This window comes from Mya arenaria, chromosome 12 (genome assembly GCF_026914265.1).
Source record: "Mya arenaria isolate MELC-2E11 chromosome 12, ASM2691426v1".
NCBI classification, from domain to species: Eukaryota; Metazoa; Mollusca; class Bivalvia; order Myida; family Myidae; genus Mya; species Mya arenaria.
Genome location: NC_069133.1, coordinates 43,206,362 through 43,349,728, shown reverse-complemented (window position 1 = coordinate 43,349,728; position 143,367 = coordinate 43,206,362). Strand labels below are relative to the sequence as shown.

Genomic DNA, 143,367 nt, shown 5'->3' with positions numbered 1-143,367 from the left:
TTGGCTACCTTCCATATTTATAGGTTTTGAATCTAAATGGTTTGTTATTTCAAAAACAGGCTGGATCTACTTGATCTAATTTTTATTGTTTACACCAAAGGTAATTGCTTACGAAAAAGACAGGGGAGAGAAAAACAAGTAATCTAGTTGTCGCTTTCGATTTGTCTTGCTTGGATGCCGCTACTCTAATAGCATGAAGAGTAGATCTTCTTTTAGCAGCCAAGGGTATTTTGCGGATAATTATACTATTTCCAATCAGCAAGAAAAAAAACGCAGGAAGGAAAAATATTAAGAAGAGCTGAAGGTAACCTGCAGTATCCTCAAGATAACATGAACGAGTCCCTTTAGTCACAGTTTTTCTTTTCAACGTTTAGTGCGTGTGTACTCACTTTAAACCTGGTAAATGCAGTGCGGAATTGTTTTTGTTTTTTTAATGTCACCCAAATATTTCACAAAGTTCAACACGTTTTATATAAGCTGTTCGAATCGAGTTTATTTGAGCTGTTTATTTTGGCATACCAAATATGCTTATAAATGTCATTATTTCGTTGAGTAATAAGTTCCATTGGGATATCGGTTTTATATACTCTGAATTCCCCAAATGAAACACATGCATCATTGAAACATGTTTTCGTGTAAAAAGGAGTTGGGCAAGTTCTAAGAAGGAATTTTAAACCATATTGGTTCATTTTCCGTTTGCATTTTTAATGAAATGTCTTTCAACAATATGAATTTGTATTAGTTTCAAAATTTCCAGACGATTTGGTGAACATTGAATTTTGACTTCTTGGTGATATCTTTCAAAAAAATAAAATAATGAGCACAAAAAGGGAAAACAGTGCCTATAAATCATTTCCTGGTGTCAAAAATGCAAATAAAGCCACAATACTTTGTTGTTCATTGGATGGTGTCGAACATTATGGATATTAAAACAATCCCTAATCTTGTTAGCTCAGTATTTGTACAAATTATTGATAATAATCTTAAAAAAGGTAAAATAAATTTAACATTTAATGTATAAAACATATCAGAATCTTTGTTTTTAAAACCGAAAACTGAAAAATGTGTGGCGTTCCATCTACAACTGAGCATATAAAATCACATCCTCGGCACCCAGTGTATTATAACCTATATAATATGTTATAATATACTGGGTGCCGAGGATGATAAAATCATCTCAACGTATTCTATGAGGCATTATAATAACTATATATTTATAAAAAAAATTTTTTGCTTGTGCTTGTTTATACAATTATCAAAATAGAAGACTAAAATGATGAAAAAACAAAATTTGTTTATTTGCTTCCATATTTATAAATGACATAGTCATCAAGCTTATTGACCACGTGGAAAACAGTGATTACGTCATCATTTGTGTCCCACGCGGTATGATATTATTTGACAATAAATCACGTGACAATGTAGGACACAAAATATGAACACCACGTGGTAAACAAGAGAATGACGCAATATATTTGTACCACGTGATCTACAGTAATGGAAACAAAACGTGTATATTTCTTAAACTCCGTGTGATAAGATTAAAGGCCCAGTTTGAGGAATGTTTGGCATGACAATCCACTGCTGTGCATCTCCTGCTAATTGCACTGGTGTCACAGTAGGAGCCAATTTCCTGAGTATTCGTTTATTGGCTCAGGGCCACTTAGGGTCAATTTCTATTATAAAACCTCCTTAACTGCATAGCAGGATACTCAGATCAGAGATCTGATAAGACAATTAGGCAATAAAATTAAGATTAATACACAGAGGTTGTTTACTATACACGAGTCTTTTAATTTTAATATTATATATTTATTTATTTATTTTTTTTTTTTTTTTGGGGGGGGGGGGGTGTGGGAGGGTCACTTATAGAAGGATTAAACAAGGCCTTTAACATAAACAATACGTATTTGTGTATCGCTTGACTACCATCATACTTTTATAAAATATGCATACCACGTGATATATATATGAGAACGTATGCGGTTTACCATATGCTCAACACAGCTATTGTTTATAGAAATATATTATCCGAGACGGAAGTATACCATTTTGAGTCTTCTTTGAATTCTAATGTTGGTCACTTTCATAATCACTTCCTCAACAACTTCCTTGTGGTTTAAATTGCGTGGTTTGAATTGCAATATTTCGCCGAAGAAGTTGATGTCAGAGAGTTACTTCGGAAGAAGGTTGGGCTTGTTATTCGATCTGGCAGGATGTGCGGTGTTCACACCTGCATATGAAGTAAAAGTGTCAAACATGGATGTAGCAAGCAAACCATGTTGTGATGAAGCTGTTGATGGTTGAAGAGGACCCAGCAAACTGGTGAACGGCGGCTGTGGTTTGAACTTAGGGTTCACGTACTGGTTCTGCCCAAACTGATAATATTGGTCCTTAGTGTGCATGCTGTGTGGGCTGAGCAGGAGGCTGAGCAGCAGAAAGGTTGAGTGGATGCAAGCTACGATAATTCGAAATCGTCTCTGTAGAAGCCATACACCAACCTTTCATCAATCTGACCACCAAGTCTGCCCAGGAAGTAAACCAAAGTCGACCAGGGCTGAAGCTTCATCCCTTTCCAACAACCTGGTAATCTGCTTCTGGATTGTGCCTGCCTTAATCTACTGGCATTGAATCCGGTTAGCGATGGCGACAGCCTCATCATCATCATCGGTGCCAGGAGCCCGTCGACATGCCATTTTCTTGGTGGACTTTCTCTATTCACCTTTCGACGATGTTTGGACAGAAAATGTTGCAGTTTGAGCGGTAGCTGTTGCAGGCACTGTATGTTAGCTGGCTAGTATGGAGGCAGGGTAGTCGACGAAATATTCTTCCGTTTCCGAAGCTATAGACCCTTGGGCAGCGACCTATTACTCGATCTGGTACTTCAACTGTGAGGAGAGTTCGCTTCTGTTTAAGACGAGGTAATAATAACATACGGCAAATGTGTCAAAATGATGGGTTTTATGACTGCCAGGACATAGTTGCGCATTTTTCAATATGCCATTACTTAAAAAAAACCCGCACGATTTCGGCTTCGGGGTGCGATATAAATGGATGGAACTGTTGGCAAGAAAAAGATATAATTATTTATTTTGCATCTTATCATTGCATTAAACACGTAAGACAAGTTATTTGAACGTAACAAATACTCAAGGCTTTGTCCAAGCCGGGTGACAATATCTTAGTGCGTTTCTGCCCCACGCTGTTAAAAACGTTATTTCGCCTAGATCTGGTTTTACACATTCTAGTATCTTTTTAGCTAACGTCCATTCGTTTTGGATAGGCAAGATGGACTGGAGCTGAGGTGGGTTTTTTATTTGGTCAAAGTTAGCAAAATATTTATTGATCGGTCAATATGTATCCAATACTTTCTATGAACCAGCCAAATCTTTCATAAGCGCAAACTAGTCCAAAGATATTCTGTAGGAAACTTAAAGACTGTTACTGTGGAGAATTGTTTTTCTGACATACTCAGGAAACAATGTGCATTAGGGACTTTCATTAGGTCAGTAGTTGTCAACAGTACGTTAATCATTAGGCACTCTATTATTTTCTTTAATTGCACTCTCAGCGCTTTGATCAACCACGCCCGTCAAAGCAGCAGTATCGAGATACTAAAGCGAACGCGTACCCAGGAGAAAATGCTGCTAATTCCAATATTGTGCTTCGGTGGGAAATCTCTGTCAATTAAGGACCAGGCTAACACATATATAAACGTGACCAGAGATGTATGATCTCAGATAAAATTATTTCGATGTGAATTAAGGCATTGTCTGACCCAAACAAACTAGAAACGTGGTAAAAGAGGACGTGTCCATAACAAAAACGCATATTAACGATAACGATCTACATTATATGACTTGAGGCTTATATGAGGATTTTAACAAAAAAAACTGAGATTAACGATACACATCCATATTTTATTATTTAAGGCGTGTGGTGACTAAAACATATACATAGATTTAGCGATAAGGATCTATATTATGTGATTTAAGGCGTGTGGTGACTAAAACATATACATAGATTTAGCGATAAGGATCTATATTATGTGATTTAAGGCGTGTGGTGACTAAAACATAAACATAGATTTAGCGATAAGGACCTTTATTTGTGATTTAAGGCGTGTGGTGACTAAAACATAAACATAGATTTAGCGATAAGGATCTATATTATGTGATTTAAGGCGTGTGGTGACTTAAACATATACATAGATTTAGCGATAAGGATCTATATTATGTGATTTAAGGCGTGTGGTGACTAAAACATACACATAGATTTAGCGATAAGGATCTATATTATGTGATTTAAGGCGTGTGGTGACTAAAACATACACATAGATTTAGCGATAAGGATCTATATTATGTGATTTAAGGCGTGTGGTGACTAAATCATAAACATAGATTTAGCGATAAGGATCTATATTATGTGATTTAAGGCGTGTGGTGACTAAAACATACACATAGATTTAGCGATAAGGATCTATATTATGTGATTTAAGGCGTGTGGTGACTAAATCATAAACATAGATTTAGCGATAAGGATCTATATTATGTGATTTAAGGCGTGTGGTGACTAAAACATAAACATAGATTTAGCGATAAGGACCTTTATTTGTGATTTAAGGCGTGTGGTGACTAAAACATAAACATAGATTTAGCGATAAGGATCTATATTATGTGATTTAAGGCGTGTGGTGACTAAAACATAAACATAGATTTAGCGATAAGGATCTATATTATGTGATTTAAGGCGTGTGGTGACTAAAACATAAACATAGATTTAGCGATAAGGACCTTTATTTGTGATTTAAGGCATGTGGTGACTACCACATAAACATAGATTTAGCGATAAGGATCTATATTATGTGATATAAGGCGTGTGGTGACTAAAACATATACATAGATTTAGCGATAAGGATCTATATTATGTGATTTAAGGCGTGTGGTGACTAAAACATAAACATAGATTTAGCGATAAGGATCTATATTATGTGATTTAAGGCGTGTGGTGACTAAAACATATACATAGATTTAGCGATAAGGATCTATATTATGTGATTTAAGGCGTGTGGTGACTAAAACATAAACATAGATTTAGCGATAAGGATCTATATTATGTGATTTAAGGCGTGTGGTGACTAAAACATAAACATAGATTTAGCGATAAGGACCTTTATTTGTGATTTAAGGCGTGTGGTGACTACCACATATACATAGATTAAGCGATAAGGATCTATATTATGTGATGTAAGGCGTGTGGTGACTAAAACATATACATAGATTTAGCGATAAGGATCTATATTATGTGATTTAAGGCGTGTGGTGACTAAAACATAAACATAGATTTAGCGATAAGGACCTTTATTTGTGATTTAAGGCGTGTGGTGACTACCACATATACATAGATTAAGCGATAAGGATCTATATTATGTGATGTAAGGCGTGTGGTGACTAAAACATATACATAGATTTAGCGATAAGGATCTATATTATGTGATTTAAGGCGTGTGGTGACTAAAACATAAACATAGATTTAGCGATAAGGATCTATATTATGTGATTTAAGGCGTGTGGTGACTAAAACATAAACATAGATTTAGCGATAAGGATCTATATTATGTGATTTAAGGCGTGTGGTGACTAAAACATAAACATAGATTTAGCGATAAGGACCTTTATTTGTGATTTAAGGCGTGTGGTGACTACCACATATACATAGATTAAGCGATAAGGATCTATATTATGTGATGTAAGGCGTGTGGTGACTAAAACATATACATAGATTTAGCGATAAGGATCTATATTATGTGATTTAAGGCGTGTGGTGACTAAAACATAAACATAGATTTAGCGATAAGGATCTATATTATGTGATTTAAGGCGTGTGGTGACTAAAACATAAACATAGATTTAGCGATAAGGACCTTTATTTGTGATTTAAGGCGTGTGGTGACTAAAACAAAGGAATTAAGAATAGAGTTTTTCGTTTTAATGTCTGAACATGGGCTGTGCCAATTCTGCGGCGAATAATGCTCATAGGTATGTAAGACCGGTCGTGGCCTCATAATTTATTTGAAATAAAATTTCACATTAAATGCTTTCATATTTTTTTTCAATATTTTATTCAAACATAAAGAGATAACACTTTGATTTGAAAATCACTAACCAGTTTCACGAACCTATAACCACTATGGAATTGCAAAATAAGTAGCCACCAATGTCCTTCTGTATTGTATTTACAGGTCGTGTATGAAGCTGCTTGAAAATGGCATAGACGCGAACCGCACACCCACCATTCGGATCACCCTCAACAACATCAGTTCAGTGAACAGTGATATTTCTGAGGACGAGAGCGGCATTGTCAAAAGGACTTGGTCTGTTCTAGCCAAAGACTTGCAGGGAAATGGGATGCAGGTTTTCTTGCGTATTTTTGAAATCCATCCGGAAATAAAGAAACTCTTTAAAGTTGAGAATGTTCGTCACTCGGAGCTCGCGCGTAACATTGTGATTAAGGGACACGCTGCCCGCTTCATGAGCGCGATTGGGGCCGCTGTGGATAACATTGATGACCTTGACAACACCCTCGCTCAGCTGCTCTTTACTCTTGGGAAGCAGCACAAACATTACGTGGGTTTCAAGGTCGAGTACTTCGAAGTGTTCTATGAAGCCCTAATGTGGCAGTGGGCGCGCGCTCTTGACGCCAGATTTACAGCAGAAGTGTCGGACAGCTGGAGTCACGTTTTTGTATACTTAATGGCAAAACTGCAGGCTGGATACAACTCTCCCCAACCTCTCGAGATTGAGGAGGCGCCTAAGAATGTACATTTCCGCAAACTTTCAGGGTCTTCCAATGGCATCTCAGGTGACTCGCGATTTTCCTCACAGTCTCAGGGACTTTCAGTTTATACCATGAGATGAACTGGATGGAATTGCATGTTGTTAATTATCATGATATATTCTGTTTCAGTAGATGACCTGGATCGTTTTACTAACAGTTTTATTTTGTTATGATAAATAGTACTTTGTTGTTAAAGAAAATATGCACTTAATATTGACCTCAAGGTAGGTGCACTTATTTTTTAGCGTACATCAAAATTTTGTTCATAACCATGTTCACATCAATAATTTGTAATGAAGCACTTACGTTTGATAATAGAAAAATCAAAATGAGGTTGGATTTTTCTTCTGTATGTATTGAAAGCATTGTAGAAATAGTGTTCACTATAATATGCAAAAAGTGCATTTTCATCATCCATGTATATCATGTTTACGTATAAATTAACACTCATTAGCTAATACAAATGGTTATTTTAAAAGGACTTCCTTTTTGTTATAATAACCAAAGGAGGCTTTTGTATTATTTGATAATAGAGAAAATGCAAAACATTGCAAAAATTGAACAACTAAATACACAAACATTGATGACGTATTACACAAAAGTAGTCCACACGTCAAGTTATTGTACGAGTAGTGTTTCGTTCATTTTCATGTGTCTGTTTTTGTTCAGAGTTCGTCTTATTACCTTTACCAAATTTGCTATTTGTGTTACTAAACTTAAAGAAAACATATGGGTTTTATTTCAAATAACAAATGGCATTTTACTTAGTGAAAATGAACGAAATGCAAACCTTTTGTCGCAACAGAGAATTATGATTACAAAGTAGCTGTACTTTCTATTAAACTAAGAAACGTCCAGGGTCTCTCATATGACTCGCAATCTCAGCGACTTTCAGTTTACGCCATACGATGAAGTAGATGGAATTACATTTAGTTTATAATCATGATATATTCTGTTGCAATAGATAAACTGGATCTACTTACTACATTGCCAACTTTGGAGAAATCCGCTGAAGCGAAAGTGCCTATAGAGTTATATGGGGAAAATATGGTTAAACAGTTCTCACGACTTAGTCTTTCAACAGATCAACTTACTTCCTACATATATGTTAGGATAATTCTTGCCCTTGAAGGTGATGGTTTTGTATTAATTGTATGATTTTTACATTTTGGTCCTTTTTAAGGGTTTTGTTGGTCATTAAAATTCACATTGAAATAAGAAGGAGCTAAAAATTGTTTTGCTATTTAAAGTTATTATAGACATCTGATCGCTTAGCTTCCAGCGGATTACGATGAAGATTTTTTTTCTGACAGTTTTCCTTTGTTATGATATATAATATTATGTTTGTAAGGAAAATATGCACTTGATTTTGACCTCAAGGTGTATTTATTTTCTAGTGGACATCAAAATGTAATTCGTGAACATGTTCACATCAATAAATTGTCATCAAGCACTTATGTTTTATAATAAACAAATCACAATGAGATTAGTTTCTTTAACATCTAGTGAAAACAATTTAGAAATACTATAAGATGAACAAGTGCAATGGCATTGCTTTGTTGATCGTACCACTAGTAATTTAAAATCAAGCTGTTTATTATGTTTGTCAAATGTACAATAAAATAGCTCTGGATAAAACAACTCCTACATAATTGTGGAAGTCAGTTTATTAAGAAATGCAGCTATGCCATGAGGACATCCTTACGTCTTGTATCAAAATGCGTTTTGTCTTTTACTAGTTAGCACTTATAAATGAATACAACATACACTATACAAAAAGTACATTTTCAACACATATCATGTGTACGTAAACATTTAAAAGCATAAGCTTATCAAAATGGATATTTTAAAAGGACTTTATTAATCATTGTTGTTATAATGATTTGTGAGCCAATGGATGCTTTTGTATTGTTCAATAATAGAGAGATTGCAAAACATTGCAAAATTTGAACTACAAAATACACATACATCGATGACGTTGTACATAAAAGCAATTCGCACGCCACAAGTTATCGTACAAGTAGCGTTTCGTTTATTTTTATGCGTCTGTGTTTGTTCATGGTCCGTTTTATTACCTGTGCCAAATGGCTTTATGTGTCTTACTAAACTTAAGAGGAAAATAAAGCCATTTGTTTTTTTTTTCAAATACCTGCCGTTTTACTCAGAAAAAAATAAAAGAAGTGCAATATTTTGTCGCAACAGAGAATAAAAAATGTTTACGAAGAGGCTGTAAATTCTGCTAATATTTCACAGTTTCAGCCTTTAAATACAGAATAATAGTATAAAAAAAACCTTACACCGCATCAATGAATGATCAAGTGGTTTGACTCAAATATATGAATTCTATACTCTCATTCTTCATGTCAATGACTAAACAACCAAATTCGAAATTTTGGTAAAAAATGGTTTTACTGTTGGTTCAAACAAGGAGCATGGGATTTTTTCAAGAAATTGCAATTCACACATATTACGATAAAACAGGTACATAGTTTTGTTTAATATGATTTCATTCACCGTTTTGAACAAATTCATGATATGGTTTGGATATTGAATGTTGCACTGAACAATTGAGGTACAAACTGAACTATATCTGCTGCGAGTTCTGGAATGGATGGGTGGGGTAAAGACTGTTAACCCAGGTAATACGTGTTTTCCGGTTTGTTTTATACATGATACATTTTCACAATACATTGTGGCCTAATGTAACACAGTCGCTCCTCGCCAGGGTCATCATTTCTATCTAATTACTTAGTGGTCAAAAAGGCCATAGCGTTTATTTTTTTATAAGAGCTTCATTACTGTTACCGGCAGGTGTCAATTGGATATTCTGGGAATAGATGTAACAGTCAATCGCTTAAGCATCTGCTTAAGATGGCTAGAATACTTCAATAATAATAATAATAATCGAATTTTCTTCCTTTAGCTAAACTCATATACATATACATATATAGTACTTGATACTATCGACTATCCAAGGGATTTGACTCAGACCAACCGTTAATGTCTAAAGTAAGAACTGTCTTTAAATTAGTTCCCTTACCTCGTTTACTAAAATTCTGTCAAAAGGGCTTGGTCTGAATTTTACGTCACATAATTTATTGCTTACAAGACCCTTTTTGGAACGATACCCAGTAAAAGCCTTTGATTATTGTCACGTGAAGTGAAATGTAACTCATGATATCTATAAACTATTTGGGGGTAATAAGAAACACATTTTGATTGGTCGACTGCAATTGGTATAAATTAGGAGAATAAAAATGTTTACAGGTACTTCATGATGTCGGTAAGCTGTATGTGGAGATAAGAATCACATTTTGAAAGGACATCTGCAATTGGGGTCAATTTAAGAGTGTAAAAACTTATTTTGAGCTCGAACATTAGTCTGTTTCTGGTAAAGATTCTATGATATTCCGCAAAGTGCTAAAAACCAGAGAGAATGTAAAAGGGTTTACATCATGGGGTATACGAACAAAATTTGAATCAGTCTGCTTCTGGCAAGGATCTGTGAATCTGTTTTGGTCTCGTTTAAAAAACACTTAAGCATTTTGACTACTAATAAAATATGGTGGTGTTGATAATGATGGTGATGATTTCGGATAAGTTCAAAAATGTTATTTTAGGTCATAAACTAGGTTTCTACGTCAATTGCTCGTCTGACCAACTATCGCAGGTAGCGAATGTCTCCTCTAACCAATGATCATCCCAGGGAGCAGATTGTCCGTCTGAGCAACTATCGTCCTGGGCAGTAGATTGCCCATCCGACCAACTGACTAACTATCATCCAATGGAGAAAATTGTTCGTCTCCTTTGCTGTCATCCAAGGGAGAAGATTGCTATTCTGGTAAACTATCACCCAATGGAGCAAATTGCCCGTTTGACCAATTTTGATCCAATGAAGAAGATTCTGGTCAACTATCTTCCAATAGAGTAGATTGCTCGTCTTTTCAACTTTCACCCAAGGAAGCATTGTGCTCGTCCGGCCATCTATCAGCCCATGGATTTGACTGCTCGTCGTTTCACCAAATATCATCCCAGAGACTAGATTGCTCGTCTGACCAACTATGACCACAGGGAGCAGATTGCTCGTCTGACCAACTATCATCCCAGAGAGCAGATTGCTCGTCTCACCAACTATCATCCCAGAGAGCAGATTGCTCGTCTCACCAACTATCATCCCAGAGCGCAGATTGCTCGTCTGACAAACTACCATCCCATTAAAACGATTGCTCGTCTGACCAACTATGACCACAGGGAGCAGATTACTCGTCTCACCAACTATCATCCCAGGGAGCAGATTGGTCGTCTCACAAACTATCATCCCAGGGAGCAGATTGCTCGTCTCACAAACTCTGACCACAGGGAGCAGATTGCTCGTCTCACGAACTATCATCCCAGGGAGCAGATTGGTCGTCTCACAAACTATCATCCCATGGAGACGATTGCTCGTCTCACAAACTATCATCCTATGGAGACGATTGCTCGTCTCACAAACTTTCATCCCAGGGAGCAGATTGGTCGTCTCACAAACTTTCATCCCAGGGAGCAGATTGGTCGTCTCACAAACTATCATCCCAGGGAGCAGATTGCTCGTCTCACCCACTATCATCCCGGAGAGCAGATTGCTCGTCTCACAAACTATCATCCCAGGGAGCAGATTGGTCGTCGTACAAACTATCATCCCAGAGAGAAGATTGCTCGTCTCACAAACTATCATCCTAGGGAGCAGATTGGTCGTCTCACAAACTATATATCATCACAGAGAGCAGATTGCTCGTCTCACCAACTATCATCACAGAGAGCAGATTGCTCGTCCCACCAACTATCATCCCAGAGAGCAGATTGCTCGTCTCACCAACTATCATCCCAGGGAGCAGATTATTCGTCTCACAAAATATCATCCCAGAGAGCAGATTGCTCGTCTCACCAACTATCATCCCAGAGAGCAGATTGCTCGTCTCACCAACTATCATCCCAGAGAGCAGATTGCTCGTCTCACCAACTATGACCACAGGGAGCAGATTGCTCGTCTCACCAACTATAACCCCAGGGAGCAGATTGCTCGTCTCACCAACTATCATCCCAGAGAGCAGATTGCTCGTCTCACCAACTATCATCACAGAGAGCAGATTGCTCGTCTCACCAACTATCATCCCAGAGAGCAGATTGTTCGTCTGACAAACTACTATCCCATGGAGACGATTGCTCGTCTGACAATTTATCATCCCAGGGAGCAGATTGGTCGTCTCACAAACTATCATCCCAGGGAGCAGATTGCCCGTCTCACCAACTATCATCACAGGGAGCCAATTGCTCGTCTGACCAACTATTACCCCAAGGAACAGATTACTCGTCTCACCAACTATAATCCCAGGGAGCAGATTGCTCGCCTGACCAACTATCATGCCAGAGAGCAGATGATTCGTCTGACCAACTATCATCAGAGAGAGCAGATTGCTCGTCTCACCAACTATCATCCCAGGGAGCAGATTGCTCGTCTCACCAACTATCATCCCAGAGAGCAGATTGGTCGACTCACAACTATCATCCCACAGAGCAGATTGCTCGTCTCACCAACTATCATCCCAGAGAGCAGATTGCTCGACTCACAACTATCATCCCAGGGAGCAGATTGCTCGTCTCACCACCTATCATCCATTGTAGCAGATTGCTCGTCTCACCAACTATGACCACAGGGAGCAGATTACTCGTCTCACCAACTATGATCACATGAAGCAGATTGCTCTTCTCACCAACTTTAATCTCACGAAGCAGATTGCTCGTCTCACCAACTATGACCTAACGGAGCAGATTGCTCGTCTCACCAACTAAGACCCCAGGGAGCAGATTGCTCGTCTCACCAACTATGACCACAGGGAGCTGATTGCTCGTCTCACCAACTAGGACCACAAGGAGCAGATTGCTCGTCTGACTAACTATGACCACAGGGAGCAGATTGTTCGTCTCACCAACTATGACCACAGGGAGCAGATTGCTCGTCTCACCAACTTTCATCCCAGGGAGCTGATTGCTCGTCTCACCAACTATGACCACAGGGAGCCGATTGCTCGTCTTACCAACTATGACCACAGGGAGCAGATTGGTCGTCGTCTCACCAACTATGACCTCAGGGAGCAGATTGACCGTCTCGCCATCTATGACCACAGGGAGCAGATTGACCGTCTCTCCATCTATGACCACAGGAAGCAGATTGGTCGTCGTCTCACCAACTATGACCTCAGGGAGCAGATTGCTCGTCTCACCATCTATGGCCACAGGGAGCAGATTGCTCGTCTCACCAACTATGACCACAGGGAGCAGATTGCTCGTTTCACCAAGTATCATCCCAGGGAGCAGATTGCTCGGCTCACCAACTATCATCCCAGGGAGCAGATTGCTCGTCTCATCAACTATCATCCCACGGAGCAGATTACTAGTCTGACCAACTATGACCACAGGGAGCAGATTACTCGTCTGACCAACTATAATCCCACGGAGCAGATTACTCGTCTCACCAACTATCATCCCAGAGAGCAGATTACTCGTCTGACCAACTATAACCCATGGGAGCAGATTGCTCGTCTTACCAACTATGACCACAGGGAGCTGATTGCTTGTTTCACCAACTATGATCCCAAGGAGCAGATTGCTCGTCTGACCAACTTTCATCCCAGAGAGCAGATTGTTCGTCTCACCAACTATGACCACAGGAAGCAGATTGCTCGTCTGACCAACTATGACCACAGGGAGCAGATTGCTCGTATAACCAACTATCATCACAGAGAGCAGATTGCTCGGCTCACCAACTTTGTCCCCAGGGAGCAGATTGCTCGTCTCACCAACTATGACCCCAGGGAGCAAATTGCTCGTCTCACCAACTATAACCCCTGGGAGCAAATTGCTCGTCTGACCAACTATGACCCCAGGGAACAGATTGCTCGTCTGACCAACTATGACCCCAGGGAGCAGATTGCTCGTCTGACCAACTATGACCCCAGGGAGCAGATTGCTCGTCTGACCAACTATCATCCCAGAAAACAGATTGCTCGTCTCACCGACTATCATCCCAGGGAGCAGATTGCTCGTCTCACCAACTATGACCCCAGGGAGCAGATTGCTCGTCTGACCAACTATGACCACAGGGAGCAGATTACTCGTCTCACCAACTATCATCCAAGGTAGCAAATTGCTCGTCTCACCAACAATCATCCTAGGGAGCAGATTGCTCGTCTCACCAACTATCATCCCACGGATCAGATTACTCGTCTGACCAACTATGACCACAGGGAGCAGATTACTCGTCTGACCAACTATAATCCCACGGAGCAGATTACTCGTCTCACCAACTATCATCCCAGAGAGCAGATTACTCGTCTGACCAATTTAACCCCAGGGAGCAGATTGCTCGTCTCACCAACTATGACCCCAGGGAGCAGATTGCTCGTCTGACCAACTATCATCCCAGGGAGCAGATTGCTCGTCTCTCCAACTATGACCCCAGGGAGCAGATTGCTCGTCTGACCAACTATCATCCCAGGGAGCAGATTGCTCGTCTGACCAACTATGACCCCAGGGAACAGATTGCTCGTCTCACCAACTATGACCCCAGGGAGCAGATTGCTCGTTCGACCAACTATGACCACAGGGAGCAGATTACTCGTCTCACCAACTATCATCCCAGGGAGCAGATTGCTCGTCTCACCAACTATCATCCCTAAGAGCAGATTACTTGCTCGTCTCATCAACTATCATCCTATCGAGCAGATTGCTCGTCTCACCAACTATCATCCCACGGATCAGATTACTGGTCTGACCAGCTATGACCACAGGGAGCAGATTACTCGTCTGACCAACTATAATCCCAGAGAGTAGATTACTCGTCTGACCAACTTTAACCCCAGGGAGCAGATTGCTTGTCTTACCAACTATGACCACAAGGAGCTGATTGCTTGTCTCACCAACTATCATCCCAGGGAGCAGATTGCTCGTCTGACCAACTTTCATCCTAGAGAGCAGATTGCTCGTCTCAACAACTATGACCACAGGGAGCAGATTGCTCGTCTGAATAACTATGACCACAGGGAGCACATTGCTCGTCTAACCAACTATCATCCCAGAGAGCGGATTGCTCGGCTCACCAACTATGACCCCAGGGAGCAGATTGCTCATTTCACCAACTATGACCTCAGGGAGTAGATTGCTCGTCTCACCAACTATGACCCCTGGGAGCAGATTGCTCGTCTGACCAACTATCATTCCAGAGAGCGGATTGCTCGTCTCACCAACTATGACCCCAGGGAGCAGATTGCTCGTCTCACCAACTATGACCACAGGGAGCAGATTACTCGTCTCACCAACTAGGACCACATGGAGCAGATTGCTCGTCTAACAAACTATCATCCCAGGGAGCAGATTGCTCGTCTTACCAACTATCACCACAGGGAGCCGATTGCTTGTTTCACCAACTATCATCCCACGGAGCAGATTGCTCGTCTGGCAAACTTTCATCACAGAGAGCAGATTGCTCGTCTCACCAACTATGACCACAGGGAGCAGATTGCTCGTATCACCAACTTTCATTCCAGAGAGCACATTTCTCGGCTCACAAACTATGTCCCCAGGGAGCAGATTGCTCGTCTCACCACCTATGACCCCAGGGAGCACATTGCTCGTCTCACCAACTATGACCCCAGGGAGCAGATTGCTCGTCTCACCAACTATCATTCCAGAGAGCAGATTGCTCGTCTGACCAACTATCATCCCAGGGAGCAGATTGCTCGTCTCACCAACTATGACCACAGGGAGCAGATTACTCGTCTCACCAACTATCATCCCAGGGAGCAGATTGCTCTTCTCACCAACTATCATCCCAGAGAGCAGATTACTCGTTTGACCAACAATCATCCCAGGGAGCAAATTGCTCGTCTCACCAACAATCATCCTAGGGAGCAGATTGCTCGTCTCACCAACTATCATCCCACGGATCAGATTACTCGTCTGACCAACTATGACCACAGGGAGCAGATTACTCGTCTGACCAACAATAATCCCACGGAGCAGATTACTCGTCTCACCAACTATCATCCCAGAGATCAGATTACTCGTTTGATCAACTTTAACCACAGGGAGCAGATTGCTCGTCTTACCAACTATGACCACAAGGAGCTGATTGCTTGTCTCACCAACTATCATCCCACGGAGCAGATTGCTCGTCTGACCAACTTTCATCCTAGAGAGCAGATTGCTCGTCTCAACAACTATGACCACATGGAGCCGATTGCTCGTCTGAACAACTATGACCACAGGGAGCACATTGCTCGTCTAACCAACTATCATCCTAGAGAGCAGATTGCTCGTCTCACCAACTATGACCCCAGGGAGCAGATTGCTCGTCTCACCAACTATGACCCCTGGGAGCAGATTGCTCGTCTGACCAAATATCATCCCAGAGAGCAGATTGCTCGTCTGACCAACTATCATCCCAGGGAGCAGATTGCTCGTCTGACCAACTTTCATCCTAGAGAGCAGATTGCTCGTCTCAACAACTATGACCACATGGAGCCGATTGCTCGTCTGAACAACTATGACCACAGGGAGCACATTGCTCGTCTAACCAACTATCATCCTAGAGAGCAGATTGCTCGTCTCACCAACTATGACCCCAGGGAGCAGATTGCTCGTCTCACCAACTATGACCACAGGGAGCAGATTACTCGTCTCACCAACTATGACCACATGGAGCAGATTGCTCGTCTAACAAACTATCATCCCAGGGAGCAGATTGCTCGTCTTACCAACTATGACCACAGGGAGCCGATTGCTTGTTTCACCAACTATCATCCCACGGAGCAGATTGCTCGTCTGACAAACTTTCATCCCAGAGAGCAGATTGCTCGTCTCACCAACTATGACCACAGGGAGCAGATTGCTCGTCTGACCAACTATGACCTAGGGGAGCAGATTGCTCGTATCACCAACTATCACCCCAGAGAGCAGATTGCTCGGCTCACCAACTATGACCCCAGGGAGCAGATTGCTCGTCTCACCACCTATGACCCCAGGGAGCAGATTGCTCGTCTCACCAACTATCATCCCAGAGAGCTGATTGCTCGTCTCACCAACTATGACCCCAGGGAGCAGATTGCTCGTCTGACCAACTATCATCCCAGAGATCAGAGTGCTCGTCTCACCAACTATCATCCCAGGGAGCAGATTGCTCGTCTCACCAACTATGACCACAGGGAGCAGATTGCTCGTCTCACCAACTATCATCCGAGGGAGCAGATTGCTCGTCTGACAAACTATCATCCAAGGGAGCAGATTAATCTTCTCACCAACTATGACCACAGGGAGCTGATTGCTCGTCTCACCAACTATGACCACAGGGAGCAGATTGCTCGTCTGACCAACTATAACCCCAGGGAGCAGATTGCTCGTCTTACCAACTATGACCACAGGGAGCTGATTGCTCGTCTCACCAACTATCATCCCAGGAAGCAGATTGCTCGTCTGACCAACTTTCATCACAGAGAGCAGATTGCTTGTCTGACAAACTATCATCCAAGGGAACAGATTGCTCGTCTCACCAACTATCCACCCAGAGAGCAGATTGCTCGTCTGACAAACTGTCATCCCAGAGAGCAGATTGCTCGTGTCACCAACTATCATCTCAGGGAGCAGATTGCTTGTCTCACCAACTTTGACCCCAGGGAGCAGATTGGTCGTCTGACTAACTATCATTTCAGAGAGCAGATTGCTCGTCTGACCAATTATCATCCCAGGGAGCAGATTGCTCGTCTCACCAACTATGACCACAGGGAGCAGATTGCTCGTCTCACCAACTTTGACCCCAGGGAGCAGATTACTCGTCTGACCAACTATGACCACAGGGAGCAGATTGCTCGTCTAACAAACTATCATCCCAGGGAGCAGATTGTTCGTCTCACCAACTATCATCCCAGGGAGCAGATTGCTCGTCTCACCAACTATGACCCCAGGGAGCAGATTGCCCGTCTCACCAACTATCATCCTACGGAGCAGATTGCTTGTCCCACCAACTATCCACCCAGAGAGCAGATTGCTCGTCTGACAAACTATCATCCCAGGGAGCAGATTGCTCGTGTCACCAACTATCATCCCAGGGAGCAGATTGCTTGTCTCACCAACTATGACCACAGGGAGCAGATTACTCGTTTGACCAACTATCATCCCAGAGAGCAGATTGCTCGTCTTGTCAACTATCATCCCAGGGAGCAGATTGCTCGTCTTGTCAACTAACTATAATCCAAGGGAGCAGATTGCTTCTCTGACCAACTATTATCCCAGGGAGCAGATTGGTCGTCTAACTATCATCCCAGGGAGCAGATTTTCCGTCTGAGCAACTATCATCCTAGGGAGCACATTGCCCGTCCGACAAACTATCAGCCAAGGGACCATAATCTTTTCTGACTTACTATCATCCAGTGGAGAAAATCGCTCGTCTCCTTTACTATCATCAAAAGGGAGAAGATTGCTATTCTAGTCAACAACATCCAATGGAGAAGATTTTCCATCAGGTCAACTATCATCCAATGGGACAAATTGCCCGACTGACCAATTTTCATCTAAAGGAGAAGATTCTGGTCTTCCAATGAGGTAGATTGCTCGTCTTATCAACTTTTATCCAAGTAAGCATTTTGCTCTTTCGGCCATCTATCAGCCCATGGAGCAGATTGCTCGTCTGACCAACTATCATCCAATTGAGCTGAATGCTCGTCTTATCAACTATTATCACAGTGAGCATATTGCCCGTCTGACCAACTATCAAACCTGGGATCTGAATGCCCTAAGGCCAACTTTCATCCGAAAGAACAGATTGTCCGTCTGACTAACTTTCATCCGAGGAAGTAGTTTGCCCAACTGCCAAACTTTCATCCTTGGGAACAGATTGCCCGTCTGACTAATTACCAACCCGGAGATTCGATTGCTCACCTGACAAACTTTCGTCCTAGGGAACAGACTGCTCGCCTGAACATCTTTCATAACCGTCTAATCAACTATGCTACTTTAATCAGCTATCATTAATTGCTCGTCTGGACACCTCAAGGAGCGGGTTGCTCATTTGACCAACTATGGCCCAAGGAAGCCTGTCCTTGTTGTATCGTACCGAATGTTCACTAAGGATTACGCTTAAAGAAAAACAGTTTTAATTAAGAAATCTGTTTTTTCTGCTGTAAATACTGGTCTTGATTAATGCAACGATGTTTTTGTTTCCTTTTTTCCTCCAAAGGACTAGATTACACGTAAAGTCTTCATTAATGGTAAAGTCATTATCAGCTTAATAAAGATCGCTTTCCGTCTCGAAGTGTTTTGCGCTGATGAGACAAGACCAAAACCAAACAGTGTAAATTACCAGTCCTAGGGTAATGAAATGATAACTCATACATTTCCCCCGTTTAGAACTAAAGCACAGAGCCTCATTGATATATAAAACAATATCCTTTTTTAAGGAAGTGACCGATATGAATAAATTGGCTTCATTGTCATATACGTACGTCGCACGTGCGTTTCCCGGTTGGATACTTATTAGGAACATACGTCAGATAAAACATCGGGAACAATCAAAAGTTTAAAAAATTATGAATAAACATGTATCACGAAATCACGTTCGTTTGAAGCTCTCGGGCCGTGATTACAATTTTTTTTAATATAAAACGGTAAAATGTACATGTTCACTGAAAAAATGCACATTTTTTAAGAAACTTCATGAAAAAAAAATCATACTTCTGCAACCGAAAAGCGTAGGATCGTGGGGTTAAAAAGGGTCGGTCGGGTTATTGGAAAAAAACCTTTGTTTTAACGCCTTGAACCATATCGTCGGACAACCCAGTTACACCAATGTGCTATGCTTCGTTGACTACCGTAAGCGACCATGTTAAAATCATGAATGAATGAGGCCGTTTCATTGGTTCCGCATGCGGAAATATTCACATATAATCATACCAATGTTCTCCCTGGCGAAAAGTGGAATTGAAATAGTCCCCCCCTTTCAATCTTAAATATAGAGAGGGCACCCTGGACCACTTCCTGAACTACGCGTTTAGTTGAAATGTACCTCTAAAACACTTTAAACGCAGTGATCAAAACCGCTCAGCATAGCGGCATTATCGAGACGTGAAAGGAAATACGCCCCGACAGAAAATGCTGTTAATTCCAATATTGGACTTCAGAAGAAATCACTGTCAATTATGGGCCATGCTAAATATATTTTTATATATACATAAAAGCGAACAAGTATGATCTCACATAAAATTATTTTGATGTGAATTAAGGCGTTGCATATCTAAAACAAAAGAGAAACATGATTACATGGTTAGTGTCCATGGATAACTGCAGTGTGCTGCTTGTGGAGTTTTGTGCTGTTCTTCCATGTTTCTTGTTTGTGATTTTATGTTATACGTCTTTGGCGTTTACCCAGTGCCATTAAACCGGGTTTATGTTTAAACGTGTTGCTACTGAGCTTGTTTCTGCAGCTTTTTGCATAAATATTACACAAAGGAATTACAAATTGAGCGATTTCTTCACATGTTTCGTTTAAATGGGTAAACATGGGCTGTGCCAGTTCTGTGGTGAATAATGCTCATGAGTAATAAGCCCGGTGGTGACCTCATAACTTATTTGCAATCAAATTTTGCAGGAGGTTCATAATGGTTTCACTATTTTTTTAAACATTTAAGTCTTCCCTGTTTCTTGTCTTAAATCACGATTTACTGATAACCCTGAGAGATTTTCCTGTAATTATGAAATTAATTTCCGTCCACACGAGTTCATATTTAACAAGTGATATCTTGAATGATAAAAAGTAATTAGTAAAATCTAGTACGTCGGGCAAAAATAGCAATGCTATTTCTGAAGACGAAAGTCGCATTGTCAGAAGGACTTGGTTGAGAATGGGATGCAAGTTTTCTTGCGTAGTTTTGAAAAACATCCGAAAATAAAGGAACTGATTAAAGCGGAGAATGCCCGTCAATCGGAACTCGCGCGTAACGTTGTGGTTAAGGGATATGCTTCCCGCTTCATGAGTGGTATTGGAACCGCTGTGGACAATCTTGATGACCTTGACAACACCCTCGCGCAGCTGCTCTTGACGCTAGATTCAAAGCACAAGTGTCGGACAACTGGAGTCACGTGTCTGTATACTTAAAGGTGAAACTCCAAGCTGGGTTCAACTCTCCCGAGCCTCTCGACGTTGAGGAGGCGCTTATGAATATGTATTTTCCACAAGCGTTCAGGTTCTTCCGTTGACATCTCAGATAATTCGCTGATTCCTCGCAGTCTCAGGGACTTTCCGTTTAATGCTTCACATGAATTGGGTGAAATTAGTTTATTATCATGATATAAATCCTGTTGCAATTAATGAACTGGATGTACTGACTTGCAGTCTCATTTTGTTATATGTAATACTAGTATGGTAAAGATAAAATACACTTATATTGACCTCAAGGTGCGCTTATTTTCTAGGGTACATCAACATGTAGTTCAAGAACATGTTCACATCAATAAATTGTCATAAAGCACTTATGTTTGAAAAAAGACAACTCGCACATGTTTTTTCTTTTATATCTATTGAAAACAATGTATACATAGTTTTCACTATAAGATTTGCGGTACACTTTATGAGGCCCTAATGACATTGCTTTGTTGATCAAACTATTTCAAAATCAAGCTGTTGATAACGCTTGACCAATAACCAGTAAAATAGCACCGGACCAAACAACTTCTATGGGAAGTCATGTGGAAGTCAGTTCATAAAGAAGCAGGTAAGCCATGAGGACATCCTCTCTTCTTATACCAAAATGCAATTTGTCAAGTTATCTCTTATAAATCAATACAACATATAGTATAGTATTGCATTTTCAACACAAATTTACCCTTAGCCTGTACTATGTTTTGTAAATATTGATATGAAAATAACAAACTTACAGCGTTATTTCTATCTGGGTTTTTTGTTCGTGTAATACCAAAATTTGACGTCACAAACCTTTGTTGTCCACACTGTAGTTGATATATCATGTGACAGGTGGGTATCTGTCAACAACTGGTGTGTGAACACTCTAAACCAGTGTTTGACCAATGCTTCTCATGTTAGGTCAATCATAATTAACTTAGTAAGGTATCGATAAAATTTCGAATTTGGGTCATATCGGGTCAAAAATCTCAATTCTTGTTTAAACATTGGCTGCTCTTTCATCAAAGCGTTTGGCAACTTTATCAGAAAGATTGTTTCCTTTTCCTTTAAAAGCTGCATGATTCCTTCGAATCTCATTTTGAATTAAGAATATCGGACATCCTGGTTTAAAACTAGTTATATGAGAAAAATATTGTTTACGCCATTAAGAGTGCAGAACTTGCTGAGAATGATTGTGTTGATGAGTCATCAATGAAGTTCGGATATGGGTGATCTTGGGTCAAAATTTAGAGTGTCCTTGTAAATTGGATGAAGATCGCATAGCAATATGATCATCGCGTGTCATGGTCAGAATGAGTTTGATTATGAAATTTTAAATTTTAAAACGTCTCGTTTTAAATTGTATGAAATAAGGTCAAATCAGAAACAACTGAGCAAATTGACCGTCTGACCAAATATGATCTCAGGGAGCGGATCGACTGTCTGGCCAACTATGACCTCAGGGAGAAGACCGCCCGACGACTGACCAACTATGGCCACAAGGAGCAGATTTCCCGTTTGACCTACTATGACCTCAGAAGCAGATCGCCCGAATGATCAACTATGACTGCAGGAAGCAGTTTGCTTCTTTTATCAACTATCATCTCTAATGAATCGATTGCTCATCTGGTCATCTAAGGGAGCGGTTCGTTTGTCTGACCAACTATGACGTCAGGGAATAAATCGCCCTTCTGTCCAACTATGACCTCAGGGAGCGGATTGTTTCGTTTGACCAACTTTGACCCCAGGGAGAAGTTTGCCCATCTGACCAAAGATCATCTCCTGGAGCAGATATCTGGCCTGGATAACTAGCGAGGAATGTGCTACCATGCTTAGGTTACAGCGTACCGAATGTTCACCCAGGAATATATTTTAAGGAAAACCCAATGCACTAATTACAGAAATCTGTTTTTTCTGCTGTAAAACTAGTCTTGATTAATGAAAACGGTGCTTTTTTCCTCCAAATTACGAAACATCACGTAATGTCTTCATTAATGGTAGTGTTGTAATTGTCAGGTTGATAAAGATCTCTCTTAATCGAAGTGTTTTGTGCTGACAAGACAAGATTAAAACCAAACAGTGTTAATAACCAGTTCTAGGTTAATGAAATGATTACTCAAAGATTCCCCCTTTTAGAACAAAAGCACAGTACATAAAACAATATTTCTATTCTTAGTAAGTGACGATATGAATAAACTGTCTTCACAGTCACAAATGTACTTTGCGTGTGCGTTCCTAGGTTGGATACTGATTAGTGACATACGTTAGATAAAATGTCGGAAATAAATCACATGTAAAAAATGCATATACATGTATCGCAATCACACGTTGGTAAGAAGCCCTCGAGTCCGTGATAACAAACAAACTCAAGCCCAAGTTCAAACTCAGAGCTTTTAACCACTTGAATGTTGCACCATGTTTTGTAAGAAAATGTATAGTATCTTTTCATTTCCTATTTTTCTGAGTCTGTGTCTGGTTTGGGACTTGAGAGCTCATCTTCTTTCTAGTTTGTTTTCGGACCAAGAGCCACGTAAAATTATAAAATTTTAACATTGAAAAAATGCACTTTTTTAAGAAACTACGTGAACAAAATCCCAATACTAAAAACAAAAACTTCTTTTTAACGCCTTAACGATATCGTCATACACCCCCGTTACACCACTGCGCGTTGCTTCGTTGACAACCGTAAGCAATTTGGTTAAGAAAAACGTTACCCTTAGCTATAACTCGTTCGAGATAAATTATTGTAAACACGTTACCAATGACATTTCGCGCTTGCATAACTAAGCTTAATATTTATTTTGTAATGCCCTTTGGTCATATGGGAAAAAATCTTTGACTATGCCCATTAGACCAAAAGAAGTTCTTTGTTTTTTTCACTAACATCTCCTGGTAGGTAGGCATAACATCTTTTTTGATAACATGGATTCTGTAGCAAACCTACCTATATCAGGGTATAACACTATATTAGAAACTTTAAAATATAAAATGGTAAAATTTTAACATGTTCACTGAAAAAATAATGCACAATTTCTTATTGATTTACGAGAAAAGAAAATCACACAAAGACAAAAAAGCGTAAGGTCGGCGTGAAAAAAGGGTCGGTCGGGTTAGAGGAAAAAGAACATTTTTCACGACTTAACAATATCGTCGAGTACCCCCGATACACTCCTGTGCTATGCTTCAATGAGTACCGTTATCAATTAGGCCAAGAACATATCATAATCATGAAACCTAATGAGAAAGTTTCATTGGTTCCGCATGCGGAAATATGCAAAGCCGTTCATACCATTGTATTCCCGTAGAAAAAGTATTCTGGCGAAAGTTCAAATTGAAACAGGTCTTCACTCTCAATCTTACATATGGTGAGGGAATCCTGGATCTCATTCTATAACTAAAATGTAATTATTACGTACCTTTAAAAGGACTTTCAGCGCAGTAATCAATCCACACCGCTCAGCATTAGCTGCATTATCGAGACATTATAGCGAACGTACACCCAGGAGAAAATGCTGCTAATTCCAATGTTGGGCTTCGGGAAAACTCACTGTCAATTATGGACCAGGCTAAATGTATATAAATGGGATCTAAGAAGTATGTTCTCAGAAAACAATATTTGGATGTGAATTGAGGCATTGTTTGATCAAAGCAAGAGAGAAACGTGATTAAATAAATCGTGTCATGAACAAAAACATTAACGATAAGGATTCACATAAATGCGTGTGAGGAATAAAAAATATACACAATTTAGCGATAAAGATCCATAGTATGTGATTTTAGACGTGTGGTGACTTAAACAAAGGGATTTAAGAATAGAGTGACCTTTCCGGGATATTTCGTTTTAATGGGTAAACATGGGCTGTGCCAGTTCTGCGATGAATAGTGCTCATAGGTAATAAAACCGGTGATGACTTCATAATTATTTACAATCGAATGATTTCATACTGGCTTCACTAATTTTCTTTAAACATTTATGACTTCCCTCTTTCTTGTATTATATCACAATTTACTGATAACCCTTAGAGACTTTCCCATAAGAAATTAAAGTTCAGTCCTCACGATTTTACATTTAACAAGTGAACTCTTGAATGTTTAAAGATAAAAAGTAAATAAGTAAAATGAAGTACGCCGTCAGAAAATTTAGAAGCTAATAAATCGCAAAATTGTTGTATGTCAAATTATGAAATTGCGAAATATGAAGCCACCAACGACCATCTGTATTATATTTACAGGTCGTGTATAAAGCTGCTGGAAAATGGCATGGACGCGAACCGAACCCAGACCATTCGGATCACCATCGACAATATTAGCACGGTGAGCAAAGATATTTCTGAAGACGAAAGTCGCATTGTCAGAAGGACTTGGTCTGTTCTTGCGAATGACATGCGAGGGAATGGGATGCAGGTTTTCTTGCGTATTTTTGAAATCCATCCGGAAATAAAGCAACTGTTTAAAGTGGAGAATGTTCGTCACTCGGAACTCGCGCGTAACGTTGTGATTAAGGGACACGCTGCCCGCTTCATGAGCGCCATTGAGACCGCTGTGGACAATCTTGATGACCTTGACAAAAACCTCGCGCAGCTGCTATTTACTCTGGGACAACAGCACAAACATTACGTAGGTTTCAAGGTCGAATACTTCGAAGTGTTCTATGAAGCCCTTATGTGGCATTGGGCGCGCGCTCTTGACGCCAGCTTCACAGAACAAGTGTCGGACAGCTGGAGTCACGTGTTTGTATACTTAATGGCGAAACTCCAGGCTGGGTACAACTCTCCCGGACCTTTCGGCGATGAGAAGGCGGCTAAGAATGTACATTTCCGCAAACTTTCAGGGTCTCTCAATGGAATCTCAAGTGACTCGCGATATTCCTCACAGTCTGAGGGACTTTCAGTTTATACCATGAGATGAACCTGGTGGAATTAGTTCATTATCATAATATAAATCCTGTTGCAATTAATGAACTGGATGTACTTACTTGCAGTTGTATTTTGTTATGATATGAAATGCTGCGATGGTAAAGATAATATGCACTTTATTTTGACCTCAATGTGCACTTATTTTCTATCGTATATCAAAATGTAATTTATGAACATGCTCTCATCAATTAATTGTCATAAAGCACTTATGTTTGATAATCGACAAATCGCACATTTTTCTTTTATATCTTTTAAAAACAATGTAGACATAGTTTTCAATATAAGATGCGCACGTTCAATGATCATTATTGCGGTACAGTTCATGAGGCTCTAAGGACATTACTTTGTTGATCGAAGTTTTTCAAAATCAAGCTGTTGATTACGTTTGCCCAATGACCAGTAAAATAGCTCTGGACAAATCATCTCATATCAAAGGAAAACATATTCTTAAATGCAGAAATCTGTTCCTTTTTCAGCTGAACACTGGTCTTGAATAATGCATCGATGGTTTTTTCCTTCAAATTACGAGATATCACACAATGTCTTCCTTAATGGCAATGCGATAATTGTCTGGTTCATAAAGATTGCTTTCAGTCTCGAAGGGTTTTGTGCTGAAGAAAAATACCAAAATCAAACACTGTTAATTACCAGTTCTAGGTTATTGATATGATTATTTATAGCGCGTTTCAAACTGCATCACGCTGTTAAAAAGTGTTTAATACGCCTAGGTCTGGTTTTATACGTTCAAGCATCTGTTTAGCAAACGTCGATTTCAATTCGTTTGGGTAGTGAAGGTGGACAGCAGCTGGGTATTTTTTGGTTAAGTCCAAGTTAGCCAAAATGATTATTGATTGGTCAATATGTGTCCAATACTTTGTATTAAGCAATCAAATCTTACAGCCAGTCCAAAGACAACCGGTGGGCAACTTATCGAGGTTTTATACGATTTTCTGCAGTATACTTCAACATAAACACGCTTGTTACTGTGGACAATTGTTTTTCTAACAAGTTCAGGACTGACAATCTGCATTAAAGACTTTCATTAGGTCAATAATTATCAACAGTAAGTTAATCATAAGGCACTTTTTTCTGTTTAAATAACACTCATAGCGCTTTGATCAACCACGCCCGCCAAATTAGCAGTAAGGAAATATAATCAAAGCGCTGAAAGCGCTGCAAGACTGTCGGTGATGTAACTGACGCAAGCAAACACTACCGCAAAGTTCTTTCAAATGAAACGTGATCAAATGATTTTATACAAATGATGAACACTCTTTTTAAGGTAGATGAAGGAGGATAAATGTGATTATAATAAGCACAAATATATTGGCCCTACTTAATCATGTATCCAATGGCCTACAAGGTTCTTAATTCAAGTTTCCTAAGTCTTAACAACTTTAAATTAGTTAAATGCATATTCATTATGTTAAAATTGCTTCAATTTATGACGTCGCTTTTAACAGTTTCAGTAAGCAATTACATTCCTTCATTCCATTAGGGTCTATTGAAGCCAATGTCTCTAAAATGCAAATACAATACAAACTATACCCAAGATTCAAGGGACAAAATAAAAATATAACTTTAAAATGATGCTCTTTCAAGCCTAAAAATGCCTCCCAGAACTTCTATCAACAGAGTCCACATATCTACAAAATTTGTGCTCGAGTTACTTTCTTTGATATAAAAGTGAAAACAAATCCGCATGGTGCTGTGGCATCATACCATGAAAAATACAATATCTTTAAAATTTGTTTCTCGTTTGTTTTTTATTATAAAAGTGTTAATAAATCTGCATGGTGCTGAAGAAAAAAAACTAATGTCTTAAATTTCAAACCTGCAGCATTAATTAGCGCCATGTTGTCAAGAATGTCTGGACAATTGAATGAAATATGCATAGACCGAAATGACAACTGGTTTTTCATTGACAAAAGATGTCTTAGAGGCAGTTTTAAGATTATGCTATTCAAAATATGAGGGTAGTTGGTAAAGTTTTCAATCATATTCAGATGATGGCTGATATTTGCTGATAAACATGTATCCTCTTAGCAGCAGGGAATAAGTAAATGACATAGTTTTAATGACCAATATTGGAGTGGTGACCTTGACCTCCAAATCCAAAGGGGTCATCTGCTGGTCACCCCAAACCTAAATTTCAAGTTTGAAGGCCATGGGTGCAGACTTTGTCGAGTTGTCACACAGGCAAGCTTTTTGCGTTCAATGTCTCTGTGACAAATAAATAGGGCTCACCTACTGGTCAGGCCAAACCCCAAAGTCAAGTTGTTGAAGGGCCATGAGTGCAGGCTTTGTCCAGTCATTATTAGTACAACCTTTAAGCATTCAAGGTCACTGTGACCTTGTCTTTTGACCCAATGATCCCTTAAATCAATAGGATCATCTAATAGTCAGGCTTAGCCTCCATGTTGAGTTTCAGGGCCATAGGTGCAAGCATTGTCAACTAATCAGTCAGACATGCTTTGCCACCTTCCTGTTCAAGGTCACTGTGACCTTTGACCATATTACCCCTAAAATCAAAAGGCGTCATCTACTGGTCAAACCAAACTTTCATGTCAAGTTTGACAATAGGTCTAGGAATTGTAGAGTTATCACACGCAAAAGCTTTGGTCTACTGTCAGACAGACGGACGTAGCAGCCATCATGTGCAAAGCAATATACTCTTCTTCTTTGAAGGGGGCATAATAAATTGAAATTTATTAAATATTTTTGTTTATTATGTTAATTAACTTACACTACATACAACAAGTTCCATTTTGATATTTTCGAATGCTCATTTATACATGTACATGGGTTTTGATCTGACTATGAACATGAAACTACATAGTGATGTTCCCTCCTATCAATTGTAAATTGAAATAATCATGAGGAAAAAAAACATGTTTTCACTGCACCATGAATAAATATGTCAAACAAAATAAATGTCAAGTTATTCAAGATTAATTTAACACTGTTCTTTTGATGATTTCCGTGCATTCCTGACTGCAGGTTTTTCCCATTTTTTCCACACAGTTATTTCATATTGGCCTTACAAGGTCAGATCTTGAGTTGGGTCTTCATTGCCGGACACTGTCTCTTTATTTCCACAGAAAACACACTGGTGCAAGTTTCACTGCAACAACTGCAAAAAAGTTATATTATATTCTCACTGAACTCTGCATCAATATTCAATTTTATTTTTTTATTGGATTTAGGAAATGTCTTTGTATTAAAGGGTTCATATAAATTAATGCATTTTTTTCAATTTAATCCATTATCATGCTGGACTCTTTGACATTGATGGTTAAAACAAAGAAGGCATATGATTTGTGTACAGATTAAACATTATTAATTATAAATATGTTCTTTAATAAATAGGCAAGTGGCAACAATTTCCCCAGTTAAAAAGTTTACATTTGCATATCTGCAGATTAATCAATTGCATTTCTTTTGCTTTGATCATTTAAGTCAAATGAGTTAGACATGATAACGCATTAAAATAAGAAATATATATTTTGGGCATCAAATTATAGTGTGTGCCTTCAATCTAGAATAAATTTCTTCTCAACATATGCTAAATTATAAAAAAAATATATAAACCAAGATTTTGATTATGACATACCTGCATAGTTAGTGGTCTCCATAACTGCTCAGAAATGCTCCCTATGACAAACTAAGTGCTGGTGTATGGCTGGGGAATAGTGCTGCTCCAACCAATAGCGCAATTCTTCCTACAGGTGGACCAGCTCCTCAATATGGTTTCTGTCATGGCAATGAAAACAGTATGTAACATGCCCTTTTCTACTTTCCAGAGAATGAATCTTCCAATCTCAATTACAAATTTAAGATCAAATTTATACATATGCAAGTGTAATGTTGTTAAAAACAAACCATTTAAGTGCAACAAAACTATAAGATTTTAGGTGAGAATTGAGCCAAATCAAAACATTTAGTCATTTAAAGCAGCACTCTCACAGATTTACTGTTTTTACAACCTTTGTATTTTTTGTCTTGGAATGACCTATTTTTTGCGTAAATATCTGCAAACCAGTGATATAAGACTACTGACAAAATATTAGATTGCAGACTTCCATATTTCAGGTCGTAAACTAAGGTTTTATGGCTTAAAGCATTACTAACGATTTAAGAAAAATGCATAAAACATTTTGAACTTAAATATAAACATTTTCTGACTAATTTATTGTCAGCAATCTTGTATGAATGGTTAACATGCATTTTCACATAAATTGGCCCATTCCAAGACAAAAAATAAATAAAGTAGTCAAAACGTTCAATCTGTGAGAGTGCTGCACTCTCAGTCACAGATTGAATGTTTTGACAACTTCGTTTACTTTTTGGCTTGAAATAAGCTAATGAAAAGCAGTATGAAAACTGATGATTTAAGACTGCTGACAAAAGATATGATCATGTTTTTTTATATTTACATTTGTAACTTATTGTTTTATGGTTAAAAGCATTACTAACGCTTTACTAATAATGAGATTTTTGGCATAGAACATCATCTTTTGACCGTATTAAAATAAGAAATCAGCGTTCCAATATTTTCAGTTGTCTTTTTTGACTGAATTAATATAAGAAAGCAGCGATCTACTTTTTCCAGTTGTCTGTTATGACCAGTGCTCAGAAATTCGCATAAAATAATTCATTACAAGATCAAGAAATAAAAAAAGAGACTTTAGTAAAACAGACAATCTGTGAGAGTGCAGCTTAAACATTTAATGTGATATGCAGTATCAGCCAAGTGCAGACCTATTCACATCCTGGCTACACAACCAGTACATTCATCAGCTTTACTGATTCGAACCAGGCACATTTATATTGGTAGACTAGCAGTTTACCAATCTGTGCTGGCCAGTAAAGTTCTCATTTAAAAATTAGGATTCAAAATGTATATACCTTAGTTCAATTTTTTTGCCAACTCTGTTTCAACTGAACTTCCTTAATGAATGAGAAGTTTAAAAAAATAATTACAATATCTCAGCCAATACCTGCATTTATGTGTTTCTTGTGCAATCTGTCAGCTTTGGTAGGCTCAGGTTTCATTTTGTCCATCTCAATACTAATAATCTTCTAGTCTGATGTATTGCCATCCGATTTTTTAGTCAGGTCAGGCAGCCATTTCAGCTTTGTTCCAGTTGATTGTATCAGATGATGTAAACAATACTAACCTTGTATCCAGGCACTTCTCAATCTGAAAGTTTACAAAAGAACATGGCCTGTAATATTTAATAAAAAAAATCATAATCGTCAACCCCTGGATGATGGGTTTTAAAGTAAACCTGTGAGAAAAGATGCTACTGGTATGGTGCTTGAACCCACGACCATGTGAACACTAGCATGGAGATCTGTCAAACTGAGCTAACCGGGTAACTGATTTTAAGGCAGTTCCCAGCTTGGCTCTACAATTGACAGGTGCATTATACATTATAAAGAAAATAAATCAAACACTTGAAGCACTAGTCCAAATAATAGTAACTTGACTGATCTTTTTACAGATTTTGAAATGGCATATCCTTCACATACATTTTTTTTGTACCAAAAGTGGGTAGCTATTCCGATTGGGATTCTGGTCAGATAATTATCTAAAATATGAGTTATGTACACAAAAAATAAAATGCGACGAATTATTATGAGTTTGATGAGTGTTTTCCTTCATTTCATACTGTCAAAACATAATGATATAAACTGTTATAGATGAAGAGCACCTGCAAGGCTGCGGTGCATAGATTTACAACAATCGGAGCCTTTTGGCCATGGCCAAGTTGTTAAAATTATATATACAAAAGGTGACTGGTCTATCTCGAAGTTAACCTGAGATGGTCCAGTTGATATGCTAGGTAAAATGGTTGTGTTTAAATGCATTAAATGCATTAAATGCTTGTTTTGTGAAAAAAGCTTTGCACTTTAAATGGTTATAACTAAAATACGAATATAAACCTTTAATATATCTATATCAAACATATAATACTTATCTAACTACGATTTCAATATCTTTCACCCCCCCCCCCCATCTGTTTTGCACAAACCCGATTAGACGTAAGGGATTGTAACTTCTATTTTTTTAGACTATTGAAGCACATATGTTTTTTTTTGATGGTTGAGACGTTTCAGGTTAAAACAACAGTTAAAAATGTGAAATAATTTTAGTGAATAATCAACTCTGAATTGAAAGCAACATGAAGATGTTGTAGTGAAGGATTTGCCATATTTATATAATGTATATATATATGTATACCCGTATTTATTTTTTTTGGAATCGTAAAGAGTCCGTCAATGTACAAATATTTAGACTAAGAGATGTAGATCAGCTAGATGTACCTTCCAGTCCAAATAATTGTACATTGACATATTTTTTTATTGATTTTGATACAACAAATCCTTCACATACATATTGTTTTGTACGACAAGTGGGTAGTAATTCCAATCGGGATTGCTTTGCACTTCCATGGTAAAATATGAATATAAACCTTTATTATCTATTTCAATCATAAAATACTTCATTTAATACAATTTCAATATTTTTCAAACACTCCCGCTTTTTGCACAAACCCGTTTAGACGTTATGGATTGGAAGAATCCCGTATAACACGTCTATTATTTCAGACTAATGTACATGTACCTTCGTGTCCGAAATCGATCACTTCCTGGCAGCTCATTTCTTGATTGTCTCCAACTAAATTTAACATTTTTAGACGCATACATTGATGCCATTTTTTTCCGATTGATGTTGAAGCAATAACACTAAATACAGGTCGGTTATTTTGTAGAGGAACGTGTTCGAAGTAACATTCAATTTTATTGGCGTGATACCACAGTTATTTTTACTATATGTTTCATATAGACACTAACCTGGCTTCTGACTTTATACACACCCCAATTGAAAAACAAGCACATGGCATCTCTAGAACAATTCAAGACACAAAATATAATCACAAGAAAACACCATGTTGACCATTGACCCGACTGTCAAAATTGAGTTCAAATACATAACCCTTCCGCCAGGGAGTCAATCGGCTACAAACAACTAATTTTCAGACTTCCACAAGCTATGATTTTTCCAATATTTACATTGAAAACTATCAATTTCTGCAATAGAGAATAACCGAATAACTTACTCAAACAAATACAATAGTTCGATTGCTGCTGAAAATAAATCATTTGAAACATAAAAGCTATTTAACAAAATATTACATGATATGAACCCTTTAACCGCGTATGATTTATTTCTTAATAGCTTTCAGTCATAAAATATGTTCTTTGCCGGGGTTTGCCGGGTCAGTCTTGAATGCCGGGATATGTGTGACGTCACACGGGGTGCAAACATGTGGTGTAGCTTACTACTGGTTGTAGAGTAAAATGACTTCGTATGTAAATGCTATACTTTCATTATTTTTCATTACTTTGTTCAATAAAACTCACCAAATTGCAAGTACAACTATACTAAGAGTAACACGCAATGTCTGTCATAAAAAAGGCAATAACGCGTTAAATACACATAAGCAAGTACTTGACGCCCCGCATTCACGTAAGTAGTTCTGTTGCTACGCAGGTGGTGTGTATTAATATATTCATGTTCAATATGTCGTGTCAGGCGACTAGTCGCGTTTCTGAAATACCGCTCTCTAAAGACTGTCGGCTTGCAGCCGACAGTCTAAAAGCGAATGCGCACTAAGGAGAAAATGCTGCTAATTACAATATTGAGCTTCGGTGAAAATTTCTGTCAATTAAAGACTAGGCTAGATATATATATAAACGTGATCTTGGAAGTATTTTAATGTGAATTAAGGCATTATCTGACTGAAATAAGGGCAACGTGATTAAATGATTCGTGTCTAAATCAAAGACACATATTAACGTATTTTACTAAAGACAAAACAGAAAAAAGACAGATTCAGCAATAATGATCTATATTATGTGGTTTAAGGCATGTGGTGACTAAAACATGTTGCTTATGTATTTTTCGAAAATAGAGTTATTGCAAAACATTGCGAAATTTGAACTACAAAATACACATACCTTGATGACATAGAACACAAAAGAAGCCCGCACGTTACAAACCACGTGGCATATCAACTCTGCAGGTGATGCATTATGGCAGGTGGGTTGTTTGTCAACAATTGGTTTGTGTACTCTCTAGAGATAGCAGATTTTGACCAATGCTTCTCAAATTAGTTCAGAAAAATCGTCTTAGAGCAATTTCAGACATGTTCGAATATGGGTTATTTTGGGCTATAAATAAGGTCACTTGGACTTATCTGTAAAACCTAACTATAATTGACTTGGCAATTTTTCAATTAACTTCGAATATGGGTAATATCGAGTCAAAAATCTCACAGTGTTATGAAACTTTATCAGAATGATTGTTTTCTCTTCCTTTAAAAGCTGTTTGGTTGCTTTGAATCTCATTTTGAATTTCGGACATCCTTGTTTAAAACTAGGTATATGAGTAAAATAATATTGTTTACACAATATAGAGTGAAAAACGTTCTGAGAATAATTATGTTGATGAGTCATCAATCAAGTTCGAATATAGGTGATCTCGGTCAATACTAGGTCAAAATGTCAAGTTTAAGAGTGTCCTTGTAGATGGGATACATGTTGTATATTTATATGATCATCGTGTATCATGGTCAGAAAGAGTTTGATGATGAAATCTTGTTAACTTTTGATTTCAAACGCCTACTATCAAAATGTGTATCAAAATGTAGATATCTAGGTCAAAATCAGTAACAATTGAGCAAATTTATCTTTAGGAGCGGATCGCTTGTCTTGACCAACTATGACGTCAGGGAATAGATCGCCCTTCTGACCAACTATGATCTCAGGGAGCGGATTGCTCGATTGACCAACTTTGACCCCACTGAAAATTTTGCACATCTGACGAAATATCATCTCCTTGAGAAGACCTCTGGCCTGAATAACTGGCGATGAATGTTCACCCAGGAATATATTTTAGACAAAACACAATGTATTAATTACAGAGAACAGTTTTTCTGCTGAAACACTGATCTTGATTGATGAAAACGATGTTTTTTCCTCCAAATTACGAAAAACCACGTAAGGCCTTCATTAATGGTAGTGTGGCAATACAGATCGTTCTCAGTCTCGAAGTGTTTTGTGCTGACGAGACAAGACCAAAACCAAACAGTGTAAATAACCAGTTCTAGATTAATGAAATGATTACTCATAGATTCCCCCTTTATGAACTAAAGCACAGGGCTTTATTAATACATGAACACAATATTACTATTATTAGTAAGTAGAATATGAATAAATTGTCTTCACTGTCACAAATGATAAAACGTCGAAAAATAAATCACATTTTAATTATTAATATACATGTAAAACAAACACACGTTGGTGAGAACCCCTCGGGCCCATGATTACAAACGAACTCAAGCCCTAGTTCAATTTCAGTGCTTTTAAACACTCGAATGATTCACCATGTTTTGTAAGAAAAATTCAAGTATCTTTTTCATTTCCTTTTATCTCAGAGTCTGTGTCTGTTTTCGGACTAGAGAGCGTTCGTAAACATTGGTGCTGATATCATCTTCTTTCTGGTTTGCTTTCGGAACAAGAGCCACGTAGGCGAGTGTTATTGCTGGTCTGTTGTTGTCAATCAATGAGGCAACATAACTTAATAGCATTTCTTTAAGCGTGCATACACGTTACCGTTGGCTCAAACTAATGAGTGTTCGAAAGAAATTGTTGTAAACACGTTGCCAATGACAATGCGCGCATGCGTACCTTGGCTTAATATTGATTGAGTTATGCCCCTTGGTTATTTGAAAGAAAGTTTCCACTAAAATCTTCAATTAGATCCGTATTATGTGACTAAAGGCGTGAGGAATATGAAATAGACATAGTTTAACGATAAAGATCCATTTTGTGACTTAAGAAGTGTGGTGACTAAAACAAAGACACGAATTAACGGTAAAGATCCGGTATGTGATTTAAGACGTGTGGTGACTTGAACAAAGGGATTAAAGAATAGAGTGACCTTTTCAGGGTGTTTCGTTCTAATGGGTAAACATGGGCTGTACCAGTTCTGCGGTGAATAGTGCTCATAGGTAATAAGACCGGTGATGACTTTATAATTTATTTGCAATTAAATGATTTTCTTACTGCCTTCACCAATTTTCTTTTAACGTTTACGACTTACATGTTTCTTGTCTTATATCACAATTTACCGATAACCCTTAGAGATTTACCTATAAGCAATTCAAGTTTAGTCCTGACGATTTTACATTTAACAAGTTAACTTTTGAATGTTAAAAGATAAAAGTAAATAAGTAAAATGGTAAACGTCAGACAGAAAATTTAGAAGTTTATATCAAAGAGTAGTCCAATGTTAAATTATGAAATTGCGAAATATGAGGCCACCAACGACCATCTGTATTATATTTACAGGTCGTGTATAAAGCTGCTGGAAAATGGCATGGACGCGAACCGAACCCCGATCATTCGGATCACCCTCGACAACATTAGCACGGTGAGCAATAATATATCTGAAGACGAAAGTCGCATTGTCAGAAGGACTTGGTCTGTTCTAGCCAAAGACATGCGAGGGAATGGGATGCAGATATTCTTGCGTATTTTTGAAATCCATCCGGAAATAAAGAAACTCTTTAAAGTTGAGAATGTCCGTCACTCGGAACTTGCGCGTAACGTTGTGATTAAGGGACACGCTGCCCGCTTCATGAGCGCGATTGGGACCGCTGTGGACAACCTTGATGACCTTGACAACACCCTCGCGCAGCTGCTATTTACTCTGGGGCAGCAGCACAAACATTACGTGGGTTTCAAGGTCGGATACTTCGAAGTGTTCTACGAAGCCCTTATGTGGCAGTGGGCGCGCGCTCTTGACGCCAGATTCACAGCACAAGTGTCGGACAGTTGGAGTCATTTGTTTGTATACTTAATGGCGAAACTCCAGGCTGGGTACAACTCACCCGAACCTCTCGACGATGAAGCGACGCCTAAGAATGTTTATTTCCGCAAACATTCAGGGTCTCTCAATGGTATCTCAGGTGACTCGCTGTTTACTTCACAGTCTCAGAGACATTCAGTTTATGCCATACGATGAAGTGGGTGGAATTGCATGTAGTTAATAATCATGATTTATTCTGTTGCATAAGATGAGTTGGATCTACCTACTTACAGTGTAATCTTGTTATGATATATAATGCTATGTTGGTAAGAAAATATGCTCTTAATTTTGACCTCAAAGTGTTCTTATTTTCTAATGTACATCAAAATGTAATTCATGATCATTTTCACGTCAATATATTGTAATAAAGCACTTACTAGTATGTTTGATAATAGACAAATTGCAATGCAGTTGTTGTGGGTTTTTTCTTCCTTTTATATCTATTGTTAACAATGTATACATAGTTTTCACTATACGATGCACAAGTTAAATAATCAAAATTGCGGCACATTTCATGATGCCCTAATCACATTGCTTTTGTTGGTCGAAAAAAAATTAAAATCCAGCTGTTGTTTACGTTCTTCCAATGGCCAGTCAAATAAATCTGCACAAAACATCTCCTCATGCATCACATATGAGAATAAGTGCATGACAAAATACACCTATGCCATGAGGAAACCTCTTGTATCAAAATGGGTTTTAATTATCACTAATAAATGAGTATAGCATACAAAAGGTGCATTTTAACACATATAATTTTAATGTATACATTTACATGCATAAGCTTACGAAAATGGACATTTTAAAAGGACTTCAGTAATTATGTTTATACAAATTTGTGAGCCAGGGGATGCTTTAGTATCATTCGATGGTAGAGAGATTGCAAAATATTGCTAACTGCAAACTACACATGCATCGATGACGTAGTATGCAAATGTAGTTCACACGTCACAAGTTATCGTACAGGTAGCGTTTCGTTCATTTTCATTTTTTTACCTTTATCAGATGTATTTGCCTTCTCTCATGACTTTTTAAAGAATTTGATTTCACTCGGCAAAAATTCACTCGAGTCGAATACAATCTCCCGGATCAAAAAGCAGTACTAATAGCCTCATGTTTTACCCTATATATAGTAAAATAGTTTACCCACATAATATATATCGTTTATCACTTTTTTTTCATATATGGAAATCGGAAATACAGGATGTACTTTAAGCAAAACACAACAAAAGAAAGCACTGCAACATTAATAACGGTTGGTTACTTATGTAAATAACAAAAGCACATGTCAAACAGTTGATAAAAGATTGGTGTATCGAATTTAATCTTTTGTCCCTTTTTGTCGTATAATTCCACCATTTTTTTTCATCAATATTTAATTATCAGTTGTAATGGAAATGTGCTTGGTCTTTATCCATTGTTCCGTTTATCCTTGATGATTATATATTTCCTGTTATCAAGGAATAAACAAGTGTTTGTATTGCAGTTCTTACGTACACATTTTAGCTGAGGGGACCAGGTGATGTATTGCGGTATGTGGGTCGTCCGTCGTCAACAATTGGTTGAAGTCCCAATTGTTTACCAGTGCTTCCCAAAATTGCTCGGAAAGGTTGTCTTGATGAATTTTCGAAATGTTCAAATATGTGTTATTTGGGGTCATAATCTATGTCACTAGGTCAAATATTGTTGAAGCATTAAAGACTTGTTTTTCAGCTGATCTCTGTTAAACCTCACCAAAATGATTGACTTGGTAAATGATCGATCAACTTCGAATATGGGTCAAACCTGGTCAAAAAGAATCAAGTTACAATGTAAAATTCCGAAAAAAACTATGTTTTGAAAATGGGTCCTTATGGTTTTAAAAGGTCTTTATTTATAAAAATGAACTTTTGCTGGAGAAATTTAGCGTGTTTTTTCTCATCCAATCTGGCTGAGAATAATTGTTTTGTTGAATTCTCAATCAAGTTAGAATATGGGTGACCTTTGGTCAAAAGTAGGTAATTAGGTCGAATTATTTGTATCTTTTTTTACGCAAAAGAGGCTCCTTTTTCATCTGATCATCCTGGTAAAAACCAATTTTTTGATGAAATCTACTTAATTGTTTTATTTAAAAACCTTCAGATCAATACGATGGTAACTACAATGTATGTCAAATCAGTAACGACTCACCAGCAATGACCTCACAGAACAGATTGCTCGTCTGACTTACTATTGACACCAGGGAGGGCAGTTTGCCCATCTGACCAACTAGATTAGAGTAGATTACTCGTCTAACCAACTATGACCACAGGGAGCAGATAGTTCGTCTGACCAACTATAACCACAGGGAGCAGTTTTCCCGTCTGACCAACAATGACCAAAGAGAGCAGATTGCTCGTCTGAACAACTATGACCACAGGGAGCAGTTTTCCCGTCTGACCAACTATGACATCAGGGAGCAGATTGCTCGACTGACCAACTATGACCACAGGGAGCAGTTTTCCCGTCTGACCAACTATTACCCCAGGGAGAAGATTGCTCGTCTGAACAACTATGACCACAGGGAGCAGTTTTCCCGTCTGACCAACAATGACCAAAGAGAGCAGATTGTTCGTCTAAACAACTATGACCACAGGGAGCAGTTTTCCGTCTGACCAACTATGACCACAGGGAGCGGATTGGTCGTCTGACCAACTATTACCCCAGGGAGTAGATTACTCGTCTGACCAACTATGACCCCAGGGAGTTGATTACTCGTCTGACCAACTATCATCCAAAGGCAGATTGCTCGTCTGACTAACTGTGACATCAGGGAGCTGGTTGACCGTCTCACCAACTATCATCCCCGGGAGCAGATTGCTCGTCTGACAAACAATGACATCAAGGAGCAGATTGACCGTCTCACCAACTATGACCCCAGGGAGCAGAACTATGATCCCAGGGAGCAGATTACTCGTCTGACCAACTATCATCCCAGGGAGCAGATTGCTCGTCTGACCAACTATGACATCAGGGAGCAGATTGACTGTCTCACCGTCTCACAAACTATGACTACAGGGAGCAGAACTATGATCCCAGGCAGCAGATTACTCGTCTGACTAACTATCATCCCAGGGAGCAGATAGCTCGTCTCACCAACTATCATCCCAGGGAGCAGATTGCTCGTCTGACCAAATATCATCCCAGGGAGCAGATTACACGTCTGACCAACTATCATCCCAGGGAGTAGATTACTCGTCTGACCAAATATGGCATCAGAGAGCAGATTGCTCGTCTCACCAACTATGACATCAGGGAGCAGATTATTCATCTGACCAACTATGACATCAGGGAGCAGATTGACCGTCTCACCAACTATGACATCAGGGAGCAGATTGACCGTCTCACCAACTATGAAATCAGGGAGCAGATTGACCGTCTCACCAACTATGACATCAGGGAGCAGATTATTCATCTGACCAACTATGACATCAGGGAGCAGATTGACCGTCTCACCAACTATGACATCAGGGAGCAGATTGACCGTCTCACCAACTATGACATCAGGGAGCAGATTATTCATCTGACCAACTATGACATCAGGGAGCAGATTGACCGTCTCACCAACTATGACATCAGGGAGCAGATTGACCGTCTCACCAACTATGAAATCAGGGAGCAGATTGACCGTCTCACCAACTATGACATCAGGGAGCAGATTATTCATCTGACCAACTATGACATCAGGGAGCAGATTGACCGTCTCACCAACTATGACATCAGGGAGCAGATTGACCGTCTCACCAACTATGAAATCAGGGAGCAGATTATTCATCTGACCAACTATGACATCAGGGAGCAGATTGACCGTCTCACCAACTATGACATCAGGGAGCAGATTATTCATCTGACCAACTATGACATCAGGGAGCAGATTGACCGTCTCACCAACTATGACATCAGGGAGCAGATTATTCGTCTGTCCAACTATGACATCAGGGAGCAGATTGACCGTCTCACCAACTATGACATCAGGGAGCAGTTTATTCATCTGACCAAATATGACATCAGGGAGCAGATTGACCGTCTCACCAACTATGACATCAGGGAGCAGATTATTCGTCTGACCAACTATGACATCAGGGAGCAGATTGACCGTCTCACGGAACAGATTGCTTGTCTGACTTACTATGACACCAGGGGGTAGTTTGTCCATCTTACCAACTATGACCTCAGGGAGAGGATCGCTCATCTGATCAACTATGACCCCAGGGAGCGAATTACTCGTCTGACCTACTATGATCTCAGGGAGAGGATCGCTCATCTGAGCAACTATGACCTCAGAGACCGGGTTGCTCGTCTGACCTACTATGACCACAGGGAGCGGACTGACAGTCTGACCAACTATGACCACAGGGACCAAGTTGTCCGTCTGATCAATTATGACCCCAGGGAGCAGGTTGCTCGTCTGACCAACTATGACCCCAGGGAGCAGGTTGCTCGTCTGACCAACTATGACCAAAGAGAGCAGGTTGCTCGTCTGACCAACTATAACCCCAGGGAGCAGGTTGCTCGTCTGACGAACTATGACCCGAAGAAGCAGGTTGCTCGTCTGACCAACTATGACCAGAGGGAGCAGATTGCTCGTCTGACCAACTATGACCCGAAGAAGCAGGTTGCTCGTCTGACCAACTATGACCAGAGGGAGCAGATTGCTCGTCTGACCAACTATGAACCCAGGGAGCAGATTGCTCGTCTGACCAACTATGAACCCAGGGAGCAGATTGCTCGTCTCACCAAGTATGACCCCAGGGAGCAGATTGCTCGTCTCACCAACTATGACCACAGGGAGCAGATTGCTCGTCTGACCAACTATGACCACAGGGAGCAGATTGCTCGTCTCACCAACTATGACCCCAGGGAGCCGATTGCTCGTCTCACCAACTATGACCACAGGGAGCAGATTGCTCGTCTGACCAACTATGACATCAGGGAGCAGATTGCTCGTCTCACCAACTATGACCACAGGGAGCAGATTGCTCGTCTCACCAACTATGACATCAGGGAGCAGATTATTCATCTGACCAACTATGACATCAGGGAGCAGATTGACCGTCTCACCAACTATGACATCAGGGAGCAGATTATTCGTCTGTCCAACTATGACATCAGGGAGCAGATTGACCGTCTCACCAACTATGACATCAGGGAGCAGTTTATTCATCTGACCAAATATGACATCAGGGAGCAGATTGACCGTCTCACCAACTATAACATCAGGGAGCAGATTATTCGTCTGACCAACTATGACATCAGGGAGCAGATTGACCGTCTCACCAACAATGACCTCACGGAACAGATTGCTTGTCTGACTTACTATGACACCAGGGGGTAGTTTGTCCATCTTACCAACTATGACCTCAGGGAGAGGATCGCTCATCTGATCAACTATGACCCCAGGGAGCGAATTACTCGTCTGACCTACTATGATCTCAGGGAGAGGATCGCTCATCTGAGCAACTATGACCCCAGAGACCGGGTTGCTCGTCTGACCTACTATGACCACAGGGAGCGGACTGACAGTCTGACCAACTATGACCACAGGGACCAAGTTGTCCGTCTGATCAATTATGACCCCAGGGAGCAGGTTGCTCGTCTGACCAACTATGACCCCAGGGAGCAGGTTGCTCGTCTGACCAACTATGACCAAAGAGAGCAGGTTGCTCGTCTGACCAACTATAACCCCAGGGAGCAGGTTGCTCGTCTGACGAACTATGACCCGAAGAAGCAGGTTGCTCGTCTGACCAACTATGACATCAGGGAGCAGATTGCTCGTCTGACCAACTATGACCCGAAGAAGCAGGTTGCTCGTCTGACCAACTATGACCAGAGGGAGCAGATTGCTCGTCTGACCAACTATGAACCCAGGGAGCAGATTGCTCGTCTGACCAACTTTGAACCCAGGGAGCAGATTGCTCGTCTCACCAAGTATGACCCCAGGGAGCAGATTGCTCGTCTCACCAACTATGACCACAGGGAGCAGATTGCTCGTCTGACCAACTATGACCACAGGGAGCAGATTGCTCGTCTCACCAACTATGACCCCAGGGAGCAGATTGCTCGTCTGACCAACTATGACCACAGGGAGCAGATTGCTCGTCTCACCAACTATGACCACAGGGAGCAGATTGCTCGTCTGACCAACTATGACCACAGGGAGCAGATTGCTCGTCTGACCAACTATGACCCCAGGGAGCAGGTTGCTCGTCTGACCAACTATGAATCCAGGGAGCAGGTTGCTCGTCTGACCAACTATGACCGAAGAGAGCAGATTGCTCGTCTGACCAACTATCCTCCCAGGGAGCAGGTTGCTCGTCTGACCAACTATGACCCCAGGGAGCAGGTTGCTCGTCTGACCAACTATCATCCCAGGGAGAAGATTGATCGTCTGACCAACTATGACCCCAGGGAGCAGGTTGCTCGCCTGAACAACTATCATCCCAGGGAGCAGATTGACCGTCTAACCAACTATGACCACAGGGAGCAGATTGACCGTTGTCACGTAACAGAGTTACTATAGAATGTGACGTAATACGTTATATTTAAGATATAATTAAGATTTAATTAAATGAATATGTGTCTACATACTGTATGTTTAGTAATGTAGGGCATATTTGATTGTCATTTGAATATGAAGATGGTTGACAGCCGACCTGGTACAAATGTACAAAATGGTCATGTTAATTACAAAAACGTGTATTCCTGTGGTTGTAAAGCTGTCATATGTAGACAACAAATCAGTATAAAAGAGATGATTTGGGATGTGAAAAGAGAGGGATAGGCAAGCCGAGGAGAGCGGCCTTGGGTCCTTAATGGACGGCAGTTAGGATGCGGGATTACCTTAAATGTCATGCTGTATTATATACTGATTATTATACTTAGAAAGAACGTGGAACAATAAAGACTTAGAACACTTGAACAGTTGTTGGTTGGTTACTGAACGAACTATCACGAAAGTTAAGTGAGCGTTGGCGTTACGCGACACGTAAAAGTTTGGCGCCTGCTGACCGAAGATATTCAAGAACAGGGTTGACGTGGAACACAACGGCGAAGTACTTACAACTATTGGATCACATTTGAAATGTTGAAGAAAAAGGTACATGATGACAACTGCAGTTCGAGTGACTATGGACATTGCAGCGCGACCAGGCCACGGGACAAAAGTTAGTGACGTTTTATTACTTTGTATTTCTTGCCTAGATATGACATGTGTTGCTATAATTTTGGGATATTTAATGGGGCAAAATTTTAAAGTTTTGGATAATAAATGCAATCAGAGCAAAGCTGTTCTTTTGAAAGAACCCCTAAGCAATCTAATTTCTGACTCAACAACGTTCCACATTATTAAGTACAATTAAACCATTTGATTTAAATAAGAATAAACTAAAGAATGAGTATTTAAGGTAACAAAGATAAAAATATTGAGAATTTCGATAAAAGTAAAACAGGTGTGAAAAAAATGTTAAATGCAAACGAAGAGCTTGTCATGTATTGAACTAAATCATTTAAGTACATTATTGACTAACTAGATGAAAACGAAAACTAAGTCATTTAAGGACATTAGTTGAACAATTAACATGGAAAGAAATGTTATTAAAAGAAAATCTGTGCATACTAAGGTCTCAGAGAGAAAGCGTGCAAAACGAAAAGTAATTTCTTAGATGTCATTATATAAAGTGTATCGCCTGAATACGGCAAGTAATTTTTGAATTTCGAAATCACTAATTAAATTGTTTGTTAGGTAATAAGTAATCTAATTAAATTATTTAAGTAACTCACAGATTAGTTTGGTAAAACTAATGAATCAATTATAAAGTTGTAAGTTATCCGATGATAAGCATGATGGTAACATGTTAAGCTAGAGTTTAGCTTTCTTATAACTATGAAGATGTACAAAGTTGTACAAAGATAAACAAAGATAGTGGTCAAGAAAGACCAGGTTTCTTAAAAGTGATTGGAGATGATACGTTCAAGATATTGAATTTCAACAAAATTGTTGGACTCCTGTGAAGTCACATTAGGGTGTGAATTATTTAATAAATTAATTGAATCACTTATGTATTAGTTTTCTTAAAATAATGGACTAATTATGAGATTAAAAGTTGTCAAATGATAAACATAACGGATCATCAATCTTGTTCTAAATATCTGTGTTAATTATCGGCTGATAAGCATGCAGGACAGAACGGAAGTAATGCACATGTTGAATAAATGGGTGTTTTAGTGTGGTAAAGCTAACATATAAGCTTTGTAAAATATTGCATAAAAAAGGTTCTTAATAAAACAAAATGTTGTTCATAAAAACAAAACGTTTCACAAAAAAAACTTAGGTCAAACACACTTACGCGCAGATGCAGTAATTAATTATAAATGGGGCCACTTTCAAAATATAAGCCTGCTTGAAAATATCAACACAAAATGTCATGGTAATAGCAACACCTATGTCAATGAAAGGATTAAGAAGTACAGGTAATATGTCACGTGATACGAACAGTCAATGTCGACATACTTCTTCAGCGGATACCGAGATAATATACCTAGTGGTGATATTGTGTTAAGTGGCCATCGGTGTTCATAAAGGATCGAACTATATTCTGGTATTGCGTATGCGATGTGCTAACCAATTGGTTACACTTCGGAATATCCAGAGGAGCTAAGCACACATTCTCGTATGACCTGTGCTCGGCTTGACGTCACATGATCAAGTCTTTAGGACCGTGATGATTCCTGTGTGATGGACAACACCAACTTGAGATCGTTAGCATCTTCAATAACATGAACACTTGCACACATCTATCTAAGTACACTTCAAGAATTAGCAGTCGTATAATGACAGAACATTTCGAGTCGGTGGGGACATTCTACAATCAAACAACCCCTTGGCTATAAACTCTACATCTACAACAACACGGCAGCAGCAACAACAACAACGATGATTCCCTGTCTTCAGAATGATAACATGAAAAGCAGCGCTACATAAAACATTGACTAAATACCAAATTTGACAACAGTACTGTCAGTGTTAATTACTTGTACTCAATCTGCAGTGTTATTTTCTAATTGTTAACTATGTTTATTAATTACCTGAGGGCTAATTACCAATTAGTCTATATTATGTCAGACATTTTGACAAATAATGTGTCAGTTTACTTTCTATTGCTTACGAAAAGAAAATCTTGCATTAAAAAGGGACGGTATCTATACAATTTGATATCATTGTTTGGGATTTAGGCACAGATTTTCTTTTGCGTATTTTTTGTCGGAAATACAACTTGATCATCATTGTTTGAGATTTAGGCACAGATTTTCTTTTGCGTATCTTTTTTTGTCGGAATTACTTTTTTTTTAATTTACCTGCTTGGGGTTGAGAAACATATTTTCTTACGATTTTATTTATCTATTCAATTATAACCATTGTTTGGGGTTGACACAAAGATTTTCTTAAAAATCTTGATAAAAAATGGACGAATGTCACGTAACAGAGTTACTATAGAATGTGACGTAATACGTTATATTTAAGATATAATTAAGATTTAATTAAATGAATATGTGTCTACATACTGTATGTTTAGTAATGTAGGGCATATTTGATTGTCATTTGAATATGAAGATGGTTGACAGCCGACCTGGTACAAATGTACAAAATGGTCATGTTAATTACAAAAACGTGTATTCCTGTGGTTGTAAAGCTGTCATATGTAGACAACAAATCAGTATAAAAGAGATGATTTGGGATGTGAAAAGAGAGGGATAGGCAAGCCGAGGAGAGCGGCCTTGGGTCCTTAATGGACGGCAGTTAGGATGCGGGATTACCTTAAATGTCATGCTGTATTATATACTGATTATTATACTTAGAAAGAACGTGGAACAATAAAGACTTAGAACACTTGAACAGTTGTTGGTTGGTTACTGAACGAACTATCACGAAAGTTAAGTGAGCGTTGGCGTTACGCGACACCGTTGACCAACTATGACCCCAGAGAGCGAATTGGTTGTCTGACCAACTATAACCCCAGGGAGCAGCTTGACCGGCAGACTATTGCCCCAGAAAGCGGATTGGTCGACTGACCAACTATGACCCCAGAGAGCGAATTGGCTGTCTGACTAACTATGACTCCAGCGAGTAGAGTGACCGTCTGACAAACTATGACCACAGGGAGCAGATTGACCGTTGACCAACTTTGACCCCAAAGAGCGAATTGGTTGTCTGACCAACTATAGCCCCAGGGAGCAGATTAACCGACAGACTATTGCCACAGAATGCGGATTGGTCGTCTGACCAACTATAACCTTAGGGAGTATTTTTCCCGTTTGATAAATTATCATCTCTTGGAGTAGAGTTCTGTTCTGAATAACTCGAGAGGAATGTGCTGTCCTGTTCTAATTGCAACGTACCGAATGCTCACCCACGGATTATGTTTAAAGAAAAACACAGTCTTAATTACAGAAATCTGTTTTTTCTGCTGAAACATTGGTCTTGATTAATGCAACGATGCTTTTTTTCCTCCAATTTACGTCGAATCACGTAATGTCTTCATTAATAATAGTGTGGTAATTGTCAAGTTCATAAAGATCACTTTCAATCTCGAGTGTTTTCATTCGGAACTCCTCGGCCATTTTTTCAAAAACAACCTCGGATGTATGCCGGTACATCAGTGAAAGTAGTTCGTATTTTTTTTAATGATATCGTTAATTCAATTTAGTGTTTTAGAGTTGCATTTATTGATATAAGTTTAAATTGGTTACCAGTGGAGTGTATAATTGCAAACATAATTAAGATTCCGAAGTGTTAAGACATAAAGTTTAACTGTTAAATAAAATTACTACGCGATCTTCTTGCAGCGGACTTAAACGTACCTCTTTTTGAGTATGTAAACCGTCCAAATACATCCGAGGTTGTTTTTGAAAAAATGGCCGAGGAGTTCCGAATGGTGTTTTGTGCTGGCGTGCCAAGACTAAAATCAAACACTGGTAATAACCAGTTCTAGGTTAAATGAAATAATTACTCATAGATTCCCTCTTTGAGAACTGAAGCACAGAGCCTCATTTATATGTAAAAGCAATATCATCCTTTTGAGAAAGGGACCGATATGATTAAATTGGCTTCATTGTAACAGATGTACTCCGCGTGTGCTGTTTTCGGTTGGAAACGTATTATTGACATACGTAGGATTAAACGTCGGAAACGCTATGACCACAGGGAGCAGATTGCTCGTCTGACCAACTATGACCACAGGGATCAGTTTTCCAGTCTGACCGACTATTACCACAGGAATTAGTTTTCTCGTCTGACCAACTATTACCACAGGGATCAGTTTTCTCGTCTGGTCAACTATGACCCTAGGGAGCAGATTAACCGTCTGACCAACTATGACCACAGTGACCGGATTACTCGTCTGATCAACTATGACCCCAGGGAGCGGATTGCTCGTCTGACAAACTATGACCCCAGGGAGCAGGTTAACCGTCTGACCAACTATGACCACAGGGACCGGATTACTCGTCTGATCAACTATGACCCCAGGGAGCGGATTGGTCGTCTGATCAACTATGACCCCAGGGAGCGGATTGCTCGTCTGACCAACTATTACCCCAGAGACCGGATTGCTCGTCTGATCAACTATGACCACAGGGAACAGATCACTCGTCTGACCAACTATGACCCCAGGGAGCAGATTTACCATCTGACCAACTATGACCACAGGGAGCAGGTTGCTCGTCTGACCAACTATGACCCCAGGGAGCAGGTTACTCGTCTGACCAACTATGACCGAAGAGAGCAGATTGCTCGTCTGACCAACTTTCATCCCAGGGAGCAGGTTGCTCGTCTGACCAACTATGACCACAGGGAGCAGGTTGCTCGTCTGACCAGCTATCATCACAGGGAGCAGATTGACCGTCTCACCAACTATGACCACAGGGAGCAGATTGCTCGTCTCACCAACTATGACCCCAGAGAGCGAATTGGTTGTCTGACCAACTATAGCCCCAGGGAGCAGATTAACTGACAGACTATTGCCCCAGAATGCGGATTGGTCATCTGACCAACTATAACCTTAGGGAGTATTTTTCCCGTTTGATAAATTATCATCTCTTGGTACGATATAAATTTGGTGACACAATATAGAAAATATGGGGTCACCACGTGACCAGTCCTGGACCAATGGCGTTGTGTCATTTATGTTGGAGCTGTGATATAAGAATATATGCAACCTTTTTTAATATAATTTATTGACATAATTTTATATTTAAAAAGTTAGCTTTTGCCCTTTGTTCAAAAGGAAATAACTACGATTTGGTTTTGAATGTTGATATTTTAACTCCTTAAGTTTGCAGTGAAAATATTAGCACTGTTGTTATTTCACTGATAAAACTCCCGGCGTAGTTCAGCGAAAAGCATATAAGAAGACATAATATTTTTAATGCCTTTTTTGCGTATTACATGTATACATTTTCACAGGGTCTACAAAAGTTATTTCACATTAATATAGTATGATAAAAACAATATTTATTATTATTCATGTATACAGAAGATTTTACATATTAGTTTAATTGAATATTGAATTCATAGTAATAAAACACTCTTTCTTTTAGGCATTGGTATATACATGATGTTACTTGCTTAAGCGAGATATATGTCTTTCGCTAATCGGAATCCATTCGGAGTAACCCGTAATCCATTCGGAGGAACCCGTAATCCATTCAGAGGAACCCGTAATCTATTCGGAGCAACCCGTTATCCATTCGGTGCAACTCGGTATCCTTTCGGTGCAACTCGGAATCCAGATGAAACAACCCGTTTACACAGTGTTAACGTCTATACAAATGTCCTGTTTGACAGTATAGTAGTATATTGATAAAACACTTCACTGTCAACCAAGTGTATGTAGTATAAGTTTTATATAAATCACTGGCGTACGTTTAAGAACCAGGGAAAATGATCTATATAAGCTATGCTTTCGATCAAATTCTTTGTTTTTCATTGATGTATATATGTTGTCTTGTGTTATTTTCCTCAATAAATATGTTTAAACTAAGAACCAGGGGAAGCTCTAACACAGGTTACATCCTGTCTGTGCACTATGCCGCCAAACCTAATAAGACCGTGACTGTCACTAGGAAGGACGCCCACCTTAGTATGTTGACACCTAGCCACAATAATGCGCGTATAGGGAACTTTATTTAACATTTGGATATTCAGAGTGTCCAAAGCAAAAATCATCAAAGACACTGAGGCGGCTGTTTATATGGATTAGTTGGCACCGTATAATAAACGTATTCCACTCCCCAAAAACCATAAAGACGCAAATAGTGGACGAGAAACATGTACGTATTATGTGTGCACTTAACACAGTTCAATTTAAAAAAAAATAACAGCTGGCCGAATTGAACGTTTTTATCTCAAAAATGGGCCGATTTTATAGAACTTCGTTAAATTAACAACGTTCTTAATTATCGCCATCGTTGTTATCTTTTAAATCTTTATTGCTCTTGAAGCTTGCCCAGAACCAACTTTCATTAATACGTCTTCCCTTACTCAAGTTACCGAGTAGTATCAAGGTTTCTTTTTAGTGGACCAGACCTTCTGTATTTCAAGTTTAGTAACTGTATGCCATTTCAAACTCAATTAATTGAGCAGAAACTGTTTTTCTTCTTTAATTATTAACATCATCGTCGACCTTGACCCCACGGACCCAAAATACAAACCCAGAGTACGTCTAAACATGCGCCCCCTATATACAAAGTTTCCATACTACCTGTTCTTCTTAACTTTAGATATTGAGGTAATACTTTTTTCTACTATTTTGGTTTTAAGAAAACATTGACCTTGACCTAAATGACAAAAACACAATTCCAAGGTAACGTCTTCACGTGAGTTTGCTTACAATATTTTTGTCACTATATGTTATAACTAACTCAATTATTGAGCATAAACTTTTTTATCCTTAATAAACAGCGACCTTGACCATGACCCTACCCACCCCAAAAGCAATTCCAAGACACATGTTCACATAAATTTTCTATACTATGAATGAGGTCGTACTAAACTTCCTCATCAGAAACTATGTGTTATATTTTTAGTAACAGTGACTGTGACCTTGACCCTACTGACCGAATATGTAAACCAAATGTTCGTCGTCTCGTGAGCTTGCTTTATACCCATATAACGTAATTTCAACTGAAGTTAGTGAACGTTTAATTATTTCAGTAACAGCGACAATGACATTAATATTGACCCTGCCAAACTTAAAAGCAATTTAAAAAGCCTTCTCAAGCTCAGTCACATAAGGAACCTACACATCAAGTTTCATCACCATACATTAATAATGTCATTGGACGGCAACCATCTGTTGGAAGCCAACCATTTTATCGAGGTGCCACAATTAAATATTCGGAAAAGAAACCTGGTTTAAAGATTATTACAGAAAGTATATTTTATAAAATACTGATATCAATCATTCATCTTACTGGCCGTATATAAACCATTCTGAGTGCTTTAATCAACATTTGCAAATCTTGCTTTTCATTTTTTGAAACAAATATTTGGAGGAAGACTTAAAGCGCTTATCAAGAGCGGCATAGATAACCGGATTAATGATATTGTTTATGAAATACAGTCGCAGAAATATTTGGAACCATAGGATCGAGACTGGTTCGAATAGATGCTCTCTTGTGGAAAGAAACGACAAGCCTGCGTTGATACAGAATGTCACGAGGAAGATAAGCGTCAGGATGAACCAGATCAGCGTCTTGTACGGAACTTTCCCGGACATCCCCGAGGATGATCGGCGCCGGCTGGCGCTTGAAGAACTGCTGAAGCTCCGGAAGGCTTTGTACCTGTATTTGTATGACAAATTACTGGAGGCAATGCTACATTTTGCCTCTACTCTGGTCTTATTTGCGCTGCTGGAGTTGGAAAGGTCGCTCTCTTTCCTTGACACAGCCCGTTTGTCCGTTATTTTGATAGAAACCCTGTTTGTGTCTTTGCCCGGATATTCCACCGGGTTTGCTTTGAACACGTCATCCTGGTTGTCGGGGCTAATTCGCTCTGCCTCTGACACTTCCGGTGAACGCGTCTCACGGACTTCGAAGCGCACGCTCTCTCCCGGCCCACGACCCCAGTGCCTTACCACGGTCTTTATTATGAACACGTACATGACGATAAAGGCGATGGACACGATAACGAGCAGCGCCGACATGCCGAACTTGTAGACGAAGCGTCCGGTGTGCCGCTGATACTGCTCCTCTGCGGAGCAGACGAACACCGTAGTGTTAGTTCCGTAGATGTTAGTTTTGTTGGACTGCTGGATCCCACACATCACCGGCGCCGGTAACGAAACCATAAACGAAAACGTCAGCACGGCCACGAGGATTTTGACAGCCAAACCAGGCCATATTTGTTTCTTCAATGGCTGACAAACCTTCCTATAGCGGTCGATGCATATAACTAACAGCACGAGTGCCGCTGATGTCATTGCAAAAACATTGAAGAAGCACTTCACTTTACAAGTGACTGGGCTCGGGAACCAAAAATAATTGCGCGTTTTGATGATTTCAGCCGGCATTAACGTGACGCATGACAGCAAATCGGTGATGCCGAGGCAGATCACAAATGTTTTGAAATTTGTTCCTCTGTATTCAGGGCTGAAAGAAAATACGACGATAACGATAGTATTTCCAATTATTCCGAGCAAACAGAACAGTGCTAGTATGGCAGCCAGCGGAAGTAGGGCGTTCGCAAACCGGAGATTGAGTTCTGCGAGCGTCTCAACAAGAGGCTCATGATCAGCCGGAAATTCCGTCGAGGCGTTCATCTCAAGCTGTGTTTGTGGCTTAGGAGAACTGACCCTTCTCCCTGACCCTTAATTAATCTGAAACAAAGTAAGTTTGAACAAATTGATTGGTTTGTTTTTCTATTTCAACTCATGGCTGCAATGTTATAAAAAATATGGCCCCTCCCCTCCCCTCCTCTAATGCCTATTCATTGAATAAGACGAACACGTATTTATGTCATTTTTAAACAAAGTGCCCCTTGTTATTCGGGGTTATTTACTGCCGATAACCAAAGTGCATACCAAGTTAGATGGCCATATGTCAAATGTATATTACTTTAGAGACAATGTTTTACACCGTAAATTTCATAGCATTGGAGTGTTCGTCATGCAAAGACAAGCAGGACAGAAACGGAACAAAATGTTCATTATCTTATAAGATAAAAGTTGACAAAATTAGTTGTTCATTTGATGTATGTTTTATTATATTTTAATATTCTATAACTTTATAATATTTATCTCGACTTTTTCGAATGCAATCTTAAACAATTATTAAAATAACTTGGGGAACTTAAAAGAAGATAGTATGTAAATAGTTCCCATAGTTCGATTGTCAATGCTAGACACTGCACTTATGGTTTCCGTCGGCGTCATTGCACAAGTACACATATCATACACATCATGTCGCAATATTTTAGAAACATTATTTTCTCTCGGCTTACATCAATAATATACAGCATGGTGATTCAAATGTAATATGATTTTTTTTTATCATATGATTTCAACTTTTCACCTGAAAATGTGATAAAAAATCTACAAACTTACCACCAAATATACGTGAATCCAAGCTCAGGGGAGAACATTAGGAGTGCGACATCAAACGATGTCACGTGACACAGTTCCGGTCACGTGTTAAGCACGCAATTCCGGGTAAAAATCTTACTTCGAAATCTTCACATCCGAACGATATCAATCTTGATTATCGGAAGCACTTCAAATCCTAATTATGCGTAAAGAGATTTGCTCAAAGATTTCAATTTGGCCACAAATTGTTTAAATATTAATTCAAATCGAGAGGTATTTCATTTATTTCCTGAACATGAAACTACACCTTTACCAGTTGTTTTGTGTGCGAACTAACGCTTTTCAGAAAAAAGGAAGCATTAATCTATTACACTGTGGAATATTTTAAAACATTTATGATGTCAAAACAGCTTATTTGAACTTCCAATAACGACCAGCATTTTTTAATATGATCCGCAATTGTCTGACCATAAAAATACGATGAAGTCCCTTAAATACTCATCCGATTAATATCCAAAGTAGTATGACAGTGGGAGATTTTATTTCGTTTTTATATGCAAATAGCATCTGTTGATGCGATTGTGGGCGTGCTTGGTTGGCATTGAAATTGGAATCGTGTTCCGACACGTCCAAATATTTTCAACCAATCGAATGGGTTTATTTACACAATGGCATGTTTGTTCTGGAAAGATTGTTAGAAATACATATTATAGACTTTACCAGGGATGAAAACAGTCTTTAAAATGTGTTTGAGCATGAGGGATTCGTGCCAAATGCAGGGTAAATGGGCTTAGACCCCATATTGGATCGGTATTAATAAAACATCTTAAAGATGCACTCTCACAGATTAAACATTTTGACAACATTTTTATTTTTTGTCTTGCAACGAGCTAATATTTGCGAAAATCCATGGAAGCCAGTTATATAAGACTGCTGACAAAAATAGATTTCAGATTTTTATATTTAAGTTAAAAAAATGATGTTTTAATTATGCATTTTTCTTAAACTGTTAGTAACGGTTTAAGCCACAAAACATTATTTTTCGAACGGAAACATGAAAATCTACGTTTTAATTTTGTCAGCAATCATAAATCATTGGTTTGCAAAAATTATGCAAAAAATGCCCTTTTTAAGACAAAAAATAAAAAAAAATGTAAAAATGGTATATCTGTGAGAGTGCAGCTTTAAGTAACGTCCTAACATTAGACATTCGTTAAGTTGGGCGTATCACTAATTATATTAATTATTATATAATAACCTTATAACAGGAAACATCTTAAGTCCCTTATTACAGGGTTAAGCTTAAGCGCACTAGATTTTGGTATAATTTGTGTAATATTTACATTCTTAATGGTTCTTGAACTTCAAAGGGTAATTATCTTTATGCTAACCAACATAAGCTTTGTTTTATTAAATAAATCATTATTAAAACTGCACTCTCACAGATTTCCCGTTTTTACAACTTTTTTTTGTCTTGGAAAGAGCAAATTTTTGCGTAAAAATCTTCAGATCGCAGATTTTCATATTTTTGTTCAAAAGTTAATGTTTTATGGCTTAAACCGTTACTAACAGTTGAAGAAAAAGTCATAAAACATCATTTTTTTAAAACTTGAATATAAAATCTGCGATCTAATATTTTGTCAGCCGTCTTATATAACTGGTTCCCATGGATTTTCACAAAAATTGGCTCGTTCCAAGACAAAAAAAAATTGTCAAAACGTTCAATCTGTGAGAGTGCAGCTTTAAGTACAAGAACAGGTTTAATAAAACAAGCTTCTTCAGCTTGTTAGGCGTATGAAGTTACGATAAATTGGGGGCTGATTTTTTATTTTCGTTGATTTTATTGAATATACAATTTCTTTATGTTACAATAACTCATACTTTCCTTTAAATATGACGTCAAACATTGAAGGAAATCGACTTAAGTTAGGAAATGACTTAAGAGGTTTTATGAATACGACCCCCGCCCCAATATCACGAACATGCTGAAATGAAATCACAATCTAAATCTCAACTCAATTGACCTTATATAAGCATAAAAATATGTTGATTAAACACTTCGGTCAATATTTCAATGTAAATATCATGATTCCACAGCCTAAAATGTAATTTAGCACAATTCTTTTTAGCAATTTCCCAAGCTCTTGTTTGTTTTCAATTTTTTTTATTCTCTGAAAGTTTGAAAAAAAAGATGTTTATCAACGCATTTGATCAGAAAATTCCCTATTCAGAAATTGAGTAAAATCATACTCATAAAATAAGTAAGTTTGAAACTGGGAATCGACTAAGTATTAATTTGTGATACTGGGGCATGTTGAAACTATTTCAAAAGCCATTTAAAGCGCTTCTTAGTAATTTGTTCGCAGGCCCTTCTGGGTTCATGCAGCATACACGCAAGAAAAAAAATGCGATCAATAGTTATATTTACGTCTTAAATAATAATTTACTACGATTAAAAATTGTCAGTACCTTCTGCAATTTAGTATTTGTTCTTCAAGAAATGTAACCGACAACATACGGTTGTAAAAAAATGGCTGATATTTGTAACGTCGTACATCATTGGTTAAATGACTTAATCCAATCGGAGTGCAATCTTGAGATAAATGATGACGTCATAACTCCTTGCAAGGACTGGGCGAATGTAAGTACACGGTTTATCCATTTGGATGTACTTGCTTCCACTTTTTATGTAAATATCCAGCCACAAACAACATGATTACAACCGTACAATTTGCACTCTCACAGATTGAACGTTTTGACAACTTTTTTTTTGTCTTAGAACGAGCTATTTTTGGAAAATGCATGGAGATCAGTAATATAAGACTGCTTACAAAAAATCAGATCACAGGATTTTATATTTATGTTCAAAAATGGATGATTCATGCATTTTTCTTAAAGCGTTAGGAACGCTTTTAGCCATAAAACATTAATTTTCGAACATACATATGAAAAACTGCGATCTGATCTTTTGTCACCAGTCTTATATATCAATGATTTTCAAATATTTACGCAAACATTGGCTTATTCCAAGACAAGAAATAAAAAGTTTTCATATTAAATTGTAAATCTGTGAGAGTGCAGCCTTAAATTGTCTGATTTCAGGATTAATTCTGAACTTTATCATGCTGTCAATGCCAGAATGTGGTCCAATGAGATGGGGTGCACATAGGAAAATACCATTTTTACGGGTAGTGGTCGTAGCGTTAAAGCGTCTAAAAAGACAACATCCAGTTCGAGCTAGAGACACATCACGGTAAAGCGTAAAAAAAGTGTGTTTCCACTAACCAAACCGGCCATATTTTTTTCCTTCTTACCACACACTTTTTTTGGCCGTAGTGTGGATTTTTTCCCGTTAATTCCTAAAAAATGTGCAAGTTTTGAGTGAATATGTTAAAATTTGCCAATTATATAATTAGAAAATTATATTACAGTGATATACCCTGATATAGGTCAGTTTGGTACAGAATCCGGGGTATCCAAAACAATATTAAGCCTACCTAGATCTTGGTGGAAACAAATTTTTTTTTTTTTGGGGGGGGGGGGGCCTAAGAAATATTAAAATAAAAAAAAAAAATGTATTGAGATTGTTTTTATTTTCAACACATCTTTTCTCCATTTTCTGTTACGTATCGTGGTCTACGAAAATCTAACAAGGATCGATATTCTCTGCCACATCTGATACATCCCCTGTAAGGATTCAATGCATTAGCTGTCATATTTTTTTCTCGTATAATTAAGTGGACTACTGTGTATAAAATCCATTAACCTCGGACGTTGTACCATTAATAGGAAACATGGGAACATTTGACTCGTCAACTGTTTTAATACAAATGAAATTCACCCAGCTGTGCCATACAATCTGAGATCACTTTCAGATGCAGGGGCGGCTCCATGAGTTTGAGTTACAGAGGGCGCCCTCAGACAAAATGGAATAATGTTTGGTTTAAACGTGTTTGTGCGGGGTTTGTGGTCGTCTCCCAAGGAAAACGTTGATATGTTTAGTGTTAAGTTGTGCATTATTATATATTATGCTATTCATGTTGTTGTTTTTCAACTAGTTTTAACAATAAAGTTGACTTGGACAAAACGAAATTGAATTTATTGGTTTATTTTTTAGAGGGGGAGAGGGGTCCCCAACCCGAAACACGATGGTGAGAAATATGGAAAATAATTTTATAGCACTTTGATATAAATTCTAAACGCTCATTTCAGAACGTAATTGTTTTGTATGATATGTGATATCATGCGAGCAAAGAATCAATTGAATATTAATAACATAAAATATGACCAGGATATGATATTCGTTACGTACTCAAACGCCATTGAATATAATTCTGTAGAGAAATCGAAACATAATAACTTGTCTAGTGGGCTCGGAGCATGCATAATTATCTAAGTGTTTAAATAACGAGATGTCATTCATGTTGACAATCGATGTGCTAATTTTTTGCTCATTTTGTTAATGTGAATGCGGGTGCATATTATGTGACAATCTGAAAAATTGATGATGACTTGGTAATACGCTGAAATATATTCCATCGAACGTTCCGGTAGGTTGACCTCATTTGTTTCGGGGATAAGTTACATTACACCCGCATTTTTAATGCCAAGTGCACTTGAAAATTCATGTTTTTCGCAAGGAAATCATTGATCAGCCATCCAGTGCACAGGTGCTCGGCACATTGCCTTGATACAGTAATATATACTGTTTTATATTTTTTTATTTTTAATATATTTTTTATTTTTATTATTTATTTTTTTTGGTGAAGATAGTGAATATATGTCATTTTCAAAAATATTCCACAACTTTTTCATACTCCATATGGCGGGGCGAGAATACAAAAATATGCCATGTAGAATGACAAGATTAAGTAGCACATTCCAGTAAGCAGAATATATTAATTAATCTTGATAATTAGTAAATTATCATAAAGAGAATTTCCTGTTAAAGTCCAACAAACTCTTAAAGTATACAAATTATACCGAAAGAAAACAGTGAGCTTACATACATATTGTAAAAAGGGATTTAAGAGGTTTCGAGAAATTGGGGCAATATTATTATTTCACATCGCTTATCTTCGTTTTTTTGCCCCGCCATTTGGCGTATTTTCGTTCGTTTGTAATATCGCATCGTATTGTAGTTGTGGCAGAAATCAGCCACCATAAATTACTGGATAGATGCCGTGGTAAATTGGCATTATTTGAAAGGGCTTCTTTTGCTGCTTAATTAAATCAAATGGCCAAATATACGCTGGAAATATGTTATTGGAGTCGTTGTTTTTGATACACAAGCTGTTTTTGCGTTCTCGACCAAATTACTTTCTCGTTGAAAGAGCAAGTCGCAGTTCACTGTTTTCATTAATGAACTGTGTCAGTCACCCTGAATCCAATTTCTACGATATTACAAACATCCCTGGCGCAATTCCTTCCGGTATAAACAATGTGGTTAATTCTTGGAACTGGTATTGCTGAATTGGAAAACAATAACAACACTGATTGCCCTTAAATAACGTTCGCATGACCGATATTGTATTACAGTCTGCTCAAAGGCGCACAAAACAATTCGATGCAAATATATTTATAATTTAGTCGACAATAAAGATCCCGTGCCCCCGAAGAACACCATTTTGTTTGTTGCATAAAAATAATATAAGATGTCTGAAGTTTTATTTTTTTGATTTTCCCAGATTCTTTTTCAAAGATGATTTAAATTCAAGATGGCCGCCAAGATGGATGTTGACTGATTTGGCTTTTATGATCAAACAAAAAACAAAACACTAAAGGTTTTGTGAACAGAAAAAAACAAAATAAGCCTTAATACATAAATATTCACGAATTTCTAAGTTAAAGGGCGCCAAACTATCGCTAGTAGTTTTTTATATTGATCATTGTGAACCAATAATGCATACCATATTTCTAACCGCTATATTTGGCACGTATTTCAGTGACAATGATAGTCTGTTGAATTTAAGCCGTAAAAAGGGACATCATTCAACAATTATTAAAGCCAGAATTACGGGCCTTTGTATATATGCGCGTGTTGTCACTGGCAACATGTGTTATAAGTTTCATTTGAACATCTTGAACGGTTTTACAATAATGACCAAGGTTCAAGCTTTTTACACACCAACACACCGAGGCGATCGCAATACCTGGTGTTTTTCTTATAAAGCAGACGAGCTAAAAAGGTTTCTTTGCACTGAATTGCCCAGACTTAGTTAAGTGGGGGGGATTGGTAGCCATCTAATTAAAATCATATCCTCATAAACGGTACGTATGCGTAGGCGTGTACTGTTGTTGATGAGAACAACAAAATAGAACAACAAACACTTTAAACAAGAGGGCCATGATCACCTCAGTAAGACAGCCTAAACTGTGTTCGTGCTTCATATAGATTGGCTAGAAAATGTAGGGTCTGGTATTAATTTGAAGAAGTGACCTACTTTTTTATACTTGAAATGACCTATATTTAAAATAAATCTGCATACATCATGATAAACATTCTGACCAAGTTTCATCTACATTGGGTATAAAATGCAGCCTCTGACAGGTGTATTGAAAAGGTGTTTCGAAATTTCAATCTTCAATTTGATCTGACATAAGCCATGTGTGACCTTGACCCAGATTTCATCAAGACAAACATCCTGCTCGTGGTTCAAGATTATTGGAATGAAAGTTTAACCTTCACAGTTGTTGTTGGGGTTTTTCAAACTGATCACGCCACATGACATACCTTTTGTTCCCACATGAAACAATTTTAAAGAATTGGTAGGCAATCGGGCTGTTAATTGAAGCTATTTTAACATTTGTCACAAAACACAGTTTGACTCGACATGGCCCATCCATAATCACCTGACTTAGATTTCATATCAAAGAGTTTCCAAGATTAGATCGAAACTCTTGCTTTTATTGAGGGTTAACAATGTTTGCCAAATATTTTACCAAGTGACCTACTTTTTTGACACAACATGTACATTTTATGAATTTGACCTATATTTCATAAAACAAACGATCACCGAGTCGTAAAAACAAACCTATCCGTATTTCATAACGATTTGGTATGTAATGCCGCTGCTAAAGTTAACACTAATTTCTAATATTTTACCTAGTGACCTACTTTTTGACCCAATATGAAAAATTAAAGTTGACCTAGATTTCATAGTAACACTTTTTCTGACTGAAATTTCATGAGAGAGTAAACAAGCAGACTGTTATTCATGATTCGCAACAGTCAACACAAAACAACATTGCACCAAGTTTCATTCTGATTGATGAAAACTGTTTGACAGCTAATCTCATTATAAATATAATATAAAAAAAAACATTTTCTGTTCTTTAAACTTTTATAACAATAATAATTAATATTCAGTACCAATTAAATAACGATAGTTTATCTATGTACATGTGTAAAGCATTTATGTGCACAGCTAAAATAATATCACATCATTAATGCACATTTATATTACATACATACAATACACAGTAATTTATTGGCACATTGTCTAAATATATAGGCACATCTTGAAATACGCCAGCAGTTTGTTAAGGAACAACACCAGGGACTATGCTTATGAACTATGCCAGCAGTGTGTTTATAAAAAAAGGCCGGCAGTTTGTTTATGAACAATGCTAGCAATATGTTTATGAACTATGCTAGCAGTGTGTTTATGAAAAAGGCCTGCAGTTTATGAACAATGCTAGCAGTTTGATGATGAACTATGACAACAGTGTGTTTATGAACTATGTCAGCAGTTTGTTTATTAATTATACAAGCAATATGTCTATGAACTATGCCAGCAGTATTTTTTGAACTACATAAGCTTAACTTTGCCAGTGGTTTGTTTATAACATATACCAGCAGTTTGTTTTTAAACTACGTCGAGGTTTGTTTATAAACTATGCCAATGCCAGCAGTATGATTATTGTGATACATACACATGTATTTCATTTTAAAATGGTATTGAGGCTCAAATCAATACATCATACATATTGTTCCAACTTTCAAAGAGATAATCTTATAAAATAATGTTTAGTTTCTCCGGAACTATTTGTTTTATACATTCAGCATTTTAATACGTTTTTTTTTCCTTTTTCATAAGTGTTATTGCATTTAAATCTGTTTATTCTTAACTGCTGTGATGAGATTAATACCCCTGTGCACTATACACAACATCAACATGGCATTAATTGTCCCGAGTTTTAATGTTTATTTGTTTAAATAAGTTATAAGATAATTATTAAAACATTTAATCAACCCTTATCAAACAAAATTTTTCGTGATTGTAAAAGCAACAACATGTAAATGACTAAATAATTGGCACCAGTAGGAAAGATAAAAAACTGACATGTAATTAAACCAAACCAGTTTTCACTAGATCCTGAAAGAGGGAACCTGTTCTGTTATTTTCTCATTAACGCTATGATTACCTATCAATAATGGAACATTCCCTGATTACCAGCTGGAAATTGGTCAAAAATAAAGTGCGTAGTGCATAGTGCAACATGGATGTTAAAATTATCAACAGTTTCGGGTTTTTGGTACAATACTGTTATTTTTTTGTCATCGATATAAATCATATGAAGTCTTACAATGAGGTTCAGGTGTCACTCCAAATTTATCACCTACCAAAAAAACCTTAATTCAGAACTCATATATTCCAGTTTTAGAATTTTCCAAAAAAGTTGCACCTGATAAAAATGTGCCATGGGTACTTACACTGAATATGATGTATACCATTGGTACTAACATTGAATAAGATGCATACGTTAAATGTGCCATGTGGTACAAACAATGTCATTTGCTGTACATGTATGTTGAATGTATAATATATATTTTTATTGAGGATCTAAAAAAAAGAAACTATATATGTGGGGAAATGTTATCAACTTATTTACTCAGTATAAAAATAGACTACAAAATCATTAAAATAGTTAAAATACGTTCTAGCTTCTGTAAAAATAAAAGTACTTATAGTAGTGCATGTCTACATTACCTTTGTTATAAAAGAGAAAGATTGTTTCAAGATATGGACAGAAGATGTCTCACTTAAATGAAGAATCCTTAAAAGTAAAAATATACCGTAGTCGAAAACAAATTCTGCACATGCAGTTGAAAAATTGAATTGTGGCTACCCAAAAAATGAAAAGTAATATAAGAAATACTGGTAGTTTTTCTACTAAAAATGTCTTTTTCAAATAAAATTAAACGTGGATAAATTTCAGACAGCAAATTTTGCAAAGAAGAAACAACCTCCATTAAATCAGTACTGTATAATGTTCTTTAAATGTTTGCGGATTTTGAAGATATTTGGTTCACAATCAGACAGGCTTAAAAGACAATAAAACATAATTTGAGAATTCAGAGCAATACTGCTGTAAAACAATATAAAACAGAATGAGTTTTGTCAGTGTTCAACCTGAGGTCTCATACCAAAAGCGCTAAAAGGCAGTAAAATAGTTTCAAGATTTTTATACTATTTTGTATCAATTTTTTTTTTTTAAACTTTTATGTCCATCTAAGTTGAGGAAAGCTAAAATGCAAATAACTTTTCTTTCCATATGACAGTTTTCCCGAAAATTTATGCACACTCATAATTTTTTTTCTATTGTGTGTTGTTATTTTAACTTATTTACTATTGTTAGGAAAAATTTCTTAAAAGCTATTAATTTGAAAATTTGATTAATTTCATAAATAGCGATATTCTGCATATTAAATCTATGTACTGCCCTCATATTAAAATACCAATTTCCTTTAGCAAATAAATATATCAAGATTGCTGATTAATTTCCCATTTTAAAAAATCAAACATCAAACAAATGTGACTTCATCTGAAGCATGATCTGTTCTGCAGTGTTGTAAAACGCTTCCGTCAGTGTCGACTGCTGACAGACTGCTCTCGTCAGATGACGACGTAATTGGACTATGTAGAAATGTGTGCCGCGAGTGGCGCTGAAATCCTGGTTTTGGAGTTGGATTTATTGGGTTTATATGATAGTTTCTCTCTAGGGAAGAATCACTATTGTTATGTTGCAAATGTGACGAAGACCTGTACGTCGTTTCTAACGAGCCTGCAGAAGCTCCTCTCGTCATCACTTTATTCTTTGGCGACGCAATCTTGTCCCATTTTGCTGGCTCTGTTAACTGAACACTTACTGGCTGAGAATCGGAAATGAACTTATTTCGTTGAGTAACAAAGTTTCTGGACTTTGCAAGGTACTTGTTATAATTATAACTTAGACCTTCATCTTTAAAATCTTTTTCTAAGAAATATGAGTCACCAAAAAAATCCTCAGTCGGAGGGCTTCCTCGAAAGAAACTATCCGCATCGTCATTGTCAGGTATAACCTCGTCTTCAGTAAAACTTTTATTCGAAGATTTTATTGCTGACTTTGGTGTATCTAAAACACCCAATGATTTTCTAACATTAGGACTACCAGTAACAGCACTATCTCGCGTATAGGCGGCAAAGTTTTCATGAATACTTTCAATGTAATCATCGATCTCAGTCATTAAGTCCCGAGATGCTCGTTTATCACTGCTTTCATGGTCCAAATCTTCCGCTTCAGACTTTTTCTCATTTTGACCTTTGGCCTTGGTAATATCTGCTCGCGTGAGATTGTGACTGTGTGTAACACCCGTGTCATGATTGCGTATACCATCTGTGTGTTTCTGAACATTAATAGAAGTGTTGCTAGCAGCGTCAGGAACATTTTCAATATTGTTTTGGTTGGCACCATCTGGTAGGGGAGCTAACCCCACATTTTTCGATCTCTCCTTTGAGGATGAACCACCTGCTAATAAAATAAATATTATTTATCATATGCTTTCTGGTTGATTTATAGAGATGTATCAGTAAAACAAAAAAAAACATTTCACTGTTTCAGACAGTAAAATAACAATTTGATATTTTTCACTGTTGAAAGTCAGCTCTCACTTCCAAATACAAGGTCAGGCACAGGGCTGGGACAAATTTCAACATAGTAAATTCTCATACAATCCTTTCAATACCATAAATGTCAAGTCCTGACAGCAACGCTTATTACAATGACAAATGATTTTAGGTTTCTCTCAGCCTTCAGGAATGCAATAAGAACACCAATGCAGGCCTGTTTTTTTTTCTTTAATCAAACAAGACACATAATGTGACAATTATTTTAGCCAGAGTCTTGAGCTTAGCTATATGTGAGAGTATTGTTTCTTGTAATGTGTGTATCAACTTCCATGTGAATAACTTGACAGTTTCTGCTAGTGGACACGGTTCAAGTATTTGCATGACTTTGACCAACATAGGGCATACCGGTAACTCCACAATCATTTAACCCACAGTTTTGGGCATGGCTATACAAAAGCATATTATATCTGGTAGCATGTGTACAAAATTCCATATGAAAATCTTAAACAGTTTTTGAGCTGTGGCCAAGGTTACAGTTTTTGCACTATGCCAATGACAAGAAGGTCCGGAGACTTATCACCTTGACTTATTTTTTCCAAACGTGAGCTCATACACCCTAAAATTCATATATAACAAAAACAAACCTGTGTTGCTAGCTTGGTTTTGGTGTGAATGTTTCGGGAGGGCAAAGGTGACTTTCTGTTTGTTCCGCAGCTTCCTGCCCGCCACGCCCCTGTTCGTCACTTCCGGTCCGGGGTCGGCGGCGTCGGGGTGGTCGCGGGATGGCGAACACACCGTCAGATCCACTGTCTCCACCTGAAGAAGGAATGAAAACAGTTCAACAAATGAACATGTTAAAAATAAAAAGCTGATCATAAATACTAGGGCAAACTTCTCAAACAATCAAACATATTTTAATGGCTTATCAGTGATACTTGATTTATAAACAAAATTATCTCTGCTAATTTTGAAAAAAATCTCAGAGCAAATTCTGTAGTTAATGTGTACCACACATTATTTCACTGTTTTTCTGATCTTTGTGCATTGATCACTTCTTCAATGTTCAGCGCTTTGGTCAAATATTATGAGCTGTTTCCGAAAAAGCAGTAAATTTATTAAAATATAACACAAAGCTTTTGACTGTGTTTTCAAATGTTTTGAAATTGTGATTTAACCAGAAATTGTGATTTAACCAGTCTAAATGAAAATAATACCCTTTTTTCACATAAGACATATTACAGAAAAGGCTAAACACGTTGTTGCAGCTTTTTCGCCAGTCCTGTAAAGCAATATTGTAATGAATATTTCATAACAAGTATCACTAACATGCACTTTACTTTCTGATGGCGTCACGGGAAGGATAAAAGCCAACAAAAGCGTGGGCTTGCAAGATAACATTGCAAAGCACATAAAACATTTAGAATTCCTTTATGAGAGAAATTTTAATTGGTCGAGTTAAAAAACATTATTCTATAATTCAAAATTCATTTAAAAATAATTCTCAGAAATTGAATACTTTAAGTTTCCCTTATCCAAAAATTATGTTTTATATTGAGAACTTGAAGGTTTAAAAGAAACATGAATATAAGGTAATGACGTGTTACAACGAGCAGATCGTTCAGAACTTTGTTAAAGTTAACAACGTGATTAAAGAAATCGTTGTTAACTTTTAAACATAAATTATTTAAAAAATGTGCTCATATATTTTAATAAATCAAGTACAGCTTATATTACAAGTGCATCCATTAATCTTCAAGATCAGTAACTTTAACATTGTTCTGAACAATCGGCCCAATTATAATATGAACAATTAACAATATAAAGATATTGAAATTAACAATATGTAAGTGTCATACAGTATAGAGTGAATTACGAGATTGAATAGTACTTCATAAGTGTGTATTAAAACTTGATCACTATCGAAAAGACACAAGTGTTATTTACTTATAACGAGGTCATTAAGACCAAAGTGAACCAGGAATTGACATAAGACAGCCACCTAAAGATGGACAGATAACAAAAACGTCACACATAGCCAGGAAGCCAGAAAAATAGGTTAGCCAAAGAAAGAAATTTAATTTTTGAAAATAAATTCAGACAAGTGTGCAGCAGATCTAACATTAATGCTTGTCTGCTCTTGTTTGTAGTTTTTTCTGTCAAACAAGGGATGTTACTCCAATTATTAAAGCTTGAGTTATGCCCCTTGCTTACATTTGCAAATTGTCTCCAACCAAACTCCGCGCAGTGTTACTTCCCTTGCAGTACAGTAATCACTGCCTTCACAAATATCACGTGATGACAGAAACGGCACGTGATTGCAATTTACAAAATGGACGGAACACCTTTAAAAGAAATTCCAGCAACATGTTTCATTTGTTTAGAAAATAAACGATTTTATTCCATAAAAGGAAAAAATGCAAAACGTTCGATACATGTCTGAATAGCTAACAACACATCCATGTTGATATTGTAATTTGTAAATCCTACTTTCAATTTGAAAAAAGACCGAACATTTCCGAATGTTTTTTTTAATTGTTATTTTTTTATAAAACATATTATGCCTATCAACTGGCGTAAAGTAATTATTTAAGAAAGGATATAAGAATAAATATATATGATTAAAAAAAATGCCATTAAAAGTTTTCATCCAATTTTGGATGAAAATCTTGTGGTGGCAGTGATTACTGTACTGCAAGGGAAGTAACACTGCGCGGAGTTTGGTCTCCAACAACATGTGTACCAACTATCATTGGAATATTTTAAAGCTGCACTCTCACAGATATACCATTTTTACAACTTTTTTATTTTTTGTCTTGGAAAGAGCATTTTTTTGAGTAAATATCTGCAAACCAATGAAATAAGATTGCTGACAAAAAAATCAGATCGTAGGTTTTCATATTTACATTGGAAAATTAATGTTGTATGGCTTAAACCGTTACTAACGGTTTAATAAAAATGCATAAAACATCAATTTTTGAACTAACTATAAAAATCTGTGATATAATTTTTTGTCAGCAGCCAGTAAAACTGGTTTCCATGGATTTTCTAAAAAATTGGCTCCAAGACAAAAAATAAAAAAAGTTGTCAAAACGATCAATCTGTGAGAGTGCAGCTTTAAATGGTTTTTGAGTCATGGCCAAGTTTTATGGTTTTGCACAACACCGCCGCCTACGACACTGATATCAAGGTTATATGACGATACATCCGCTCTTTTTCTTTGAAAATTAGATGAGCTAATAATAGAAATATTACGCATAGCCAAGAAGCAAAAAACGAAAAGATAAAAAAATATAAGATCTAACAAAAATCAAAGCAAAGAGTATGTGAGCTGATCGATAAAAAAATCGATTTTAAGATTAAGTTAGCGAAACTAGTTGATAGTATTTTGTTACAAAACATTTTCTTTTGATATCAAAACAAATTGTTGTTCCCATTTTGAGGACTAGATTTATTAATTCGAAGATAAGATTGAAATCTTTTAATTGTAACAATTATGAAAGACCCACTACACGGACACTAGAATTAGGACACTAGAATTACGCATTTAATTAATAGCTCACATCACAAATGACATAGTTAATCAAGTACTTATATATTTACAAACAGGATTTATGTTTAATATATATCAGACAGTTATGTTAATACTCGACTTTTGTAATGTTCAAATACATGAGTCTGCAAACTGTCTGACTTCTTAGCATCAAATTTGAACAAGCCCTGCTTCATAAAATCCAGAATATGAGCAAGCCCAATAAGCATTTCACCAGAGCAAGGCTTGCGGGTTGGGCTTATTTTGACCACTGAGCCCGATACAGACTGGTTACACTGCAAAAACTATGAATACCAAAAATATCAATTCTAAGCTTCTACATTAGCAACTTTATAATGGCAGATTCAATTTTTTAACTCTGATTAGGCTAACAAAAGTACCTTATGAGGATGTCAATGCTTTTCTGATTTTCTCAGTCAATCAAGGGGTATAACTCAACATATATTGTAGCTTGAGTTATGGGACTTACTACACATGTGCATTCCATCATTGTAAACACGAGTACCACCTTTTTAATGTCAATATCTTTTACGCTTTTTAAAGTCATCCCTCATTCAGTCATCAGCGACAAGGCAAAAGGCTTAGCACTGTAGCTTAAATTGATTTTTTTTTTAATTTAAAAAGGGGGTAAGGGGGTCGTGTAGTTCCTGACCAGAATAAAAGCAAATGAGCTGAAAAAACAACACAATAATTGAAAGCGTCCAAGCAAAACGAAAAGCTCATTGTTTTGTGTAAGTACATATAAAAAAGTCTTAAAGCAAGAACAAAAGTGGTTTTATCATCTTCTTTATTACTAGCCATTAACAGATAAAACAGGATTAATTTACATGATTTTCAGGAGACCCAATGTACCAGAATGATAAGAAACTAGGACAAGACATTTAGTTTATACTAACTGATTTGATTTTGTTTATTAAGTAGGGGCTATTAGCTGAAATTTATCCCTCTAGACTGGTTCCTGGGTTAACACCAGTTAAAGTGTCCTTTCTCAGGGGCCAACAGAGTGGGGATGACCTCCTGGGCCTTCCAAAGCCAAAGAAATTTACCAACACCCACTAGAAAGACAGCCCTGCAGACGAAGTTCTTGCTTTAAGATGTAGCTGTATAGAAGCGTTTAGAATGTTGTTAGACAATATGAAGGTGCGTGGTCTATAAGAGTTTCTAAAAACTAAATACAGCGTCACTCGATTGTATACCTCCGACTTGAACCTACCTTAGGAGACTTAACAACCGGATCTAAAATTCCAAGTTCGTCAAAATTATGGTCTAATAACGAATCACTCTTATCCAGCATAAGACTGCCGAATATTTCGTTAGTTAGATCTTGAAGGGAGGAGCTAGTATCGTTGTTAATAGATTTGTTGTTGTTGTTGTTAGTCGGGTTACCAAGGAAACCAAACTTGCTAGTAAACTTATTAGGTAAGGGAGGACGTTTTGGAGTTAATCTCTTCGCTTGGTCTCCAGTCAGCTTAACTGTTAGAAAAAAACGAGGAAAAACACAGGGTTACAATGTAGTAAACATGTTATTATGAGAAACGGTTACACTGTAGAAAAACATGTTATGAGAAATAGAGATTAATAATTAAGAGAGAAAATGACAAAATGCTATAATGATTTGTGTAGTTTCCCCTGATGGATGTCAATATGATGTGATTACAATCATGAATTCATGTTAGATAATTACTGGAATGACAGGAAAAAAATGGAAATGGCAGTAAAATCGGGGCGTTTATTACAGAACGGAAAATATCGTGTGGTATCATCAGAAATTGTAAATGGATAGAAATCATGCCATGACAGTCAAAAATTAATGGAGACTGTTGTTTGGAGTGCAATCGTTATCAGGAAAGAATTAGAGGGCAGAGAAAGATACCATATAAAAATCACATTTCAGTCTCGACATGGTCATTTTGTCATTGTTTACTTATAATATGAAATACAATTACTCTAATATATTGGACCGAAAGTACCCATCATTGGATTAGTCCAAAATATCAAAATTATGTAAACATTGCATTAAATTTCTAAAATGACCGACCGACCCTATTTTTTCCCCGCAGACCCAAGACTTTTTTAAGACGTAGTCAGGATTTGTTCCATTATTTCCCTAAAAAAAACTCAAAAGAGTGAACTGGTTAATAACAGCTCTCAACATTTTTAGGTTTTTACATTAATTTAGCTACTTATTTTTAATTTTTTACAGTCAAAAGGGGCATAACTCAACAATTATACCGGTAAAAGCCTGAGTTATTTGCCTTGCTTAAACATGTGTGTATTATCAACCAAGATTTATTTAAATATCTTGAACAGATTTTGAATTATAGCCATAGGTTGAAGATTTTACACAACAATGACAAGAACAACACCACCAAGGCCATGACAAAACCTCAACTTTTTTCTTTGAAAAACACCCGAGCTGAAAAGGATAAATTAAATACCAGGCAAATAAAAAAGTCTGTCATTTACATTATAACCTCTTATCTACAGCTCATTTGAAGGCATTATATAGGCTTGCAGAGGTTAACAAGTATTTATGAGTATCATTCTATGGCTTCTTGTGATCAAAAACTTCGGAAAAGTCTTGGCTTGTTCCTGGGAAATATCAGTATTTCACGATGTTTGCAATGTTGAATAAGGCAATTTAGTGAAGCTGGGATGGATCGTAAACGATAAACTCTAGTAATTAAGGGGATTGTCAACAGGAAATCATGATCGGCTTTATGGCACTTTAGTCTATAAACCTACAGTCAATTACGTTATTGCACATATTAAAGCTGATCAAGCAAAAATTAATGTCAATTTCGATCTATAACATAAGAAATAAAAAATATCAACGTGACTAATGGTTTGCTGCTTAATCAAATGCCGTCATAAAACAACGCATGTTTGATGTTGCCCTCACTTTCTTTATTTATCTCTTTTATTTACTCATGAAGGCGAAAAGGTGAAACTCTTAGGAATAAAAGTAAAAGAATAAAACAGATCTATTTAAAAGGAAGCAACAGCTACAACTTGAAGTACAAGTTCATAGATGCCAATAGTTGTAGCCCGGAATTATAGCCATTCTGGTTTTTCCGACCTTATCCTCCGGTACAAACAAAATTAATCCGTTGTAATATACACATGTTACTTAGGAAACAATAGAGTCACTGGACTGTTACATGAATTTCAATAGCTTGAAATTCACCTTTTATTTGTACCGGCATGGGAAAACCCAGTTATGTTAATTCTGGGCTATATGTATTAGTACTAAGTATATCATGCACTCTATTTCGATTATTTGCGTATATGACTCTCGAGTTAATGGGCTGTGATGTCATACTCAATGATTTAACTATAAATTTGTTTAATTTGTGTAATACATATCCTAATAATACATAGTTTTTTCTTGAAACTCAGTAAGTAAATCACAAATTATGATAGCACAGCTTAATAAATTAATCGATTCAACTACATAGGCTAAAGAACAAAACAAGGAGTGCACAAATACTTGGCTCTGATTGGTTGTTTTGAAAAGAAGTGGAACATTAAAAAAAAATCTTGATCTTTCTAAACACAGCTCTGATTACGGTACAAGAAAATTCACTCTGCGTTAGGAAAGACTGTTGTTATTTTAAAACCAATTTTCATGGACACTTGACTTCAACATTATTTACAAACTTCAGTCACACAAGTAAGGACACAAATTTAAGACAATAACGTCAATGTGTAGCGTGCAAAAACCATATCAGACTGACTTTAAATGTGCATACATGCACGTTTCTCCTGTTAATGAGAGAGACTTTTGAAATAGCGTTCACCTTTCTGGAAAAAAAATAGCACATCATTACATCATTACTCAGAAAAACTAACACATGATACAATTAAAATGGCTGCCCTGTTACTTACAGGTGAAACAGGCAATTAATTTGCTTTTAGGAAAATGTTTTTGAACTGGATACGTAAGATAACAGATTTATCTTTCCAGTTAAGGTGTTTTAGATGAAAAATATGCTGTATTCTAAAGTCACCTACATAAGGCCAGAATTTGGACTCAAATGTTTAAAATTATATAATTTATAACAATTGTTAAGAAAATTATGAAAACTTATACTAAGTCACTCTCGTTGGCACTATATTGCCTGAGAGTGTGGTCTTGTGTTGTGGGGAAAACCCCGAGAAAACCCACTCGTCCGGGTTGGTGAAAAACTCAAACATTCAGACTCAAATGTGTTGGGTTCCAAGGAGCATCAGTTTAAACTTGAATCTATGAGCTAAGCAGTGGCAGATCCAGGAATTGGCGTAAGAGGGGGTGTTACCTAGGGTCAAAAGCTTTTGACATTCGCCACTCCCTCAGAACCGAAGTTCAAATGGTTAAAAATATTGGGTTTTTTTTTTTTTTTTTTTTTTTTTTGGGGGGGGGGTACTCCCTGGAGAAAACAATTTCAAGTGGTAAATGAAGCATTTTTAGCTATTTCATTACTATTTCTCTGAGACATAAACAAGTAAGAAAGTAAGTCAATTTAGATGATTTAGGAGGGGGGATCATTCCTAGGATTCCCGATGAGAAAGTCTTATGAATTTCTTCAAAGTAAATGTTGATATTAATTAAGTTAATGAACAATATGTCATGATAATGTCTAAATGTCAAAGCAATATTCTCTAAGACATCTAAATTCTAAAAAAAATCATTTGGACTTGCATAAGCCGAGTTATTGACGGTTTTACACTTTAATGTAATTGTGCTAATTGACTTCACTGTCAATTTTTCTTTTCGATTTAACAGGAGTGAACAGGTTTCTGTATAAACAATATAACAATATTCCCTATTTGGCATGTAATGAAAATAAAGTGCATTGGAATTAGTTATTTGTTAAAGCATTTGATGCGGGAGATGAATACTCCCCTCCCCGTAATTTTTAATTAATTGGAATTTAACCAGCATGATGCATACGATTTAAAACTTGATGTCTGTATCTGAAATGCCAACGATATTGACCCCTGCCACTGTTACAATAATGGAACAGTTCTGAGAAAAGTTGGTCTTTGGAATAACATGTGATTGGGCTTAAAAAAAAAAAAAAATGTCCGTTTCGGGTAACCCAACCCTACCTATAAAAATGTGCCGACCCTAACTATTTTTTTCCGTTTCTGAGCAAAAAAAATATTCGTTAGTGAATAGAGAGTTACAAAGGGCGGATAAATGCAGATTTTAATCAGAATTATTGTTTATATGATAAAACAAAGTAATGTAAGAAAGACTGCCATGTGCAAGAAAACACTCTAAACTTACAACAGATTTTGAAAAAAAAAAAAAAAAAAAAAAAATCCCTACCTACCCTACCTAGATATTCTGGGAAGGTTGCCGGAAACAATTTTTTTTTTTTGGCCTTGTAAAAAAGTAATGGGTATGCATGACAGTGACGTCAACCATGTCAACAACAAGAATCTGAGCACTGACCCCGTTGGTATTTTGTAACCACACGCCACGCAGTCTTTTCAAGTTGAACAATGAAATGCAGGGAATTTTGACCAATGAACCTTTAGAATACAACTTGCATTTTCAGCCAAAGAGATTGCAGATAGGCAACCATTAAGTAGTAGACTTGATCATTAAGAATCAACGTTCAACACACTCCCTGCGTCAGATTTTGCATCGACAATGTATCAGCCAATAAGGTTGCATCCTTAGTCAGTTAGAGGAAATGACAGTTGTGGCAAGTTATTTTACCCCCCCCCCCCCCCCCAATGCAATGGCAAAGTTACAACCCGGACAAGCCAAAATACAAGGACGTTTGACCAATGACTCTTTGGTGTGACACTAGTTTAAATCAAGTTCTTCCAAAGTTGATTGGACAAAAGTTGTAAGCTTCTAGAATCATTCTAGAGTCCATTTCCTTGGTAGGAACATTGAGTACTGGTGTCAATTCTCAAGGGCAATGAGAGATACCCCTTAGTGGTTAAAAAACCCAAAACATATTGAGTAAGAGACGGGTACCTTTACCACTAGACCACTCTCACACTCTTACTGTCAGTGACCTTGACCTTTAACAGCCATTGGACCTGCACGCAACATGCTGACTTCTTGTGGTGAACATTTGTGCTAAGGCCAAGTTTCCAGTCTGGGAATCCGCTGACGGGAAGCTAGGCATAGTTGTTACAATTGGGGTTCCATGTATTATGTACGTGCATCTATCCATGCATTCATCTGTCAGTTATGCAATGCGTATGCCGAGCTCCCCATAAGCGGATAGACAATTAAACTTAAAGCTTTTCTATGTCCAGAATAAGCAAGAAATTTTGTACCATTTATATATGTTTATTGTACAACAATTCATTTTTAGCAAGATTTCAACTTTGGCAGTAATATTTCATCGCTTTTAAACATTAGAATCCGCCGACTAAATCCATTAGCAGAGACATGAACATAAACACTAAGTCCTTTTCTGTGCTTTAAATTCACAAAATCCAAAGGGAGACATTTCATTAAGTGCTTAAAACCATTTAATGAAATGTTATCTTAAATTTGAAACTAATTAAAAATTGAATCGCTCTAAAGCTGTAATAATCGTCGCAGAATTATTTCCGTAGTGGGGCCAAATTGTTCACTGAAGTCACTTGTCACTCATACCTTAGTGCATAAACAATTGTAAAAGTGCAGTTTTGTTCTGAAGCCAGTTTAATGGGTTTTCTCGTTTTATTCACTGGTGAAAACTCTGTTCACGTAAATAAACGAAACATTTGTCCAGAAAATGGATCAGCAATTAAGACAACAGTAAAAAGCATTAGTGACAATGTTCCCGATTCTTAAACTCTGGGGAAACCTAAGAAAATATACATGTATGGCCTTAATAGGGACAGGGTCGTAAAGATGGATTATACGATGTCACGAACAGGCATAAAATAACAAAATCATTTGTAATTTGCTAAAAATAAACATAAATTCGATATAACTTCTGAAGATGACTCGCGATATATATTATAACATAGAACGTTGTTCAAGCTGTAGAATCATTTTCGATCATGACTTTTGAAACAGAAAGTCTTTAACAAAGTGATTATCTTATTTAAACAGTATTTTTTTCTAGAAAGAGACGGAAGAAAGTTTTTTCCTTTTTTTTTTTAATTATTTTGTTAAAGCTGCACCCTCACAGATTGACCGTTTTGACGTTTTTTATTCTTTTTGCCTGAATGTCTGGAAACCAGTGGCACATTTTGATATTTTATAGCTAAAAGCGTAAATAACGCTTTATGAAAAATCAAAGTTTCAGCATTTTCCCAAACAATTGAGATCTGTTCTATTGTGAGTTATCTTACATGACTGCCTGAATTGAAGGCATTGCTACCCAAATCGGCTGATTCGGAGACAAGAATTAAAAAAATTGTCAAAACTGTCCATCTGATAGTGCAGCTTTAAAAGGTCACACAACACTAGTTTTAACGACAAAGAAATCAAATATATGCCATCATCGCTGATAACATCAATGACCGTAGCATATATTATTTCTCAGTTAAGATCTAAGAACTAACACGAAATGAAAAGAATGCACTACATGTTTCCACATCGGTATGTCCAGAGAATTTAGTCCTAAGGTGTATAACCTGATTCAATTTCAAAGCAAAATTATGACAAAAGAAAACACATATACAGAATTCTTTTTATTCTTTCAATCAGCACATTTTATAATATAACATAGCTTTGAAACACATCAGAAAAGAAATAAAGAGTATATACAACAGTAAGTCAAAGAATCCAACCGTAAGAATCGATCAATAGATAAAGAAAAAGAGGCTAGGTTTATGTAGTGGTGAATTAATACATGAATCACTAAGATTTAAGGCCTATTATTCATGCAGGTTAGTTAGTTGAATCTGATTATATGATATGATATGATTGTTATATGATGTTTCTACTGATTCAAACATGAATAAATACCCTAGCTATAAATTTTTGCTAAATAGATTATAAATTCTAACATTTGAAATAAACTCGTTCAGTCTTGCACAATGCCAAGATTTAAGTTAACATGAAAAAACAATGAAATTTGTTCATTAGCTAAAAGCTGGGGTGTTATTCTTTATGAATTTATAGCTAGGGTAATATTCTTCAAGACAATGTGTTAGAACTAGCCAGAACATTACACATAACATGATGATACATAATATAATATAAATACATAGCTGCCAACCATTATATATTGCACATAGCAGAGATCATTTTATAATTGAAAGGGAGAGCATTCATGTTATTTAAATCTTGTACAGAAAGAGTAGATTTAACTCCCTTTTCACCTTTATCACATAGTACAAAGAATTTTCTTTTTTCCAACTAATATCCATTCGTAACAAAATGTCTAAATAAAGATTAGGAAAATCTTTACACAAAAGAAACAAAAAACAAATAGCACCATTGAAAACAAAAACTAAAGAATTTGTCTTTGGCCAATGAACATTGCTGGCCCCTTTTTCTTGCCCCTAATCAAGGCTAGTTTCCCTGAGACCACAAGACCCCGTTTAGGCCCCCTACAACACCGCTAACTGGGTGAAATACGTACCGGGGGTTTCCGTAGGGGGTTGCAGGAGAACAATTACACGCTGGCTGTCAATTGACGAGACAATATCATCGAGGCATAGAGACTCAGACTGGCCACACTGAAAAACAAAAATATAACATTAACTTATTATCCTTGTTTTTTCCACAAAAATTTGAAGTCTCCAATTATTTTAGATATGCTCAGCAAAAAAACACTTTTTTGTTTCATGAATTTTCATAGCGAGCTTAGTTTGGTCCTGTTATAAAAGACTTTAGAAATTGGTTGATGAAATCGATATGAAAATAAAACTCCCTACACTTACCAAATGAACGTCAATCGTTTCCATTCTGAAACCGTATTTGTTAAGAATTGGTTTGAACACATCACGAATAAGTCGGTTTGGTTTCGCCTTGACGCCGATACATTTCTTGTTTGGTAGATCCATTCGAAACAGCACTCGACGTTCAATAGTAACCTCCTTTGAACCGAGTGTTGAAATATCCTCATTCAAGTTCAGGGGCTGTAAAGGACAATGTAAAATTGTAACTACTAGATGTTAAAAATAAATAAGGGATTAATGAAATGCTTTTGTGAAAGATATATTTACTTATTTGAATCAAAAGATTTGACTTTAAACAGTTTACTCCAATAAGAATCTTAAGTTTTAATCTTAACGTATAAAGCAATAATGTGTTATACCTTATCAGATCCAAGCAGGAACACATCAACGCTCGCAATTGACAGACTTCTTTTCTCGCACAGTTTCCCAAGAATGTGGTGGATAGACTGCCCATGACGCGTGCCGACAACAGTGGTAGAGCCGTCTGGCATGATCACGCGACAAAAACGAGGCTGCTCAGCTTCTTCATCTATCGTTGCAGGAACCTGTGAAATAGAACAAGATAAGATAATGTTTATTTTGAATCGGCAAAACTGTATCAATACAACATAGGCTTGTGTGAGCTTTTGAACTGATAATTTGCAAGCTGTTTTGTTTTTTGTAGTCTGCATATGATTGACTATTAACATGGTTTCTAAAGCAATTCCACTCATTTAACATGCAAGAAAAAGTTCAAGTTTCAGTGAAGTAATAAAAATTTTACTCGGGGGAAATCTGTGACTGACCCCATTTTCACAAAACCATATCTATGGCTGAGTTACACAAATATTTCCTTAACAGATGTGCCAAAAACATTTAACTTACAGCAATCTGAGCCAAATCTCGTTTTGAAGCCACAGTATCAATAGTGGTGGGGGCGTTACACTTCAAGGGAGATCATTCATGTTGTTATCTTTGTTGTCTTTGCTGGGTTTCAGGTTCTTGGCATCGTTTTCATTTTTCTCATTCTTGTTTCCCTGCTTTTTGGATTCTGAAAATTGTAAAGAAAATACTTAATGAAGAGAAAATAGAGTATAAATAGAGATACTAAAGAGAGACTATGAGAAAGTACCCCTGGTGGGGATTAAATCCACGACAACTTATGTAAAAGGTAGACACCTATATCAATAGACCGCTCCCACTTTTTGTATTTAAAATTTCAAAACATTATTTTTGGTATTGTAAGTTTCCTATTGTGATATGTCATGTAATAGGATAAAATTAAAATTTCACAGCATTGATTTTTAAGGACATCAATAATTTACGTACTCTGTCTCCATGGCAGAAGAGATCGCCGGCGTCTCTCCTTATTTTCCTCCGTCCCGTCCTTCCCATTTTTTCCCTTCTTCTTTCCAGCTTCAGTATTTCCTGTTGCTAGAACCTGCAAAAGGGAGATAATTTTTAATGACGAAAATAAGTCAGTTGTTTCCCTTTGATAACCAATTTAGGGAATTTAGAGAATATAAAATTTAGAGAACAATTTTTTAAGATCCTTTTCCAAACTTTTAACAAAATGTTTATAATTGAAAATATTTCTTCTCCTCAAATATTAATCTGGAACATCTCTTACCTGTCGTGGGTCAGTGGATGTGGCCCCAGGCATTTTAAGTGCCTGACCCTCCATCTCAGCCATCATGTATGAGCGGTAGACCTCAGACTTGAGGAACCGGACATAGCTGTCTTGCTTCATCAACTGGTAGATCTGAATGAGAGACATAATAGAGATGAAATTTCACCAAATAAAAGGTAGCATAATATGATCCCTTATAGATCTACATGAGAAACATACCTCTCAAATGACACTAAATGTACCTTACCTAAACCCTGAGGTTTGTTTTGTGTACAAAATTATTTAATGAAACTGAAGTCGATTCAGTTTTTGTTTGATTAAAAAACATATGTACATAAATTTTGTGTTCCAAGGGATTTTAATCTTTTCATCGGTTTAACATCTTTAATAATTCAAATCTGCTAGGCGGAGTGTAAATGATCGTATTTGTCAATTGTACCATCATGTTACATTAATTCAAATTGACTCTAGACTCACGTGTTGCTGTGCCTGTAAAAAGATGGTGGGTGGGGGATTGTCCACGGTCAGCTCCGCTTCCACGCCCTTACGTAACGCACTGTCGATGTTCACTGGGTCAGAACTGTGCATGGCTACGTGTTTGTCGTAAACCTCACGAGCCTTTGCCTTACGCTGTAATATGATAAACACCTTGTTAAATATTGTCTTAAACATAAAATTGACAATATTATGTTAATAAAAATTAACTTAAATTTATTCAACTGTTGCTATTGTTGTAAATCCACTTCCTGAGAGACAAAATATAATTCTATACCATGTTTTTATTGAAAAGTTCACACTTTTATCATCAGATTTGTGTAAGATTGTCGGATGACCAAATTCAAACTTGATTTAGCCCATCAAAAAAATGTTGTGAGATATTTGATAAAAAATCAAGCTTTATTAACATACCAGCTTAGGGTCGGCAATGTTGCGATAGTCCTCACAGGTTTGCCAGAATTCAATATTTTCTTCGCTGAACTCTTTCTTAAGGAATTCCTGAAAATGTAAAAAATACAATCTTAATATATTACTTGAACTAAAAATACAGTAAAATGTTAACATGGGTGTCATCAATCCTGATCTTATCAAAATAACTTTGATAAGCATCAAAATACTTGAGGGATTATGAGCAAGATTGAATTTAACTTTATTCATGAGTTTTAAGATTTATGATGCTATGAATAAATTATCATTATATCAACCATTAAATAAATGTTTTATCCATAATAAATAAAGTTGTTTTCATAATAATAACATACCTTAAAGACAGCGATGCCAACACGATCCCTGAGCAGCTTGTCGAAGTTGACGGCCCACGATGTGACACGCCCCACCTCTTCCCGTTCCGTTGCTGTGGCAACATGGCTCACGATGCTGTTCACGCTGCTTGCCGAAGAGAGCTTGTTGGGCGTCGAATCCTGGTCAAGCACAACCAGTGACTGCAAAGAGAGAAAAATAAAAGTTGTTACACAATCTTAAAAGAATATTGTACAGTATAAATTCATTTTCAATAGTGGTAATAGAGTTCATAGTCCTATATTTTAGTATTCAATATATATGAACATGTAACTAAAGAAATCAAAACCTTTCAAAAATATCAAAGAGTTTTCTTCGACCTCCCCTGTTCAAATTTTGTATAAAAATATTCAAGAAATGCTGTCGTTGTTATTTTTAACAACAGCATGAAAGCACAACCAAATTGTAATGCTTTTTGATGTTGGGAAGATAGCTCTGGTTTCCTTTTAAGTTTGTCCCATGTTAATAAATGTTAAGAAATCACTTGTATATCATCTTTGATCTTAAATACTATAACAGTCCTTGTATACCTGCAGAATGCAGCCTTGTTTTATTGAGAAAAATTCCAAGTCATATCCTTCAGTATTAAATATCCACTTGTTCATTTCATTCATAAGCATTTCAATTCTTCTGTTCACCTACTTTTTCATAAAATGTGTTTGATGTTATTTTTTTTTTGAAACCTTGAAAATAAATAAATTTAGACCAAATTCTTTTACAGTATTCAATTTCTTTGTCCGACATGCATTAAATCTTTATAAGCTCTGCAAAAGATGTTTTTCACAAATTGGTAATGATCAAAGTGCTTTAACCAAGCTTTTAATACACAGGTTACTTCTTTCAAACCTATAATCCTATCAGTCTAAACACCTGAAGACAAAACATCAAAGGAAATTTATGGAATTACAAAAAAAATGTGTTGCTTAAATTCTTAAATTTCATAAAGCAACACCATTTCGGCTACATGTACTCACTTGATTCAGTTTTGTGCTAGCATAATTTTTAGCACAGTATTTTTCATACAGTCTGTTATCATACAGTTGCTGTACAGTAAGTCCCGATTTTCTCCTAATAGATTTGATATTTTTGTGATCCTTTTTTGCCTGAGCAGACTTTTCCCATAATTCCTCAGAAAAATGAGGCAGACTCATGTTCATCATGGCGTTGTCCAAACAATTTTGGTTAATATCCAAAATGTCCCCATTTTCAGGGATTGCTTCCTGAAGGCACTCAGAGCGTCGCTTTTGTTTCTGCAACTTTTTGTATATCTTTGAATAGCCATCTTTGCGATAACTCGCAGCCCCAATGAAACTTATATCCAAGAACATAGTTCCAGCTTGTATGTACAATTATTCTTAAAAAATATTTCAATCTAAAACAATATAGCACTGTTTCATGAGAAACAGCTATCCATTAACTAAAAGTAAAATCTATCACAGGCAGAACAAGAATGTTTCACTAAGGCACACAGCACACACTTGAGAAATATATGCATATGACATAAATTAACAGTTATGTGTGAAGTTTATATAGCCACATGTGGAAGGAAACATTTATCAGATAATTGCTCAAATTTTCCTGACATTGACATGATAGAATACACACCAGCTATTCAATTCCTAGAGGTAAAGTGTGACTGCTTTTCACACCTGATTATCAAATTGTGCCACCATTGAGTGAACAATGCAGTAGTGAACTTTGGGGATGCTTGAGTGACAGCCTAATTGAAATCATCCATAAATAGATTGCATTAATTAAGTTATCTAGGCTTGGGGCTGGAGAAAGAAATTTCTTTCTTTCAATACAAGTAATTCACATGGTAAGAAAAGTGGCAACACACTTGATCATGGCATAGATGTATTTACAATGAAGCAGTTGATAGTTTTACAACAGGCTGATAACAAAAGAGAGGTGGATGATCACACTTATCTTTTGACAAAATACTTGGCAATTTTACAATGCCCTTAAAGAGAAAAAATACTGGTAATCCATACTGAAATCAACACTTCTTTTAAAGCCAAAAATCTTATCTCAGGAGACTTATTACCATGAAAATAAAAAAAAAATGCCATTTGTACTAAAAAATAATTCATTCCCCTACAAAATTGTGTCAAAAAACTAAATTTCTTCTGCCAAATAAATACAAGTAGATAATGTATTCTACAAATGCAGTCTATTGCAATATTAGGCGTTTAGAAAGATTCTTCAACCTTCACAATTTGGTAAAACCATTCCATTGATACCAACCCATTTATTATGATTTAAAAATCTGGTTATAACTACATTGCAATTGTACTCACTTGGAGTCTCATATCTATTTATGAAATATCATTTTTCATAATGTTTTCCCACGATATAATGACTATTCTTATGTACCTGGTTTGAAGTTTGTTTGCTTATGCAAATAAACAAACAAATAAAGCAAAATTCAATAAATATTTCATAATAATTCACAATTTGGAAAGAAAAAATTGCAATAATAAAATTTCACAATACTTACTTGTTTGATTAAACTAGCCAGTTCGCGTTCGTTCAATTTTGCCAGTAAAATATGCATGCTTAATTTCCTTCACTTTCTTACAATACACAATGCATATAAATAATGTTCAGAATTGAGTCAATATTTATTTCACATTACTGAAAGTATGACCATATATGTGTACAAGTATTAAGTTTTTTTCAACTGATGACTGACTCACAATGACTTCTTTATATATGTATACATTAAATATTAATTACCCATTCACTGGCCATCATTATACACCTCACTTATCACGTAACGATCCAATCAGTGACCATCATTACCCAAATAATTAATTAACCCGCCCATCCTCAAAAACCCAACCCCACAAAACTAGCCAAATAGCCACCTAGCTGATAGATAAAAAAGTAAAAAATATAAGATTTGGGGTGATAACTGACCTCATTAATTATAAGCTATTATCACACAGATTTGACAATCTTAATTTCTTATCATCATTAAAGGGCCCCAGCTATCTGCTAAACTAATCACCTTATCCCCCGAATATCACACCCAATTTAGGAGGTGCTCTTGTAAGAGGGCAGAGCATCTGTAAGATTAAATGCTACCTTCAAAGAGTTTTTTCTTCCTTTGAAGTCCATTTTGGTCATTTATTTTAATAATTGATAGCAATCCTTTTTTGAAGGTGTGAGACAAAAAATTGGGCAGAAATATTTTTACCAACAAGAAATATGATATTATATGTATGCTTTAGTCACAGAACACATGACTTTAGTTATAAAACTGGTGTTATTTCTAAAAGGTTAGTTTATTTCCCAAATATGCTTTAAGTATGGATGGAAGACTTTAATATATATAAGGTAACTTATATTTAACATCACAATGAGTAAAGATGCCCAGTCATGTAACATTAAGCTCGGCAGAGCTATCTAGTGACGAAGAAAGAAACCTAATTATATATAAATTATTTTAAAGGCCATGGAAAGTACCTACGCCTACCAATCCACATTAATATTGGGTGTTGTTCAATTTTTTGATTTATAGTTTGGAGCATCTCACAGCACAACAATTATCCTTGAAAAGTTGAAGTAAATTAAAAACATGTTCACCAGTGTGTAACTATTGCAGTCAACTTCTTAAGGAAGGTTGCAGTATATGATTTCCATTGAAAATATGTTCAATTGACTTCCTGAAATTTAGTATACCCGACAAGCATGAAGCACAAACTGTTTTTTTTTTCAATCACAAGGGGGTGGGGTCGGAGTATATAAACTGTTTAGTACCTCTGGCGCTTTAATACTGTCCAATAAGTTAGATATGTGTATGTTGAAATATCGTGGGCAATATTATCTGCACTGTACTTAATATATGGTAAGACTGGTTATCACTCTGATGTGAGAAATACCCCCATAAAAAAAGCAAAGCGAACACCCTCAAATATGGTAAGCATAAGTCAGACTCTGGATTAGTCCCGAATTGGAGCTTATCCCTGATTAATACTGATTGTGATCCATGAATGGTAACTGGAAATTTGATCACACTGCCTTTTACAGGGCCCTCAGACCACTTACCTAAAGGAAAGGGCATCAGAAATGCATTAGCCCTTGGGAAATTTTCAAATTATTAATTAAATTTTCAACCACTGGGTTACAAGTTTTGTCAATGTTAATCAACACTATTAAACATACATTCTATCAGGTCTATTTATATGCCCTTACATAAATTTAAAGGATAAAGTTATTCTATGGTTTTAAAAAGGCTTCTCCTGGATGGGAAATTTGGACTCTCATGGCGGTACAGGGGGACTGCAACCCAATTTAGTCAGCCCAAAAAATAGTAAATTAAGGGTCATTTTTTAATGGAACCTAGTGTTGTGTTAAGATGGCCCCTGATACTGTGATCCCTAAAACAAATGAAAAGGCCTCTGTCCTGACTGCCTGTCAATTGGACACACCAAACTTGATGCTGGCAATGTTTTCAACTTTGTGTCTAGATGGCCCCTGATACAGATTGCTTAGTGACAGCGTGGGAGGGGGAGAACATCTCCTGCCTGTCACACAAACATACAGAACAAAACACTGGCATATTTACAACCCTTCAACACTCACCTAGGCACTGACAGGGGAGCTTTTGACACCTTTCGATTGCAAGAAAATTAACTCATAACAATATTAATTCATTAAAACTGATTTAAGTTATCAGATTTGATCGTTTTGTGACAACACAATTGTCTGTGATGAGAGCAGTTCTTAATCCATATTGCTCCATTCAGCTTTGCGAAAAAACACATTTATCAAGGACTGGATTGTCATGGCAGCTGAAGGGCTTAAACACTTTCAGCAACGTGTTTGGAGACTCTTTAGACCCCCCTCCCATGGGAATCAAACGGGGCAAACACATGTTTAGTCTAGTTTAGTTCAGTCTGATGCATGGTCGGTCCCATTGTGTACAAAACTCGACTATGGAATTCTGTCTCTTGTTAAACTGAAGGGACAATGTCTTCAGATGCTTCTGAGGTCTGAGGGTGTTTTTTTTTCACAAATTGCCTAATTTATGAAAATACATGTTTATTTGAAAAGACAAATATTCCAAAATAGCAGGACTGGTACATGTTTGCTTTTCACTAATAAAAGCAAAACATGTTGCATCACCCATGGGGTGTTTGGTTTCGGGGTGTTTAATCCACCCATTTAAAAACTTGTTTATATCTTAGGAGGTGTTTCTTCTGCCTTGTAAAACTGATGAGAAGCTTTTGTCCACCTATACAAAAATAAGCGGTAGGTGTTGTCAGAGAAGGTGTTTTTTCCTACACTCCATATAAACAAATTGTTCATATAAATGCACATGCCTAAACAGAATTGCAGGGGTATTTTTTGACGGGTATTTTGTCCAATTGTGGGACGTGAACAAGGCTTTATCTGACTTTAAAAATGCAACTTAATTAGGCCATAATCATAAAGTTTGTTAGGCCAATTACTCAACACACATTTTCAAGGGAGCGATAATCATTGCAAAAAGAGGAATGAATTTGTTTAAATTTTAATAGATGAACTATAACCAACTTATAGTTTATTGTTGAATCTCTGGTTAGTAGAAAATTAAGTGCGAAGTAATTTTCGCTGTCACGGCCCAATGTTTGGATCAATTTAGTCAGATGCACCAATAAACAGAGTATACAAAATACTTGGCTCTGATTGGCCTGTTGGAAGCAATAAACTATACAAACATATACAGGAAGTATTTTTTCCTTTTCATACACGTCAGTAAATACGAAACTAACTAATTGCAGCGAAATGGGGTTTTACCTCGTGTGAGAGACTGAGGGGGTTTCTATGATTCTTGGACCGGTATTTCCCAGGGGAGAGCCCGTTTTGAAACACACCACTCCATCTTTCCTTGACTACGCCCGACCCTTCTTCCGGAGAGCCCAGGGGTGTCACGCCTTTCCGCTCTTGGTCACGCTGGAATAGAAAGATTAAAATACTTAATTGGAAAAATAAACAGACTTTGATTATGAGAGGAAATCTCACAAGAGCACCGAATGGCAAAAACCAAGGTTTCCCCAGTCAAATAAGGGGGACAACTCACTTTTTTTTACACAAGAGTTTTTGGCTTTGCATTTCATGTGCATTTTGTTTTTGAACCACTTCATTTTAATACCTTGAAAGGTTATTGAACTATGGCCATGTTTTTGCATGACAACGCCAACGACAAAGCCGACAATGAAACCAAGTCTATGGAATTATGTGGACTTTTCTTCTTGTAAAACAGTATAGCTAAATATACTGGGAAAAACTTTAATAGGAACAATAAATTTCCTTTCAAAGTCAGTATATTATATACCAAAAGAGGGGTCAAAAGATACCAAACTCTTGAATTTTAAAATGTCACTGTTTACCTCCGAGTCTGCGTGGGGTAAATTAAGAAGATTGCAGTGGATTAAATTATAATCGACCATTAATCAAACGTATGTCCCCTCTATTACGGGAATCTTTTTATTAGTGATAAAGCAGTCTGAAGAAATGTAGAAATGTTGTAGAATTCTTTGTATTCATATAATTATTTCATGACATCCTTTCATCATTTATTAATGTTTTTATGGATATAGAATTTAGTCCATTAATAATATAAGTTTGTGAATTGATTTCGTTTATAGTTTATACTCATTTAATTTAGCTTGAATGTGTTAAAAACTGATAGAATCAGTCTCAATTCCATTGCCTAGGTAAAAACAACCCAGTCTTGGCATCCATTTTCAGCAGCCATGAGAAAGTACCCTTGCTATGAATCGAGCCTAAGTTACCTCTCGGTGGAGAGGCGGACACCTTAACCACTAGCCCCTCTCACCCATGTATATATATATCAATAGTGAACGAGTCAGTATAAACAAATAAAAGCATACCTTAAATATTTCATAGACTTCTTTGGTTAAAAACTTCAGCGACAATCGTCTCATATTTTAAAATCAATCAAAGTCATCCATTGTAATTACATGTGTCAGTATTAGTTTCGTAAAAATAACATATATATCCAAGTTTCATGCCATTAATCACAGGTTTTCTTCAATTAATCCACATAAATCATCTATTTCAAGATATATGGTGCACCTCAGTTATTTAATATGGGTGAATCTTTGCACCGAACTTTTAATGTTCCAATTTTCTCAAACAAGATTTTCACAAAACCATGACCCTCTTTTAGATATTTCACCCAAATTATAATATTCCCAATTTTAATATCTTATTCGAAGGCCACCTAGATGTCCTAACACCTACAGCTATTAAATCATCGTTATAACATTTTCCAGTTTACGAATTGGAAGATTGAAAATTCAGGTAGGGATTATGAATTATCAGGGTTTCCTTTCACTTTTTCAGTTAACCGCAAAGTATCGTTAAGTATCCCGCCAGGACAGTGTCATCAAATCCAAATCTCGCATGATAATAAAATTGAAATATTCAAAGGTTCTGTAAATATAACATTCTCATATACAAACATACCCTTTCTATTTGTGAAGTATTTTATTGCTGTGTATTGTACCGTATTTAGCTATAACGATCACAGATAATTGGACGGAAGATTTGAATTCAAACTGCCTTATAAAACAAATTTTGCCATATTAAAACATTTATCAACAAACGAGGCTTTGATAAAAGGGGCGAAAGGAGAAAATAATTATATTTTTGAATTGCGTCAAAACTTCAATTTGCCTTAAAATGTGCTGTGGCTTGTAACGCACGTTAATGGAACAAATGAGAAATAATAACCATGAAATTGTGACAAATTTATGTGACATTTTCACACAGTCAAACAATTATATTTTTTCAAAAGAGTTTATTTAAAATTTTCCAAAACCAAATAACGAATGACAGGATGCAATTGAAACATACAGATACGATGATTACATTTTGTATCATAATTAAAACTATGATTTCTTATGTTATTTTCCAAAAGTTTATCAAATCATTTAATTTAAGTGAACAAATAAATCATTGGACCACTTATATAAGAAATGATTTTATCAATTTCAAATTCTGTGGCAATACAATTTAAAATGCAATAACTGCTAGAACAACTTTTCAACCAGTTATTGAATGCATGGTCAATGTTTAATTGCTGTGAACTCATTGCAGTCACTTCATAATTGACCAGGGGGGACAACTCTAGTCATTAGGATTGAAAAAGGGAAGTCCGGATTTGTTTTTTCTTTGCAACTAAGGAAAGTCTTACTGCTGTGCATTTTTAGACTACATGATGTAAACTTATATTTTGTGTACAGAAACTTAAGTTAAAAGATTACGTATAATTCTACCATGCTGTGTCTGTTTAAATATGTAATCTTAACTAACCATTTTCGGTCTTCGAAACTAGACTTAAGAATGAATAAGCCCGAATTCTTACACTTGTGTTAAAAATGGCAACAAAAACTATCAACAAGCCAGCTACTATATAATATCAAGAATTTGAGCAAGCCTGGAAAGTTTTTAACAAGTGCAGGACTTGTGAGCTTAATTACGCTAATTTCAAATACTGCATATTGGATCACAAGAAAAAAGTGTCAAATTATTTGCAAATAACTATAGATATTTGAACTTCATATTAAGGACATGCATTTAAATATCACTCGTGAAAATGAGCCATCCTAATATGTGTATTAATTAAGGCTTGCATGAACAACAAAATATGATATTTCAGTTTTACTTTTTTTACAGTTTGGCCCTCTTTGTTTGCCAATGAAATTGCTGTATTGTGTTTTAAATATGAAAATTATTTTTCATAAAATGCCTAGACGTCTTGAAATGGAGAAAATAATTCAGTAATTTTCCTGTTTGTGGTCTGGATAAATAATGAGCGCATTGCATACGTGATAATATAAGGTCAAACTTAAAATTTGTTATTGCTTATATTTTGAAATTTATGAACATATCACAGCGCTCGTTTGTGATATGTTCAAAATATAAACAAAATCTAATCCATGCAGCCTACTTTGACTGCTCAATGACAGTTCAAGGAAGTGGATGACCCCAGGCAGCTGAAGGGCTAAAAAAAAATAAAAAATGGGTGGGGGGGGGGGGGGTAAAACAAAATGCCATAAAAGCAAAACTGGCTTTTTAGAACAAATAAAGTAGCAACCAAAAGCAAACATTAAACTTATTTTAATCAATTAAAAAAAGGTTGTGAAAAACAATGATGATAACTAAAGACAACAACAAAACTATGAAAATACCTTTACTAGAAATGGATTTCTTGACTGTAAGTGAAATAGTTTTGGAGTTTCGAGCAACACATTAGTGGGCATAATACGCATGAAAGACGCACAGGCAGAGAAAAAGCAATTTGATACCCCCCCCCCCCCCCCCCCCCAATTTTGGATGGGGGCATAAAAACAACAACAACGAAAGTCAAGCTAATAATAAGTTAATACAATAATCCAAATAAGTCAGACCTCAAGATGCCATTCACTCTGCTCCTTGTAGACACCTTGAAATAGCTTTTCAATATCAGCGATGGAGTGGGACAAACTGAGATCTCCTGCAGGACTAACTCTTTTATCGTTAGCCAGTTTATTCACTGTCGAAGATAACCGTATCCATGACAACCCTTTTAGTTTTGAAAGAGACATTTCTCACATTAACTGAAAATTGCTGAACAAAATTGAACATTTCCAGGGCTAATTTTCCTGCGTTTTCTTTTTGTTGCCTAGATATATCTACACAGAACAAAAAAAATAAAACCAGTGCGTCAAAACTTAAATTTCCATTTCCGCTTACTCCATTCAAATAACACTGCAACTCTGACAATGTAAATGTCAAAATGAAACTGAAAAATAGAAGTGCAAAACTGCTAGATCCTGAGAACAAAACTGCTAGATCCCTTTGACGCAATAATTATAATCTCCGGTACGTTGAAGGAAAACACACCACAAAACTGATTCAAGTCTCCACAAACTGTAAAAGTCAAATGGCACAAATTAACAGCTAAATCCTTCAATATATAACTTCCCTTTCTCGGATTGCACCTCGCTAAAATGCAACAAAACCATCAAAAGTCTAACATGTTTTCACATGAAACTTTGCCAAATACCAAGTTTCATCATTAATTTAAGCACGTTTTTATCATCCAGGTTTATTGTGTAATTATTTACACCCAACGTTTTACAGAAGTCAATCTCCCATCCTTGCTACCTGTCATATCATATTTCACACGAAACCCTCCAGCCCTTCATTCAGCTAAATAGCAATAAGTCACAATTTGTCCAAGCTGATCAAAACATTACGATAATGATACCCCAACAAATAAGGTCAATTTCACATAATAAATGAACCTGATATACATCAAATAAGGTCGATTCACGTGAAATATATGTCAAAATATTTTCATACTGAGCATTTATAATTTACGGTACAAGATGAATATCCTCAACTAGATCTAAACTTGAATAAATTTTAGGGTTATTAGGTACAATAAAATCCTTTTCCTCCCGATATAAAACCACTTTTAAATGTTTGAGAACATTAAATCACTCTTAATTCTCCAACATAGGTAATTCTATTAGAATCTGTATTTGACTAGCAGTATAAATACTCTCCACGAAACTTCCATCAATAAATTCATTGACATGGGTAAACAAGCTCTTTAATGCTTAGTCCTACTGACTTATTCATTTAATTAAACTCAAACACCATTTCAATGTAACATATATTAACAATTCAATGTTACATGTATTAACTAATTTATGTTAAGTGTATTTAGTGTATTAAAAATGTTACAGAATAACAGCATATCTCCATTGAGGCTCAAATTAACAGTTAAAAATTGAAGGGATATTTGGTACTCAACAGGGGGGAGTTATCACATCACTTCTAATTGTGTATTCAAAAGTGCAATTCAAAATTAAGATTAAAGCATCATACAGAAGATAAAAATGTGTTGAAGTCAAATAATTTGTGATTGGTACATTTCTCATCATTTGAGCTTAATATAAATAGCAACTTTGGGAATCCAAATCATTAAAGTTTTCTTAAAATTGAAGTTTCCTTTGAATGGCTTTTGAGTCATGTTCTTGATAAAAGCTTCTCCACCAAGCAGTCATCACTGCCTTTGACATCATGCAACGGGCTCCCACAATACATCAATTTTCTCTTCTTCTAAAAATGGACAAGCAAAATTATGAATCTGACGTCTCTAGCCGCAAGAATATGAGATTTTTCTATGAAAAAAGAAGCAAAAATATGTAACACATTTTAAAGTTCAAGGAAAAAATTATTACTACCCTTTAAATGTTCTCCACCTTAATATGAGTAAGTTACTTAGGTTACACTGCACTAGTTCATCCCAACCATATCCAGGTAACACAACGATAAACGATAACTACCATAACCAGGTTACAAAACACTAAACTATATATATATAAATACCATATCAGGTTACACAACACTAAACCATTACTAGCATATCCAGGTTACACAACACTAAACCATAATGACGATATCAGGTTACACAACACTAAACTATAACTACCACATCCAGGTTACACAACACTAACCCATAACTACCATACCAGGCTACACAACACTAAAACTTAACTGGTACCATATCCAGGTTACACAACACTAAACCATAACTACCATATCAGGTTACACCACACTTGACAATAACTACCATATCGGGTTACACAACACTAATTCATCCCTACCATATCAGGTTACAGTCAGCACTTAACCACCCCTATCATATCTAGTTATACAACATTAAACCAGCAATGCGTTCAGTAAGGCGAGCGTTTACAATACGCTCACAAACGTTTTGTTTTGTATCCCTGTTGCAACGCAGCGCATAAACTGCAAGCGGGGAACCAAAACACAAACGTTCGCGGCAAACGTCTTTACTGAACGCATTGCAGAACTATCATATCAAGTTACACAACACTATACCATAACTATTATATCAGATTACACAACACTAAACTATAACTGCCATTTTGGGTTACACAACACTAAATCATCCTTACCATATCAGGTTACACAACACTAAACCACCACTATCATATCTGGTTACACAACACTAAATCACCCCTACCATACTAGGTTAGGATACACTAAACTACTCAAAATAGCAATTATAAGGTGATTCTCAAGAAAAATTGTAAGTCCATTATAAAGTAATCTAGGGGTAAAAATGAAAAAGTTCATGGTAACATAGAATAAAGAAAACACTTAAAATGTTTGTTTTTTTGCACAACTTGTATTGTGTTGTGAGTGAGAGCCGCAACGATACAGAAATGTATCTGTTCGCTTTAAACGAAGAACATATAATATTGCTTTCAACTCCTACCTCCTCTGAACACACACAATAAATATAATTAATGTACTTACTTTGTTTGCTTCAAACACCGAGTAAGAATTCCGTCTTCGAAAAAGCATTTTCATATTTTTAACAGTAAGCCATAAATTATTTCAAACAATATCCTGACTTTTTTGACACCATACTTGTAAATCATCCTAACTTAGACAGTTTATTTCTTCTGGTGTGTTGTAATCAGGTAAATACTCAAGTAAAAAAATTAAGCTAATATTAAACTTTCTAGAATTCCTTTTTTTATAATAATCACAAGTTTCGAGCTTAAGCATACTGTGTCAAAATCAAAGTCTGTTTCTTTAACTGCTGAACCAACAGAAGTGTCCGATGGTGATCATGTACACAAAATATTGACAATTTTCACTATCATAAGCATATTCTTTTCCTTGAGAAAAAAAATGAAACAAAAGACACATTTGTCTGTAAACCACACAATTAAATTATTTTCATGAAATTCTCTTTTCCTTGTATTCTGACAATATAGAGGTTTCTTAACGTGACTGTTACAGTACACTTGTGATACTTAGCTAACTGGGAAAACCAGCACATTAAATTACGACATTAAAGTTCATTTATAATTTTTACTCCACATCCAACGCAAAAAAATGCCTTATTCTCAGTCATTAAGTCATGTCGCTACTATGAAAGTTGATTTTTAAACATCGAACAACAAACATCTGAGGCAAAGATCGCAGTATAATAAGCACATTATCTGTACACAAAACACAGTTTTAATAACATATAATTTTCACACCCAGATAAACAATGGCTCGACTGACAAACTGCCATCTTCGCAACAATTATTTCTTTCAGTTTAAAGTCTACATTGAAAAACTGAAAACCCCTAGAGAGAAAACATATTATTCTGAAAATTTCAATAGATCTTACAATGATTATAATGGAATGTCTGCCCTCATTTGAATAATTTATTTGAAAGCATTTGAGTACTAGTAAAACAAATAAATATGCTTCCAGGCTAGACAATGTCTGTATTTAATTTTCGCCTTACTTAATATTCAATGTACAGCAAGAGTACGTTTTTATGAATTTTAATGACAAACATGTGAACAAAACAGGTGTTGTAAAATGAGTTAATAAATCGGCCATTTGTTTTTAAATTGATGGTGCTTTTTGTATTTGCTAGAGTTTAATTTTGCCGATTTACAAAGATATGGAGCAGTAAAGCAAAACCGCAAGCTGTGGCAGCTGCTCAAATTTTTAAATTTTGATCGCCAAATAATTTTTATAACACATTTTTTTGCGATAATACTAATTTCACCTGACTGACTCTACCCCCTTTTGATCGACTCATTTGCTCAGCATTGTGTAGTCATGTGATATTTTGACACCAAACAAACTCCGTTTCGGCGGATGCTGTGAAAAAGGGGAATTTATTTTTTTATTGGCATAAGTGGAATGGATATAATTTGAATAAATAGTAAGGGAAAACACCTACATAAAAAAATTAGGTACTTTTTGTACCATGAACACGAAATTTGAAATGTTTGGACTATTAAAATTACTGAGGTATGTTAACATTATATAAGTTATTTATTTACCATGACTTGCACACCTAATTTCTCTAAAATAATTTTTGTGCACTATTTTTTTACACAGATTTGATCTATTTTTCTCATAGAACAACGCTTAATCACGAAGATTTGCAGTTTTTCAACTGTACAGACATGATGCCATAATGTGGTTTCATCCTGCTGTGAACATATTCTTACAATTAAAGACATTTGGAACATAAGGTAAATTATAAATGAGGCGTAAAAATAATAATAACCTTAACCAACAATTTTTCCTCCCAATCCTTCACTTACTTTTTGCTGTACCGTTGTAGAGATTTTTTTTTCGAGATTTCATAAAAAATGTCTTAATTTTAAATGAATAATTATGTCAAAATGAGACCTTTTTATATTCATTTTTTCTACAATAGTGTTAACCCTGTGATATAGGTGCTATTTGGTACAGAATTTTGGTTTTCAAAAAAAAAAAAAAAAAATAGAAGAAAAAAAGTTATGCCCCTTACTTTCCCTATTTTTTGGAGATGTTAGTGGGAAAAAAAGAACTTTTTTTTGTCTGCATGACAAAGCAAAGGAGGACCAAGTGAATGAGATTACCAATCTAACTTAATACAATGTTGCTTTCTTCCATGGACAAATGCATTTTATTTTTTTAATTCGGCTTCCTATTAATTGTCCAGAGGCCAAGTAACGCTACCTCATAAACTCAAAGAGTGATTGAACTGATAAAAATCATACAACACTCACTGTATTAAAATTAATGCACCTGTCTATCAAAATTTGCCCAAATATCTGAGATGCCAACTTTACCTATAAAGGATCCTAAATGTTGAATTGTGATTTTTGTCAAGTTATTTTCAAAACATAATGATATCAAAGAGCTCAAAGGTTCTTCCAATGGATAATGTTATTTGAGATGAAAATTGCTGTTTGAACACACACTATTAATTGTTGATAAATGTCACGGTGATCATTTTGGCTATGAAGTAATGTCTCTCAAAGCCTTTCAATGCCATCAATAGGCTGACTTCGGTTTGTACCCCCACACATTTGATCAAATTTAATGGATGCTTATTTTGTCAAACTTATTCAAAACAGATTCATGTGTGGTTAAATTTTCTTCTTTTAGCCAAACATCTAAATACATACCAAGGTGTGAAAGCAATATGGTTCTTTGTGAGATTGAATAAAGAGTCAAATAGAACACTTTTGCTCTACTCCTCAACTCAATTCAGATGATAGACTTCTTTCATTCTTTGCCTTAGGAATGCCAATAAATCAGTAATATTTAATCAAATCTGATATGATGTGTTCTCTTGCAATAAGGAGACATCACATCACGTCCGTAAAAACGGAATCCACTAGGTCCGCCAGACTTATGGTCTCACAGTGTCATGTCCCTAAGAACTGAATCCAGTATGTCACATAACCTTAAATTACAGCCCTAAGAACAAGCCCACTATATAGTCACTAGCTACTGCCTAATATTACATTACATCACCAAGACCTACAGTAATCCACCTAGCCTAGGTGAATCCATCTAACCTAACAAATGTTCTCTTGCAAAAAGATGCCATCACCTCACGCCCATGAACTGAATCCATTAAGTCATCTAGCCCAACACATGTTCTCTTGCAAGAAAAAGACATCACAACACAGCCCTTTGAATGAATTCATTAAGTCATCTCGCTTAAAACAAACAAAATAGTGTACATGTTACTCTGAGTGCTGATTGGCTGTAGAGTGATCGAAGGGAACTATCTTATCTGAATGAATGCATGTATGACAAAATATCATAATATTAAAAAAATCAGTCAGTTTAAGTGCCCCAACTGAAATGAAAATGGGATCATATGATACTTTTGCTATACTAGGCCCTAAAAAAACTAAATCCCATCCATAATCATCCTCCCCAACATATGTTAAACAAGTTCTTACTTACCACAGAGGTCATGGGAGGTTTCGGTGCTGCCTTTCGTTTTAACGGGTTGTTATGCATGTTTCATAAGAAGTTCAAACTTTTTGCAATGTCTGAATGTGCATGAATGAACACTGAACACTGTCTTGACTTTGAATTTACATAAATACGAAATATTTTATGACTTTCCCTTCAATAACTTCCTCCATGTAAATGTTTCATACAAGCTTGTCAATTGGTGCATTTAAAATAACATGCGTAATAACATCACACAATAATATATATCAAATGCTTTATAACCATCAACTCAAACCAAAAAAAAAAAAGATTTCACATAAAACTGTTCGTCATATAACATCCATTATGATACAAGTATTAAATTCAAGTCCGTATTGTGAATGATACCATGGATCTTCAAGACAGGATAAAATCACAAAAGAATGAAGGAAGCTTTGCATCTCCCATTCATAATCCCTCTCCAACAAAAAGTATCACAAAAGATGGTTGATCAGACCTTTCACATTGTCAAAATTCTTACTGAAATTACAGGTCCTTCCGAAATCATCAATCCCATACTAAAACTGGGATAAATTTAGCCAATAGCAGTAATTGCCCATCCTGTCTAACACCTTGCAGAGATTCACGAAAAGTTTGTCAGGTATTGGTGTTGGCTGATGTCAAAACTAAGTCCACAGGACCATTAGGATTGAATAGAAGATCCAACTTTTGTTGACACGTTCTTTTCTCTCCGTCAGTGGGGATCCAGTGAGATAGATCTTCGCTGACCTTTCGAAGGCTTTATCCTAGCTAGAATATTTTTATCTTAACTACAAAATCACTTCCAACTGTAATTACTTGTCTGCGAAATTTGAAACAAACACTGGCAGTTTTTTTATTGACAATTAATATGAGATAATTTCTTTGTACTGCCTTCACATTATTTTGAAAAGTATGTTCAACTTTTTCAATGAACATGGATAATATAAATAAATTATATTCCAGACTATTATAGTTCAGCGTATAAAACGATTCTAAAACACTTCTCTATTCATTGGCATAAGATGACAATCCAATCTTGTGATATCTATACCTTGAATCTTGAAAGGCGCTTAATCAAATAGCGAGGGTTATTATCGCAATAAAAATATTTGCATGCCTTCACTATATACCCCCTTAAACATTTCGCTAATAAAGTAAATAATTGATATTATTCATTTTCCAATTTCATTGCCCAATTAGATATCGGGCAAATAGAATACCTGTTTATTTATATATTAAATGTTAGTATCATTGCTAAGACAATCAAAATAACATTAATCAACAGAATAAGTTGTTAGGTAAAAAGGCTCCTGTTTCATGTTTTTATTAACTTAATACATAACAGAAGACAAATGAGATGGAAAAGATCGCAAGAAACATAATTCAATGTGTTTCAACAGAAGTGGTCTCATGAATGGGTGTAAATGGGTAAGAATCCCCGAACATTTTGCGAGTGTGTGTGTGTGAGTGTGGGGGGGGGGGTCCAGGAGGCATTAAACATATAATGCACTAGTTGAGAAGAGTTAAAATGAGTTATCTTTTTATACATTTTTGGTCAAGGAGACAAAAGCTGTGTAGAAATCCGCTGAAGTTTCTTAACTGTGGTAGCTAGGGCTTGGCGGGGGGGGGGGGTCAATGGGGAAAATGCAGTAGATTTATGACATTTATGGTCAAATACTTTTTCTTATAAGGCAATTATCTGGAATATTTTTTTTTTTCAAAATTAATATATACTCTTGTTAAGTTTATTATAGAAGTTTCATTTCAGATACGTCTCCATTTTCCATTTAAATTAAGTACTGGTAATGGTTTATTTTATGAATAGGTCAACCTGATTCATTCAAACAAGAAAACAAGGCTATAAATTGTTAAAAAAGTTCTTTATATGGTTTTCTCTTAGTTCTTTATATAGCTATTTTAACAATGTCTTATCAGCAAGATAACAAAAGTTAACAAAAAGAACATATTATATGCAAATTACTAGGAACTAGGAAGTTATACTGAAATTGAGGTACCATAAATTACTTCTTAACTTTTTAAGTCAATCAGGTACGCATTAACATTTTGGAACTTGTTCAGAAGACCTAAGGAAAATAGATCTGTGTTTGCACAAACAAGTAAATCCTGATTTACCAAAAGTCAGCCAAATGAATGCATTTTCGGCAAAGCTAGCTTAACCGGATTATCCTTAGTGAATGTCAATCGATATTGAATGGTTTAATAGATAATTTTAAAACAAACAAAATGACAAAGTATTTACTATCATTTTCAACGACAATTTCAAAACAAATTCCATTCAAAAAAGTTGTTGAACAGTCACTTTGGAACGAATAATATTATCACCATGTAAGTTTTGTTGTCAAAATAATACAATCCTTCAAATGGTTACAATTCAGGGGAGATAACCAAAATTGAACTAATACAGCGATGATTTCAAAACAAATTCAATTCAAATTATCTGTAACACAGTCACTTTGGAACTATTAATAGTATTACAGTGCTCCAGCCAGGATTTAAAAAAGGCAGAGTGCTAGGTCAGAAAGGGCACTTTTAATGGGCATTGAACGAGCCGTAATTGGGTACTTGCATTTAGGGCTAATGTTCAATTCTTATTGTTTATGTGTTGTAACTACTTTTAATACTAATAGTTTGTTATGAATAGCTTAGCTGTTATCCTCAGTTAAGTGTCAAAGTTAAGTATATTTATTACTTTTATACTTATTTCTGAACATTGACTTGACAAAATGTCCAATAAATATCAAATATAGTTCATAACCATCGAAGGCGTCTCTGTCAAACAATAAAGGGCACAGCGGGGCATTTTGAAAAGGCAGCAGTGTGCCAGAAAAGGGCAGCAGGGTGCCCCCCTTGCTATTAAGGCCTAGCTGGAGCACTGCAATATAACAATGTTAGTTTGTTGTCTAAAAAATAATAACCATGATTTATTAAACATTCATATGATGGGCAACAATACAAGGGAGGTAACAAGAATTGAACTAACAGAATTGTCAACAAAGGATGATTTCAAGACAAATTCCTTTCCAAATAGCTGTTCAAGCCAAATTCCTTTCAAAATAGCTGTTGAATAGTCACTTTAGAACTATAAATATTATTACAATGCAAGTTTGTTGTCAAAATAATAAAACCTTATAACCTAATAACAATACAAGGGAGATAACCAGAATTGAACCAACAGAAAAAATGGGCCAATCTCTTTTTAATACACTGTAACATTATTTTTTTTATAACAGTGTAAATTAATATATATGTCTCTTATTCATTATATACCTGATCATAATCATACAATCATTGCAAACATTTCACTGATGTTTGGGTTTATGTTTTAATCTATTTTTATTCCATGAGATAAAATTTTACGTGTGGTCGGCCCTAGTTGAGTTTGAAGTGTTTGTAAGAATATTTAAAAGCAAACACAGGCAGACAACAAAACCTTATAAATGTTTAGTGTTTGCTCTTATGTCTCCAGCAAAGTGTTTCGCAAAACAAATTATAATTTTATCCGTCGAAAAAGGGCCTAGTTATTCAATGATCCCATAAGAAACTTTCGACAGCAGGATATTGCTAAGTTTATTTTCGAGTTTTCCTGTGTAAATGAAAATTACAAAACCCAAAATTGTCTGGTGCATCAAATAACACCAAAAATGTCTTTTTCGTTAAAACAACAAATAAATTGGATAACCACTGTGACTTTTTCTTTAACCTTTCATACAATTTGCTAGGCATTTTTATGCATTGAAGTTACAATGTATGGAGACTCCCTGTTTAAATATCCTCATGAAATATGAGTCATGTTGCTTAAAAAAAGTCTTGCTTAATGGGAAGCCAGATTGACATCAGATAAAATGGTCATAGCCTTGGTTCCTGTTGACATAAAATGTGAAAAAACCACAAATGTGGTGCCAATTTTTCAATTCTCAGTTTTTGAACACAACATCATTTCATTTTTTTTTTCAATATAGATCTCTCTTTTCACTGACATCAGCAGCACCGAGTTATTTATCATTCAATGGGAGCTCAAATTACTTTTACTGTTCCCTATACATCTTACATAATCACAATTAAGACCTTTGGATTGCTGAACACCACTCAATTTTTACACTATTACATAACTTTTTAATAAGCCGTGCTACATAAATTCCAAATTTGAGCAATCCCGAAAGATATTTACCAGTGCAGAACTGGTAGGCTGGTTATCTTATTTTGTGCTGGTGTAACTTTCTCATGCGGCAGACAGCCTGTAGAATTACGATAATAAGGCCTAAAAAAAAATATGTCCGTTTCAGGTAACCCGACCCTAACTATACAAATGCGCCGACCCTAACTGTTTTTTTCCGTTTCTGAAAAAAAATATTTGTTAGCGAATAGAGAGTTACGAAGGGCGGATAAATGCAGATTTTAATCAGAATTATTGTATATATCATAAAACAAAGTCAGGCAATGACAATAATGTAGGAAAGACTGCCATGTGCAAGAAAACACTCTGAACTTACGACAAATTTTGAAAAAAAAAATAATAAAAATTTTAAAAAAAATCCCTACCTACCCTACCTAGAAATTTTGGGAAGGTTACCCTAAACAAACAATTATTTTTTTTGGCCTAAGGACAAAATGCCTAAAATGGTGATTTACCCAGGGCTCACAGGTGGCAAAACTCCCTGAAGCTCTCTGGTTTGAATCAAGGAATTAAGCATGGTTTGAAGCATTCTAAGAGCCTGTACTAATTGTAGAGTTTAATAAAAGAAAGAAAAATCCATGGGATTGTGAATTTTGAGGTCGTTTATGTGAAAAAAGTATAATTTTTGAGATTCAAAAAACAACAACAAATACTGAGAGAATATTCAACCCCATTGTCCTGAACTTTTTTAACATAAAATGTCATTTCTTTCAACAATCAACTTACAGGTCAGGAGAAGTAAGAAAACATTGACTGCACTTACCGTCACCTGATACCTCATCATTCTGAAAGGCGCTTATCTTATCCCAGTTTTACTGAGATATTTTTATCACTATATGTCCGTTTTCACAGTGATACCTCCACTATATTATATGTTCATGCACAGTTTCTGGTGGCTACTCTCATATTTCAATCAACCCAGTTACACTAGTAACACACATTGCCTAAATAACTTTTTTGCAGCCGCTCCTCATATTTTGTTCAACTAAGATATGTAACCGTGTCAACCTTTTTTGCAGCTACTGTTCATATAAGCAGAATAAGACAGCATTAATCATAAAACAATCTATTGTTAGAATAAATATTTTCCTTCTTCTAAGTTATGACAATAATTACTGTTTCACAATAATCCAGACTTACTAATTCAAGTTACCATAGATATCACTTAAAAACAATTTTCTAATATAATTTTAAACTTCCCTCTATAAAAGTCAACCATCTACACCAAAAACAAGACTATTATCATGAGAGATGACTCAATGAATACACACAACCGACGTAGCCAACCCAACCACTCTTAAGAAAACTAAATAAGCTTGACAATCTAATGCAGGCTTAAACTCCTGATGTTATCAAAGCTTGCTTGACAAATAGATATATGACGAAAAGTTAAAATTTGACATAAATTGGCCTTAAACCATTCGAATAACACATACATCACATTCAATTGAAAAGATAAAATTTATTTAAATTCAGTGAAAATGTTAAGGAAATTGAGCAGTCTACTGATATTATGAATGTCTCCGATTTCAGTTATTTTGTACAGGAAATGCGCAATAAAAGCTAGATTTAATCCCTATAATCAACATGGATTTCTGAGCTGTTTAGTCCATTTAGAACAAAAAAATACAGGAACTCAAAAATCACTGTTTCCCTTACGGCTTTGATTTGAAAATGAAGTTGTATAAATAAGTGAAACATTAAGTACAAGATGCATTAAGATAAAATTCAGTCTTAGTTTTACTTAAAAGTTGAGATAAAAGGGCTTCAAAAAAATAGACAAAACAAAAGAAGCCAACAAGTGTTTCACCATTATCTACACCCAAATAATTGACACAAAAAAGATTGAATGAATAAAACTAAATTTCTCACTTATTTTTACTAATCTGCTGAAATGAAAACACTTTGAGCATTAATTGACACATTTTCAAGTCAGGTCAAACAATAATAACTGGTTGGTTAGGGTTAAATCCTTTTTAAAAATAAGTATGGTAGTTTTTTATTAGACTTTATAAAAGAATGTTATTGCCATTATTGGAAATGGCATTTAAGTAACCTTTTGTATAAAATTTTAAAGCTTTTTTTTTAAATTAAAAGTCTGTTGTTGTGGGTGGTTTTTTTTTAAATTGGGGGGGGGGGGGGGCATTTGGTCATTTATAATACATATTAGAAATAAAAAAGCAATATTCCTTTCCAGATGATACAAAATTTTATGGCATCACCGGACAACAAAATTTAACGAAAATAGTCAGAGACCTAGCTTATTTGTGGGTAGGATTCCATAAATCACATTGCTAAACAGAGTAATGAGCTTGCAGTTTTTAATGTTACAACATTTGAAACATAAAATGTCAATAAATAAAAAAAAAAATTTTTTATGCAATTTAAGCTTCTATATGTCTGTGAAAAAATTACATACCGGCTTCATGACAAGGAAAAGGATGAATGACTGATAGTTCCAAGCGTTATACATGTAGCACAATCTTATAAGAACCACAAAAATATAATACTTCATAGGCGATATCTAACAAGTATCCTATTAAGCTCTGGTCAAACTGATGCATGTAGACGAGGCCACGGAAATAATATTTTAAGATTCTTATTCCAACTTAACCAAATCTGAACTCCCTGCCAAAGCATTTTTTTATTTGACAAACTTTGGCCTGAGTGAAGAGATGTTAAATTGGTGAAAATGTGCCAATTTAACTTCTCTCATAATCAAATCCGCCCATTATTTCTGTTAAATAAGAGTTAACAAGGGGACATAACTAAATAGTTTTTAAAGCCAAAGTTATGGATCTTGCAACAAACATGCTAACAGTGTCTCTTGCAACACAAGTTTTATGTGAATATCCTAAATGTCGAATTTAAGCTATAGCAAAAATAAAAAGTTTGTTATTTTATTTGTCAAAAAAGGAGCATAATTAAACAATTATTGAAGTGAAATTATGGGCTGCTATACTTGCTCGAATACATGTGATATACATGATCAAATTGCCACTAGCAACATGTGTACCAAGTTTCATTTGAATATCTTTGATGACTTTTTAGTTATTCCATAAGTTTAAGTCTTTCACAACACCACTTTAAAGCTATCTCAACCGGTTATTATCAGTATATTTAATTTGAAAGTCAAAGAAATAGAGGTCTGCGCTTAGCCACAACCTCCACCAATCCATTGTTCTCGAATTAACGAATATTCGAGTTATCACAATTGTATTGTACCTCAACATGTTCTCTTCAAAATACAGACCAGAAATTGATTACAGATGAAAATCTAATAATTCTGTTCCTCTGGCCTAAAATAGCCATAAGTACAAACAATCATATCATTACAGGTTATAATTGACATTAACGACTATCGGACAATAACTTGTGTCTAACTTGACACACAGAATTGGGGAAATCAATCACATATTTCAATTTACTTGGATGTAATCAAATGAACAGCCTACACAATGATGGTTTTCCCTTAATAGTATGAACTTTATGTGGGGGGATCATAATAGTATTCTCATTAGAATAATTGGTGATTTTGGTAATGACCACATAAAATTCATGTGTCAGATACGAAATAACATTGACCAATGTATAAAAATAACGTGTTATGATATCTCAACAAATCAAATGTTTTTGACTACATTTCCTGATCACTCATGATTTTAGAATTTATGTAGATAATATCTCTCTTATAAAATATAATATGTAACACTTTAAGTCATATGTAAAATGGCTCTGCTAATCCGACCACAAATAATCCGATCATATGTGGATTCATTATCTAACCCCCATTTCTTTTTTGTGTACAAATTTTCACTATCAGTAATTAAAAAATAAAAACATTGTCTTAAAGCTGCACTCTCACAAATAAAAAAAGTTGTCAAAACATTCAATCTGTGAGAGTGCAGCATTAAAGCATTTTTTTTAAATTGGATTAGCACGGGTATTTTGCTCTTATCTGTAAAAAGAATGTATTGATATTATAAAATTGATAGTCTCCTATAACTCTTAATATAGTGGCAATGCACTTATATGTATTGTTTTAAGAATGTACTTTTATTCATAAATGTACAATGAATTGATGAGATTGAAATGAATTAATTATCAAACTTCATGAATTAGGATTTGGTTAATCTCTTATTTAAGTGAAGCTGCAAATAATGATTTTGCCTAACGATTCAAGTATTGACTAAATTAGGAATGTTTACTTTACAAATGCAAATATTTAGTTAAGGGAGGTAACTGTGAAACTAGATTAGGTATCGATAAAGAAAATGGGAAACTAATTTCTCAGAATGATAATATTGTTTAAATATGTAAGGAATTCAAGAAATTCAGGAATATGTCCATTCTCTTAAAATTCCACAAGTAAACACATGCTATTCAAAAGCATAAATCTTAATGGAAGTGTATCACTAATTGATCTTACTAGCATAACCAGAAATAAAGATCTACCTGGTTTAGATAGAGTGATCCCCCTTGACATGGAAGGAAGTGTTGACCATGTATTTTGAATTTTAAAGTTTTAGTATATATGAAAAAAGGAACTAAGGGATATAACAATTACCTGTTTGTATATGGAGTGCTCCCCCTTGAGGAGTTCTATACTGTCGGTAGTCAGTCCCAGAGTGTGTTCCTTCTGAAATCTACAAGACAAAAACAGATGGTTAAAGTAAGTGTGGGAAACAAATCCTTGTTCAGGGCTATTCCAGTAAAACATATGTCCCACCCCAGGAAGGCACTTTCAAAATGGACCATCCCCCTTCAGAAGTTTATTTGATGAGAAAAGAACCCCCTTTAGAATATTTTTTGAGCAAATTCGGACCCCCTTGAGAAGTTTATTTTTTTATACGTCTATATGCAAAGATTATTTGCAATTACTCTTTTGTAACTCTTTGATCAGGTGAGCTATATAGGACCTTATAGCTCACCCTAGTTTCTAAGCCAATCATCACCCAGAGATTTTCAAATCTTTGCTCGAATAGGTTTCATATAAGATCACATCTGCATCCAATAAGTTAATTATTATAACTAGGTCAACAGACATGGCGCGCGCCAAATGAACTTCGAGCAGCCAATGGGCACGCTGTATACGGCCTTGTTCGATGATTGGCTTAGAAACTAGGGTGAACTATAAGTCAGTTACAGCTCATGTAATGGAAAATAACAAAACTTATTACTGGGCTTCGCTTGTAATAAATTTTGTTATTTTCCATTAATAAATTTGGTTATTTTCCATTATATGGACTATAACCTACACACCACGGTTCTCTTGTTTCTTCATATGTTGCTATAAGTGCATATTAAGCCACATGAGGCTGAAACTTTCACCCATGTAATTATATACAACCTTAAAATAACTTGTGGTCGAAATGTTAAGGGGACGAAACATTCGGATTTATAACATTTACGCAATACGTACAAATTATGATTTCTAATAAAATTCTAGACAACTGTTGTCAATTTCAGGGGTCGACACTAACCATTTTTCCAAGGGATCCCGAAGGGACACCAACATTTGAAATCAGGTGTCCCTTCCTGAAATTAGGAGTCCCTTCCACTTTTTACATTTTTTCATTGTTGAGCCTGTTTTAATATTAAATTCAACATCCTTTTACTTTTCAATTTGTAATGCAAGTATAAACCACCATAATTATTATACATGTTTTCAGCAGCATGTAATGACAGGTTAGTAGCACTGAATGGCAGTGAGGTATATTTTGGTCTCTAAGTTGGTAGATTGGGTTCAAAAGCGGGAGAATGTCTAAGTCCCTTTTGTTTTCAGTCAAAAACAGAGATGGATACAATGTAAACAAAAACTTGATGTTGTTACTATTTTTAGATTTTTGGAAAATACGCATAAAATACATCATGGTTCAGGGTCTTGTCAAATGTCGGTGCTTTTCATTAAGAAACTGTAGGAATATTACATCTGGCTTGTGAAAACTCCAATCAATATTTAGTAGAGCTGTTGATAAATCAATCAGACTGCCCAACAGTCGTAGTGCATACTGGAAGAGCAGACGACCAAAAATTGTGTATACATGTTAATTTTCGCGCCAAAAAGTCATAAAATTTTATAAATTTATTGAATTAATGAATAAAACCCTGCAAATTTTATTTCTATTATTTTTTATCAAGGCATAAAATATATGTCTTTAAAATTAACAAAGAATATTGATAAGTTGAATGCCAATTAAAAAAGAATGCTGAATGTAGGATGCAGTTCTTTTGTGTCGTAAATGTTACTGTAAATACTCAAAGGTCGCATCATATTATATAAAAGGTATCATCAGAGTTGGCATCTTTTTGGGCGGTTCTGACACATAAGCAAAACAATTCCACATAAGTATTTTACCGATAATAAATCTCTGTCAGCTCTGACCTTGTTGAAAATGTAAACAACAAAACGGAAGCGTTAACCTGCATGCGCCTGTGAAATGACCTGTTTATTTATAGATTCATGACGTAACTATAGTCAAATAGTCAGCTATACTTTCGCTTTGATGAGTCCGATAATGATAATTAATAATATTGTTTTGACATGTGCTGTCAAGAAATTTAGGGAGCCCGAATTTAGGTAATAAATTAATTAAATGCTACTTATTTATTGATATTTAGCGTTTATCAGTCAGAAATTTAAAGTGTCCCGACGGAATACGGGACTTCGAAGTTCAGGTGTCCCTCCTGAAAAACTGGTGTCCTCGGGATCCCGGGACCCCGTTAGTGTCGAACACTGCAATTTGGTATACTTACCACGAAACGTATCCACACATGCGGTGCAACTATTGGTTTCTAGCCAATTTTGTAGGTTGGTCACGACTTTACAAATTCTGGCGCCTCCGCCATCTTGTTGTCAAGGGACGCAACTTCTTCTGATTTCCGGTACCGCGGAACCGACGCGTAATATCGCGAAGATTTGTATCCAAACCAATTCTGTACACGACGTTCGGTAAAATATGTTATATGGATAAAAAAACCCGGTATTTCACCATCGGGCAGTGAATATAAATGAGCAGATACGGTCAGAAGCAAAAAAGAAAATGACGCCCCCCTATAGAAGCGAAATTGGACTTATCACCACCCCCTACAGTAGCAAATTAAGAAAAAGACCTACCCCCTACAGAATTTCTTTATTTTGCCGTCCTGGGGTGGGACATATGTTTAACTGGAATAGCCCTCACTAAAAATGCTACCTTTCAAGAAGTGCACCAAGTTTCATTTGAATATTTTGAACTTTTTTTGAGTTCATATGGTCAAGGCAATGGTTTTACATGACACTGTTGCTGCCAATGCCTTCTTCGCTGAAATCAAGGCTATGAAAATAGCTTGAAATATATTTCCTTATATTTTTGCTTCTTCAAAAGTAAAAAGAAAGGAACAGCATTTCATACCTAGAGATTTTAGATAGAAGTACTTCACAGCTGAAAATCTCACCCAAGTACAAAATCACTTCTAGAATTCTTGATAAAATGGCCCCCAGGGGCCAAATTCAATGTAAATCATCTTGATCTAAACCTAAGAATCAAGTATTTTGACTGGCCAGTATATCTTAAGTCCAATCAAAACAGCCAGATTTCACTTTTATCTAAGTTTAATCTAAGATTTTGTTTTTAATACGGCCCTAAGAGCATATTTACTGAGTAAGTCAAGCCACTGCTTACAAACAATGTTTATGATAGATTGTGGCTTAATGTAAGCATAAACTAACCTACCTCTTTATAATACTGTTGACTCCTTCCTCATCGCTGTCTTCATCATCGCCATGGTAACTGGGGATTGGCGGGGCCGAAGGTGACCTCATTTCCTGATGGGGGCGGGATTTGGACCGACCCTTTTTGTAGGCTGAATTTCGACCCTCAACAGGAGAAAATGCTGACGAGAGAAACGCCCGTGGAGACAGTTTGTCCGCAAGACTAGAGTCTGAGTCCTGCTTTATGTGATTATATTTGTTCTTTGTTAGCTTACTATCAGAATGATGCTCATTTGACAAGTATTTAAAAGGTGCTGAGACGGGCCGTTCAAATCTATCTGATGCTGATCTAGTGAGATCGCTACCCGTATGTGAACTGCGGGATTCCGTGTCACTGCTGGTGTGATCAGGAGGTGAGGTCTTCTGACGCGTCTGTAACAACTTCTGCATGCCCTGTCGCAGCTTTTCTGCTGCATTCTGGTCTTCAAATCCATCACCTGGCAAACTGTTTCTTCCTGGCGACTTTCCAGGCAAAGCTCGAACATTCAGCTTATCTTTTGAGGCTAACATTTCTGGACTTGTTGAAGCATCTAGATTCGGAGTAGCTGTCGATCTACTACTTGTATGAGTCGTATCAACCTGGTCTAAACTGGAGCTTGAGGTTCTCGCTTGTCTCACTGGTCCATCCATCAAGTACATTGTGTTACCCGACCACTTGACCTGAGGAAGCTGAGGAGGTGGGGGTTGTGGCCGGGCAGGGACAGGGGGAGGGGTCGGATCTTCAACCACCACACCCACACCCCTACTGGGCCGATTATCATCCCTACATAACCCTAGACCACTGTCACTATTACTGTTGTTGCTGCTACTACTACTGGTCCTTACATGCTCATTCTGTCTATTTGGATTTGCGAACACCTGAGATCTCTCCATATCATTTTCCACTGAGGTATTGGGTCTGTCTTTGTACAAGTTTGAGATCGACATGATTATTGGTGTAGTTGATCGCGGAAACTCCACACATCGCTGTGTACCTTGGGCCATAGTGCAATCAAAGCCGAACGACCTGGCTTTCGTTGCATGAACGTTATGAGCCGTTAGCTCAGGATCGACCATGAAGATGTGGCACGCACAACCCTGCGTCTCCTCTCGGGAAGCCCCATCACTATCACTGTTGTCTGCCATCCGCCGCAGCGTCACGATACCAAAAAAACGCTTATCGTCTGGACACACCCCGCTGAAGGCCAGTCGCTCCACGGGATAGAAAGCTATCTCCTTCCCGCTCATGTTAACAAGCGTAACGCCCCGATACGGGGTGACGATCATAAGAACAAGTGTATGGATTTTCTGCTCAACTCGGAGTCTTCGCACAGCATTCCGTATGGACTGTATCCTCACATGCGGTTGGCTCGGATCTCCCGGCATCTCAAGTGAACTGAAATAAATTGGGATGTTATTAAACACTACAGTTGAAATGCTTACTATGTAAATCACAAATCTATGCAATACTTGATATCTTTGTTGTTTTTTTCCCAAGGAAGTCTGGGGGCTGTTTCTATAAAGATCTTTGTCGATTTTAATGTGTTGCCATTTGTGATGTTAATACAGATTAAAGATTATTGAAGTTAAGACTAAAACCAGTTATTGAAACATCCCCCAGGACCTTTCTGACTGTGTAAAATTGTGTTGCGTGATTTTATTTTTAAAATCCCATTTTTCCTAGAAATAAAGGAAAAATAAGAAGGCCAGATAAATACTTATATAATATTTGTTCCTAATTCAAATAATATTAATATTGTGTGTATTGTCTCTAGCAACATGTATACCAAGTTTCATTTAAATGAATTATCCTTAATGACTTTTGAGTTATGGCCAAGTTCATTGTTTTTGAATTACGAAGCAGACGACAACACCACACTATCACAATACCTTGATTTATTTTTTCATCGAAAAACAAATAAGCTAAAATTTCTGGTAACGAAACTAAATAAAGAAGTCTGATTAAAAAGCACATTATATGCATGCATCTACATGTAACTACATACCCAATATATCCCACCACGATCCTAACCATCTCTCCTTCGGGTGAGAACGGACCCTCTTCATCATCATCATCATCTTCGTCGTCGCTGTCAGTCTCATCTTCATTCATAATAAATGCCTCATTTGCAGCACTATACGAGTGTAGTGAATGGTTAATTATTTGCTGTAATGAGTTTGGAGAAAATTGGTCGTACATATTGGCCCGCGACATCTGAGCGAGGTGCGGAGTGGCGTGAGATCGAGAAGGGTACGAATGTTGGTTCGTTGGTGTTTGTTTTGCATTAAATTGTCCCTGAGATGTGCTCTTAATGAACGCTTGCTTCGGTTCGACTCTATTACGCGTAGGAACACTCGATGTTGCTGGCACATTTGAACACGAAATACTTTTCTGAAAAGGTACTTTGAACATGTTAGTAGCACCCGCTTCAATATAACTAGTCCCCACAGCTTGAATTTCATGATTTTCGGCGCCCACTGGCATGTGAAGACGTGGTCTTGATGATCGCGCCTTTAATTGATCAGCTTTTTTATTGTTATCAATCTTATCCATTCCCGCTAGAGGCCGAGAGGTTGGGTCATGGCTGGTGCCATCAGGACAATGCCGATCCTGGTTGCTTATGTCTGCGAGAAGTTTGTCCATTTTCTCACTGTATTTGTCAGCACGGTGGCCACGCCGGGCACGGTACTTGGATTTGGCCCACTGGTAGTGTTCATCATCAGAGGAGTCGCTGCTGTTGTAGTTCTCTACCACCTAAAAAGCAATAACATAATTATCATTGAGTTTCAACATGTAACAAAATTACATTCATCAAATGCACAAGCCTGAATTCTTGCACTAGTTCTTGGCATCATTTTTTGACAAGGTCGGCTATATTATATCTAGAATTTGAGCAGGCCTCGAAAGTGTTTTACCAGTGCAGTACTTAAGCTTATTATGGCAATTCATATTACGGCTTAAAATTGCAGCAAGATATTAAAAGAGACCTTGCATTAAAGGAATGTCACTTAAACAGCCAATTTAACATCTAAGTCTTAATATAGAAAATAACAAATCCAATCTATCTGCGAGACAAGGCTGCTCTCAATTTTGAACACAGTTATTTTTGCTATGAATGTTACTTCCTATATCAGCAATTAAATTATACATATGAATAATTTGAAACAGTTGATCAGATTTGATGATTAAAAATCACTTCACTTGACCAGTGGTCAACCAATTTCATGCTCACTCAAGAAAGTAATATATGCAAAAATATAATAGTGTTACCAGAAAAACTTAAGTCAATGCAAACACTTGTCTGCTTTCTGTATTTGACCAAGTTGCATAAAGAAAAAATGTTTTCCCCAGAGTGACATCACATAAAGATTACTTTTTTTTTTTTTTTTAATGGACATTTTCGTTTATTCAAACAGTAGGTACAACAACATACACAAAACATGAAAGTAACATTCATACATACCTATTCTACTGTATCGTTTAAAAAACACTGTACAAATATCCATGATTTCAAAGTAAGAAAAAAGAAAGAAAAAAATAGACATGTAAGTAAATAAGGATTTCTTAACTTTCTATACAAATGCAAAATGGGCCGAAATAAGGCTACTTCCCAAAAGCCAAATTATGACAAAATTTCCCTATTTGCTTAATACCATGTATCAAAATTTAGATAATATTGTTCCTGATAAGGACGATAATATAGGATAATCTTACGTGACTTGTAAAGCTGTCAAAATAGTGGAGTTCAAGTGAAATTGAGAAAACAAGATTATAAGCAATAGTATTAACAGAATATAACTTTTTTCCTTCATTACATAACCAATTTTGTTAGCTATTTAACCAATTTCATGATACAAGAATGTACAAATAAAAACAATTCCCATATGTAGATAGACTAAGTCTCTGTCCATTATTTGCTAAAAAGGTCTTATGAAGTTGAAATATATATGCATTTTGTCATTGGTAATATACATTCTTAGTTTTATGATTATATCTAACAGTTTTTGCCAAGTTATGCCAAATCACCCAGGTCCCTTATATAAATATTCATAATTGTTAAACCAATGCAAACGTTTACTAGTCACATGATTACGCTGGACAAACAACTGAATGTGGACTTTGATTCAATGTGTTCTCTTGATCAACAAAGAAGGCAATTATTGAGGGAGATTATATCAATTATCAGTGTACAAGTATAAAATCAACATTTTCAAGGATCCTCACTTACTCATATTAAGCAGCTCACACTATTGCATAAGGACTCATACTTTTGTCTTGGGTTTCGCACTTAATGAAATTCATACTTAAAAAAAGACAAACTTTTATATAAAAAATTGCCATCTGCATTCACACTTTTTAGATTCAAGTATTCATCAAAAAACTTAAGTCATCTCCTAACTTCAATTTGAAATTGCCACTTCGCCCAAGTCGCCCCTTCGGGAGAGCCCTGAATTTCTGAAGTTATGTTTCTCGCTGGTGATATTCTTATAATAACCTACTGTATTAATATCTGAAATACTTTATTTTCATTGATTTTATTGAATATACAAATATTTTTGTTACAAAAAAAAAACAATTATTCTTTTTTTTTCAATATGGCTTCAAAAATCTTAGGAAATCAACTTAGGTTAAGAAAAGACTTAAAAAGCTTTATGAATGTGGGCCCCTGTTTTGTTCATACCTGGATGGTAAGAGTTCCTGTGGAGGTGCCGACCATGCAGACGACATCGTCATGGCTGTGTCGAGAGACGTCAAGTCCGTTTACTGAGATGAGGTAGTCACCGGGACGCAGACCCACTTTGTCTGCGGGGCTGTTGTTTACAATGCAGCTCAACACACACGGATGCTGACCTGAAGATGAACAACATTAATGTAAGACTTATATCTAGCACCGAATTACATTAATATTCACTTACAGCTAAGACAGAAAATATAAATGTAAACTAAAAGGATGAAAGTAATCTAGTGGTATAGGTTTCCGCCTCTCTACCAAGGGGTTGTGGGTTCAATCCCCACCAGAGTGAGAGTGGTCTAGATGTTTAGTGTCTGCCCCTCTACCAAGGGGTTGTGGGTTTGAGAGTGGTCTAGTGGTATAGGTGTCATCCCTCATCCAAGAGGTTGTGGGTTTGATTCCCACTAAGGGGACTTCCTCATGGTCTCTTAAAAAGCAACACCAGTACTGGTTTCTACCTAGAAAATGGACTAGAGAGTAAATCTATAAGCTAAAAGCTTTAGTCACAATCAAGCTGAAAGAAATTACAAATTAACTACTAAACTAAAAAGTAAACTTATAGCCCGAAAAGACAATCGGGGAAAAAGGGGCTGGGGCCTAAAAAAACTCAATAGTTTTGCCTATAGTCAATAATGTAATGCAATTCATGTAACTCATTATTAGTGCCGAAGACATATAAGTAGCTGAAAACATAAGATATCAATGTCAATTTGTTGCTAATGCAGAAATATGTTGATGTTTATTACTTATAGATGGCAGTAGGACATTGACCTAATATCAAAATATATATCAAACCCTTTGCTTAAATAAATATCTTTTCATGGAAGAGGAAAATATTATGTCCTACTTCTAAAACTAAAAACATTGTATTTTTTGTTCTTAAAAAGGAAGTTAACTTTTAAGACAATAAAACTGAAACTGGTGTTCGAAGTCATGCAATATTCTACATGAAGTGTTTAACAATTACTTGATCAGCAGTTTGGAATTTGGAATTACGTAAGTAATGCTAATCACATGGACAGGACATGATCATGCATTTGTAAATACACAGCATTGCAATTACTAAATGTAAAAACCTGTAAACCTATAATTATGTAAGCCGTCACTTTTGTAAGTTTTGATAATAGTGCTTGTACAAGTATTAATATTTCTAAACTTGCATTTGCCAAAATAATTTGATAAATAGCAAGAGCGATGGCTGAAAAGACATTTCCTTCATGAACAAAGTGCATGTAAAAAGATAGGTAGAAAAACTGCTAACTAACTAAACCACATGTTAGATTTTTACTTTTCTCGTCTCTTTTTCTTATTTTGACCTTAACAACAGTTTAAACTAGATTTATGAAACTTGTTCCACCTTATGGACATTGTCATAGTAAAAATAAGGACATGTTCATTTCTTTAAAGGTTTACACATGGCCAACATTTAGGTTTTCACAGAACACCTATGGCAACGACAAGAACAACAAAGCTATATCAACAACACAATGGCTACAACAACAACAGGGCAAAACTGTTTTCTCCTCACCTTTTTTATTGAAAAACAGACAAACTAAAAATAATCTATAAGTCTCATTGCAATCAATATCAACCAAATTATATATTATTAGTCACAAGAATGAACTTGGCATACCTGAGATGGTAAACCCGTATCCAGACTTGCCGCGACTGACTTCCACTGTTTTGAGCCCATGGGCTGGGCGTTTCTTCCGCCGTCTTGGCTGATGAAGCTGCTGGGGAGGGTACATTGTCAACTCTGGAAAAATGGTATGCAAAATGTATTGCAGGCATAAGTACACAGCACTGATACCATTGTACTAAAAATAACTTATCTTGTGGATTCTACTGATCAATGGAATTATTCCTGTAACACAAATCATAAACAAGGGCCCACAATGCAAACCCCAATGCACTGTTTTTTTAAGAAATGAAAAAGGGCAATAACTGGACAATTATTAAGGAAGAGTTATGTGTGCCTTGCAAATGGTCAGAGATATGAAGTGTATCAAATGTTATTTGAATATCTTGATCCTTTTTGAGTAACGAGCAATGTATTAGTTTTTCCACATCAATGCCAATAACGCTGAGAACAACGCGAAGGCTTAGATAATTCTTTAATATTATTGGAACAAACAAGCTATAAACTATGCTATATTTGGTGAATTCTACCAATTTTATCCACTGAAGTAATATTTCCTTAGCAAAAATCATAAAAAATCATGATGACATGTGATTATTTCGGGGGCTAAAAACCAAGGGAGATTATAAATGTCATGCTTATGAGTAGAACTGAGTAATTATTCTTGTGCAGGTAGTTTGAAAAGTATGAAAATGTATCACCACCTCCTCATTTCTATATTTTTTTAATTCATCCATTCTCTTCATAATGGACAGGTTAATGATATTTTTTCTGAAGAGGAACATACATGTAAGAATTGTACTATTGGTCTGAAATGTAGCTGAAATACCCCATACGCGAAATGTTTTAAATTGTTCATGAATGATTCATGTTCTTTTCTTGAACCGTTCATGAACCAAGTGCATGAACTATTTGTGAACTATTCATGAATGTTAAATGGCCACTTTTACAAAAAATCGTGAAAAGATGAGTTCATGAACCATTCATGAACTAATGCAGCCATGAACTATTCATGAATGGTTCATGACTTAATGGGTGGCCATTTAACCTTCATGAATAGTTCATGAATAGTTCATGAGTTCTGTTCATGGGTAGCTGTCTCACGTATTCCTTTTAAGACCCTGTTGACTTATGGGGATAACCCCCATTTCCCCATCTTTTTACGTTCTCTTTACAGCCTTAATTTGTTTTTGAACACCTTAATTTTCAATTCACAAATGTTTCAATTCACTTGTCCTCCTAGACACAAATGCCCTTAGAGAAGCACAAGGGGGTCTATGTGTGGGTAAAATGTTACATTCTTGAAGAAAAAATGCTTATCCTCACAGAAAACTTTCAAAAATGCAACGTATACCACTGTAACTACCATCATATTTTATTACTAAAAACTGAAAATAAAATATTATTAATATAAATTATCTATTTTTTTATTTGTATTGTACAAGCTTCTGTTTTGTATTTTAGGTTATTTACCAGCTATCTTATTTTATTATGGACAGCTACACAAAACTTTTAATAATTACATGAAATGCTTAGTTCAAAGCTTCAGTGCACCCTACTTCAATAGGGCAATTATGGTATATCAAAAAGCATCTGAAATTTGAATCCCTAATTGGAAAGTTAACTTTGATTTCAACTTCCCGAGCGGTACATTTAACACATGACTCACCGCACCATGCATCGTGAATGACCAATTTAACCGGAGTTAAATTCGCACTTGAATCCAAGTTTTCTGCTAAATTATCCCCATTCTCGACCAAATTATCCTCACAACCATCAAGAACTCTGTCTCTAGTTGCGTCACCAAACTGTTCACAAATATGTGTGTTTCTGTCTTTACCATTGTATTGCGCATTCACTTGTTTTTCCTTTCTGGTCAGATTGTTTTGTATTATGTTAACATCCTTAGGCATTTTACTGAATTGTTTCATTATGTTATCCATTTTTAAACCACTGTTATTTGTGTTAACATTAACATCAAGAACCACCATCATTTAATTTTGCGTCGTTTTTTTTCATCAATGCTAAACCACGTTTAACATCATAAAAAAACCTTTCATGGTATGTTAAAACGCTATAATTAACGTTAAAAAGGTTACACTGTTACATATCGAGTCATCCAAAGTTTACAAATCTACTGGTATTATAAATCCACATCATTTCCAACCAAGCATTTAATAGTAACCTATGATGCGAAATAGCCGTCAGTCACACAATATACCAATTCTGCATCCCAGTCGATCAACTTTGGTAATTCAAAATATGCAAGAGTTAATCGTCCAATCACTAATGAAAATTGCATTGTAAGTGCTTTTTAAAAAGCAGGTTAAATTTTCACTAATTTCCCTATATTTAAATTCCTTCTATTTTAAATAAAAAAGAGCATCCGTTTCAAGTCTACAACACTGTAAATCTATCAATAAGGAACACAATTGTGGATCAGCAACACCATCCATTTTAATTGCTTTAAGAGACATATGAAATGCACCAAAGCATATATTCCTTTCGTTTCAATGCAAAAATAAAAGAACTATTACGAGCAGTAATATGTTATAAACAGTTTATCTGATATATCAATCAATAGCTAAAAATCCTCCTTTATAATAGCCGATTAATGATTTATCACAGGAATTCAGTAAGCTTGAACCCTTTTATACTATTACACTAAATATCAACAATGTTATAAAAGAAATCGTAATAAGAAAAGCTACCAAAAGTTTACTTTTCTTCTTTCGTTCAAGTGAGATGGCTCATCATAATTTTGTGATAAAACATCCATTATGATTATAGATAGACTTTTCTTTAGGATCATAATACATAGTACTAAAAAGGTGAGACAAATTGCTTATAACAAATCAATCTTATGAAAATAACTGCTATTTCCTTATTGCGCTTTATCAACAAACAAATTCTGCATAATCTAAAGGTGCACAATATTTATAGGTTGATGCCTGCCAGAAATATTTATTAATTATAATGCATTATCATGTTTTATTAACTCATTTGACATTAATAATAAAAAGGATAATATTAGCCTTTATAAATATCTTTTTTAAATTAATAGCTTGATATATACTCCTTATTAACTTTTCAGTGTATATATATATATATTAAGTGATTGACATGTGCCCACAAATTTCACAGTAAAAGGCTGAAATATTGCTTATATTTTATAATCTGTACATAAACCATGTATTCTTGTTTATCATTAAAGTCAATTGCTTTAAACTTTATAAAATAATATATTGTGCCACTCTAAAGGGAATTGATAACATTTAATTTATTAAATGATAAAACATCATCAACAGCTCAAAACAGAGCTCTAAAGTAAATATTTTATCAATAATTTCAAAATGTTTACGCAGAAAAAGCTCTAAAGGTACTTTGCAAAAAAAGCTAAGTTCACTTTTTTTTAATAAATAATTATTGTTCAAAGAAATTATTTGTAATTTAAGGACATTTTTTAATTTTAAATGCAACAAATCATTTGATGAAATGGTGCCATTAAACATTATCACACAGTTGCACATCTACAAATGTTTGTTTTTATCACAATAAATCCTTTTAATAGTCATTATCTTTACATATCTTTTTATTTCAGTTATTTTTTCCTCCAACCAAAATCACACCACTTATTAAGGAAGACAAAAGACCTTCTATATCTATATACACATTCACCACAAAATTATTTAATGTTACACATTCACCACAAAATTATTTAATGTTATCAACAAAATCAGAATTTTTCTTAAACATTCCAGCAGTTTACTTGTATATTTCACTGAATTTTGATTGTACAAACATCATTATTCAGCGCACTACATTAATTTCCCTTGGTCAACAAACTCTTACAATAATTAACTAGCTTATCCAAATCTATTGCAAATTGAAATTCATGAGATGAAACTCAGTATTTGTATTATCCTAAAAGTTTACCTATTTTTCTGTGATTGATATGAATGTACATTCTGTGGGATCACAAGCAAAAGGAAATTATAAATCCTCATAATTTTAAAAACATTGTCACTTTTACAAAATAAATGACTTTTCCCTTGGACCCCCCAAAATGACATTTTTTCAACATATTTACTTCCACAATGCAGAAATCTTCCTAACAAATAACTAATCAGATATATAACCAATCTGTGAGGTGTTGTTTATACCATAATTAATAAGTAACAAATACAAGAGGCCCAAAAGGGCCTATGCTCTACTGGCATGGCTTTTGTGGTCATATCAATCCAGAGCATGTATGTATGGGTAAAAGGCAACAGACATATAGTTTATGTTTTGTTTGGGTTACCTGAAAACGTAGCACGTTCAACATCTGAGCCCAGGAAGTATTGTAAGCAGATTAGTTGCATGAACTATTTTAATATGTGCCAAGTAAAAGTCATCTGACAAAAAAAATGCTTTCAAAACTGTACTCGTAGTAAAAATTTTTGTAGTTTTAAAAGTTAAAAAAAGTTGGTCAAAAGGTCAAAGTCAAGGGCATCCTAGGACAACATTGATCAATTTGAACAAACATTCACAATCAATTGTGCTGAGATGGATGCACGAACACACAAAAAGATTTTCAAACCTTTCCAGATTTATGTTTACCAAACCTGTGAACCCTGGGTGTGGCCAGTAATGACACCAGGTGCATAACTTAAACATTCACAACCAATTTTGTTAAGATGAATGCGCAAACTACAGAACTTAAAGCTAAAAAATGGCCTTTGGGCTTTCAACAAGAACAAGGCAGAGTAATTCACAAAATCAACTGCAGAAGCAAAAAGCAAATTTTCTCTCAAAATCCTAGACTTGCAAATTGTCTCCCTTAACTCTAGACTTGAATTAACATATACATGTAAACTTGGCTAAAAATAGAATTCGCTCATGCAGACCTGGCTAAAAATAGAAAGCATTTCTTTAAAACTTTCATGGCCCATAATCTAGGCATTCATGGGCGGATCTTGCAGGTTTCGAAAGGAACCAAGCTTTAATGGATATCTAGATACTGTACAAGTTTCATCGAGATATAATCAAAACTGAAGACTGTATCGTGTTCACAACCAATTGTTTACACAATAGCATTTTTTATACTATCAAGGGCCATAATCTAGGCATGCATGGGCGGATCTGGCTGGTTTTCGAAAGGAACCGAGCTCTAATGGATATCTAGATACTGTACAAGTTTCATCGAGATACAATCAAAACTGAAGACTGTATCGTGTTCACAAGCAATTGTTTACAGACGCACGGATGCACATACTACGTACACATTACCATCGCATAAGCTCTTCTGGCCTTTCCCCAAAGGGAAGTAACTGCTGCACTGATTAAGCATATTATACATAAGTTGACCAGTAAAAATATGTACAATTTTATAAACAATTATTCAACTTTTTATCTCAGAGTCCGGCACCTAGATGTATGATCAGGTAGTCTTGACTACCAAAGTATAAGCTGTCTAGAGTTAAACTTTGCTTTTCAACTTTTTCATATAATAATGTATCTTCATAAGCGCGCAAAAAATGTAGTTAATGGTGGAAACAAGAGTGCAGCGAAATAAACGCTTGTCTATTCTTTTTTTACAGTCAAACCTCAATAATTAGCAAAAGTAATGTGCTACATTTGTTTCCGCTTTCCTTCTTACTGTACTTACTTCTATGACATTGCTTGAAGCAAAATTGAAAACATGCTATTTATGTACAGCAAAGAATAAATAAAAGATTCCTGTGTCGTATCATGTGTAATATGTTTCAATTAAACGATTCTATATGTAAAGATTTGTCTTTTTGAGCATTAACAGTCTACCAATTACATACATCAGTTGGTGGTTAAATATTTTTTTCGGGCAGGTACTGTAAATTTTCAATAACAGTAGCCTGAATGGCTGGTTAGTTTAAAAAGACAAAGATTGAGGAAGTATAGGTGTTTTTAGTTTTATTTGAATATCTTAAACAATTTTTGAGTTATGGCCAAGGTAAAGTGCACAATAATGATGCCAACAACAATGAGTGACACAACTCACCAAGGCATAGCTAAAGCAGTACATAACTATTTTTCTTTGGGAAAAGAATCCTACAACAACAACATGCAGGGTGTCCAACAAGAATCTCAATACTGGGAAATGTTGGTATGACTTAGGGAAAAGTTGGAAGTTTCCCGAGGAAGTGACCCATACCACTCTTTGGCAAGACATAGTTATTTGGTCGAGGTCTCCAAAGCTGGCTGTATTGATGGAGCTAACGGTACCCTGGGAAGAGAGAAGTGAGGAGGCGAACAAGCTGAAGAAGGGGAAATATCAAGCCATGGTGAACACATGTAGAGAGAGGGGTTGGAAGACGTGGTTTCCCAGTGGAAGTTGGATGTAGAGGCTTTCCATCACAGTCAGTGTGGAAAAAAGTGGGAACTATGGGCATCAAAAGATGAGTCAGAGAGGCTGTTGTCTACGCTTTTGGGAGAGCTGCAGAGAGAGCATCCAGTTGGCTATGGCTACTACGCAGTGAACCAACTTTAGACACAGACGAGGTAGTGACTGATCACCACTACCTGCCCCGCCATCTAGAGGGTGTACTGAGATACGGGGCAAAACCCCCAGTGACAGATGGGCTGAGGATATCTATGGAAAGCAGTACATCTATATTTGTTATACTGAGCTTAAAGTATACCTGTTACCTGTTTTTAGTTTTAAAATGGTACGAAAGTGATTGAGTACGAAACCCCTTTCAATTCAACTGACAGATGTATAAACACAAATTCATTTTAAAAAGAATCTCAGCCAAAACTACAAAACACAGAATATGTTAACTCACATTAATTTATCAAGTTACTATTACAAATAGTGTATATAATGAAAGTATAAACAAAGTACACACAGTTCAATTTATATCAATAAAATTCTTTTCAATTTGATTTCAACAACACGCACCTGTTTGTTTACATTGGTAATTTTAGAAAAAGCTTGGGTTCTGCTCTTGCAATTGTAGAAGGAAGTGGTCCATAGATAAAGCAAATTCTACCTCATATGTGTTTTGTATTTGAGATTTGCATTTTGCATATAAATTTGCCAACAATTAACTTGTTTCGTTCAAATTTATTGTTTTGTTTTCAGCGGCTAAAGATGGCCGACGATTAAATTCGGTCACGTGATAAAATCTGAGCATCTCATTGGTTTAAATATTACAGTTCCAGTCATGTTTAAAGTGCGGATTTCTGCGGTCCTTCTTTGTATTACCGATTAAAGTTGTTATATTGCCTAGAGAATGTTATATATAGTCTGGTGATAGACGGCTTTTATACTTCATTGGGCAAAATGAGTTCAAATTAAAAAAATCGAAAGGATGGGATGGGGGTCTTGTTTGACCGCCGGTTAGCATTTTGCTCTGCTTTTGTCTTGTTTAAATTTGAAACCATTTGTGTCTCGCATCAGTAAAACTTTTATGTTGATATGTATAATATATATGTTAAAGGTACTGCTTGAGGCGGCGTTGATAGCATCGTCAGCTTTATATCATACAGGCAATAATTGAATATGATTAAGTCTTGATGAATCTTGATGAAGTCTAATATGGTCCACGGTTAGTCTAAAATAATAGACGTGTTATACGGGATTCTTCCTTCTTGAATTATTTGCCATATCAAAATTCGTAAAAAAATCCGTCAACGTACAATTATTTGGACTAGGTACACGGTGTACCTAGGAGTAGGATTTGTAATTGGTCCCAGGATGTACATATAAGGTCCATTGGACGTATTTATATTTTTATATTAAAGCCTCTTAGTTAATGAAATTCTTCGATTTTTTAAACAACGCATTCTTCAAATACACTCCTTTTTCTTGAAATTTATTCATATGCCTCTACGAATCTGTTGCTTGCTTATTATCATTTTTTAGTGTAGAAACATTGTTGTTGGTGGGGGCTTTTAAATTCAACTTTGTTGACAAATTAAGATGCTTTATGGATACGACTCTAGGTTAAGTTTATTTCTTGTGCAGACAATAATATAATAGCATCATACACAGAATTATTAAGTAAAAACGAGTTAAACCACTGAACATTTCAAGGAAATAGTTTCCTCGTAGCCCATTAGACATCATACATGTTGTCTGTACCACTTGTAGCGCCTTGAGGTTGTATGACATTTTTTCGATAATAAATGGTTACATTTATAAATACAGAAACACATTTTCTTCCAATTGAAATGGTTACATAACGATGCAAAGTCTAAAACAATGGGTGGGGGGGGGGGGTGCTGTCTGTTTTGTTTTGTTTTTGTTCGAAGAACCATTTATTGTGAGTGTATACTACTATTTTTTTAACGTCATTACCCAATCTCAATTCTGGTTAAACTTTCACTTTAAACGTGTTTGAATATACCGACCGGTCATGTTGAAAATGCGTGTAGAACATGCAACCTTTTCTCTGTTCATGTAATAGGAATTGAATTTCACTAGTTCACATTTAAATTTTGTTACAACAAAAAAAAGAAGATAGTTTGTATTGTAATAGTCACGATACTTTTAAAGCTGCACGAGGCTTTTTTGCGAAAACCCATAGAAACCAGTTATATAAGACTGCTGACAAAAAATAGATCGCAGATTTTTTTTATTCAAGTCCAAAAATTGATGTTTTATGCATTTTTTTTAACCGTTGGTAAATGTGTAAGCCATAAAACATTACTTTTCGAACGGTAATATGAAAATCTGCGATCTGATCTTTTGTCAGCAATCTTCAGTTTATCATTGGTTTGCAGATATTTACGCCAAACATTAAATTGCTTTTTCCAAGCCAAAAATAAAAAAAAGTTGTAAAAATGGTAAATCTGTGAGAGTGCAGCTTTAATTATTGTCCATTGCTAATCTGCACTCATAAATCAACTTTGACAAAATTATCCTTATTCTGTAAATATGTCTTCTTTAGTTAAAGCAGCACACAGTTAAAACATTGCTGACGTCTCTGTTTATCTAACATTTCGTATGTATATTTCTCAACTTATTCTCTTGTTTTGCCACTTGCTCTGAATGAGCATTGACTAACATTTTGTGTCCATTGTTTTTCTTCTTTACGTTTTTATAATAATTAATTCATCAACAATATTTTTGCTTACTGTGTTCGTTGTTTCAATTACTCGACAATTTAAGCTGTTCTCCATTTTAACACAAGAAATAGAAAGCATATGGAAGAACACACATTTATAAACTTGTTATTCTACGAAACAACTTATACGGCGACAAATAATAAAAAAAAATATCCGATTATGATGAAACTTTGTGGCAGTGTCTGTCAGCATGACTGCCCAGGCCAAGTTCGATCACCAGACGAATCCTCGCAGAAACACAAGAGTTATGTCCCGTTTACCTAAAGATTGGTTTGTGCAAAGTGCAGACAATATATACACGCATTTACAGTTTAATCATTTTGAAAATTGCGGACAGTTGTTTATTGGCATGTCCATTTCAATGAATCGCCATCATAAAACTGAGTTATTTCCCTTTGCGTTGAATTTGCGTTGCATTTTATTTGTATGTGTACACGTTTTGAAACTATAAGAAAGAAATACATAAAACGGTATTATTATTTACGTCCGTATGTTTTTAAGTTCATTGAACTGTTAAACACAAGAAATAAACAAGAACTTATAAAACTATCTTTATTTGTTAAACAAGCTCTGCGTATTAGAAGATCAACTTTAAATATTGATTTTTAATTATAATAGTTTTGTTCATTTTCACCTGATTTGAATATATACTTTTTTTAAGGTATTTATGATTCTATCTCATAGAATGTATCACCTATGTCATACCATGTGTTTGTTTATTTATTATCCATTTGTGGTTAAGAAGATGATGTACATTGTACAAGTCTTAATAAAATATCTGTTCTGTTCTGTTGAAAATACAGTAGGCTTTATTTTTCTTGTTAACCGGATTAAGTTCTCCGCAATTGTGCCCCTTTTTCATCAAAATTGTTACTGAGGATGGATGTTGTCAACAGGCGAGATAACTCCAGTTAGTAGTTCCAATCAGTATTATTCCCCTTGCACTCAATAAATTTATATAATTGGCATGATTATTAGATGGGGTATACTAATTATACTGTGCAATTTTAATAACATTAGTACAACAACATACGAACAAAGTAATGATAGCTTTTAATCATGGTCAATAAGAAACGTACACAATACAGCACATACTTGTCAATTCAATTCATGCAATTCTAACAGCGGTATGTGATTCGAATGTTAAATTATAAATCAGTATTGTGACACTTATGTAGACAAACTTATTTTCTTAATATTATTTTCGCCCAACCAATCGTTTGCTTGAATTAAGGGTCATGTTTCACTTTATTCCGAACCATTATCGATAGTTACATATTTGCCATATAGAAATGGGCGACATTTAAGCTTATCTGTGATGACACCAAGCTAAAAATACAGCCTCAGTGTTGGATTCCTTGGTCACCATCTTCAACAATGTTTGTAAGTTCCTTAATGTGTGAATGGTCCCCGTGAATCACTTCCCGTAAAAACTTCACATAGTCTGATTTTCCGACTGTCGAATTGCCTTCAACCACTTTGATTCCTACCGGCACCTCGATTCCAATCGCCCCAGGTCTTCGCACCTTCGTATCGAACTCATCCTCCGTGACGTCAAGTGACGTCTCTAGACTCTGTGACGCCTCAAGGTTTGACGTAATCACTTGCTGCGCCACCGCCCATCTGTCCTCGAACGGAAGCAAGTCCGCTACGTAGCTCACCATAATATACCCATTGGGATCGACGACGCCTTTAAGCCCCTTCTCAAACCGATCTTTCACTAACTTCCGTGCCATTTTCTTATCATTTCGCGCCTCCGCGGACATAACTATTTCCTTAACCCATGGCTTTTCTAGTGTCTCCACCGGAAGTTGAGTGCCGGGTTCTCTGTTAATCCGAATCGGCGGAGACTTGACGTCAGACCAGAAATGGGTAAAGTTTTTAAGAATAGTTGCCGTCACTTGGACGTCATTTTTTGTCATCAGGGGCGCCGTCCAGACGAACTTAGCTTCTATCTTTGAAAAACCGTCTTTGTGGGCGATGGTGTCCAGGGAATTTCCGCACGTCATCATCCTCACATTTTCCACCTCTCTGATGTACGTTCCTAGAGGCTCGTCTTTATAAGATTCGCCATTTTTATTCGGCAGCGGCCGCACTTGTAACATCAGTCCCCGGAACATCGCCCGCACATAACTGTGTACCCTTATGGATATGACGCTCCCTGGACCATATGACGTCACGTTCACTGTAATGGAGTAAGGGCACGAGGTGTTCTGGGGCCGCAGCCGCTGCCCACCTTTCATATGAACCGGAAGTAAGTTCACGCATGCGCTTCTTGGTGGTCCGCTTGGAAATGACGTCACCAGCTGAAACGCGCTTAAGACAATTACAAACACAGTTTTAACTGTCAATAAATCCATGTTCATTTCGATTTTGTGTTGTTGTTTTTTTCTATCTACACCATCATGTTATTTCAAAATTAAATTTTAAACTGTTGTTTGTGATATCAAAACACGGAAACACTCTGATTTTATCAATATCAATAAATATTGCCTCCGGGTATTTTAATAGCGCAGTCGATGAGTTTTGACTTCTATAAATACTCACGCAATAAGTATTAAAGTGACACTCTTATTCAAAATCATTTGGATTTAAAGCTGCACTCCCACAGATTGACCATTTTAACAACTTTTTAATTTTTGTCTTGGAAAGAGCAAATATCTTCAAACCAATGATATAAGATTGCTGACAAAAATTCAGATCGTAGATTTCATATTTCCGTTCGAAAAAAATTCTGAACAGTTTAAGAAAATATGCATAAAACATCAATTTTTAAACTTTTGTATAAAAATCTGCTATCTGATTTTTTGTCAGGAGTCTTATAAAACTAGTTTCTATGGATTTTCGCAAAAATTGGCTCGTTCCATGACAAAGAATAAAAAAGTTTTCAAATTGTTCAATCTGTGAAAGTGCAGCTTTAATGATCAAAACAAAACAAAAACACATATGGTTTACGTACATATAAACACAATAGTAGCGCTTTTTAATTGTTTTTTTGTGGCCATGCCGCTACATGCTGAGAGAAGAGTTGCGATTTATTCGTTATATTTTTGAATACAAAAAAATGTACATCGAAACTGCGTTAGTAATTTAGTGGAATGACAACGTATGATCAAATGGATGAAAATGAGCCAAAACTTGAAACACAGTCAACCCTCAATTATGTCCACGCGCACCGCCACAACCAGAACAGGTACGTTTCAATATACAGTGTGTGTATTCCACGTTATAAATTGCGTCATAAATGCTACGTCGGAAGGCAATATTTAAACAGACTTTAAACAAAAATAACTTTCCTATTTTCTCTCACCATTTTAAATGAAACATAGCGCAGTTTAAGACGCTTACGGAGCCCCGCCTTAGGTCTTTTACCAGAGTTTGATTGAGAGTTAAATAGTTTCTTAAAACACTTCGACAAACCTTTTCACAATACGACCGTCTGACGGAGCACTGTCAAAAGATTATTCTGGAGTGTTTGATGAAACTAATCACCTTATCAAACTCCAGTAATAAAACGAAGGCGGGGCTCTTTAAGCGTCATAGACTGTTTCATTTAAAATGGTGTTGTAAAAGAAACGATATCTTTGATTTAAGTCTTCATTTTAAGCAAAATTTAGCCTTCTGATGTAGCATATATGACGTTATTTATCACGTGGTATACACACAGTGAATATAACCGTCTAACACTCTCAATGCTGGAGGCGTGCGTCGAACAGACGCAGTAAACGTAGTAGTCGCAACCGCGTCGACGCGTTCATGGAAATAAATAACAAAGAAATATGTCGTATTTTAACGTGGCTCACTGTCCACTCGACGATCATAAAATAATTCCATACCTTTCAACGTTTTGAAATTACTGTAAAGGTGTGTTATTACTAGCATTATTTATTATTCTACTACTAGACTCGTTTATGAACTGATGCAAATTGCTTCCATTAAAGGCAACCTTCAACCAGCTTACAAACAGAAACCATGAAGCTAACTTAAACAACAGAATGGCATAATTCGTAATGTTAATACTTATCAGTAATCAGTCAATAAAAAGTGTTCTTCGTTTAGAATAGCTCTTATTCTCGTTATCATTCCAATCTTTTTTATTTGTATCGCCTTAACTTAAAATGGTAATATTGGCACTGTTCGACTTTTGCAAAATATTTATTACCTTTATTGCAAAGATAGTCTGTAAATATAAGGGTTAACGTATCGATGTTACATGCATCATTGATTTCTGCAGTTAAACGACTATATCCCCAGCACAGCTATTGAAAAAGTGTCTTCTTATGCTTGTAAGCGGATCGTGCACGAGAATTTCGAGTAATCCCACTAGCCGATACATTGTATTTAGAAAGGCTATACTGATAATTTAATCTTTATCAATTTATAAATCTGTATTTATTCATCAATGCATTTAAATCCTCACTAACATATGCAATACACTTATCGTCGTATAAGTCAGATACAGTTACTAGTTTTTTCGTCATTTCGTAGAGAAAAACTCATACTGTATCTATTATTAAGACCTCTTTCAAGACGAGGTAGATCACAAATAATGGCAGTACGTAAATGAAAATTTATTCCACAGAGTTATAATTTCAGTTTCTACTATGTTGTTCCACTAAGAGTGATATACGTAGAAAACTTGGAATTGAATCAAACTGGCTTAGCTTACTTACATTTAATAATTTATATCAGATGCTATGAAGTTTTTTGCTCATGTACGTTTGTGACTTGGCCATATTAACATTTATTTTGTGTAATCGGCCAAAGGCAAAATGCTGATTGGCAAATAAAAAACATGTGACCTGTTTCAAACAAAATAAATGCATACTTCGCCCCACCAGGACAGTACACGCTATATTAACATAATTCATCTAATCAGTGCCAGGACACCAACAACTCTATATTTTATATATATATATCCAAACAAAAAAGACGGTGGAAGGATTATATTGTATTCAAACAATGTATTCTAGCCCCTGGACATGTGTACAATTAGGTTTGAGTGAACGGAGTCATATGTGGTCAACCTTGCATCTATACACATGTGTTAGCTATACCTTGGTCAGTCGAAGCGGGAAAGCGAAAAAAAAGAAAGAAAAATTATAGAGGCTGTCATGAGGATAATCTTTTCTGTTTCCTAGTATTTCTTTTGGATTGTGCTTAGATTTAATATTGTATTGGACTATGCGGAACTGTTTCCATTGAGTTGTCGTGTGTGTTTTTTCACTTGCTGGTTGTGAAACATCGTTCAGGACATTGGATCATTCAAAAGGTACCTGCTTAACAGTTAAATAGCGAAATATTTACAAGAATGTCAGCTTTATCTACATTTTCCTGTCAAACTATTGTATATGAGTGCTCTGTCCGGAAGTATTTAAAATCAGTTTTATATAGTTCAAATAGTCGCTGACGTTTCTCCACGATTCATTGACGCCTACCCACGACGTATTGACCTTCGCCCTATGCAGCTGCCATGGCCACATCAACGAAAGGTAATTTTGCTATTTTGCTTTTGTATTGGAATGAGTTTAAACCCAAACCATCTCTTTTACATTTTAGTTCTGGCACTATCTGCACTATCATGTCAGTAACACTCGGAAGAGGAGTTGACATTAAACAGAGATATATAGATTTCCCATTAAAAAGTCAATCTTAAACTGTTTTCTCTAAATGGGTCACTTTATATTTCAAAAGCTTATCATTTATGAACTACAATAAAATGGGAAAAATGAATTCAGTACTCTTATGTTCATAATGAAATCAATAATTGTTTGAGAGAAAAAATAGTCTTCGTTATAATAATAAAAAAATACAGAATTTTAGAATAACAAGTGCTTTTCCTGATAGCTTAAGAAATACATCAAGTTTTTTTCAGTATACTAAGTATTTGTTTTAGTAAAAAAATATTGAAAAAGTGACTGCATCAGATAAATGGTTTAGCACTTTCAGCATCTATGGTACCGGAAGTGTCCAATCATCCAACCGGAAGTGATGCCCCTGCAGTGGAGTTGGCTAGGTGACCAGATGGCTGTTAGCGACCACTCACTGATATTGACTCAGCATCTATGGTACCGGAAGCGTCCAATCATCCAACCGGAAGTGATGCCCCTGCAGTGGAGTTGGCTAGGTGACCAGATGGCTGTTAGCGACCACTCACTGATGATGACTCAGCATCTATGGTACCGGAAGCGTCCAATCATCCAACCGGAAGTGATGACCTTGCTAGTGGAGATGGCTAGGTGACCAGATGGCTGTTAGCGACCACTCAATGATGATGACTCAGCATCTATGGTACCGGAAATGTCCAATCATCCAACCGGAAGTGATGCCCCTGCAGTGGAGTTGGCTAGGTGACCAGATGGCTGTTGGCGGCCACTAACTGATGATGACTGGGCTGTATTAAGTGAGCAGTGTATCATCGATGAGGTTAAACAATCGTTAAAAATATTCACATAGAATTTGCACATTGTTTTATACTTTTTTTGTATCTTGACCATTCATTATGGTCTGTACATTGCAACAGTTTTTTAAGGAAATGCACTTGTAATTTGGAGGTGTTTATTTTTTTCTTTGCTTTAATAAAGGAACCTTTATTTCCGCGTTTTGTAAAAAAGCTTTCTGGAAAAAGAACTTACAAACGTTCTAGATGATTATTTAAACAATCCACAAACTCACTTGTGACTTGTTCAGATTTATTTGCATTGTACTACATGTACTAATTCTTAGGACATAAACAATTTTTCTATAACGTTGGCCTTATCTTAATAACCTTACAACTTTGTGCACGTGTCATCAGTGACAATGTTCACATGAAAAGCAAGGCTAATGTATTTGATTGTAAATTATATTTGTTTGTTACTATTGAAATAAATAACTGCATCTGTTCAATGTTACAGCGTCCACGGTACTTGAAGTGGCCTACCATCCAACTGGAGGAGACGCCCCTTGCAGTGGAGTTGGCGGAGAGGCGTAATGAGGCTACAGTAGCAGTCAGCTTTGCGTAAGCTTAAGTGGCCAACTTCATTCTCGTAGACAAAATGTGTCAAAATACAATATTTTTAAATAAAACGTTTCACAATGTGGGAGGGGGGGGGGGGGGCTTCAGTTGTATAAGTCTAAAGGTGCTCTAAAATAAACTGGTAGGAAAGGCTCATGAGATGAAAGTGCAAAAGAATATAAAACTGATTTAATTCATATGAATATATTTGTTTAATAAACATAATTTAATTGATTTCGATTGATATTTCTTTATAACTACTTTAATTCACATGTTTAACAAATGTTTATTTAGTTGTGATTCTTGTTTTTGTTATATAAACTACTAATTGAAATAAGTTACTGCATCGGTTTTTCATATAAATATCAATGTTACAGTGTCCAGGGTACCAGAAGTGGCCAACCATCCTACCGGAACAGATGCCCTTTGCAGGGGGATTTTGGGAAGCTGCGCAATGCTGCTACAGTGGCAGTCAGGTTTGCGTAAGGTTATGTGGACAACTTCATCAACAAAGATATGTATTATTTTTCTCACTTTTTTTGTATAAGTTTTTGTTTGCACTATTTGGCTCAGCATTGTTTTTTTTTAAACAATTCATCTTAATAGAATGTTCCCACTAAGTAGGTCACTTTATATTTCATAGCCTTATGATGAATTTATTAAAATATATGGATTAATTTTTAAAAGGTTCTTATTAAATCAATTATGTTATTAAACATCAATGATTCTTCGAATTAATGATTCTTTTTTTAAATACATGAAAATTGAAAAGGCATTTTCTGTTGGTTTTAGAAATCTTACAGTGAAAATGCTAAAAGGTGCCAGCATCCTTTCCCAAGATTTCTTTTACCGAACCCAAGTAGCAGAAAATGTTTATTTCATTTTCGTGTATGTCAAAATGTAATATTTTTAAATAAAAAGTTTCACATTTGGGTGAGGGGGGGCGGGGGATGAGGTTCATTTGTATAAGTCTAAACGTGGTCTAAAATAAACTGGTAGGAAAGGCTCATGAGATGAAAGTGCAAAACAAAATAAAACTGATTTAATTCATATGAATATATTTGTTTAATAAACATAATTTAATTGATTTCGATTGATATTTTTATAACTACTTTAATTCACATGTTAAAAAAATGTTTATTTAGTTATGATACTTGTTTTTGTTATATAAACTACTAATTGAAATAAGTTACTGCATCGGTTTTTCATATAAATATCAATGTTACAGTGTCCAGGGTACCAGAAGTGGCCAACCATCCTACCGGAAGAGATGCCCTTTGCAGGGGGATTTTGGGAAGCTGCGCAATGCTGCTACAGTGGCAGTCAGGTTTGCGTAAGGTTATGTGGACAACTTCATCAACAAAGATATGTATTATTTTTCTCACTTTTCTTGTATAAGTTTTTGTTTGCACTATTTGGCTCAGCATTGTTGTTTTTTCAAACAATTCATCTTAATAGAATGTTCTCACTATGTAGGTCACTTTATATTTCATAGCCTTATGATGAATTTATTAAAATATATGGATTAATTTTTAAAAGGTTCTTATTAAATCAATTATGTTATTAAACATCAATGATTCTTCGAATTAATGATTCTTTTTTAAATACATGAAAATTGAAAAGGCATTTTCTGTTGGTTTTAGAAATCTTACAGTGAAAATGCTAAAAGGTGCCAGCATCCTTTCCCAAGATTTCTTTTACCGAACCCAAGTAGCAGAAAATGTTTATTTCATTTTCGTGTATGTCAAAATGTAATATTTTTAAATAAAAAGTTTCACATTTGGGTGAGGGGGGGGGGATGAGGTTCATTTGTAGAAGTCTAAACGTGGTCTAAAATAAACTGGTAGGAAAGACTCATGAGATGAAAGTGCAAAACAAAATAAAACTGAATTAATTCATATGAATATATTTGTTTAATAAACATAATTTAATTGATTTCGATTGATATTTTTATAACTACTTTAATTCACATGTTAAAAAAAATGTTTATTTAGTGATGATACTTGGTTTTTTTTTATATAAGCTACTAATTGAAATAAGTTACTGCATCGGTTTTTCATATAAATATCAATGTTACAGTGTCCAGGGTACCAGAAGTGGCCAACCATCCTACCGGAAGAGATGCCCTTTGCAGGGGGATTTTGGGAAGCTGCGCAATGCTGCTACAGTGGCAGTCAGGTTTGCGTAAGGTTATGTGGACAACTTCATCAACAAAGATATGTATTATTTTTCTCACTTTTCTTGTATAAGTTTTTGTTTGCACTATTTGGCTCAGCATTGTTGTTTTTTTAAACAATTCATCTTAATAGAATGTTCTCACTAATTAGGTCACTTTATATTTCATAGCCTTATGATGAATTTATTAAAATATATGGATTAATTTTTAAAAGATTCTTATTAAATCAATTATGTTATTAAACATCAATGATTCTTCGAATTAATGATTCTTTTTTTAAATACATGAAAATTGAAAAGGCATTTTCTGTTGGTTTTAGAAATCTTACAGTGAAAATGCTAAAAGGTGCCAGCATCCTTTCCCAAGATTTCTTTAACCGAACCCAAGTAGCAGAAAATGTTTATTTCATTTTCGTGTATGTCAAAATGTAATATTTTTAAATAAAAAGTTTCACATTTGGGTGAGGGGGGGGGGATGAGGTTCATTTGTTTAAGTCTAAACGTGGTCTAAAATAAACTGGTAGGAAAGGCTCATGAGATGAAAGTGCAAAACAAAATAAAACTGATTTAATTCATATGAATATATTTGTTTAATAAACATAATTTAATTGATTTCGATTGATATTTTTATAACTACTTTAATTCACATGTTAAAAAAAATGTTTATTTAGTTATGATACTTGTTTTTGTTATATAAACTACTAATTGAAATAAGTTACTGCATCGGTTTTTCATATAAATATCAATGTTACAGTGTCCAGGGTACCAGAAGTGGCCAACCATCCTACCGGAAGAGATGCCCTTTGCAGGGGGATTTTGGGAAGCTGCGCAATGCTGCTACAGTGGCAGTCAGGTTTGCGTAAGGTTATGTGGACAACTTCATCAACAAAGATATGTATTATTTTTCTCACTTTTTTTGTATAAGTTTTTGTTTGCACTATTTGGCTCAGCATTGTTGTTTTTTTAAACAATTCATCTTAATAGAATGTTCTCACTAAGTAGGTCACTTTATATTTCATAGCCTTATGATGAATTTATTAAAATATATGGATTAATTTTTAAAAGATTCTTATTAAATCAATTATGTTATTAAACATCAATTATTCTTCGAATTAATGATTCTTTTTTTAAATACATGAAAATTGAAAAGGCATTTTCTGTTGGTTTTAGAAATCTTACAGTGAAAATGCTAAAAGGTGCCAGCATCCTTTCCCAAGATTTCTTTAACCGAACCCAAGTAGCAGAAAATGTTTATTTCATTTTCGTGTATGTCAAAATGTAATATTTTTAAATAAAAAGTTTCACATTTGGGTGAGGGGGGGGGGGATGAGGTTCATTTGTTTAAGTCTAAACGTGGTCTAAAATAAACTGGTAGGAAAGGCTCATGAGATGAAAGTGCAAAACAAAATAAAACTGATTTAATTCATATGAATATATTTGTTTAATAAACATAATTTAATTGATTTCGATTGATATTTTTATAACTACTTTAATTCACATGTTAAAAAAATGTTTATTTAGTTATGATACTTGTTTTTGTTATATAAACTACTAATTGAAATAAGTTACTGCATCGGTTTTTCATATAAATATCAATGTTACAGTGTCCAGGGTACCAGAAGTGGCCAACCATCCTACCGGAAGAGATGCCCTTTGCAGGGGGATTTTGGGAAGCTGCGCAATGCTGCTACAGTGGCAGTCAGGTTTGCGTAAGGTTATGTGGACAACTTCATCAACAAAGATATGTATTATTTTTCTCACTTTTTTTGTATAAGTTTTTGTTTGCACTATTTGGCTCAGCATTGTTTTGTTTTTTAAACAATTCACCTTAATAGAATGTTTTCACTTAATAGGTCACTTTATATTTCATAGCCTTATTATGATTTTATTAAAATATATGGATTAATTTTTAAAAGGTTCTTATTAAATCAATTATGTTATTAAACATCAATGATTCTTCGAATTAATGATTCTTTTTTTAAATACATGAAAATTGAAAAGGCATTTTCTGTTGGTTTTAGAAATCTTACAGTGAAAATGCTAAAAGGTGCCAGCATCCTTTCCCAAGATTTCTTTAACCGAACCCAAGTAGCAGGAAATGTTCATTTCATTTTCGTGTATGTCAAAATGTAATATTTTTAAATAAAAAGTTTCACATGTGGGGGAAGGGAGGGGGGTGGGGTGAGGTTCATTTGTATAAGTCTAAACGTGGTCTAAAATAAACTGGTAGGAAAGGCTCATGAGATGAAAGTGCAAAACAGAATAAAACTGATTTAATTCATATGAATATATTTGTTTAATAAACATAATTTAATTGATTTCGATTGATATTTTTATAACTACTTTAATTCACATGTTTAACAAATGTTTATTTAGTTGTGATACTTTTTTTTATTAAACTACTAATTGAAATAAGTTACTGCATCGGTTTTTCATATAAATATCAATGTAACAGTGTCCAGGGTACCAGAAGTGGCCAACCATCCTACCGGAAGAGAGGCCCTTTGCAGGGGGTGTTGGGGAAGCTGCGCAATGCTGCTACAGTGGCAGTCAGGTTTGCGTAAGGTTATGTGGACAACTTCATCAACAAAGATATGTATTATTTTTCTCACTTTTTTGTATAAGTTTTTGTTTGCACTATTTGGCTCAGCATTGTTGTTTTTTCAAACAATTCATCTTAATAGAATGTTCTCACTAAGCAGGTAACTTTATATTTCATAGCCTTATGATGAATTTATTAAAATATATGGATTAATTTTTAAAAGGTTCTTATTAAATCAATTATGTTATTAAACATCAATGATTCTTCGAATTAATGATTCTTTTTTTAAATACATGAAAATTGAAAAGGCATTTTCTGTTGGTTTTAGAAATCTTACAGTGAAAATGCTAAAAGGTGCCAGCATCCTTTCCCAAGATTTCTTTTACCGAACCCAAGTAGCAGAAAATGTTTATTTCATTTTCGTGTATGTCAAAATGTAATATTTTTAAATAAAAAGTTTCACATTTGGGTGAGGGGGGGCGGGGATGAGGTTCATTTGTATAAGTCTAAACGTGGTCTAAAATAAACTGGTAGGAAAGGCTCATGAGATGAAAGTGCAAAACAAAATAAAACTGAATTAATTCATATGAATATATTTGTTTAATAAACATAATTTAATTGATTTCGATTGATATTTTTATAACTTCTTTAATTCACATGTTAAAAAAATGTTTATTTAGTTATGATACTTGTTTTTTTTATATAAACTACTAATTCAAATAAGTTACTGCATCGGTTTTTCATATAAATATCAATGTTACAGTGTCCAGGGTACCAGAAGTGGCCAACCATCCTACCGGAACAGATGCCCTTTGCAGGGGGATTTTGGGAAGCTGCGCAATGCTGCTACAGTGGCAGTCAGGTTTGCGTAAGGTTATGTGGACAACTTCATCAACAAAGATATGTATTATTTTTCTCACTTTTTTTGTATAAGTTTTTGTTTGCACTATTTGGCTCAGCATTGTTGTTTTTTTCAACAATTCATCTTAATAGAATGTTCTCACTAATTAATTCACTTTATATTTCATAGCCTTATGATGAATTTATTAAAATATATGGATTAATTTTTAAAAGATTCTTATTAAATCAATTATGTTATTAAACATCAATGATTCTTCGAATTAATGATTCTTTTTTTAAATACATGAAAATTGAAAAGGCATTTTCTGTTGGTTTTAGAAATCTTACAGTGAAAATGCTAAAAGGTGCCAGCATCCTTTCCCAAGATTTCTTTAACCGAACCCAAGTAGCAGAAAATGTTTATTTCATTTTCGTGTATGTCAAAATGTAATATGTTTAAATAAAAAGTTTCACATTTGGGTGAGGGGGGATGAGGTTCATTTGTATAAGTCTGAACGTGGTCTAAAATAAACTGGTAGGAAAGGCTCATGAGATGAAAGTGCAAAACAAAATAAAACTGAATTAATTCATATGAATATATGTGTTTAATAAACATAATTTAATTGATTTCGATTAATATTTTTATAACTACTTTAATTCACATGTTAAAAAAATGTTTATTTAGTTATGATACTTGTTTTTGTTATATAAACTACTAATTGAAATAAGTTACTGCATCGGTTTTTCATATAAATATCAATGTTACAGTGTCCAGGGTACCAGAAGTGGCCAACCATCCTACCGGAAGAGATGCCCTTTGCAGGGGGATTTTGGGAAGCTGCGCAATGCTGCTACAGTGGCAGTCAGGTTTGCGTAAGGTTATGTGGACAACTTCATCAACAAAGATATGTATTATTTTTCTCACTTTTTTTGTATAAGTTTTTGTTTGCACTATTTGGCTCAGCATTGTTGTTTTTTAAACAATTCATCTTAATAGAATGTTTTCACTAATTAGGTCACTTTATATTTCATAGCCTTATGATGAATTTATCAAAATGTGTGGATTAATTTTTAAAAGGTTCTTATTAAATCAATTATGTTATTAAACATCAATGATTCTTCGAATTAATGATTCTTTTTTTAAATACATGAAAATTGAAAAGGCATTTTCTGTTGGTTTTAGAAATCTTACAGTGAAAATGCTAAAAGGTGCCAGCATCCTTTCCCAAGATTTCTATAACCGAACCCAAGTAGCAGAAAATGTTTATTTCATTTTCGTGTATGTCAAAATGTAATATTTTTAAATAAAAAGTTTCAAATTTGGGGGAGGGGGGGGGGGTGAGGTTCATTTGTATAAGTCTAAACGTGGTCTAAAATAAACTGGTAGGAAAGGCTCGCGAGATGAAAGTGCAAAACAAAATAAAACTGAATTAATTCATATGAATATATTTGTTTAATAAACATAATTTAATTGATTTCGATTGATATTTTTATAACTACTTTAATTCACATGTTTAACAAATGTTTATTTAGTGATGATACTTGTTTTTTATATATAAACTACTAATTGAAATAAGTTACTGCATCGGTTTTTCATATAAATATCAATGTTACAGTGTCCAGGGTACCAGAAGTGGCCAACCATCCTACCGGAACAGATGCCCTTTGCAGGGGGATTTTGGGAAGCTGCGCAATGCTGCTACAGTGGCAGTCAGGTTTGCGTAAGGTTATGTGGACAACTTCATCAACAAAGATATGTATTATTTTTCTCACTTTTTGTATAAGTTTTTGTTTCCACTATTTGACTCAGCATTGTTGTTTTTTTAAACAATTCATCTGAAAAGAATGTTTTCACTAAGTAGGTCACTTTATATTTCATAGCCTTATGATGAATTAATTAAAGTATATGGATTACTTATTTAAAGGTTCTTATTAAATTAATTATTTTATTAAATATATCAGTGATTGTTCGAATTAATGATTCTTGTTTCCTAATACACGAAAATTGAAAAGGCATTTTCTGTTGGTTTTAGAAATCTTTCGGTGAACATGCCAAAAGGTGCCAGCATCCTTTCCCAAGATTTCTTTAACGGAACTCGAGTAGCAGAAAATGCTAATTTCATTTTCTAGTGTTTATATAATATTGCACATTGGATGTGCGTTTGTATTAGTTTGATTGTGGATTATTATACACTGGTAGGAAATGCTCATGAAATGGAAGTTAAAAGCAATTTAAAAAATATTATATGTATAAATTTGTTCAATGACATATTTTAATTGGGTTTGAATGATGTTTGTTTATTAGCTCTTTAATTCATATGGTTAACATTTGTTTATTTCATGATGTAGCTTTGTTTAATTATATTTTTTTACTTTTTTTAATATAAGTGACTGCGTTCGTTGAATGTTTCAGCATGTGTCCCACCATTCGGTTTGGAATCGATGCCCCATGCATTAAGCTTTGGAGGACAAGTCACGTATGATATTTGGACAGGAGCAGGTGAGCACTGGAGTTTGAAATAAGTGATATTACAATGATTCGGTTATACATGGTCAATTGTAATATTGATAGAAATGCTTAAGAGTCCCTGTACATGGGATACTAGTGTTACTGATCGTCAATTCGGTCTTGCACAATGCTCGTATTGTTTCTAGCTTGACCTTTCGAGATTGTATAATTCCATATTATCCTTAATACAAAATATTACCTCTGATCGACTTTATCTTTAATCATGATGATGATTTTTAACTTAACTCTCACTTGACCCATATGTGGTTTAATATTTCAGTGTCCAGGGAACCGGAAGTGACCCACCTTGCGACTCGAAGTGATACCTCTTGCAACCTGAACGATGCTCCATCAGTAGCATTTGCAATGGTACGAATTGATCAAAACATTGCTTGATGAATTTTAGAACTTTACTAAAGATATTATTTCATGGGAATATCGTAATTGAAATGTCGCTCTAGTTAGTTCAAATGGCATTCGTATAACAAAGATATAACCTTTAATTGATATTAAAGTTAATGATTAAAATCATAATGAAGATGGTTAAAACATTGATGGTGGTGCTGTTGGTGATGATGCTGATCTTGTTATGTTAAAGGATAATGACAAGATACCTAAACATGATTGATATTTTGTTTAATACAATTTCAGCCCGAAGGCCGCACATACCCGTCTTCCATTAAGCACGTTTGGCCATGGATGACAACTTAGTGATGACACAATGGGTAACACCTACCTGATGACACAATGGCTTGGTTGCTAAACTGGATCAGGCCTTTTGCACGGGAAACACAATAGAAAAGGAAGATTCAATACATTGACGCTCTATTTTTTGGCCTTGTGTTGATCGATTAGACATTTATGTGACAATCTTTTATTATTTAGACATTATAATGGTCAGCTTACATTCTTATACTGAAGTGACTTTCATTTGTCGATTGGACATTCCTGTGTTGATGCGACATTCTGATGTTATGTGAATTCTTATATTGATGTGACTTTTCAATGTTTATGTGACATTAGTATATTAATGTGACATTCTTATATTGATGTGACATTAAGGTGTTGATGTGACATTCTTATATCAATGCGACGTTCTATTTTTGATGGTTCAACCATACATTAATGTAACTTTCTAATTGTGATGTGACATTCTTCCATTGTCAGTTTACCAGTAAGTTATTGCGCGAGTTCTATAAAGTAACACTCTTATTCAAAATCAATACATAATCATGTATAACAAACATACATTTTGACTGATAAACCTTAACGTTTTACTAAATAATGCATTTTTTGAAAACTATCAATATTCTTTGAGGTGGTTTAGGCTCATTTCTTTCAAATTAAACTCGGTTTCCTTCATAAGAACCATTGTTTTCGACGTTCATTCATCCTTTTTGGAATATTAGAACAATATTATTAATTGTGGTAAATCTTATCTAGGAGTAATAGTGCAGCTTTAAGATATTGGTATAAATCGTTATGTTGTTATTCAACTTCATGCTGTTGTGTACATCCTTATTATTGATATTGTACAGTGTTTATATTAAATTATAATTATGTGTTTATACATGCATGCATGTCCGGACGGATTCCGTAGTTCCTATATTCTGAGGAATGGATTTGGGGTCATCTGTTTAAATTAAAGGGACTGTACACCAGAGTTGCACCAATTTTGTTTTCTGTAACAAATCTCAGTACCATTATCTAATAAAATGTGTAACGATTTGATATCATAATTGTAAAAAGAGACCAATATGTAAAAATAAATGTGTCAGAGACCGGGTTCGAACCCGTGTCGCCAAAATTGCAGTCCGACTACTCAATCACGCATAAGGAATTAATTCCATCTGGTAGACATACCCAGTAATCCTTTTTAATGGAAAAATACGAAATGACTGCGTAACTTAATTAAATTGTAAACTTTGTGGTAGTCCAGTTAGTAAGATTCCATGCTTTGTACACATCGATGCCAAGTTCGTCAGTTTTCGACAATTTTCTTTTTTTCGCTAATTTACCATACGGTTTACAGCCCCTTTAAGCCCTGCGTGCATCGCTACGGTAACACGTTTCGCCCACCGGGTGTTTTTCGTGGGCGGCTGTCATTCCTATGAAGGATATATGATGAAATCTGTATTACCGTTAGTAAGAATTAAGAGGCACTTTTTGAAACTTTGTAATTATTTATTGTTGACGCCTGGTAGTATACAGGTTTGATCAGGGCATGTGCCGGAGGGGCCGGCAACATTTAGACAGAATGGAACAATGAGCTTTTCAGTGTTGTTAAAGTTTTTATGTAGATAATTGTTTGTATGCGTTTGTGTGTGCCACACTGCTCCAACATGTGCCAAAATAAATATCGAAGTCTTGTCACATGTATTGTTTTATATCAAACTATATTGATTTTGTTTGAACTTAATAAATATTAAATACGATTTTTTCGTTATATTTAATTCTTTGATGAACTAATATTTCAGTTTTTTGGGAATACCCAGTAAAGGTATTGAGTAAGGTCCAAATGCAAACTGGTTACCTTACAGGAGAGTTTGCGTGCAACCATTATCTAGCAAGGAAAGTTACCTCATTTTAAGAAAGCCGACATGGACCTTGAAGTGGCACTCGTATTCAAAACACACATCATATAATAACCATCATAAATTTTGACTGATAAACCTTTAACCACTTACTAAATCATGCATTACTGGAAACTATTAATAATTGATAACAAGATTGTAACCGTGCCGTATTTAATAGGTAAAATGCAAAAAAAAATAATAATATTGGTGAGTGTTAAAAGATTAACTGTGATCTACTGTGGTCTCATAAGGTAGAAAAACCCTGTTTTCTGCACCTTTCTTTTCAATTAAACTCGGTATCCATCATAAGAACCATTCTTTTCGACATTTATTCATCGTTTTTGGTATATTAAAACAATTCTATTAATTGTGGTAAACCTTAAAGTAATTGTGACTACCGAAGCATGGAAAAAACATACAAGAGATTACCCTTATCAACGTTCCCAATGCGAGAAGCGTGGACATATGGGGACTTAACAGTGCATGAATCCTGACCGGTGGGATTTTGAAATATAAAAATCATATGTCACAGAAAACATCATTTAAAGAATTCTCACTATGTCATTCTTGAAATTATTGATATGATTTTTAGCTAATCTTTCTGGACTATATCCCTGATATATGCAATCATCCGGACGACCGTATAGAACACTGTATAATCAGTGTGGAGTCAATTGGTTTACTTCTTTGGATATATTAGTGAACTCTTTATATATATTCACCTAAATGTGTACAGTGTTAGTATCAGTTATGTAATAGATACAAAATATAAAACTAGGCACTTAGGGTAAGAGGACACTTTCACTTATGAATGTCCAATGACCAATGTTGTGCCAGCACAACAATCCATTTGAATGTCCAATGTCCAATGTCGTGCCAGGAGAACATTCGATTTTGAATGTCCAATGTCGTGCTAGCACGACATTCATTTTTGAAATCCCAATGTCCAATGTCGTGCTGGCACGACATTCATTTTTGAATGTCTAATGTCGTGCCAGCACGACTTTTAATTTTGAATTTCCAATGTCGTGCCAGCACAACATTCATTTTTAATGTCCAATGTCCAATGTCGTGCTAGCGAGACATTCATTTTTAATGTCCAATGTCCAATGTCGTATGTTTAGCAAACTTCACACAGCTTGTTTATCAAGGATTGTTAGGTACCGTCTTGGAACGATCGGTAAATGTAAAACACAAACACAAGAGGAGACTCAGCTGAAACAGAACAAATCAGCTGAGACAGATAGACAAATTGAACATTTCGTTATCATCGATGGTATATCAGCACCATCAGACTTCCAAGACAGTAGGGTAATCAAGAAGGAAATACTTGAACACAAGAAAGTTAAAGCCAAATACGCATATCCGCTGTCAAGAGGGGGAATTGGAGTACATACAGAGAACCGGACCGACAAAGAAGAAAATAAGTGGTCAGTGGGAGCTTTCAATTCAAGTAAAGAAACATTGCAAATTCGTTAAAACGGCCCCTACCCTTTGTGCGTACTTAGAAACGTGCCTACAAGCATATCAGAAGACTTAGTTGCTGAAGGAGTAAACCTGCAAACTGGTGTGGAAGCAACCTACAGGCGTCTGCGGTATATGGAAACTCAAAAACCAATACCAATCGTTGAGTGTTTCTGAAGATCAGCAGAAACTTTTTCAGAGCAAGATCACAATAGAGAAGAAACAAATTGCAATGCAAGCATTCCGGACCAAAAGTTACCTTCCGACAAGGTGTTTCCAGTGTCAAGAATTTGGGCATATAGCGGCCATCTGCACAAAGAACCAATACTGTGAGAACTGTGCAGAATCTCACACAGGAAACTGTAAGAGGATAAGAAAGTGTTAAAACTCTTTCGGGTATCACGCAGCCAGCTACAGCAAATGCTCAGAATTTTTGCACTTGTGTGATAGATTGAAAAGAAGAAACTAGCACAAATTCATATAGTATTCTCACAAAAAGGAATTTGATGAAAAGTACAAAAGATATTCAACTCTATAGAATTTGAATACTCTTGTAACGATCCGCTGTAGGCGGCGGATGTGCGGTCATGGTTTAACGGTCCACTGTAGGCGGTGGATGTGCGTTCATAATATAACATTCCGTTAAAGACGGAAGTACATTCATAGTATGTATGTTTACTTGGTTGGTAATATGCAAATAGGCAAAGCCCGGGCTCTGTGTAGAATGAGGATTTACTTTATATAAGACCATTGGACCCCTTCAGGGTCGAGCATGCTTTTCTCGAAAGGGATCTGTTGGCCTTGTTGGCGTCGCACGTTACAGTCTCTTTTCTGTGTATTGTAGTACTTGAAAATAGGAAATTAGCACATGCAAATATAAGATCTATGAACACATCATTTGGCTTTATTGAAAATGCAGTTAAAGCCCAGAAAATACAAGTATTAGCCCTGTCAGAAATTTGGCACCCAGGAAACAACATTAAAGAATCAGTAAAAAGGAAGTGGCACTGGATTGCTAATGAAAGAAGAATACACCAAGGAGGTGGAGTCAGTCTTATGATCGACAAAATATTTGAGAGAAAAGATCTGAGATCACGCGATGTTGAGGCAGTTTGGGCCGAAGTATATATAAACAAGACTTCATTTATTGTTGGATCCATATACATTCCACCAGAAAAGAATAAAATGATTCACAAACAGTTTGAAATCATAAATGTAATTGACAAATCTGGAAAACCTCTTATATTGCTAGGTGACTTTAATGCTCATCGTCAATACTGGCATGACAAAACCAATAACAACTTAGGAAGGACTCCACATGAATTTTTACGAAAAAATAAAAAGATTTTTTTACAC

The 143,367-nt window shown here is 35.8% G+C and overlaps 5 protein-coding genes and 1 long non-coding RNA gene across 6 annotated transcripts; 2 read left to right on the top strand and 4 right to left on the bottom strand.

Annotated features, from left to right (window-relative positions):
• Nucleotides 1-6,000: 6,000 nt before the first annotated feature.
• LOC128210718 (neuroglobin-1-like) lies at nucleotides 6,001-6,917 on the top strand. Its single transcript, XM_052915072.1, has 2 exons — nucleotides 6,001-6,038; nucleotides 6,242-6,917. Exons 1-2 carry the CDS (start codon nucleotides 6,001-6,003, stop codon nucleotides 6,915-6,917), a joined length of 714 nt encoding a protein of 237 aa, XP_052771032.1.
• A 17,977-nt stretch (nucleotides 6,918-24,894) lies between these two features.
• LOC128210717 (neuroglobin-like) lies at nucleotides 24,895-25,948 on the top strand. Its single transcript, XM_052915071.1, has 2 exons — nucleotides 24,895-24,932; nucleotides 25,273-25,948. Exons 1-2 carry the CDS (start codon nucleotides 24,895-24,897, stop codon nucleotides 25,946-25,948), a joined length of 714 nt encoding a protein of 237 aa, XP_052771031.1.
• Nucleotides 25,949-28,960: 3,012 nt separating this feature from the next.
• On the bottom strand, nucleotides 28,961-32,617 carry LOC128211096 (uncharacterized). Its single transcript, XR_008257207.1, has 3 exons — nucleotides 32,588-32,617; nucleotides 29,570-29,709; nucleotides 28,961-29,089 (listed from the first exon to the last, which is right to left on the bottom strand). It is a non-coding gene; the product is annotated as an uncharacterized LOC128211096 (long non-coding RNA).
• Nucleotides 32,618-49,187: 16,570 nt separating this feature from the next.
• LOC128211881 (G-protein coupled receptor 84-like) lies at nucleotides 49,188-53,604 on the bottom strand. The gene is made up of 2 exons (XM_052916991.1): nucleotides 53,515-53,604; nucleotides 49,188-52,788 (listed from the first exon to the last, which is right to left on the bottom strand). Exon 2 carries the CDS (start codon nucleotides 52,729-52,731, stop codon nucleotides 51,418-51,420), a length of 1,314 nt encoding a protein of 437 aa, XP_052772951.1. The 5' UTR covers nucleotides 52,732-52,788; nucleotides 53,515-53,604; the 3' UTR covers nucleotides 49,188-51,417.
• Nucleotides 53,605-60,823: 7,219 nt separating this feature from the next.
• LOC128211203 (regulator of G-protein signaling loco-like) lies at nucleotides 60,824-120,914 on the bottom strand. Its single transcript, XM_052915701.1, is given in 20 exon segments — nucleotides 60,824-64,284; nucleotides 65,030-65,201; nucleotides 69,149-69,408; nucleotides 76,470-76,566; nucleotides 76,771-76,968; nucleotides 77,148-77,333; nucleotides 77,653-77,723; nucleotides 77,726-77,818; nucleotides 78,097-78,208; nucleotides 78,398-78,529; nucleotides 78,875-79,027; nucleotides 79,307-79,393; nucleotides 79,657-79,836; nucleotides 85,481-85,636; nucleotides 104,282-104,360; nucleotides 107,430-108,842; nucleotides 109,453-110,201; nucleotides 112,129-112,298; nucleotides 113,813-113,935; nucleotides 120,738-120,914. Coding segments are annotated over 19 exon segments (5,406 nt in total). The 5' UTR covers nucleotides 113,928-113,935; nucleotides 120,738-120,914; the 3' UTR covers nucleotides 60,824-63,301.
• A 3,337-nt stretch (nucleotides 120,915-124,251) lies between these two features.
• Nucleotides 124,252-125,268, bottom strand: LOC128210716 (uncharacterized). The gene has a single exon (XM_052915070.1). The coding sequence runs from the start codon at nucleotides 125,266-125,268 to the stop codon at nucleotides 124,252-124,254; it is 1,017 nt and encodes a 338-aa protein (XP_052771030.1).
• Nucleotides 125,269-143,367: the final 18,099 nt, after the last annotated feature.

Coding starts and splice junctions, on each gene's coding strand:
- LOC128210718 (XM_052915072.1), top strand. CDS start 6,001: ATGGGCTGTGCCAATTCTGCGGCGAATAATGCTCATAG. Junction 6,039..6,241: donor GCGGCGAATAATGCTCATAG/GTATGTAAGACC, acceptor TTGTATTTACAG/GTCGTGTATGAAGCTGCTTG.
- LOC128210717 (XM_052915071.1), top strand. CDS start 24,895: ATGGGCTGTGCCAGTTCTGCGATGAATAGTGCTCATAG. Junction 24,933..25,272: donor GCGATGAATAGTGCTCATAG/GTAATAAAACCG, acceptor TTATATTTACAG/GTCGTGTATAAAGCTGCTGG.
- LOC128210716 (XM_052915070.1), bottom strand. CDS start 125,268: ATGGATTTATTGACAGTTAAAACTGTGTTTGTAATTGTCTTAAGCGCG.
- LOC128211881 (XM_052916991.1), bottom strand. CDS start 52,731: ATGAACGCCTCGACGGAATTTCCGGCTGATCATGAGCCTCTTGTTGAG.